The sequence below is a fragment of the Bubalus kerabau genome, chromosome 19 (genome assembly GCF_029407905.1).
Source record: "Bubalus kerabau isolate K-KA32 ecotype Philippines breed swamp buffalo chromosome 19, PCC_UOA_SB_1v2, whole genome shotgun sequence".
NCBI classification, from domain to species: domain Eukaryota; kingdom Metazoa; phylum Chordata; class Mammalia; order Artiodactyla; family Bovidae; genus Bubalus; species Bubalus kerabau.
Genome location: NC_073642.1, coordinates 60830191 through 60950439, shown reverse-complemented (window position 1 = coordinate 60950439; position 120249 = coordinate 60830191). Strand labels below are relative to the sequence as shown.

Sequence of the window (120249 nt, the reverse complement as noted above, 5' to 3'; positions counted from 1 at the left end):
TCCCTCATTCGGGAAGATCCCACGAGGCTCAGAGCAGCTAAAGCCAGGCTCCACCAACTACTGAAGCCTGAGTGCCCTAGAGCCTGTGCCCCGCAACAAGAGAAGCCACTGCAAAGAGAAGCCCAAGCACCCCAACTGGAGAGTAGCCCACCCCCCTCCACAACCAGAGAAAAGCACTAGAAAAGCCCATGCCCCGCAACAAGAGAAGCCACCGCAAACAGAAGCCCAAGCACCCCAACCGGAGAGTAGCCCCCCTCTCCACAACCAGAGAAAAGCACTAGAAACACCAAAGACCCAGCAGAGCCAAAAATTAAGTAAATAAAAATTATTAAATAAATAAATAAATAAAGCCCTGAGGAGAAGGTGGCATATTTCCAAGCCTTCTCCCCTCTCCAGACGTCCAGATCTGCACTCGGTGTAACTCTAAGCCTGTATGCCAGGCCAGCGGGTGAGCTCTTGCCTTGTTCATCTCTTCCTACTGTGCAGCCGCAGCTCGGGGGGTTCACCCATACTGCACAACTTTCAAAATCATTCTATTCTTTGAGAAACTTGGAGCATTTCATAATGAGTCTCGGCCTTACCCCACAAGACAGGTAGGGGGCACTAGTCTTCCTTAGGAAGCAGGGCAGCAAAAGCCAGTAAGTGCTGTCCCTGTCAGGGCACAGGAGTATGGGAGCTGCCAGATTCTGGGAGAGGCTGTTGGTTCCTTTCCAAGACCTGTGCTTATTTTAGGGAACAGTATACTTGCTTAGTTTTCTAATATTACAGCCACAACAGATTAGAAGTAAATTTAAAAGGTTAACACTAAACGCAAGAAGAACCCATGACTAACAGGAGATTTTTAAAAACTGAGAAGCAGATATTTGGGGATTTTTCTCTTTTTTGGACAGCTGCATTCTGGAAGCATTGGGTGTAAGCAGAGGTTCATGGGCCTCGCGTGTTACAATTCCTTGAGCGTTAGAGCCCCTGTGTGGTAATTCCAAGTCACCCAGACAAGAAAATGGTATTTTGTGTACTTTGGTTAAGAAGTCAAGGAAACGTAGTGTATGTTAGATTGCCAACAAAAAATATACAGACTCATGGTCTAAGTGAAGTCGCTCAATCGTGTCCTAATCTTTGTGACCCCATGGACTGTAGCCCACCAGGCTCCTCCGTTCATGGGATTTTCCAGGCAAGAATACTGGAGTGGGTTGCCATTTCCTTCTCCAGGAGATCTTCCCGACCCAGGGATTAAACCCGGGTCTCCTGCATTGTAGGCAGACGCTTTACCATTTGAGCCACCAGGGAAGACATGGTCTAAGTAGGTTGTGTTAAAAAATAAATTTCAGAGGCATACTCTCTTCCCTCATTAATACCAGAAAAAGTGTTATTCTATTCCTGTTATATATCTCATATTAGTCCAGGATGAGCACCTTAAAATTACTTAATATGTTTAATTAGGTGGTGAGGTATTGAATTATATTGGCATAAAGTTGGATTTTTCTAAACTGCAAATCACATGCTGGGCTTAAGAGCTCAGCTAGCCAGCCATCCATAAAGCAGTTCCACAAATGCTGGATACACCATTAGAGGCATCAAAGGACAGAACCACTTCGCTGTCCTACCATCCAGGCCGATTTCTCTGCTTTTGGACACCAGAACCCTTCAGGGGTTTTGTATGTATCACAGTTTAATTTTATGCCCTCCCACCCCAACACACCTTCAGCTTCTAGTCCAATGGAACTCTTTCCCACCCTGGTCCTTCTGTGTGCACAATACATACTTCTTGAATGGAGAACATGTGACATTGTAAACAACGTAGAACAGTATTTCAGATCCCCAGATTACGTGAGACAGTACTGACCACAGATGCCACAGGAGGGAGAGAACCATTAGCATAGAGCTTGTGCTAAGCAGGACGCAGTGGAGTAGGACATGCCCACTCCCCAGGACCTCAGCCTTACAGCAAGAATCTCAGTAACAGGGGGTGGGGCTGCTTGGCCCAGCACAGCAGGGCCTCAGAGAGAGTAGAGGGGATGGTGTTTGAAATGAGTGTTGACAAAGGGTAGAGAGCTGCTATTTAAAAGAGAAGGACATTCCAGGGAGAGGAAACCTGCAAGGCAAAGGCCCAGGAGGGTGCCAGGGTGCTTCTCTAGTAGACGTGCCAGCAAGTGAGTGTAGCTGGGGGTTAGAATTTTGTCCTTGGGATGAGAGAAGGTCATAGCAAGGGTGTCCGCTGCAGAGTTCTCGAGAAATGAGCCTGGTACCTGAAGTAACAGGCAAATTTGGCCTTGGAATACGGAATGAAGAAGGGCAAAGATTAATAGAGTTTTGCCAAGAAAATGCACTGGTCATAACAAACACCCTCTTCCAACAACACAAGAGAAGACTCTATACATGGACATCACCAGATGGTCAACACCAAAATCAGATTGATTATATTCTTTGCAGCCAAAGACAGAGAAGCTCTATACAGTCAACAAAAACAAGACCAGGAGCTGACTGTGGCTCAGACCATGAACTCCTTATTGCCAAATTCAGACTTAAATTGAAGAAAGTAGGGAAAACCACTAGACCATTCAGGTATGACCTAAATCAAATCCCTTATGATTATACAGTGGAAGTGAGAAATAGATTTAAAGGCCTAGATCTGATAGATAGAGTGCCTGATGCACTATGGAATGAGGTTCGTGACATTGTACAGGAGACAGGGATCAAGACCATCCCCATGGAAAAGAAATGCAAAAAAGCAAAATGGCTGTTTGGGGAGGCCTTACAAATAGCTGTGAAAAGAAGAGAAGCAAAAAGCAAAGGAGAAAAGGAAAGATATAAACATCTGAATGCAGAGTTCCAAAGAATAGCAAGAAGAGATAAGAAAGCCTTCTTCAGCGAGCAATGCAAAGAAATAGAGGAAAACAACAGAACGGGTAAGACTAGAGATCTCTTCAAGAAAATCAGATACCAAAGGAACATTTCATGCAAAGATGGGCTCGATAAAGGACAGAAATGGTATGGACCTAACAGAAGCAGAAGATATTAAGAAGAGGTGGCAAGAATACACAGAAGAACTGTACAAAAAAGATCTTCACCACCCAGATAATCACGATGGTGTGATTACTCACCTAGAGCCAGACATCCTGGAATGTGAAGTCAAGTGGGCCTTAGAAAGCATCACTACGAACAAAGCTAGTGGAGGTGATAGAATTCCAGTTGAGCTATTCCAAATCCTGAAAGATGATGCTGTGAAAGTGTGGCACTCAATATGCCAGCAAATTTGGAAAACTCAGCAGTGGCCACAGGACTGGAAAAGGTCAGTTTTCATTCCAATCCCAGAGAAAGGCAATGCCAAAGAATGCTCAAACTACCGCACAATTGCACTCATCTCACATGCTAGTAAAGTAATGCTCAAAATTCTCCAAGCCAGGCTTCAGCAATACATGAACCGTGAATTTCCTGATGTTCAAGCTGGTTTTAGAAAAGGCAGAGGAACCAGAGATCAAATTGCCCACATCTGCTGGATCATGGAAAAAGCAAGAGAGTTCCAGAAAAACATCTATTTCTGCTTTATTGACTATGCCAAAGCCTTTGACTGTGTGGATCACAATAAACTGTGGAAAATTCTGAAAGAGATGGGAATACCAGACCACCTGACCTGTCTCTTGAGAAATTTGTATGCAGGTCAGGAAGCAACAGTCAGAACTGGACATGGAACAACAGACTGGTTCCAAATAGGAAAAGGAGTATGTCAAGGCTGTATATTGTCACCCTGTTTATTTAACTTCTATGCAGAGTACATCATGAGAAATGCTGGACTGGAAGAAACATAAGCTGGAATCAAGATTGCCAGGAGAAATATCAATAACCTCAGATATGCAGATGACACCACCCTTATGGCAGAAAGTGAAGAGGAACTCAAAAGCCTCTTGATGAAAGTGAAAGTGGAGAATGAAAAAGTTGGCTTAAAGCTCAACATTCAGAAAACTAAGATCGTGGCATCTGGTCCCATCACTTCATGGGAAATAGATGGGGAAACAGTGGAAACAGTATTAGACTTTATTTTTCTGGGCTCCAAAATCACTACAGATGGTGACTGCAGCCATGAAATTAAAAGACGCTTACTCCTTGGAAGGAAAGTTATGACCAACCTAGATAGCATATTCAAAAGCAGAGACATTACTTTGTCAACAAAGGTCCGTCTAGTCAAGGCTATGGTTTTTCCAGTGGTCATGTATGGATGTGAGAGTTGGACTGTTAAGAAGGCTGAGTGCTGAAGAATTGATGCTTTTGAAGTGTGGTGTTGGAGAAGACTCTTGAGAGTCCCTTGGACTGCAAGGAGATCCAACCAATCCATTCTGAAGGAGATCAGCCCTGGGATTTCTTTGGAAGGACTGATGCTAAAGCTGAAACTCCAGTACTTTGGCCACCTCATGCAAAGAGTTGACTCATTGGAAAAGACTGATGCTGGGAGGGATTGGGGGCAAGAGGAGAAGGGGACGACAGAGGATGAGATGGCTGGATGGCATCACTGACTCGATGGACATGAGTCTGAGTGAACTCTGGGAGTTGGTGATGGACAGGGAGGCCTGGTGTGCTGCGATTCATGGGGTCTCAAAGAGTCAGACATGACTGAGTGACTGATCTGATCTGAGGAATGTTGATGAACTGGAGGTGGCCCAGACTGACCAAGGGAGACTGGTCAGGAGACCACTGGAAGATGGAGCGGTTCCTGGGCTCTGCTTGTGTGCCGTGAGTGAAGGTCACCGGTGCAAGCCACATTCCACACTTTGAAGGCTGGGTTGGTGTCATCTGGTGACTGGCTGGATGTGGGGAGGGGGCTGGGAAGAAGAGGTGAGACTCAGGCTTACCCCCAGGTTCTACCTTAGCCCTGGAGCTCCTCCTGGCTAGGGAACAAGAGGAACACAGAAAGAAGGATTGGAGGAGTGAGGCACAAATTACTTGCAGACATTCTGAGTCTGAGGAGTCTGAGGGGCATCTATCTAAGTCATTAGGTTGTATCTGAAATATCGGGGGAAATTACTCAGATGATTGCCCCGGAAGGTCTGGACCTGATAATCAAAGAGATTTGGGGACTTCCCTGGTGGTCCAGTGGCTACGAGACTCCGCGCGCCCGATGCAGGGGGTCTGGGTTCGATCCCTGGGGACCTAGATCTTACACGCTGCAGCTGAGAGTTCACACCCCGCAACTAAGAAGTCTTGCGTGCCACAACAAAGATCAGGATCCTGAGTGCTGCAACCAGGACTCAGCGCAGCCAAAGTAAGATATTACAAAGAAAAATTGGGCAGAGAGAGCAAGAGAAAGGGAAAAACCAGCGATGCAAGCTGGGAGATGTGTGCTGTTAGGGAAGGATAGGCCTGAAGACCAGAAAAGAGGCCAGAGGTGAAACAAGCTTCCTTCCAGAAGAGAGGCCCCATCAGGGCGGTCAGAGCGACAAGAGAGGCCAGGTAAGAACCTAGTGTCCCCTGGGTTTGGCAATGGAGGTAAGCGTGACTGTGGGCTGAGCCATGGCGGGGCAGGGGGGCAGTGTGCGTGTTCCCCGACCTTGGGCAGCTCCCCAACCTCTGAGTCTCTGGAACACGAAGGAACCAAGCCAGGGAATTTCTAGAGTCTTCTGGCTGCTATTTGTGTCTGTGCACCTGTGTGTCAGGCTGTCTTAGAGACTGTAAACTGAGCAGACAGGGTCTCGGCCTTTGCCCAGATTCACCAGTGACACAAATATTTCAGCTTGGATGATGAAACAGCCTTGATTGCTGAAGCTGGTGAAGTAATGCCACTGGAGCTGCACCAGCAGGACCTGTAAATACCCAAGGACACAGGGTGTGTGTGCTGCTCTCTCTCCTGCCCGTTTACGGGGGCTGCTTCTGTCCCCCGAGTCCGGCTTTTGTAGAGCCAGGAGGTGCAGTTGGTGACCCTTGCCGTTTTTCTCTGCAGACCATCTCGACAGCGTTAAAAAAATTTGAGTATTAAAGTTCTTTTAAGATCGTAGGCCAGGTGCTGGGCCTCATGCAGAGCAAGGACTTGAGGTGGTTGGTTTGAAAAGTGTTCGTTCAGCATGTGTCTGGGGCCAGTTCACGGCAGGATTCTAACATTTGATGAAAAGAGGCTTCTGTGGTGAAATGACCTTCACGGCTTGGAAAACATCAAGAATTGTCATCAAGAGCAACAGGTTTCTTACAGGCATGTGGACCTGTTTGACCCAAGCCTCTGTCAGTCCAGGAGAGGGGCCAGCTGTGCCCCAGATGTGGGCTTCCCCCAGTAGAGCCCAGCCCGCTTGCATGGTGCTGATGGGGGAGGGGCACAAATGCACAAATGCCTGGCTGCCCTGAGTGAGGTGCAGGTCCCCCCACCCCACCGCCCCTGCTTCCTGGGTATGCTGCCTATTACAATGCACCTCTAATATTATCACATGTTCAGGACAGCCAAGCCTGCCCAAAGCAAGGAGGGAACACTAGCAGAATTCAAAACCCTGTCTCCAGGGAGCAAAAACAAGAAAAGTTCTCTCTTCCTCCTTAGTGGAGATTCTTCCTTACCCACAGCTTCTTCCTGAGTCAGTCTCAGTCTTGAACTCTGATTGGCAAGGCTAGTCACGGGAGGATTCCATTTCCCATGACAGCATACACTTGCACAGAACCTCAAGTTCGTAACACATTCCCATGGCCCTTATTCTCTGCAATCCTGAGGACAGCTCCTACAGGGAAGTCAGGACACTAAGCGGCCCCATTTTCTAGATGTGGAGACACGGGAGGGGAGAAGGCCCACCCTGGACCAGCCAGCCAGGGGATGCTGAGCCCCAGAGGTACCACGTCAGAAGATTTCCTTCCGTGAGCTTGCCCCTCTGCCACTCCTGCCCCCTCCCCACCCCTCTCCTTCTCCCTCCCTCCCCCGACCACCCCTGGGTTGGCAACACTGACATTCTCAAGGTTGCATTTAGGTTTCAAAACAAAACTGAACAAAGAAACCAGGTTCCTAGTGCCGTGTTGCCATTATTCAGGCCAAAACAGTGAAGCTGGAAGGCTGAGCAGCAGTCAAGTCTGTGTATGAAGAGTAATCACACACCCCACCTGTTCAGCAACCAAGGAAATCGCTGAGCGTGGCTGCGACTTCCCTGGTACAGAGCGGTTCGGAGAACACAAAACCACAGTCATTATCAGAAATGATCTCAGCCAGCCCTGCGAGTTTCCCGGTACATACGAAGCTGAAGCTCTGATGTTTTTCTCACTGCAACTAAGCAGTGTGACTGGAGGGTTCGGCCCTGCTGTTTGCACACGCTGATACACACACACACACACACACACACAGAAGACCTCCAGGCTGGTTCTCTCCCTCTTGTAGAGCATGCACTGTGCACAGGCTTTCTCTTCTGTTACTGAGGCTGGTGCTATTCTTTACAAAGTAATTTCTCATCAATAACGTGGACCCATCACATTAGTGATGGGACTCATCACATTAGTGGAGCCAGAGCTGTAACATTTGGGGTCAGTGTGGCTCTGTGTAAAAATATAACCTAAGAAACAGATTGGAATCCAATCATGACCAGAAAATGGCCCTCCACTATTGCTACCAGGCAGAGAGTAGGGGCAGTTATCCATAACAGTCGTGAGCTGAACCGTAAGAGTGGTTATTCATAACAGTACCTGGGTTGTAGCTCAGGGCAGCCTCATGATAGATGTGTTCCCTCATTTATAAAATTAGATAATAATAGCTACAGACTGGTTCCGAACAGGAAAAGGAGTACGTCAAGGCTGTATATTGTCACTCTGCTTATTTAACTTATATGCAGAGTACATCATGAGAAATACTGGGCTGGAAGAAGCACAAGCTGGAATCAAGATTGCCAGGAGAAATATCAGTAACCTCAGATATGCAGATGACACCACTCTTATGGCAGAAAGTGAAGAAGAACTAAAGAGCCTCTTGATGAAAGTGAAAGAGGAGAGTGAAGAAGTTGGCTTAAAGCGCAACATTCAGAAAACGAAGATCATGGCATCTGGTCCCATCCCTTCATGGGAAATAGATGGGGGAACAGTGGAAACAGTATCAGACTTTATTTTTCGGGGCTCCAAAATCACTGCAGATGGTGATTTCAGCCATGAAATTAAAAGACGCTTACTCCTTGGAAGGAAAGTTATGACCAGCCTAGATAGCATATTCAAAAGCAGAGACATTACTTTGCCAACAAAGGTCCATCTAGTCAAGGCTATGGTTTTTCCTGTGATCATGTATGGATATGAGAGTTGGACTGTGAAGAAAGCTGAGTGCCAAAGAATTGATGATTTTGAAGTGTGGTGTTGGAGAAGACTCTTGAGAGTCCCTTGGACTGCAAGGAGATCCAACCAGTCCATCCTAAAGGAGATCAGTCCTGGGTGTTCTTTGGAAGGACTGATGCTAAAGCTGAAACTCCAATACTTTGGCCACCTCATGCGAAGAGTTGACTCATCGTAAAAGACCCTGATGCTGGGAGGGATTGGGGGCAGGAGGAGAAGGGGACAACAGAGGATGAGATGTCTGGATGGCATCACCAACTAGATGGATATGAGTTTAAGTGAACTCCAGGAGTTGGTGATGGACAGGTAGGCCTGGCGTGCTGCGATTCACAGGGTCGCAAAGAGTTGGACACAACTGAGCGACTGAACTGACTGACTGACTGACCTTAGTGAAGTGAAGTCGCTCAGTCGTGTCCGACTCTTTGCCACCCCATGGACTGTAGCCCACCAGGCTCTTCCGTCCATGGGATTTTCCAGGCAAGAGCGCTGGAGTGGATTGGCATTTCCTTCTCCAGGGGATTTTCCCAACCCAGGAATCGAACCCGGGTCTCCTGCATTGCAGGCAGACGCTTTACCATCTGAGCCACCAGGGAAGCCCTGACTGACCTTGATGAGGAGTAAATGAGTTAATATAGGTATAAAGGTTTAGGACAGTGCTTGGCACATAGTAATCCCTTAATAAATGCTAAATATTGTTACTGTTCTCCATCATTCAAGATGTAACTCACATCTCACCTTATCCACAATGCCCGGGGCCCAAACACGCGAGCCTTCACTCTTCTCTCCCGTTTCTGGATTCTTGTAAGAGTTGATTCTGAACCCTGCCATCAAGCATCTGTGCAGTGCTCTCTTGTTATTTCAGTGTTTCAGTTTTACTGTTGCTTCCACAATAGGTTGCAAATTCCTAATGTTAGGAACCATGTAGTTTGCTTTTGTTGAATTTCCGCAACTCACAGCCTGGTCCTGGGCAATTACTAGACACTTCAACGTCTTTGGAGTGTGTTCATCACTATAAATAAATGGGACAAAAATTGGTGGTGTGGTATTGTGTACAGGTACCATACCAGTTAAAACTTAAAAGTGTGAAGACTTACACTGACACAAAAAGCTGTACTAAATGTTCATAGCTGCTTTATTCAAAATAGCCCCAAACTAGCTGGTAGGCTGCAGTCCATGGGGTCGCTAAGAGTTGAACACAACTGAGCAACTTAACTTTCAGTTTTACTTTCATGCATTGGAGAAGGAAATGGCAACCCACTCCAGTACTCTTGCCTGGTAAATCCCAGGGATGGGGGAACCTGGTGGGCTGCCGTCTCTGGGGTTGCACAGAGTCGGACACAACTGAAGCGACTTAGCAGCAGCAGCAGCAGAGGCCACCTTGATGTCCTTCAACAGGTAAATGGTTAGATGAGCTATGGTCCATTTATACTATGGAAAAAGACTCAGCAATAAAGATATGTGGATTCTTAATACAGCAACAACCTGGATGAATCACCAGTGAATTACGCTGAGTGAAAATAGCCAGTTCCCAAAGATTACAGACTTTATGATTCCATTTGTATAACATCCTTGAAGTGGCAGAACTATAGAAATGAGAACAGGTTAGTGGTTGCCAGGGGTGAAGGAGGGGATGAGGGCAGGAGGCAGGAGCAGCAGGAAAGATCCTTGTGGTCGTGGAGATGCCCTGCATCTTGATGGCAGTGTCAATATCCTAGTTGGGATATTGTATTAGCTACTTTCACAAGATGTTGCCATTGCAGGAAACTCGGTAAAAGGTGCGGAGGATTTTCTCTGTATAATGTTACAACTGCATAATCCACAACTACCTCATGTAATTGTAAAAAAAAATAAATAAATAAAACCACTTAAGGTGTTCCTTAAGCAAAAAGCAGAGAGAGTAGATTGGCTTGCCCACTGATGAGAGAAATATGGCTGGGCTCTTTCAGAAGGATTTTATTTTGTTAAGAATAAAGTTTGTCAATTTTACCTTAACATGTTTATTTCTGTAATTACTTATGCTTTAGTGTAAGATAATAGTAGTCTTTAATAGCCATGCTAAATGGTATTATTATCCAGTACAATCAAGGTGCATATTATTTGGGGACTTCCCTGGTGGTCCAGTGGTTGAGAATCCACTTTGCACTACAGGGGATGTGGGTTTGACCCCTGGTTGGGAAGCTAAGAACCCACATGCTGCGGAGCAGCTGAGTCCACACGCTGCAGCTGCCAAGCCCCAAGTTCCAGAGTCCGCTCGTCACAACTCGAGAATCTATGTGCCGCAACCAAAGAGCCCTCATGCTGCCACTAAGACCCAACACAGCCAAATAAATAAATCAGTTAAATTTGGGGAAAAAAAAAGATTCACATCATTTTTTAAATCGGGAGGAGTAACTTAGAGATGATCTTTTCCAGTTCTCCCATTTCACAGAGTCAGAGACTCAGAAATGACCCAAAGCCCAAAGTTACACAGCTACTGAACAGCATTTACAAGGGCTAGAACCCAGTCATCCCAGAATCCAGTCCTTGCTTCCGATACACGTTGTGTTTTACTTTTATAAAAGCACCACAATTCGTGCATCTGGAAAAAGAGTCTGAATTACTTCGGTTCCCGAACTTAGTTATGGGGTGGCACAGCTGCCAGTGGGGAAGGCGGACTCCTGGGAGAGATGAACAAACCGGGCTGGTGGGTCCGCTCACCCTACCAGCACACAGTAGGACTGGAGGGGAAAAGACAGACTAACACTCGGAGGAGTGGCAAAGGAGGAAACGAAAGAAGCAGCTGCCAGCAGAGGCAGGATGAGAACCAGCTTTCCACGGCCAGATGGGCACAGCTCTGATGAGGCGTCCCAGAAATGGCTACCCCAGTGCAAGCTTTCCATCTGTGCTTAGCCAGCAGCACTAATGTGAGTCCTCACTAACGGGGAGGGGATGGAAAGGGATGGATCCCCCCAGCCTAGAGATGAGACGAAGTGAAAGTGAAAGATGAAAGCGCTCAGTTGTGTCGACTCTTTGAGACCCCATGGCCTATACAGTCCACGGAATTCTCCAGGCCAAAGGGAACATAAATCTCCAGAACACCAGTTACCACGCTTGGGACTGTATAGGTAGGGTCCGTCCTTCCTGTCCTCTTGCCTCAGTTTACCCACTCACACACAAGGGTTTGGATTCGCCAGAAGACTCATTCCAGCTTTTGTTATACTCTTTCTGTAGAGATTGACCACACAAACAACTAAGAATCACACGAAATAAGACTTGTACAGGATCGCTGTCGGAGTTAGCGAGCTGAGACAAATTTGAAACAAACCGGAATAACTTCTCCAGGCTTTTGAAATTGGCCCCTGCTTCTGGGTGTGCAGTGGTGGAGACGCTAACCACAGGGAAGAGACATGGCGGAAGAACAGTCAATATTTCACTCCTTGGGAGACCTTTTGAATGTGGCATAAATAACCCCCGCGGCCAAATGAGTCAGAATTTCCAAAAGGCATCATTTTAGGGCCTCCATGTGGTTCCCTCTCTGGGCCACTTCTGAAAGGCAGGCCCGGGGTGGGGCTTCCTGTACTCAACTCCAGAGACGGCACAGGGGCTCTCCCGTCGTCTTTGCCAGAATTTTCTTTCCAGATAAGCTTCACTCTTTTCCGTAGCAGTGGGTAATGCTGAAAAGACAAACGAGTTGAAGTTTTTATAGCCTTCCTACTTGCAAAACCCCCGTTCTCCTACATTGCTTTCTCAACTTTTTCCTCTTCCATATGCACTGTTTGGAGTGGCCTAAGTTTGCCAGAGAATGAACAAGGAGGGTCCCATTTTTATGTCAGGCTTAAAGAAAGCAACAGGAGACTATCCTGAAAAGCACTAAGCCCCATAAAGCTAAAGCTAATAATAATAATAAAACTAGTAACATCTGCATGGTATTTTGCAGTTTATAAAATATTTTAATCTCGTATGTTCTTGCCTATGAAATATTATTGCTATCCCCATTTAACAGATGGGACAAGAAGGTCCTACAAGGTTACTTGCTAAGGTTCCCTCAGTCAAGCAGCAGAACTAGGCCTGGGATTTGGGTCTCTCAGCTTTGGCTGGTGCTCTGTAGTGAGAGGGACAGCCTGTCTCTATACCACACTACCCTGTTCAGGCGACAGCCCCTTGGACACAGAATCCCTGCCCTGTGACCTCCTTCCGGGTGACTCATCCTTCTCCATGTTCCTATGGACTAACATGTAGTAGTGCTCAGGCAATGTCTGATGAAAGGCTGAATAGGGAATCCCCTGGCAGTCCAGTGGTGAAGGTTCTGCACTTCCACTGCTGGGGGCCCGGGTTCAGTCTCTTTCAGGAACTAAGATCCCACAAGCCGTGTGGCTCAGAATACAAACAAAAAAAAGACCGAATAGCTGTCTGCCACGAACCATCCTGAGCCTATGGCCCCCAGAACAGTTCACGTGAGCTGGGTGCTCACAATACCAGGCACAAAACCATTCAAGAGAGCTTGCTATTATTAGACCCATTTAACAGAAAAGGAAACCAAGGTTGAGTAATGAACTGAAAGTTGCAAACTTGGGCAGTTTGGTACCAGAGCCTGAGCTTTTGGCTCCCCAGTGCCACAAACCATCTCTCAGCCTCAACCTTTCAGGAGCGTTGTCAGAGCTGTCTTCATCCTCCTGGTGGAAATCACCTGACCGCTTTCCATCAGAGGAGAACTCATTAAACTTTTTGTAACTGACCAAAAGGATCCTGGCAGAGATTTAACGAGGAGATACATGTGGAAGCACTGGGAAAGCAAAGCACATTATCCAGATGCCCAGGATTGTAATAATTGTTGAACACCGTCTGTACCTTCAGCTAGACTGCTGTAACCCCAAAGCACCCCACAGGAGTCAGAGTGATAATAGGAAACACAATTGGACATCTAGAACAATCAAAGGGCAAGGATGAAAGAGGCCTTTGTGTGTATCTCCTCTGACCCTGTGAATAATTACAACTTAGTAAATGGGTTCTGAGTAGGAGGTGTGGCTGACACTCAGGCATTTAACTCAAGCTACTTAACCCAGCCTTAACTCTTGAGCTTTGGCATTTGGAAAACAATTTACCTTGCCCTCCATTTGGAAAATACACACACACACACACACACACACACACACACACACACAAACTGGTCTTGCTTTACAATTTAATCTTAGGACACTGATTTCCACACTGATTTATTCAACAAACATTGATAGAGAGCCTACCAGCCTCACTAAGGAACCAAAAGAGGAACCAGCCTCTGGGGAAGCCTTAGATTTGGGACAGTTACTGTCACTTCATGGTAAATAGATGGGGAAACAATGGAAACAATGACAGACTTTATTTTCTTGGCCTCCAAAATCACTGCAGATGGTGATTGCAGCCATGAAATTAAAAGATGCTTACTCCTTGGAAGAAAAGCTATGACCAACCTAGACAGCATATTAAAAAGCAGAGACATTACTTTGACTACAAAGGTCCGTATAAAGGTCCGTCTAGTCAAAGCTATAGTTTTCCCAGTAGTCATGTACAGATGTGAGAGCTGGACAATAAAAAAGGCTGAGCGCCAAAGAACTGATGCTTTTGAACTGTGGTGCTGGAGAAGACTCTTGAGAGTTCCTTGGACAGCAAGGGGATCCAACTAGTCCATCCTAAAGGAAGAGTGAGTGAAGTCGCTCAGTTGTATCTGACTCTTTGCGACCCTGTGGACTGTAGCCTGCCAGGCTCCTCCGTCCATGGGATTTTCCAAGCAAGAGTACTGGGGTGGGTTGCCATTTCCTTCTCCAGGGGATCTTCCTGACCCAGGGCTCGAACCAGGGTCTCCAACATTGCAGGCAGATTCTGAGCCACCAGGGAAGCCCTAACCCTAAAGGAAATTGATGCTGAATGTTCATTGGAAGGACTGATGCTGAAGCTGAAGCTCCAATACTGTGGCCATCTGATTCAAAGAGCTGACTAGTTGGAAAAGACCTTGATGCTGGGAAACATTGAAGGTGGGAGGAGAAGGGGACAAGAGAGGATGGGATGGTTGGATGGCATCACCAACTCAGTGGACATGAGTTTGAGCAAGCTCCCAGAGATAGCGAAGAACAGGGAAGCCTGGCCTGCTGCAGTCCATGGGGTCGCAAAAAGTAGGAGACCACTGAGGGACTGAACAACAACCATCTAACTCTTGATCTGCAGAATGGGCGCGGCCACACCTAAATTGTGAAGACTGGAGTCCACGTGGTACAAGGGTTCTGCGAGTTGTAAACTTCATGTGAGTTGCTTTCATCCCCATTCAAAGGAAACGGAACCCCTCCTGCAAACTTCTAATTACTACTCTGACAAAGATCAGCGCTGGCTGGGCGGACGGTCCAAAGGCCTGCAAGTGCTGGGAGCACAAAGGCAAAGGCAGATAAGATTTAGAGGCTAAAGAGGTGGGAGTCCCTAGATCTGGGATTCGCAGAAGCGTCGGAGGAAGTGTCCGCTGGGGGGCGGGGCGCACGGGGAGACCGAGGAGAGGCACATTCGTGGACCTGGGGTCTGTGGGAGGTCGATCACGGGTGGGATTCACATTCCTGGTAACTCAGCCCCCATCGCTTCCTCTCGGTATCCTGGGGTCCTCCTACCCGAGCCTGGGACGCGAACATCCCTGGCTTGGAGGCTCCGGGGACGGTGGAGTGGGAGGGGCCGGATGGGGCGCCCCCACCGTCAGGCTGGCTGATAGGTGTCACTTCCTCCTTGGATTTTGCGCCTCCGGGAGGGGGTGTCCCAGCCTTTGCCCCCACCTAGGCTCAGAGAGGACAAGACCCACCAGGCTTCCAACCCCCTCCCACAGAGGAATTCGGCAGATCGAACTTAACCCCCGGGGAGAGGCAGCTCCGCACCGTCTCTAAGGATGAGACCCAGGCGGAGGCAGGAGGGTGGCTGGGACTCAGGGCGGCTCCCGAGTCGAAGAGGGCAGCCCTGGGCGCGTGACCAGGGGTGATAGTGGGGAGTCCCCATGACACAGCTCTCTTCCCCCCTGCCCCCGGGGAAGGGGGTCTGCGAAGGCTCCCGCCGAGCTGAGGCCGGGCCCCGGGGCCCTCCGCCGAGCGCACGGATCGCCGCACTCTTCTTTCTCGCCCGCCCAGCCGCCTCAGCTGGGCCCTGGGGGCGGCTCGCGTGGCGGGTCCGGAGGGGACTGGGCGGGGCGGGGGCGAGTGCTCGGGCCCCGCCCCGGCCCCTCCCCGCTCCGGAGCGGCCCGGGACGCAGGGAGGAGGAGGGTGGCTCGGCCCGGACTGCCCGCGGCGCCGCGCTCCTGCAAGCTCCCGTCCGGGTAAGTGGCGCGGGGCCGGGGGACCAGAACAGAGAGAGACCAGAGGGTCGGATCCTCAACACCCACCCCGGCCCAGCCCTGGCGCCCCACCCCCCAACCCCACGCCAGGAATCGTGATCGCCGAAAGTCAAGGGGACCTGGAGAGGCGCGCCGGGGCGCGGGGGCGGGGGCCCTGGTGTGACAGCTGCGGGCGGGCGCGTATTTTTAGTTTAAACCCAACCGTTCCCTGCCGCCTGCGAAACCCCCGAACGTTTTCTCTCCCCGACCCTCCCCGAAGAAGCAGCCTGTAAGCCCCGGGCAGCAGGGTCGGGCGCCGCCTCCAGTCTTCATTCTGCCTCCGCTTGGGGCAAGCGGACCTGTCACTGCGCCGCGTGTCCCCGACCCGGGCGGTGAACGCCGGCAGGAATACCCGCTCTCGGCCACCGCGAGCTCGCTCCATAGTGCCTGCCTGAGAGATCCCCGCACCCGCGGTGGGAAGGGGAAGTCGCACTCGCAGGCAGGACCGGTTTCATTCAGAATCCCCGGGGCTGTGCAGCCTTGGGCAAGCTTCTCCGCCTCTCTGAGCCTCATCCCAGTATCTCTAAAGGCGGGGAGAGTGAGACCAGAAATCTCCGGTAGGGCCTGAAGGAGCCCCAGATGGTTGCCGATTCCTCTTAAGAATCTTCAGATTCCGAACAGCGGACCTGGTGGATATGGCCCTTTGGCCAACCCATTGGTAATGAGTGCCCCGCACAGCCCACTGACCTCCGCTCCAAAATTCTAAGGCGGGGATTACAACTCCGGTGGAGTGATCATGAATGATCACTTTGGCCCTGAAGCGCTGGCCCAGGACTGCCCTGGGACCCTCTCCCAGGTTCCTCCTGGTACTAATGATGGGCTTTTTGCAGCCAAGGGCTGCCAGCTGGGGAGCCTGACATGCCAACAGGGGCATGCCACATTTCTTGGAATGAGGAAAAGAGGAGACAGTGGGAAAAGTGACTGTCCTCCTAGAAAAGGAGCATGTCACAAAATCGCTGCTTTTCTGAGCCTGACGGCACAGCCTCCTTCAAACCTTAAGAGGAGAGGAAATGGGTCCAGAGAGAGCGAGTGATGTGCCCAGAGCTACACAGCCAAGAACAGAACTTAACTCTGCAAGGGTCCAGCTTCACCTCCTGCACAACTGGGGGCAGCCAATGGCGCTATCAGCGATCAGGAGCTGGGAGGCAGAGCAGGGAGGTGCGCCGTGCAAACAGGCGGTTTTGCTCTGTTTCCTGGAACTGTGCCCCACGCGGGTCTCTCTGACACGTGTAGCTCTGTGCATTCCTCAGGCAGGACTGTGCTCAGGCAGACGGCCACAGCTGTGCCAAGCCTGCTGGCCCCCCGGGCATCGTTTGCAGCCAGAGAGGCCCCTTGGAGGGCAGCTGGAGCGGGTGTTGGCCAGGAAGGCTTATTTCTGGAATTCATTCCTCTCTTGCTGGGGGTCCTGAGGAGAGGCCCTGAGGATTTGCTGGTGGCTCAGAGGGGGAGTGGTGAGAATCTGGGCTCAGGTTTCTGCCTGGGGGTACAGGCTGGCCTCTAGCCCCTGCAGGCACCCTTCAGGGGAAGTTTGAGTTCCTTCCGTCTCCATGGGAACAAACCTCTAGCCCGGGTGCTTTGCATGTTCTGCCACAGCTGGGGACCTGTCCTTGTCTGGGTGGCCTCTGGATACAGAAATGGGGGCGGGGGCTTTTGGGGGATCATGGCTTGGCTGCGGGGTGACCTCCATTCTGGGGAGGCCAGAGCGGGCAGGCCCAGCGTCACCTCCAAAGCGGCCTGGAGCCCCTGGGAGCCCCGCAGGCAGAGCAGCCTCCCGTGTGGCTCAGATGTTAGAAATGGGGGTGGACATGTCAGACTGGCTGGCCCAGCCCTGTGTTAACCTTTCCCCAGCTGTGTGACCGTGGAAACGTCACTTCACCTTTCAGAGCTTCAGTTTTCTTTGTCGAGAGATGGGATGACCGTAGCATCTGCTGAGAGAATTAAACGGGACTCGCCTTCAGGAGCGTTCTGTGGGGTGTCAGACTCAGCCCCTGGGAGCAGGTGTCACAGTTCGGGGTGACGGCGGGGGTCTGGTTGGGACACCTGAGCGTCCTCCCCTCCTCAGTTCTGCCCTCTTCCCCTTTGCCTTGATGTCCCCATGTCTGTCAAATGGCGGGTGGCCTTGGATCACCTCCCTCTGAGCTCTTCCAGCCATGAAAGCTGGTCCTTGACCCGGGTGGAGAGATTAGAGAGGGGCCAGCCAGGGACTCCAGGGGCCTCCCGGCTCAGGAAGCATTTCCTGTCTCTCATCTCCTAGGATTCTGACTGCAGGCCAGGCTGCCACTCCTGTACCACATCCCAGGTACAGATGAGGGGCGAGACTCCTCCAAGGCCAGGAGTGGTAGAGTCAGGATTTGAACTCAGGGTAGCCTCTTTTCTTTTTCTTTCTTTTTTTAATTGAAGTGTACTTGGTTTACAATGTTGTGTTAATTTCTGCTGCACAGCAAAGTGATTCAGTTATGCATATATATTCTTTTCCATTATGGTTTATCAGGAAAGTGAAGTGGAAATGTTAGTTGCTCAATCTTGTCTGACTCTGCTCCAGAGACTTCTACTCCATCCCTTCCCAGGCCCCTCCCTTTGGCCACCACAAGTCTTGAACTCAGGGCTTGATGCTCTTCACTCCAACCACACCGGCTGTCTCAGGACGATTTTATATGTTAATTATCGGGAGAACAGTACTGATGAGGCAGGATCCAGTTGCCATTAAGACTTTGGCATTTGCTCAAAGAAGTGGATTCCAAACCTTTTTTTTTTTTTCCCCCCTATAACATCTAAAAGTAGCCCAGCTGGATCACTGAGAGGAGAACCTGGGGGAGCCACTGGAAGTTAGGGAAGTCTGTAGCCACCCTCCCCACCTCTGCCCATCCCCCAAGGAATCTTTGCTTCAAGATTTTGGGATGAATTCCCTTGCAATGAGCAGCTAGGAAGTACATGGGGGACAGTCCTGGCAGTGGAAGCCTTGGTTTTGTTATCTCTACAACAGAGTTAAGAGGTCCCAACACCTCCCTGTGGGATTGCTGGGAGGGTGAGTGAGACATTTGGGGACAGCGCTCAGCAGAATGCCCAGGATGGTGGGAACACGCCAGAAAGAGGCATTATCCTGGTTTTTATTAATGCTGATCCTCCTAATGTCATTGTAACAATGTAGTGTGGCCTGGGTCTCTCGCTTGGATTTCTGGGCTGCAGATTTGGCAAAAGGAATCCTGCTGCTAAGTCGCTTCAGTCGTGTCTGACTCTGTGCGACCCCATACACAGCAGCCCACCAGGCTTCCCCTTCCCTGGGATTCTCCAGGCAAGAACACTGGAGTGGGTTGCCATTTCCTTCTCCAATGCATGAAAATGAAAAGTGAAAGTGAAGTCACTCAATCGTGTATGACTCCTAGTGACCCCATGGACTGCAGCCTACCAGGCTTCTCCGTCCATGGGATTTTCCAGGCAAAAGTACTGGAGTGGTGTGCCATTGCCTTCTCTGGGAAGGGAATCCTAGCATCCCCAAAATACTTTGAAAGACTCAGGTGAAAGGCAGAGAGCCGCTCAGGAAATTAGGAAGGTCAAAACACAAGCACCCTAACACAAGTTGTTTAGTGATATATATACATGAGATGTAAAATGATGGTAAAGAAGCAAGAAAGTGACAACCTTGAGTAAAAGTCAAGTATCACCTTGCGTTGGGGGAGAGGAGATTGGGACTGAGAGGGTCATGGTGGAAGGGGGTGGTTACTAGGAAATTCACTTTGTAATTGCTTAGGAGGTATATTTCATGCACACCTCTCTATAGAGATAGTGTTTCACGGATTTAAGCAGGTTAAAAAAAAAAAAGGCAAGGGAATGATAATGCAAACAATCTTTGGTAGGAGGAAAGGGTACAGGATCAGTCGGTTCCCTTCTCAGTGGGATTCCCTGTTTCTGTGGGCTTGTGGGCCTTTTTAAAAAATATTTTTGGGGCTTCCCTGGAGGTCCAGTAGTTAAGGCTCCTCACTTCCACTGCAGGGGGTATGGGTTTGATCCCTGGTTAGGGACAAAGATCCTGCATGCTGTGTAGCCACAAATAAATTTTTTAAAATTTATGCTTCAAAAAAAAATAAATAAAATTTATGCTTCATCACTTACAAAATAAGAAAAACATTATATACATATACAATGTGTATAATATATATACATTATATACATGTTCAATGTGTACTATATATATTTATATATACACAATATGTACAATATACCTGTATCTAATATACATTATATACATATACAAGGGATTCTCTGGTTGCTCAGCTGGTAAAGAATCTGCCTGCAATGCAGGAGACCTCAGCTCGATCCCTGGGTTGGGAAGATCTCCTGGAGAAGGGAATGGCAATCCACTCCAGTATTTTGGCCTGGAGAATTCCATGGACTGTATTGTCAATGGGGTTGCAAAGAGTCGGACATGACTGAGCAACTTTCACTTTCATATATCAAATCATACATACAAATAAAATTAGAAGATAATATGGAGCATTTTCACAAAGCTATCTTAGAAAATCACTCTTCCCAGATTCAAATGTTATTCTGGCTGGATTAAAAAAAAAAAAAAAAAAAACGGACACAAATCCTGTTGTATAGCAGACACATGATTTCTCATTGAGGAGCAGTAACCTCCCTCTTCTGAAGCCATAACAAGAAAGTGACCTTAATGCTCTACATCTCAGATGATCAACAGGAATGTTTACAGCCCTGGCCTCATGAATTGTGCTTCTGAGTCAGAAAATCCTGACTCATTTAGCCTGGCGGAACCTTGGGTGCTGTGGACCCATCTGCTGGTCTCACGGCCGAGGGAATTCGGGGCACGTAGTTAGAGAAGACAGTTCGCTGCCACACCTGTGTGACTCTTACGAGGACACCACCCACCACACCTGTGCCGCTACGGCAAGGGCCACTGCCTCCTCCGGGCAGGGAAACCAGGAGGTTAATATAATATAACCAGGAGGTTATATCTGAGGTTAAATTGATGCGATCGTTTTAATTTTAAAAAGTCGGAAGAGAGCTACAACATGCGATGACCACAGCACTTCCAGGGCTTAGGTGGACAGGAGCATCATCAAAGGAAATTTACAAGCAGTGCCTTTCCTCCTAGAAGCCCTCTTAGGGCTCCCCTTACTCCTCCTGTTCTTCACAGGGCGTGCTTGGTATATTTGTAAGTTACCAAAGCAAGTTAGTGCCTTGGATGTGGTGATTCCCATTTTTCAGATGGGGACTTGTCAGAGACGCTAACTGTCTTGCCTCAGATCACATAGCAGGTGTGTGATGGGGCAGGAGTTTCACTCCAAGGGAGAACGAATGTGACTACCAACAGACTTTTAAAAATGTGCTGTCTATGAGCATGCCTTTCACTCCTCAGAAGCCAGAAGCCCCATGGCCCGGCCTTGTGGACCCAGATCCAGGGAGGCTCTGAATGCTGAAGGCGCTAACCAGCAGGCTCCCTGCTTTTCAGCCAAACTTGCTCTCTTTGTAACAGGGTGCGCTGAGAATAGGAGAAACCATCCCATCTTGGGACCTAGTGATTCCTGGCCACCTTCTCTCTGCCCAAATCAAAGATATTCTTCTGTGTGCAGAGGTGTCTGTCCTGACCAACGGGACTCAAAGGGTGGGTGTCCCAGAATTGAAGCTTTAGGGGTTGGCTTTCCCTGGAGGGAGCCCTTGTGCCTGGACACATATGTTCACCTGGGCAGCGGGGACCTGGGGCCAGATCCCAGCACAGCTCTGTGTCCCGGGTCAGCCGGAACTGGCCAGTGGGGCTGGTGATACCTCCCTGGAGGGCAGGGCTTTTGTGAGGACCCGATGAAAGAACTTGACACAAGGAAGGTAGCCTAGAGACTAGGAAACAAACCCTTACTGCACGGGCCTGGAGAGCTTGTGTGTGCAATGTTCAAGAAATATTTAGCAGCAACAGCTGCACTGGAGAATAAAAAAATGCCAGAACCAGCCAGAACCTGAGAGAGAATCTTATAGGAGCCCATCGTTTTACCTTTGGGGAAACTGAGTTGCCACTGCGTCTCCAGAAATGACTGGCCCAAGTGTCTTACATGCCTCAGGGCCCATCTGGGACCTGAGACGGTGTCTTCTGGCCCCTGGACCCGTACCCTTTCCCCTACAACCAACCACCTTCCCTAAAAGTCTGCTCGTTGTAACACAGTTTAGGATGGTTGCATGGTGAAGATGGGGAGGCTGATCTTCTGGGTTAGGTCCACCTGGAATTGGTGGGTGGGGGTGGGTAGGGGGGGGCCCTGCTTCTGGTTGAACTCTTAAGTCAGGAGTTTAACGTGAGACATGGACGGGTCTGTGCGCCTCCCTAGTGACATTTGCTGAAATAATGCAACAGGACTGACTCACTGTGGGGGGTGGGGGTGGGGGGCTTCTTTCCTTGTTATTACAAAGAGCTGGCCTGTATGTGATGATGCAAAGAGCATGCCATTCACAGACCCACTTGACCTTCACCTGGTCCAGTCTCTGTTTCCTGCTCTTTAACCTTTAAAATGGGAGGTTGGAGTTAGAAGATCTCTAAGATACCTTGACCCTGGAGTGGGAAGTGGCAACCCACTTCAGTATTCTTGCCTGGAAAGTCCCATGGACAGAGAAGCCTGGCGGCCTGCAGTCTGGGATCACAAGGAGTCATACACGACTGAGCAAGGTGTCTTGAAGTTTAAATGTTTCCTCTCATCCAGGAGCCACAGCCTCGCAGTAGGTGTTTGGGGACCTTCAGCCTGGCGGCTACAACCTGCCCCCTTTCTCCCACCAGGAGAGGCCAGGTCACTTAATCAGGTGATTCCCTGCTCATCTGCTTCCAATGAGCCCCTTGACCTAAGGATTAAGTCCCAGGCCTCCAGCCTATGGGCTGACATTTCATGCGTTCTACCACTGGGCTACCTCCAGGTCCCAGGAGGTCCCATACCTATCCTCATCTTTCCCACCTCCAGACCTATGCTGTTACCTCTGCCCAGCTGTTACTTCCCCAGCGAACACCTGGCTAGATCTCACCTCCTCCGAAAAGCCATCCTCAGCCGTTCAGACAGGTTCTGTTTCCATGGTCTCATTACACTTTGCACGTGATAGATAATTTTCAGTTTTCATGTCTGATTCCCAACTAGCTTAGGACCTCCATGAAGGCAGGGTCACAGGATTATTTATGCGCACATCCCAGTCAGAGAGAGAGAGCATATTATTATTTAATGAAAAGTCTTTACACCACAAAATAAGATCTTACAAACTTGAGGGGAGCTGATGCTCACAGCACCCCTGAATGAAGTGGGCAGGGCACATCAGAGTAATTCCCAGGACACAGAAGAGAAAGGTGGGTTCCAGAGACGTGACCTGAGGCTGGGGAGAGAAGGTGTCACCCACCAGCTCCTTTTGCAGCCCTCCTCAGGGCACCGTCTCCTTGATTGTTGTTGTTCAGTCGCCAAGTCATGTCCAACTGTTGGTGACCCCATGGACTGCAGCATGCCAGGCTTCCCTGCCCATCACCAACTCCCGGAATTTGCTCAAACTCATGTCCCTTGAGTCGGTGATGCCATCCAACCATCGCATCCCTTTGTTGTCCCTTTCTTCTCTTCCTGCCATCTCCTTGGAGAACAGTCCACTTGCCTGGCCTCTGTCGGGACTGGCCTTGAAACTCTGGGCACATCCCTTGGCTTCTCTGGGACACAGACCTGCTGTTCATTGTCTCTGCTCAGCATGCCCAGCGTTGCCCACTGGATCTTCCTTCCTGCTCCTCCCTCTGCCTAAAGAGTGCCTCCCCAGACCTTTCAGGGAGCCTGCTCCTTTTTTTCATGGAAATCTCACCTGACAACCACACCCTCCAGGAGACTGTTCTGCACACCCAGTAAGCCTACCCAGGTCCCAGCCCCCACACCGCTCTGCCCTGTCTCCCTGTTTCATTGTCTCTCTAGCACTTATCACTACCTGAAGTTATCTAAATTGTTTACTAAATTGTGGAGCTTGTCTTCTATCTCATCTAACTGAAAACGCCTGGAGGGTGTTTTTTTCTGTCCTGAGAGCAGTCTGGTCATAGTAGCAGCTCAACACACCTTTATGGAATGGAAGAATGAATGGATCAATGAATGAATGAAGGTCTAAGCTGATGGAGTGGACAGGGTACCCTGTAAGCTACCTCGCCTGGTTGTCTGTCAGTTAGCATCTGGTTAGCTCTTACCCAGGGCTTGCCAGGTAGCATTAGTGGTAAAGAACCCACCTGCCAATGCAGGAGACATAAGAGATACAGGTTCGATTCCTGGGACAGGAAGATCTGCTGGAGAAAGGCATGGCAACCCACTCCAGTGTTCTTGCCTGGAAACTCCTATGGACAGAGGAGCATGGAGGGCTACAGTCCACAGGGTTGGAAAGAGTCAGACAGGACTGAAGTGACTCACCATGCATGCAGCCCTTCCTGGACTCTGCATTTTCTCTATTTTCTTAACAATTTTGTGACGTGTGCTCTAATAGTACCATTTACAATGAGGTTGACTCACCTGTCCTCAGCTAGCTAACAGTGGAGTTAGGAACTGAACTCAGGTTATCTGATTCCAGGGTTCAGGCATCAGCCTTCATTGGCCTTTCCAGTCTGGGAGTGTGCACTGGGCAGGACGTGGTGAGTCAGACCCAGAGCTCAGGCCTCCTTACCAGGCTTCTAGTTCTTTCTCTGCAATTCCCAAAGGCTTTCACATTGCCAGGCCATTCCTCAAAGGAAACCCAACCTGAGTGGCCAGCGTCATAAGGGTCCAGGAATGCCCTGGGTTCCCCAGAGGTGGGGCGTGCCTAGGAGCACCCTGCCCTGCCCACACCCTTTTCCAGCCTGGACCCGAGAGCTGTTGAGAACTTGGTGACCACAAGCCGGCAGTTGTAGGTTGGACGTGAGCCAGTTTGGGGTTGCCGGGTTAAATTCCTTTCCTCAGAACCAGGCAGCCATTGAGCCTGGTTTGCGTAACTTGCCTTTTTATCTGTTTGTTGATTTCAAACTCAACTTTGCTCAGAAGTAATTTTAGGACATGGATTTTTGAAGAAGTCCATTTTGTGGTGTCTTATCTCCACTTCCTTCTGGATAAAACCACCTGAAGGCCATATCTTTCCTTGGCGACATGCCCCCTTGAGGAGGGGAGGGGAGTCTCCGGAAGTTCCTCTACTTGTCCGCTGTTGGAAGCAGCTCCTGGCTGGAGCTGACTTTGGTTAAGGAGCCATAGAGACACATGTTTGAGGCTGAGATCTGGGCCCTTCGGCCTGGAAGCCGCTCTCCTTGGGCACCCACATCCCTTCAATTTGCCTGAGTGAGATGAACACATCCTTGGCCTGGGCGGGAGGAGTCTGGCTGGGGAGGTGGGTGCCTTAGATTGCCCCATTCCTGGGGCCATGGCTCAGAGGGCGCAAAGCTCGGGGAGCTGGGAGGGGGCCCATAGTGAACCTTTTAATTTTGTCCTTTTGGGCCTCAGTTCCCTTCTCAGTTGGGCTTCCCTGGCTCAGATGGTAAAGAATCCGCCTGCCAATTCAGGAGACGTGGGTTCAGTCCTTGGATTGAGAAGATCCCCTGGAGAAGGGAATGGCTACCCACTCCAGTATTCTTGTCTGGAGAGTCCCATGGACAGAGGAGCCTGGTGGGCTACAGTCTATGGGGTCACCAAGAGTCAAGACACGACTGGGCGACTAACACTGCCTTGTCTGTAAAGTGGGGGCATGCATGCTACACTCCTAATTGCGCTTGGTATGTGTGAGCCTGTGTCATGAGCTGCAAAGGGATCCTTAATCAGTGGTTTCGCCCACAGAGCAAGGTGTCACCTGCCTTCCTATGCAATGGAGAGTTCTACTTTGCCTGATTTTTCTTCTGCTCCTTGCCCTGAGGCGTGGGGCCAGCAGCCTGGAATGATGCGATGAGACAGACCTGGGCTGGGATCCTGATCCTACCACCTGCAGTGTGGTCTTGGCAAGTCACAGAAGCCCTGTGGGCCTGGCTAATTCGATGGTCCAAGGCAGCTGGTCATACCCTCCCTGCAGAGCTGCTGTGAGGGCCTGACATGGTCACAGCTGGACGAGGCATTCCCAGCGCCACGCTGGTGTTTAGTCCCAGTCCCAGTCATTTCCTTCTCCAGACTCTCTGAGCACTCCCTGTTCCTCCGAGGTGCTCCCTCGCTGGGAGGTGACTTTGGTGACAGTGTGGGTCACTTGGAAGTGAGCTCGGCACTTCCACCTGCCTTCACGCTGGCACTGGGGCTTGTTGGATCTGGCACAGCTGCTGGTGAGTCAACCCAGGCTCAGGTGTTCTTGGCCGAAGCCCATCCGTGGGTGCGTGAGTGGCTGGAGTGGACCCAGCCGAGGCTGTCCGCTTTGGAGGACTCTTGGGGTGTACAGGGTGCAGACCGCATTCCTCAGTCTTTCATTTTCCCTCCCAAGGTCCCAGCCATTCCTAACAGCCAATGCAATCTTGTTCTTTCATAGAAATAACTATGGGAAAAAAATGTCAATGTCAGCACTCCAGTTCCATTTGTCCTACTCCCAGTCCGACCTCGGGGTCCTTCTCAATACAGCACAGGGGCTCAAACTAGGTCAGAGCTCTGAGTTTTGACGCGGGAGGCAGGGGCTACCTGTAATTGACAGGATGCCTGTGGAGGTGCAAGTTCAGAGCACAGGGGATGTAATTCCCTTTTCCATCTTCCTTTTGACTTTTTCTTTTAATCTTTCTGATTATCCGATGTTCTCATAATCACCCGGATGCCACCTTAGGCTAATGGGTGACTCTCTGGACTTGGGGTTGCTTATTTGTATTTTGTAAAAGCTTCCCATGTGGTACTGTTGCACCAGAATGGTTGGGAAGCACTGGATTTTGTACGGAGATCATCTTGGTGTGGAGCTGGTCTGGTCTGACACCTCTCTGACACTTGTCCATCTGTCTCCATGCCCTGACTACCAGATAGACTTATGTAAACAGTGTTTATATTCATTGCATTTATTCCTTTTGATGTTCTATACATGGCAATTGACTGTCACCCTGGCTTTCTATTTAAGGTAAAAATAAAAGGTCCCCTCTTGAAATAATTTTAAGTTTCAATGGGTTAAGTGTTTTACAAATGAATGAGAAAAATAATAGTTCAGGCATCCCCAGATGTGGCCCAAAGCATGGATGAGATGTGCAAATGGCCAAAATGTGTAAAAACATGGAACTAAATGACTTCCAAGGGCCCCTCAAGGCCTGACATCCTGATAGGTCCAAGGGGCGCTCATCATCACTGCCTAAAAACATGGACAGATGACCTGGGAGTTTTCATACCAGGGAGTGGACTGGAGAGTGACAATGCATAGCAAAAGGGTCCCACTGTCCTCCTTTACTCAGTGGCCAGCCCCCAGACGGCTCACCTCGTGCTCTGTTGCAATGCATGTGTCCATCACTACCTCCCTCAATCCTAGAGGAAACCTGGGGAACTCCCTGTCCAGCACTCCAAAGAAGATAGTGCTAAGTCGTGTCTGACTCTTGTGATCCCATGAACTGTAGCCTGCCAGGCTCCTCTGTCCTTGGGATTCTCCAGGCAAGAACACTTGAGTGGGTTGCCCTTTCCTTCTCCAGGGGAGCTTCCCAACCCAGGAACTGAACCCAGGTCTAGCGCTCCACCAAGGCTGTTTTCCTGGAGACCTTGCTACACAAACCTGGAGAGTGCACACTTACCATGATCTTGTTGCCAAATTCATGTTCAGCTGCTCATGGATGAAGAATCCAGTACTGAGAGACAGGTATTGTGTAAAAGGAAAGATACTTTTTAGAGGAAGCCGGCAATCCTGGGGAGAAGGTGGACTCGTGTCCCAAAGAACTGACTTCCCCTAGTCAACCAGGGGCAGAAACTTCTAAAGGGGAGTTTTAGAGGTACACATGAGGTTAGGGGCTACATGCAGAACAGTACAGTCAGCTCTGACAATCAACTTGAAGGTGGTCATGTGATGAGTCTGATCAGCATTATCTTGACTGATTTAAGTACAGTTAATTTTCAGGTCCAGGGTCAGTTCCCCTTTTCTTTCTTCTCTCTTTCTTTCTTTCTTTTTTTTTTGGCATGCTGCACGGCTTGTGGAAGCTTAGTTCCCCAACTAGGGGTGGAACCCACATCATTGGCAGTGAAAGTATGGAGTCCCAACCACTGGACCATTAGGGAATTCCCTGTTTGTTCCCATTTTCTTGAGGTCGGTACTGGGAATTGTGGAAGATAGATCAACTTCTGTCATGGCTACAGTCTGGTCATCATGGAATTAACTTCTTCCACCTGGTGGGTGTTTCAGTATCTCAAGGCTAAAGCCTTTTAAAAAAGCTCAAAAGCTTCGGCCTCTCTGAGCCTCAGTAGTTTCATCTGTAGAGAGGCAATAGTAGTGAGAAGGACCACATCGAGGAAATAAGTGTTACAAAACTTAGCTCACTCCTGGCACAGAGAGAGCACACCCTTCAGAAAGGTTAGCCTTAGCTGTGTGCTCTCACTTCCATGGAGTTCAAGAGTACAGGTGGCCGGGGACACTTTATTCCTTTATCAGCAACCCTGCACAGTAGGTTTTATTTGGCACTTTATGGAGGAGGAGCCCAAGGGTTAGTTACTTAGTTCGTTTGTCAGCAATATCAGGTCTAGTGTGAAGAGGGGAGGAAACTGATGGGAGAACTCCTGGGCTGGCTGTGGAAACTTGGGCAGGAGGCTTAGCCCAGAGAAGTTACAGAGCTCGTCCAAGGATGTGCACCAATAATAAATGGTAGAGCTAGAAGATGTGTCTTGAAAGATCTAGCTTTTTCTATGTGATGCCCTTGCAGGGGACCAGAGCAGAGAATAAATCTAGTTTCTTTAAGGTCTTATTGGAGGTGGTTAATTTAATCATCCTTTCCTTTAGAGTTGGACTCTTGTAACTTCTCCACGCTGTGCCTCAGATTCTTGGGGAGACCAGCCTCATTTGGTGGACCTCACAGCCCTCCAGCAGCTTGAGGAGGCACCAGGCTGAGGGGCTCTGTGAATATCTTAGGGGGAACTTTGTTGCTCTGCATGGAGCTCTGGTTTAGAAGCCCCAGCCTGGAAACAGGCATCCGTGCAAGACTTTTTACGTTTTTCTGAGTCCCCTTGGGAGAGAGCATCTGTGGTGTGTGTCTCTGCAGAACTAGTGGGGAAGGTTCTGGAAGGCTGGATGAAGAATGGAATCATCAGGATCTTGGGAAGTAAATACCAGAGGTGGATTCCTGACCAGTTTTATGCCTTGGTTTTCGCTTCTGTAAAATGATGATGGAAAAGGCAACATTAGCTGCCTGTTGCTTGAGCTTAATATGTGCATCAAGCGCCTCTGAGCTCACAAAGGAATGCTAGGGAGGAAGCCTGACCTTGGATCAGGGAGGCTTCTGGAGATAAAGTTCAGACAAGGGAAACAATGACGGGATCCCAGAGCCTGCAGCCCCTGGGGGAGGTGGGCTGATCAGAGAAGGGAGGACACACAGGCACTGGACTCACCCATCACTGTGCCCTCTGTTCCCTCTCCGTTACCTGGACACAGGCTGCTGGAAACCCAGCCCCCACCTGTCAGTGGCTGAGAGGGGGAGGGGTATCAGGAGTGTGGGTGGATGGGTGTTGGGAGGGGACATAAAGGTGGAAGTGTGACCAGCTGTTCCCAGTTTGCCCAGGATGGAGGGGTCTCCGGGGACCCAGGACTTTTAGGGGCTAAAGCCAGGGAGTTCAGTTCAGTTCAGTTCAGTCGCTCAGTCGTGTCCAACTCTTTGCGACCCCATGAATCACAGCCTGCCAGGCCTCCCTGTCCATCACCAGCTCCTGGAGTTCACTCAGACTCACGTCCATCAAGTCAGTGATGCCATCGAGCCATCTCATCCTTTGTCATCCCCTTCTCCTCCTGCCCCCAATCCCTCCCAGCATCAGAGTCTTCTCCAATGAGTCCACTCTTCGCATGAGGTGGCCAAAGTACTGGAGTTTCAGGGAAGCCCTGGGCAAACCGGGATGGGTGGGTCCTCCTAGTTAGTCAGAGTCCTGCCATCCTGACTGCAGCTCTGGGCGGCCTGGGTCATGATGGGCAGTGAGCCCCTGTGCACAAAAGATGAAGGACTCTGCTGTCCCCAAGTCTGTGAGCACGTGAAGGCAGGAACCACCCTGTCCTCTGGTGGTCCCTGTCTGTCCCCGTGCACAGAGCGGTTAGTAAATGTTGTAGGGACGAAGGACTGAGAGCTGAGGTTCTCTGCCTTCGTTTCCTCCATGCTGGGGACAAAGCACTCAGCTACGGACTTCCCTGGTAGTCCAGTGGTTAAGAATCTGCTCGCCAAGGCAGGGCACAGGTTCAATCCTACCTGCTGAGGGGTCACTAAGACTCTGGGCCACGACTACTGAGCCTGTGCTCTAGAGCCTGGGAGCCGCCACTGCTGAGCTCACGTGCCACAGCTACTGAAGCCTGCGTGCCCTAAAGCTGCAACAAGAGAGGCCACCACAGTGAGAAGGCCGTGCACTGCGAGAGCATAGCCCCTGCTTGCCAAAGCTAGAAAAGGCCTGCTCTTAGTAACGAAGACTTAGCACCGCCAAAAAAAAAAAAAAAAATTACTCGGAAGCCAGTTCATGCTTTGCTACTTTGCACATGCTGTTCCCTGTCTTGCATGCCCTTCCCACCCTCGGCAGTCTTACCATGCTGTGTCCCCTCTGAGCAGAACCTTAACCCCCTAATTTCTCTGTTCGTGCATCTTCCCCCGCAACACGTGGTGAGCTCCCCAGGGTAAGATCATAGTTTTGTGTTTTCTCTGCTGCACTGCTTGGCACCTGTAAAGGTTTCCTGAACAAACGAAAGGTGCTGAATACACAGAGCAGAGATTCATTCATTCGCTCACCACCTCCTTGCTGAGCGCCTGCTGCACACCAGATGCTATGCTAGACAGGGATGGGAGAGTGGACACAACGATATTTTGCTCTGATGGAACTCACATTCTAGAAGATTCTAGAACCATCAACCTTCAGCCAGCAAGCAATAAGTAAACAGACACCATCAGGAAGTCACCTGCTGTGAAGAAGATGCAAAGGAGAAGCGGCATCACCTAGCCCTGACCAGCTGCTGGTGGGCTGGAGGCCGCAGGTCCGTTGAAGGGAAGTGGTTCAGCCCCAGTGTGTGTGGCTTGCCTCCCATGGACGCAGAAAGGACGCACCTTCCCCTGGGTGGTGGCAGCCCTACTATTGAGTGTGGTCAACTCAGGAGGGTGGCATTTGCCTTTCATGCAAAGCTGGTAGGCTATCAGTCCCTGCAAGAAAATCCACTAAAGGGGACTTCCCTGTTGGTCCAATGGTTAAGAATCCACCTAGCAGCACAGGGGATGTGGGTTTGATTCCTGGTCGAGGAACCAAGGTACGACTTGCTGTGGAGCAACTAAGCCCGAGAGCCACAGCTAGAGAGTCCACGCACTGCAACAAAAAAATCCCACATGATGAAACGAAGATCCTGACTGCCGCTACTAAGACCTGATGCAACCGAAGAAATAAATAAACGTCAAAAAGAAAAAAAGGGAAAAAATCCACCAAAGCCAGCATTGTGCAATAGGAAGGAAACGCAGTTTAGGCCACGTGGTGTTTTTGTGCCTGGTGGGGGGAGCCCCGTGTGTCTGCCGTGGGCCCTTGCAGTGGGAGTGCAAAGAGCCAGGCTCACGTGCTGACCACCCTCTCCCCCGCTGGGTGGGTGACCTTGCCCTGCAGCAGGAGGAGGGCCGGGGGCTCTGCTAAGGGATTGTCAGAGAGCCCAGTTTCCTCCAGGGAGAGGGATTAAGGCCCCCGCATCAGGGGCATAAGGAGGGAGATAAGTCTGGCACTGCACACCACAGTAGGGTATGGTCTGCAGGAACTGATGGGGAGCTCAGCCACAGACACAGGCCCGTCAGGCGGGAGGAGTGGAGTCCAGGAGGGCCAAGCACCCCTTTCCTGGGAGACACACTGCTCCAGAGCCCCCCGTGGCTTCTCCCGGGGTGCTGGTAGTTCCTGGTGCTGAAGTCCAAGGGGGCACCTCTGCCTCTACAATGGACGTGGCCAACCCCCGCAGGTGACCCCCTCATGGTGCCCTCCCCCACAGAGAGGGAGGAACAAGCGAGTCCCCAAGGCTGATGGCCTTGGCTTCACAGAAACATGTTGTGAACCTGGTGTCTGAAGCTCTGGCAGGAACCGGCCTGTGCTAATTATAATCTGCACAGCCTGCTAACGATTGACCTTGGACTCCAGGGAGGCAAAGGCTCCTGGAGGAAGGTCTCGGGGTGCTCTGAGGCGTCCAGACGCGACGCAGGGGTTTGTGGTGCAGAGGATGGGCTCTTCTGGACTCTTGAGCGGACACCACCTTGCAGCTCCGGCAGAAGGGAGACAGTTTTAAACTCCCGGGCTCTGCTGAAGGGCTGCTGGGGAGAATGAGGCAGCCCGATTGCCTTCCGTGTGACCTTGGGCAGGTCATGTAAGGACCTTGATTTCTGTATGTAAAGAAGACCGTCATTCTTACTTAACAGGAGTTGGAAGAACTCCATGAGCTGTGTGCGAACACCTGACACAGGGACTTACACCTGGACGATGCTCAACAGTGTTAGTTCTCAGCCTGTTACCCTCTGAAAAAGTCCTGGAAGGCTTCCTGGAGGTAGTGATGTGGAGCTGATGAGTGAATGCTGACAGGCAAAGAGAACCGAAGGGAGAGGCCTCATGGTGTGTACATGGGGTCGCAGAGTTGGACATGACTGAGCAACTAACACTAATTAACTATTACCAACTGCCTTCCTCAGACTGTTCGTCTCACAACTGGGGCGCTATTTACTTTAAAAAAAATTTTTTTAAGTTTTTTTTTTTTTTTTGATGTGGACCATTTTTAAAGTCCCTGTTAAGTTTGTTACAACATTGCTTCTGTTTTATGTTTTGGTTTTTTGGCCACAAGGCATCTGGGATCTCAGCTCCCTGACCAGGGATTAAACCCACACCCTCTGCCTTGAAAGGCAGTCTTAACCGCTGAACTGCCAGAGGAAGTCCTGTGGGGTATGATTTATTAAATGAAAGTGGAGTTTGAGTTGCTCTGTATCCTTCTGTAACCCAAACCTGAAAACCATAGGAGGGGTTTTCCTTAGTTGGGAAGTAAAGCATACCTCGTTCCTGGGGATGATAGAGACCACGGTCAGCACAATCTGGCCTGTGTGAGTCCTGTGGATCTGAGAGGTGGTGCTTTATATGGAGGGTCTACTGCGCCCCAGGCTCAGTGCCAGGCCTTTGCATGCTTGTTGGTGTCATTGGTACCCTCACTTTACAAACAAGGAAACAGGAACAGAGAGGATAATAAACTTGCCTGGGGTCACACAGCTAGTAGATGGAGAAGCTAGATTCAGTCCCATAGTGGCCACACTTCACAGACCACCTTTTCTGTGCAGCTTAATATGAAAGCTGGGCTTCCCCCTTTTAACTTATTTTTAAAAGTCTATTGGAACTGTGAAATCTCTTAATTTGTTATTGATAGCTTGTACCCAGATTTAAAGTTTTTTAATTTTCTTAAGAATGGCTACCAGCCTTAAAGAAATCGACATGTAAAAGAATGTACCTGTGGTTCCAGTGCTCTAAGAGAACTTCTTCCTTTTTTTCCGTGTTCCTTTCAATCTTTATCTTTTCTGGACACCGTTTTTGTATAATTTGCACAGCAAGGGTTGGCAGACGCAGCCCACTGTCCAAATGCTACATGACTTTGTCAACAAGGTTTTATTGGAACACGGCCACACTCATCATTTACATACTGTCTATGGCTGTTTTCACACTACAGCTGCAAATTTGAATAATTGTGACAGAGACCATCTGGCTTTTCAAAGCCTGAAATATTTACTATCTCACCCACTCCAGAAAAAGTCTGCAACCCCTGGTCCAGAGGGCAAAGAGTTTTCATTGGAGTATAGTTGATTTACAGTGTTGTGTGAGTTTCTGTTGTGTGGCAAGGTGATTCGGTTATGCACCAGATGCATGTGCTCAGTTGCTAAGTCGTGTCCGACTCTTGGCGACTCCGTGGATTGTGGCCCACCAGGCTCAGACTTTGTCCATGGGATTTCCTAGGCACAAATACTGGAGTGGATTGCCATTTCTTTCTCCAACGTATATACCTATGTATATATAAATATACATATGCGTTTTCATATTCTTTGCCATTATATCAATAGTTTATTATAAGATACTGATTATAGTTCCCTGTGCCATACAGTAGGACCTTGTTACTTATCTGTTTTATATATAGTAGTTTGTATCTGTTAATGCCAGACTCCTAATTTATTCCTCACCTCCGTTTCCCTTTTGGTTACCGTAAGTTTGTTTTTTTAGATCTGTAAGTCTATTTCTGCTTTGTAAGTAAGTTCATTTTTGTCGTATTTTAGAATCCACATATAAGTGATATCACCTGGAATTTGTTGTTGTCTGCCTTAGTGTGATAATCTCTAGGTCCATCCATGTTGAGCCAACAATTATTTCATTGTGTTTTATGGCTGAGCAGTATTCCATTGCGGAGAAGGCAATCGCACCCCACTTCAGTACTCCTGCCTGGAAAATCTCATGGACAGGGGGAGCCTGGTGAGCTGCAGTCCATGGGGTCGCTAAGAGTTGGACACGACTGAGCGACTTCACTCTCACTTTTCACTTTCATGCATTGGAGAAGGAAATGATAACCCACTCCGGTGTTCTTGCCTGGAGAATCCCAGGGACGGCGGAGCTTGGGGATCGCACAGAGTCGGACACGACTGAAGCAACTTAGCAGCAGCAGCAGTATTCCATTGTGTCTGTGGGTGTGTGTCTGTGCGTATATGTGTGCTACATCTTCTTTATCCATTCACCTGCTGATGGACATCTAGATTTCTTCCATGTCTTGGCCACTGTAAATAGTTACAGTGTGATCTTTTTTCTCTTCAGACACAGCAGTAGTATTCATATCACGTTTCTCAGTGTAAATGGCCCAGAAAATTCAATGGGATGGATGTCACCAAATTCCCTTAACCATTTGCCTTTTGCTAGACAGTTAAATGACATCTTTTTTCCCCTCAATTTGCAGATTTGTATTTATCTAAAACACTTTAAATATTGCCTACTGCTTACCAACACTCTTTATCAATATAACTCAATCAGACCAATGATAAGTTCATACAATTATTACTCCCATTTCACAGATGGGAAAGTGAAGTCAGAAGACTCAAATCCGACTCATTTTTCAGCAGCAGAGTTGGGTCTGAATCTGCTCGGCCAGTTGACTTTGAGTCTATGCTCCTGGCAGCTGTCAGGAAGAGTCCTGGGAGGGGCAGGCCTTTGTGACTGTGGCTGTGTGGGGGTGGAGGGGGATGTCCAGCCCAGTGACTCACCAGGAGCAAGCCACACCCTGCCCGGCCCGGCCCAGCCCAGCCCAGCCCAGCTGGACCACCCCACATCACTCAGATTTGCTTAGTCCCTGGCCTTCCTTATTACAGGCCAGGCAGCTATGGCCATGTGACCACAAACTTTGTTTCTTCGTGGAAAACAGACCCCAAAAGGCCAGCTGCTGACACTGAAGAAAAAAAATGATGTCTTCTGGTCAGAAAAATGCCATTTTTGGGAGGGATAATACAAGAATAGATGAGGCCCTCCTTTGTGGCCTAAGGAGTACTGATCTTGCGCAAATGTTAAATCGGTGATAAATTGGCAAATGTTCTAGTTGAACTGAGAGAAACAACCAGAATGGGATGGAACCGTCCAGCAAAATGGCAACGGTTAAGGAAAGTTTGTGACATCCTCCTCAGGGAATATTCTGGGTCATTTACAAGGAGAAATGTTAATGATTAACACCAGGGGCTGGGTGTAGCCCTAGTCAGGGAACTTTGGGAAGCTGATGGGACCTGTAGATCTTGCCAGGAGAACAAACATAAGCACAAAATGCTGTGTGAAATTTTAGGGGCCCACGGAGCCGACATAGTCCAACTCAGGGGTCCCACCTGTTGTTGGGGGTGCATGCTTAGTCGCTCCGTTGTGTCTGACCCTTTGTGACCCCATGGACTGTAGCCTGGAAGGCTCCTCTGTCCATGGAATTTTCCCAACAAGAATTCTGGAGTGGGTTGCCATTTCCTTCTTCAGGGGATCTTCCGGACCCAGGAATCAAACCCATGTCTCCTGCATCTCCTGCATTGCAGGTGGAGTCTTTGTCACTGAGCCACTGGGGAAACCCGGGGTTGTTGGGAGAGCCAGGTTAAAATCTCTGGTCCACAGAGACATTCTGAATAGTAAATTTAGTGAGTGCTACTCACGGGATGTTTGGGAAGTGAGCTGGTAGATTTCAGAGGGTCACAGGCTGAGAAATGCTGTGTTGCAGAGATTGGGGGGGAGGTGGGGGCAGGAGGGAGACTTCGTGTGTTGAGAACACTCTGAACACTGTGCCCACCTTCTGGCTTGAGCTATCAGGTCACCCAAGGGTGCAGGATCTGGTTGGTTCTGTTCACCGCTCTGATTTTCAGCACCAACCACAGGATCTGGTGTAGAGCAGGTGTTCAAACCAGATTTGCCACTAAATGAATTGAGCATCTCCCGAGCTCTGGAGCAGAGAGCAGCCGGCCGGGTGTGGTTCTGGGTGAGACGAGATGGCCGCTTCCTTCTGCCTGCTCACTCGGGTCCTTTGAGGGCACAGCTTTCATCATCACCCACGCGTGGATGGAGCGAGAGACACAAAGGGGGATAAGCCAGAGAGAGCTGGGTTTCCCTCAGCCAGTTCCTGGAAGCCCAGGCCAGGCCCCTGCAGCCTGGCTGGTGTCCCTGTCTGATCTGATTCGTTTCGAGCCTACACTGAGAGGCCTGGTGTCACCAGGCCCATCGAAGCCCCCGCAAGCCAGGCATAGCTCTTGGCTTGTGCTCCGTCTCAGGCGTGCTCAGAGGGTCCAGCCTGGGCTTGGTGCCTCGTCGGTCTGATCCACTGGGGTTCACCCCCACCCCCTCCTCCGCCCCAGTTGAGTGTGGGATGGGCCATCCTGCTCTGACTCAAAGAGGAACCTCTACTTCTTTTGCCTTCCTGACTCACTTCCTCCTTTTGCAGGTCACTTTGCAGCATGGCACAGCCACCAGAGCCCCACAGGCCTGGGCTCACTCCCGCCTCAGTAGCTGTCTGGCCTGAGCCCGAGAGCCAGCCCCTCTGAGCCTCAGTTTCCCCATCTGTGAGGTTGCACGGTCGCCCCTTCCTTGGGGGTTGGTGGGTAATTGATGCACCACGTCTGCCCAGTGCCTGCCACTCAGCAGGTAGCCTTACACAGGGGAACTCTGGGTGACATCTTCCCCAACGCACAGGGGCTTCCTTTGTCATCCGAAGGTCAAGACTCGTGAGGACCTTGACACTCACCCAAGCGCAATCATAGGGTCACGGATGACCCGGGGTGGGGACGGGGGGGTGGGGAGCAGGCGGAACACTGGTCACCCACCAAACAGCACTGGCTGTGGTGAGCGACTGGGGGCTTTGCTGGGAGGGGCCGTGGGGACCGGCGTCGGGACAGACGCCCTGGGGGGGACAGCTGCCCCCCACCGCTCATCAGATGCCTGCACTTGCAGTCAGCTGCCAGCACGAAAAGATCCCTGGACCTGAACTCTGGTTTCTTTGTCTACCAGCAGGTTTCCAATAAAAACAATGCCTGGGGGTAAACGGCACTTAGGGGGTATTTCCCAGCAGGTGAGTGAAGGTGCCAGGTTGCTAGGAGCCTTTTCAGGGCAACACTGTGTCCAGATAATTGGTCAAAGGCTGCCCTCTGTTGCTTGTGAGTCTGTCACTGGCCAGAGCCTGCCCCTCCCTTGCTTACAGACCCTCCCCAGCTCCCTAGCGCCCACAGTAAAGTTGGTGCACCCCTTTGAATCCTGAGCTGTTCAGGCTCCCCCCACCTGCCTCTCTGACACAGCGTCCTTTTTTAAACATTACGTTTCTGTCTTTTTTTTTTTTTTTTTTTTAAGGTTGGCTTTATTTATTTTAAATTTACTTCATTACTTTTGGCTGGGTTGGGTCTTCATTGCTGCATGGTCTTTTTCTAGTGGTGGTATATGGGTTTAACTACTTCTCAGCACGTGGAATCTTCCGGGATCAGGGATCGAAGCTGTGTCCCCTGCATTGGCAGGTGGATTTTTTTTTTTTTTTTTTTATGGATTTCACCATTTTTTTTAATTTATTTTTTTTATTGAAGGATAATTCCTTTACAGAATTTTGTTGTTTTCTGTAGCAGGCAGATTCTTTACCTCTTGACCACAAGGGAAGTCATGATTGTTTCTTTAAGAAATCATTTTATTGATATATATTTCAAAATATACAATTTAAATGGGTACATTTGAAGTGCACAATTTGATGCCTATTAGTATATTTACGGGAGAAGGCAATGGCACCCCACTCCAGTACTCTTGCCTGGAGAATCCCATGGATGGAGGAGCCTGGTGGGCTGCAGTCCATGGGGTCGCTAGGAGTCAGACACGACTGAGCGACTTCACTTTCACTTTTCACTTTCATGCATTGGAGAAGGAAATGGCAACCCACTCCAGTGTTCTTGCCTGGAGAATCCCAGGGACGGGGGAGCCTGGTGGGCTGCCGTCTATTGGGTCACACAGAGTCGGACGCGACTGAAGCGACTTAGCAGCAGCCGCAGCAGTGACCCAGGTTCATTCTTTTGCATGTGGCCATCCATTTGTCCCAGCACCATTCATTAAAAAGACTCTTCTTTCCCCACTGAATTGTCTAGGTACACTTGTTGAAAATGAATTGTCTGTAAATACAAGAGCTGATTGTTACTTATCTGTGGCTTATTTTGAAGAAATATAATGTTTTCCTTCAGAGACCGGATGTTTTTATACCAAGATGCATCTTGGCCATAACTCTGCCACTGAGCTACAGCAAGATCTTGGGTGGGTCTCTGTCCTTCTCTAAGCCTCAGTTTCCCCATCTGTAAAATGGCACAGCTAGATAAGAGGATTCCCAAGAAGTGGTCCAGTTATTACATGATGAAATGCAGGGAGGTTTCCACAGTACTTTTCATTGGCTCCTGGAGGTGTCTATCGCTAGGCCTCTTGGGACAGTTTCAGGAACTTCCTATCCTGGTCTGACCACATGGGAGCCAACCTTGCTTTTTCAAGAAAGTTAGTGTCAGGCTCACTGAGTAAACATCATTGTTATCCTTCTGCCTGCTGTCTGTGCTCCAGCCCTGGGTACACAGAGCAGGTGGGACATGGCCTCCGCCCTTGAGAGCAGCAGTCTAATGGAAAGACAAACATCAACAACAGTTGTGGAGGCGAGCTGGGTGTGCTGGTTGGCTGCAGGTGCAAGGAGGGGCAGGGGCGGATGGCGAAACTTGGTTTAGCGGATTGGGCCACAGGCCTGGCCCAAATGTGAACGCTGGCGGTGCTCTAGGCGGTATCTGGGAACAGTAGGGTGAACTGTATAGTGTATGTCACAGCCCTTTCATCCATCCAGCAGCAGCTGTTTCTTACCATAATCTAATGAGACCTAAGGCCCTGACCAGGCGGCTGCTGACCACTTGTCTCCAGGCAAGGCACTGTGGTTAAAGGGAAGGCTCTGGGTGGGGATGAGTAGACTGGGAGTTTGGAATGAACATGTATATGCTGCTTTTTTTTTTTTTTTAAAACAAAACAAAACAGAAAACCAACAAGGGCCTACTGTTTAGCACAGAGAACTCTGCTCAATATTCTCTAATAATCTAACTGGGAACAGAGTTTGAAAAATAATAGATACATGTATGTGTATAACTGAATCACTTTGCTGTACGCCTGAAACTAACACAACATTGTTAATCAACTATATTCCAATATAAAATAAAAACTTTTTTAAGAAAGATGGTGCGGGGAGGCTCCAAGCTGCTCAAGTTTCAATCCCGCTCTGGATGCTTTGGGGAAAGCATTTAACATCTCTGTGCTTGCAGGTGAATTCTTTACTGAGTCACAAGGGAAGCCCAAGAATACTGGAGTGGGTAGCCTATCCCTTCTCTAGAGCATCTTCCTGACCCAGGAATCAAACTGGGGTCTCCTGCTTTGCAGGCGGATTCTTTCCCAGCTGAGCTATCAGGGAAACCCTTATCTACTATCAGTTCAGTTCAGTCACTCAGTTGTGTCTGACTCTTAGCTACCCCATGGACTGCAGCACGCCAGGCTTCCCTGTCCATCACCAGCTCCCGGAGCTTACTCAAACGCATGTCCATCAAGTTGGTGATGCCATCCCACCATCTTATCCTCTGTTTTCCCCTTCTTCTCCTGCCTTCAATCTTTCCCAGCATCAGGGTCTTTCCCAATGAGTCAGTTCTTCACATCAGGTGGCCAAAGTTTTCAAAGTATTGGAGCTTATCTACACTATGGGGCCTATAATAGTACCTTCCTGGTAGGCTATTTCTTTCTAAAACATTACATATTTTAGAACATGGCCTGGCACAAAGAGGCAGCTCTTGTTAAGGTCTCTGGTTATTACAGGTTGGAACTGTAGCTTGGAGCTTGGAACAGTGTAGCTTTGACTCTAGTATGCTAGGCCCACTTCATATTATAGCCCCTGGTTATTATGCGCTGTAACATGGTAACTTGGTACAATTAGCCTGCAGGTTGCCTGAGGATCATTATTATAGTTCTGTGCATTTGAATACAGCAGGGCTTCTTGGCAGCATATATTTCTCCTTCCTAACTGCTATTCTGTTAAAAAGAAAAAAAAGTCTGGAGGTGAATTGGATGTGTTCAAAACAACTTTTCAGTTTCAAGCTCCCACATCTCTGATGGCATGCAAGTGAGTTCTTGTTCTTGCTTGACCAACAGGAAGGCTGGAGTTTGGGAGTTGGTGGGTGGTGGAGCCTGCACTGGGCCCAGGGCTCCCTAAACCCATCCTGGGGCCCACTCTGTCCCCAGCCGTGGCTTGAAGGAAGGCTCTGATAGGGGGTTAGCAGTCTGTGCTGATGTCCACCCTCCCCTCATCCCTGCCTTTCTCCAGTCTCCCTGAACCTGAAGCATGTGTGTATCAAGAACCAAATAAGGCTAGAGAGATACTCCTTCTGGCTCCACACTTCTTGTTTTTAATAAAAAAGAACAGAACTAGCAATTATCAATTTCCTACTAACAGCCAAAGGTGGTAAATATTAGTCTTGATATTTTCCAGATTTAAGTATCTGCTCATGTATACCTGTGAGCACTGACTCTGTGTGAGTGTCCATCTCAAGTGCCCTGATCAAGACAGCAGTGATCAAGATGATCAGGGGCCAGGCCCAGACACAGTTCACGTTCAAATGAGAACAGCTGCCTGAGAGTTCCATGGAAGTTGTTGATTTCCCTCCCTGATGCTAAGAGTCCCCATGGCAGCCGGAGACCCCATGGCAGCGGCATGAGTTGTTGAGTAGACACCCAGGTTCCTTTCGAACCAGGGACACACAGAAGCATGGAATTAGGGGCTCATGGAAGCACTTTTGGGATGCTCTGAGAGCTGCATGCACACGTGAAGGACTCTGTTTGTTTATCTATTTTTCCACACTCCTGGCTGTTGGTTTAGGAGTCAGCTGGCAGCGCCCTTGAAACTGGAGCAGGTTCTTGTTGGCTAGTGTCTCCCCATCACTCAGCTCCTTACTCCTTCAGCCTCCATCCAGCGGGCCCAGCGCTGGGCACACCAGTAGTCTTAAAGGAGGAGGTGCCTGGGAAGTGCTGAGCACAGTCTGGAGCTTAGGAAGTTGTCCTGAAGCAGGGATCCTCAACCCCTAGGCCATGGAGCAGTCCCTAGGCCATGGACCCGTACTGCTCCATGGCCTGTTAGGAACCGGCAGCACAGCAGGAAGTGAGTGGCAGGTGGGCTGGCAAGCTTCACCTCTGTTTAAGGTCGCTCACCAATCACACTCAGTACCGCCTGAGCTCCAACTCCTGTCAGATCAGAGGCGTTAGGTTCTCACAGGAGCTCAAACCCTACCGTGAACTGTGAGTGCAAGGAATCTAGGTGGAGAGCTCTTTGTAAGAATTACCCCCAAACCACCCCCGACTCAGGCCCGTGGAAAAACTCTCTTCCACGAGACTGATTTCTGGCACTAAAAAGTTTGGGAACCGCTGTCCTAAAGAACAAACACAAAAGGCAATCAGATGGTTCACCGTTTGGGAGTGCAAATTAAAACCACAATGTGATATCATCACGGCTGGTTTAAAAGGGCTAGGATGAAAAAGACTGACCATCGAGGGCTCTGTGGGAATGAGAACTCTCACACACTGCTGGTGGGAGTGAAGAGTGGTGTGGCCACTTTGGCAGATAGTGTGACAGTTCCTTATAAACATACACACGTACCTGCCATCAGACCCGTCACTCCGCTCCTAGGTATTTTTGCAACAGAAATGAAAGCGTATGTCTATACACATGTGTTCAGAGTAGCTTTATTTGTAAGAACAAAAACAGTCGATTGGCGAGTCTCTGCATGCTAAGGAATAGTACTTAGCAATGGAAAGGAATGGACCATTGATAGGAGGCAACAGCATGGATGAATCTCAAAGTAATTGTGCTGAGTTGAGGAAGCCAGACCCACACCCCCTGCCCCCCTCACTACATATATATATATATATATATATAATTTCATTTATGTAAAAATCTCCAGACAATGCAAGCTAACATCGAGTGACAGGAAGCACACCAGTGGTTGACTGGAGCAAGGTGTGGGCAGGAGGGAGGAGTGATTAGACGGATCAGGAAATTTTTGTGGTGCTGGGTGTTTGTTATCTTTGTTTGGGGTGGTGGTTTTAAAGGTATATATGTCAAAACTAAAAGATATATATGTTAAAAAAGTTGGCTTAAAACTGAACATTCAAAAAACTAAGATCATGGTATCTGGTCTCATCACTTCATGGCAAATAGGTGGGGAAACAATGGAAGCAGTGACAGACTTTATTTTCTTGAGCTCCAAAGTCCCTGAAGATGGTGCCTGCAGCCATGAAATTAAAAGATGCTTGCTCCTTGGAAGAAAAGCTATGACCTACCTAGACAGCATATTAAAAAGCAGAGACATTACTTTGCCGACAAAGGTCCATTTAGTCAAAGCTATGGTTTTTCCAGTAGTCATGTATGGATGTAAGAGCTGGACCATAAAGAAAGCTGAGCACTGAAGAATTGATGCTTTTGAACTGTAGTGTTGGAGAAGACTCTTGAGAGTCCCTTGGACTGCAAGGAGATCCAACCAGTCCATCCTAAAGGAAATCAGTCCTGAATATTCATTGGAAGGACTGATGTTGAAGCTGAAACTCCAATACTTTAGCCACCTGATGTGAAGAACTGACTCATTTGAAAAGACCCTAATGCTGGGAAAGATTGAAGGCAGGAGAAGGGGACAACAGAGAATGAGATGGTTGGACTCTCAGCGACTGAACTGATGTTAAAACTATCAAATTGTACAGTTGAAATGTGTTTGTTGTTGTTGTTGACTTGCTCAGCTATGTCTAACTCTTTGCAACCCCGTGGATTGCAGCACCCCAGGCTTCCCCGTCCATCACCATCTCCTGGAGCTTGCTCAAACTCATGTCATCCAAACTCATCGGTGATGCCATCCAATCATCTCATTCTCTGTTGTCCCCTTCTCCTCCTGCCTTCAGTCTCTCCCAGCATAAGGGTCTTTTCTAAGAGATAAGTTTCTTGTTCATCAGTTTTACTCCCAATTATTTTTAAACTGTTAAAAATAAAAGCCACCCATCTGCAATCAATCAGTAGGATGAATCCAACCCTGCCCTCCTTCAGAGAACTTGTTTGTGCCAATAGTTATGAACAGAAAGGGCTTCCCTGGTGGGTCAGGTGGTAAAGAGTCTTCCAGTAATGCAGGAGACCCAGGTTCAATCCCTGGGTCAGGAAGATCCCCTGAAGAAGGGAATGGCAACCCACTTAAGTATTCTTGCCTGGAGAATCCCATGGACAGAGGAGCCTAGCAGGCTACGGTTCATGGGGTCCCAAAGAGTTGGACACGACTGAGCGACTAACACTTTCACTTTATGAACAGTAAAGCATGAACAGTGAGGTCAAACTTCTGGGTCCAGTCCTGGATCCATGACTTGCCTCCCTAAACCCCGGTTTTCTCACTATGAAATGGAACTGATCATATTAGCTACCTCCTGGGGTTGTTGGGAGGGGAGCATGGGAGAATTTAGAGTGTTTAGTAAACAGGTTGTAATTGACAACATGCATAGGGTCCTGTGGGGACCCAATGGAAGGGGGAGGGAGCTGTTACTTTGCAGGGGAAGGAGGCGGGAAAGGTTTCTCCGTTTTACTTGTTATGAACTGAATCTTGAAAGAATAGTCATCTAGAAGGAGGTTTGTGTTGGGGAAGGGGAGGCTCACCAGGCAGAACTAAGCTGGGGAGGCATCACAAAGACTCGAAACTTCTAGAAGCTTCAGTAGTTGTGCTGCAGATGGAGCTTAGAGACCAGGAGCATCCTGGTGAGTTAGGGCTGTAATTTAGGTGGGAGCCTCATCCCTGAGGGTCCCCGAGGAGTGATGGCTTCATCCTCCAGGGCAGGGCTTCTCAGACTGGGATATGAAGAAGTTTTCTCCAGAGACTAAGAGTTCTCTGAGAAATTTTGAATTTTTTATGTAATAAAAGACAAAAATTAAAAGTCCTATTTTCATGCAATGCTTTTGAATTGAGAGACATTTTCACCTAATAGAATGTACTCATTTCTGAAGACCGTCTTGATAAGGGTGGTTCTGAAAGCATATTATTGTGCGGCCATAAAGGCAATGGCAACCCACTCCAGTACTCTTGCCTGGAAAATCCCATGGATGGAGGAGCTTGGTGGGCTGCAGTCCATGGGGTCGCTAGGAGTCAGACATGACTGAGTGACTTCCCTTTCACTTTTCACTTTCATGCATTGGAGAAGGAAATGGCAACCCACTCCAGTGTTCTTGCCTGGAGAATCCCAGGGATGGGGGAGCCTGGTGGGCTGCCGTCTATGGGGTCGCACAGAGTCAGACACGACTGAAGTGACTTAGCAGCAGCAATTTTCCTTTAAAATTTTTTTTCACAACTATATATTTTTTAATTGAAGTATACTTGATTTACAATGTTGCGTTAGCTTGTGCTATACAGCAAAACGATTCAGTTATATCAGTTCAATCACTCAGTTGTGACCAACTCTTCACCACCCCATGGACTGCAACATGCCAGGCTTCCCTGTCCATCACCAACTCCCAAAGTTTGCTCAAACTCATGTTCATCAAGTCAGTGATGCCAAACAACCATCTCATCCTCTGTTGTCCCCTTCTCCTCCTGCCCTCAATTTTTCCCAGCATCAGGGTCTTTTCCAATGAGTCAGTTCTTCACATCAGGTGGCCAGAGTATTAGAGCCTCAGCTTCAGCATCAGTCCTTCCAATGAATATTCGGGACAGATTTCCTTTAGGATGGACTGGTTTAATCTCCTTTCAGTCCAAAGGACTCTCAGGAGTCTTCTCCAACACCACAGTTCAAAAGCATCAATTATATACTTTTTGGTTATATCAGTTCGGTTCAGTTCAGTTCAGTCGCTCAGTCGTATCCGATTCTTTGCGACCCCATGAACCGCAGCACGCCAGGCCTCCCTGTCCATTACCAACCCCCTGAGTCCACCCAAACCCACATCCATTGAGTCGGTGATGCCATCCAACCATTTCATTCTCTGTTGTCCCCTTCTCCTCCTGCCCTCAGTTTTTCCCAGCATCAGGGCCTTTTCAAATGAGTCAGCTCTTCGCATCCGGTGGCCAAAGTATTGGAGTTTCAGCTTCAACATCAGTCCTTCCAGTGAACACTCAGGACTGATCTCCTTAAGATGGACTGGTTGGATCTCCTTGCAGGCCAAGGGACTCTCAAGAGTCTTCTCCAACACCACAGTTCAAAAGCATCCATTCTTCAGCGCTCAGCTTTCCTTATAGTCCAACTCTCACATCCATACATGACCACTGGAAAAACCATAGCCTTGACTAGACGGACCTTTGTTGGCAAAGTAATATCTCTGCTTTTTAACGTGCTGTCTAGGTTAGTCATAACTTTCCTTCCAAGGAGTAAGCGTCTTTTAACTTCATGGCTGCAGTCACCATCTGCAGTGATTTTGGAGCCCAGAAAAATAAAGTCAGCCACTGTGCCCATTGTTTCCCCATCTATTTGCCATGAAGTGATGGGACTGGATGCCATGATCTTCGTTTTCTGAATGTTGAGCTTTAAGCCAACTTCTTCACTCTCCTCTTTCACTTTCATCAAGAAGCTCTTGAGTTGTTCACTTTCTGCCATAAGGGTTAGGGTTTCGGTTATATACATTTTTAATATTCTTTTTCATTATGGTTTATCTCAGAATGTAGAATCTAGTTTCCTTTGCTACACAGTAAGGCCTTGTTGTTTATCCATTCTCCATATAATAGTTTGCATCTGCTAACTCCAAACTGCCTCCCCAACCCCACCCTCTTCCTTGGCAACTGTAAGTCTGTGTCTGTGAGTCTGTTTTTGTTTTGTAGATAGGTTCATTTGTGTCATTTTTTAGATTCCACATATAACAGATAACATATGATATTTGTTTTTCTCTGATTTACTTCACTTAGTATGATCATCTCTAGGTCCATGTTGCTGCAAATGGCATCATTTCATTCTTTTTTATGACTGAGTAATATCCTATGGCATATGTAGATTTAGATATAATATATACACCACATCTTCTCTATCCACATTCATTTATCTGTCACAGGACATTGAGGTCTGTTGATGTGTTATTCAGGTTTGAGGGCCACAGGAAGTGTGTGTGGTCATTGTGGTTGAACCCGCTCCCTTGGGCTGCTCTGGAGGGTAGGGCAAGTCTGAGGGGTTCAGGGGTGACTGTTGGAATCGCCCCTCCTGGGGGAAGTTTCCTTCCTGAGGAGAAGGTATGAGGCGCTGGGGGCTTGGCATGGGCTCTCGATTCCCAGGGCCAATAAGAGAGAGGCCTGGGGTGGCGGCGGGGTGGGGGTGGGGGTCTTAAGCATCTGTCACTGCCATGCTGTCACGGAGAACACTGCCCTGGGCCAGTGGGGAAGGAGGGGAGGGGAGGCGCAGGGACAAGGGGCCAAATCGCATCCTGGAAGCTCTCCACCCGCTTGGCCAGGTCTTCTCCAGGCAAGGGGCCTTGGAGGCTGGGGCAGTACCTGGGATGCGCCTTGCCACGGGCCAGATGGAGCTCTCTCTCTAGGCCTTTGGAGAGTTCATCTACAGGGTACTCGGGAGTGCAGCTGGCGTTTTCACTGCCAAGGCCTGGGGTTGGGCCATGACCCACAGTGTGGCCAAAACTGACTCACCAAAACTGAAAAGCCAAACTGACCCAAAGCTCCTGTTTCCAAATCAGAGTCCGAATGGGCAGCGTTGATTGGCTGCCCATCCTCATGCCTGCGGTCTGCGACACTCAGGGTCCTTGCCAGGCCCAGACTAAGTCCCCTGATGCTCTGCCCACCCCCGCTCTGTGACCCGCAGCTGATGGCCAGTCCCTGCCTCCCCGTCCTCTGGTTGCCCTGCCATGCAGCCGGCAGCAGGTAGGATGCTCTCCAGGATCCCCGCAGGGAGCCCTCCGGTTCGCACCCTCTGATTGGCTGCCCTCCCGGCAGCTTGAGCCAATCACACCTGGCCTGAGGATCCGAAGCTCCACCCCTCGGAGACGCTGTTTTGCCCAGGGACGCTTTTCCTCTCTGGGCAGTCCAGCCTTCTGTCCCTTGTTCTCTCATGCTTGCCCTGCGCATTCTCTTCCCTCCCAGAGGTTCATATTTGACCATGCGTTGCCAGGTCAGCAGGCCACCATTTCTTGCTTAGAAATCCTAGGTCCTCCACACTGTGCCTTTTGATGGAGTGCTTGGGTTTTGTTAATTTCAGTGATTGGAAATACTGTTTTATAGTCAGCTGCCTGGGAAAGGAGGTGGGCCAGAGAACAGTGTTACCAAACACCATTTATCAGTGATGACAGAGCACTTGTCTTGAAAGCAGTCCCTTTGTGGGAACTCTTGGCCTGTCCCCTTTGTGGCTAGAATTGTAAAGTGGACCCCACAACCCTATTCCTAAATGACGTTTCTTGTTTTAACATTTACAAAGCCCTGGACGAGGATGGGTTGTGGAACCCTGCAGTCTGTGTGGCTTTGATCCATCCAGTCCCCAATCTCCCCAAGCCTGTGGTTACCTCTGATGGAATAAAGCCCAGCAATTGTTCCCAACTCTAGATTCAGCTACCTTGGAGGCTGGTTGTAAGTTTCAATAAGATGATGTGAGAATTCCTGGTCCAGTGACCCATTAAGATGTTGTGGCGAGTTCTGGCCCCTGATATTCATTTATTTATGGCTGCACTGGGTCTTTGTTGCTGCATGGGCTTTTCTCTAGTTGTGGCATGTGGGCTTCTTATTGTGGTGGCTCCTCTTATTTCAGAGCACGGGCTCTAGGGGCACAGGTTCGGTAGGTGTGGTTCACGGGCTTAGTTGCCCTCAGGCATGTGGAATCTTCCCCCACCAGGGATTGAACCCATGACCCCTGCACTGGCAGGCAGATTCCTAACCATTGAGCCACCAGGAAAGTCCCTCCAGCCCCTGCTTTTTACACACTCGCTCTCAGAATCACCTTCCACGAATTCCAGGTGAGAGAGAAGGGCCGAGGACCACCCTGGTGCTCTGAACGATGCTCTGAGCCCTGGCCTCTCTGCAATGTTGTCTGACAATAAGTAAACAAAAAAGAGGTCCCAGAATCCACTCGGAAGAGGCTCGGGGATTAAAACCAGCTGCCCGCTTGCTTCCTGAAATTCCATCTGCAAATGTGAGAGCAGTGGGAGTGAGTAGGGTGGAAACTGTGTGGCAGGACAGGAGTGAGTCACAGGAAAGGCGAGCGTGTCACAGGAAAGGGAGTGAGCCCCATGCCAGGGCTCTGGGTCAGTCTGTGGTGGGGCCCCTGCCAGGTTGGCGGAGGAGGCACACCGGGCTCTAACTGCTTCTAGGTCCTGCCGTGGGAGCTGGGGTTTACTCAGGTCTGGATCCTGAAGCTTCTGTATTCTAGAGCTGAATGCCAGGGGGCAGCTGGATTGGCAGAGGGCCAGAGTGACTGGGCACTACAGGACTGGGGCTGCCCGGCAGTTCAGGCCTCAGTCTGTAATCTCCAGGTCTAGATTCTTAAGCTGAGAGGCCCAGATTTCCACACTGCAGTCTCCTTCCTGGAGCTCAGATGCTCGTAGAAGATGACCTCAGAGGTTCTGGGGGGTACAGGCAGGGGCATGGAAGCTAGATGGCACCATGGTGTTTAAGAACATAGGCTCTGGACTCAGCCATTCTGGGTTCCAGTCCTGCCCTCAATATTTAACACGCATCTGGCTTTGGGCATTGTTCTTAGTATCACTGATCCTCAGACTCAGATGGTAAAGAATCTGCCTGCAATGCAGGTGACCTGGGTTTGATCCCTGGGTTGGTGAAGGAAGTGGCAACCCACTCCAGTATTCTTACCTGGAAAATATTAATACCATGGACAGAGGAGCCTCGTGGGCTGCAGTCCATGAGGTCACAAAGAATCAGCCACGACTGAGCAAGTAACAATTTCCTTATAAAGTTGGGCTAAGTGTCTCACTGGTCTTTGTAGGAGAAATGAAAGAATAACTGTCAGGCCTTTATCATAGACCCAGGCACGTACAGAATGCAAGACACATGTGGGCTGTTACAATTATTATTGTTAATCTAGGATCCACCACTTTCTGGCAGGCTATTTGCTTTACTGAGTCTCAGTTTCCAGCTTTATAAAATGGTACTAATAATGTCAGCCAAATAATAGTCAACCAGTAATTCACTCTGGGAACCTGACTTTGCCCCTCTCTTCGCTAGGAGGGGTCTGGTGTCATGCTCTAGGAGCATTCATTATGGGGGTTTGGCTAGGTTTTAGGCAGGATTCTTAGAGCGTCTGGATCACTGAAGGGCACGCAAGTTCCCTTTTGTCTCCTGGTGACTTCTCAGCTCCTTTACCTGCATGTCATCAGGTCCCTCTGGTTTGCAGCTGGACTCAGAATGGATTCACCTTGCCTAGTTGGACTCTGCTCAATCAGAGTCACCATCCTTCCCGGGACAGTTCTGCCAGCTGCCCTGACATGCAGTGGAGTTGGACTTGGTTTTAGAAGCAGGATGGTTTAGTGAGATGAGATGAGCAGGGGCTTTAGAATCCAACAGAACAAGGTTCAAAGCTCAGTGCTGCCCCGATGGGCCTGTGCCCTGGACTGGTCACTCCAGCCTGAGTGTTCTTATCTAGGGTTGTGCCCACTGAGTGCCTGGTCCTGAGGAGGTGCCCGACAACTACCCTCAGATCCTAAGAGAAAGGTGCTGTGGATGGGGGAGGCAGGGAAGGAGCTCTCCCCCAGTGTTCAGTCGCTAAGTCATGTCCAACTCTTTGTGACCCCCCTGGACTGCAGCACGCCAGGATTGCTTGTCCTTCACTGTCTCCAGAGTTTGCTCAAAGTCATGTCCATTGAGTTGGTGATGCCATCCAACCATCTCATCCTCTGTCGTCCCCTTCTGCCTTCAGTCTTTCCCAGCATCAGGGTCTTTTGCAATGAGTCGACTCTTTGCATCAGGTGGCCAAAGTATTGGAGTTTCAGCTTTAGCATCAGTCCTTCCAATGAATATTCAGTACTGATTTCCTTTAGGATGGACTGGTTTGATCTCCTTGCTGTCAAGCGACTCTCAAGTCTTCTCCAGCACCACAGTTCGAAAGCATCAACTGTTTATGCTCAGTCTTCTTTATGGTCCAGCTCTCATATCTGTACATGACTACTGGAAAAACCAGAGCTTTGACTATATAGCTCTTCCTAGGTTCCCCCGCTAATCAGCCGAAGCTCTCAGTCCCAGAGGAGGCCCTGCTGCTCAACCTCTGCTGCCTCCTGCATGACCTACCCAGGAGGACCGAACGAATGACTTGTAGACAAGTGCTTAGCACAACGTAGGCCTTTCTTCATTACAGAAATGGCAGCATCCTTCTCTTCCCAGGTTGGCTTTTTAATTTTCAAGTCCGCATCACGTTTTCCAGCACCCTCTACCCACCACACACTTCTTTAGCATTTCTGCCTCCTCATTCAGCCCGAGCCTTTCCTGAGACTCTAACTAAGCTCTCCCCTTTGACATGATGGCCCAGGCCTGGAGCTCAGATTCTGGTATCGTCTTGGCCTCCTTTGAAGGACAGCCTTACAGTCCATTCCTGGGGGAGCTGTGTCCTTTGCCACACGTAGGGGTCTTGTCCACCTCCTGTGGATGCACTCATCTCACAAGCTGGTGCCTTTGACCCGGGATCCATCTAGGCACATGCCGTGCCTTGAGTCTGCTCCTCTGCTCCATCGTCTGCCCCGCCCTGCCTTGTCTGTCATCAAGGAAGAAAGATCATTTCTCTTCCGGCTGCCGTTTGTGATAACCACACGGGATGCTGAAAACCAAGGCTGCTTCCTTTCCAAGCGTCTCCTCTGGCAGACCAGCGCCAGTCTGAACCAGAAGGGGCCTGCATCCTGTCTCTTGTTGCTCGGGGACAGCCCAGAGGCACACCCGGAGCCCTACTGCCTTGCTGCCTGCAGCCACACCCCAGGGCTGGACTGCGGCCCAAGAAGGGACTTGGAAATGGAAACAGCTTTTTAAAGAATGCCTGAGTACATTTTTTTCTTTTTTGGCAAAATGTTTGAAAAATGCATAGTTCCTTTTTTTTTTTTTTTAATCCTGTGTCCATTCAACCAATCCAAGAAGGACAAAGTCACGGGAGGTGAGAACTCTCCCCTTGCTCCCAGAGGCCTTCCCGCATCGTCCTCAGCCTCCTGTGGCTGCTTGACTCAGCACCTTGACTCTGCCTGACCCCATCCGCCCCCGCCTGAGAGTGCCTCCGCCGACCCCATCGGCAAGGGCTTCCATTCTGCACCTACCCTGGCCAAGGTGACTCACCTGAACCTCAGAATCAGTCTTGTCACCCCCGCCTGGTGTGTGTTGGCTCCCGATTGCCCCCAGGGGCCAGCCTGGATGTGGCTCTGAGCTGGCTCTTGCCCCCCACACCCCTTCCTCCCCCTAATCCTCATGCTCCAGCCTCCCCATCCCACAGGGTGTCCAGAGTCTTCCCAGTATCCCAGACTGCAATGCCTCCCACTCAGCCTGCACTCCCCTCCTCTCAAAGCTCACTGTGGTCCCCTCACTGGACACAGAACCCTCTGGGCTAGAGCACCACCTGGTTCATCCAAATCCTCGGGACCCATCAGCTGTAGAGATGCACAGATGCATTCGTCTATGCCCACTCACCTGCATCCTACCCCACACCCAGCCTTGGGATGGTGTGAGAGCTGCTGTCTGGATGCACCTTCCTAAGGAAGGAACACCCTCCACCTGACTCAGAGGAATTGGTGGTTAAAAAGAACTGCTTCCAAGGATGGAGTGTGTTCCAGACCCTGGGTGGGAGGTTTTTTCATTCATCACATCTAGGTGTTGTTCCCTTGCTATGGTCGGAATATTTATGTCCCTCCCAACCCCTCGCTGGAATCCTAACCCTCAATATGATGGTGTTAGGAGTTAGGGCATCTGGGAGATAATTAGAACATGAGGGTGGAGCCCTCGTGGATGGGATTAGTGCCCTTTTAAAGAGTCCCCGCAGGGCTCCCTGACTTTCCTCCACATGAAGATATGATAAGTCTTTGACCAGAAAGAGGACCCTCCCAACCAAGCTGGAGCCCTGATCTCTGGCTTCTAGCCTCCAGAACTGTGAAACATACATTTCTGCTGTTTATAAGCCACCCAGTCTGTGATATTTTATTATAGCAGCACAAACAGACTCAGACACTCCATTTCCAAATCAGGAGGTGGGGACTCAGAGAAGTTAAGTGACCGAGCAGAGGTCACACAGCTCCAGAAGGGTGGGGCCAAGACCACCAGGACCAGTGATAGGTCCTTCTGACCTCAAACATCTGTCCAATCCCAGGACACGTGCCTGTGGGTGGCTTAACCAGCTAACTATGCCTGCTGGCCGCTGTGGCTCCTGCATCTAAAACTGTGGTTGGCAAACTAGCCCATGGGCCATATTTGGCTGATGGTCTGTTTTGGTGTGGTGAACGTGAAATGGACTTCTTTTTCTTTTTTTTTGCTGCCCTGGGTCTTCACTGTGGCACGTGGGCTTCAGTAGTTGCAGTGTGTGGACTTAGTTGCCCCATGGCATGTGGGATCTTAGTTCCCTGACCAGGGATCGAACCCATATCCCCTGCATTGGAAGGTGGATTCTTAACCACTGGACCACCAGGGAAGTCCCAAGAGTCTTACATTTTTTAGGGGCTGTAAAATCAAAGAAGAATATGTAGCAGAGACTGTATGTGGCCTGCAGAGTCTAAAGATATTTACTACCTGATTCTTTACGAAAGAAGCATGCCCCCCATCTCTGCCGCCGCTGCCCCGATATAAAAGGTGGACATGCATGGGTGCTAAGTCGCTTCAGTTGTATCCGACTCTGCGACCCTTGGACTGTAGCCCGCCAGGCTCCTCTGTCTATGGGATTCTCCAGGCAAGAATACTGGAGTGGGTTGCCATGCCTTCTTCCAGGGCATCTTCCTGACCCAGGGACCGAACCTGTGTCTCCTGCATTGCAGGCGGATTCTTTACTGCTGAACCAGCAGGAAAGCCCAATATAAAAGGTCCCTAGGACCATCTCCTTCGGAGCTTACATGTAGCCCTAGGAGTTTAAGGCAGGCCTTGCAGTTTATCTTGGCTTGCCTTAGAGGGGCCAAATGCTGGAAGGGGTGCTGGCTGAGGAGGGGCTCCGTGGTTGGAGAGGGGAGCCAGAGCCCAGAGCAGGCTGACAGTCTGGGAGTGGAAGCTGGTCCCTAGACCCAGCTCAGGGCTGGACTTGGCATGGCTCATGGAGACCTTAGTAATATGGACCCTTCCAACCCACAACCTCAGAGACCCTTTGTTCAGTACTCACGGTGTGCAGATGGGGACACTGAGGCCCCGAGTCAGACGTATGTGCTCAGGGTCAGTGTGCAGATTCCAAGCCCAGGGCTCTGTCTCCTACCTTCCCCGCCGCATTTTGGAAGCCTTCTCGCCCTGCGCAGCCGAGGTCTATGGGCCATTTCCTTGGCTTCTTTGCTCCTTCAGTCGACATTAGTGAAGGGCTGGTAACTCGGTTCACTAGCACTGGGGTGCAGAGGTGGAGAGGCGGCAAGGGAGGAGGCGGCCTGCCCAGAAAGTGTAGCTGGCGACCACGGATGCTCTGGGGCCCCGCACCGGAAGGCAAGGCCCTGGGGAGGGGCCTGCTTCTAGCAGAGGGAGCAGCCATCACGGTCTTGGTGTTGGCTGTGTCAGAGAGGAGTGAAGAGCCGCAAATTTGCCCTGGGGTTGCTGTGAGGTGACACAGTAGGAAGCAAGGCTGGAAACAGGATCAGGCTCAGGGCTTGGGGGTCGGTCAGAAGACCACGCTGGACTGTATCTTGTAAATAGGGCGCGGGTCAGCTGACGTGGTGTTTCGGGAAGCCCCCTCTGGTTCCCACCAGGAGGGATAGGGGCTGGGCAGAACCTTATTGGAGTCCATTGAGGTCACAGAGGGAAGTCCATGACCTTCCTAGTGAGGGAGGTCTTCTTGGTCCATGAACCAATTGTGAGTGGGTTTTTCTGTAGCTGCACATTTACTTTTCAAGTTTAAATTTTTATTTTTAATTTACTTTAAAAAAAACAATAATTTCGGGGCTTCCCTGGTGTTCTAGTGGCTAAGACTCCATGCTCCCAAAGCAGGGGGCCCAGGTGTGTTCCCCGGTCAGGGAACTAGATCCCACATGCCGCAACTAAGACCCAGCAGAGCCAAATAAATAATTAATAAAAAATAATTTGAAATAATTAAGTATTTTTGGCCACTCTGGGTCTTCGTTGCTTTGCTCGGGCTTTCTCTAGTTGCTCCGAGAGGGGCCTACTCTTCATTGCGATGTGAGGGCTTCTCATGGCGGTGGGTTCCCTTGTTGCAGCTCGCGGGCTCTAGGCACATGGGTTTCAGTAGCTGTGGTTCACGGGCTTAGTTGCTCCGAGGCATGTGGAATCTAACCAGACCAGGGTTTGAACCTGTGTCCCCTGCATTGACAGTCAGATTCTTAGCCACTGTGCCACCAGGGAAGTCCAATCTTAAACTTTTAAATTTCCGTAGGGAAACAGGCTGTCCTTCCTGTTGGCCGTGAGAAGGCTTGCAGTAGGATTCTTACCCAAGTCCAGGGACTGATAGAAGGCAACAGATTGAACTGCTGCTGACCTCTGACTGAGGCAGTTTCTTCAACTGCACAGGAGGCCAAGCCCACTCTGCTAATAGCCTGGCTATACTTTGTCACATATATTTTTATGTTGCATTGCGATCATTATAGATATCTCGAAATGTAGTTTATGCCCATCACTATTTCAAAAGCCTGGTAGTTATTAGGCCCATTGTTAGTAGATCTTGTGATTTAGTGTGTTGATAAGATTGTGTGTGTGTGATGAATTTGATTTTTAGTATTTTTTTTATTTTTAGTATTTTATAATAATTATTTTTTTCTTTGTGAATTCTGTTTATTTATTTAATTTCTTTATTATTTTGGCTGCACTACTCAGCTTGAGGGATCTTAGTTCCCCAACCAGGGATTGAACCCAGGCCCTCAACAGTGAAAGCGTGAAGTCCTAACCGCTGGACTGCCAGGAAATTCCTGCTTTTTAGTATTTTGTTGACTACGTTTTAATATGATTGGTTTCCTTGTAATTCTAGCTTTTAGTCTCAGCATTTAAAGCCTTCATTATGAGAAGGGGTGCACAGTAACAGTCCATCCCTCTCCCCTCAAATCCTCAACCTGGCTGCAGCCCTTACACATGTTCAAATGTAGCTTTTCTTCTGGAAACTTCCTGGGGCAGGGATGGTGCCCACTTATTTGCTCCCGAGGTTGTAGCATAAAGCCTAGCCAGGGGCATGTGCTTAATTCCTGTTTGTTTCATTGACCTGGAATGAAGTGGTTTGGCAGAACTGGCCAACAGACCCTGGTCTCTTGAACTCTGCCTGCAACTTCACCAAGCTTACCATTAGTGGTCCCCCATCCGAGGTTAGAAGCCCGCCTCTGAGACTGATTCGTGGGTCTGGGGCCCCTCTGCTCCCTGCCCCACCCTGCTGGACCCCTAGTGTTCTACTGCGACGTGTTTCCGGGTCTCCAAACCACCACGCCTCCCAGGCCCCAGGCATTTCCAACTGGAAGAAGGAGTCTCCAAAACCACAGTGCCTTGTGGTGCTTAGAGCTTCCCCGTGCCTTGTCATCCGAAACTCTGGGAGCTTGCTTCTGCTCCTCCCATTCATCGCTTTGTAAACACATAAAAGCTGAGCTTTTGGAAGCCAGTCAAGTCACACATCAGACAAGAGATTAAGGCCACAATGAACCAATTTAAACGCCTGCACATTCTAATGTACTTTTCAAAGGAAGCTTTCAGAGGCAGGGGGTGGCTGCAGGGAACATATTAAGTTGTTAGAAAAACATCAAAACAGCTCTGAAGAGGAAACAACAGGTTGGGAGACTGAGCTCTGGGAGCCCAGGTCCCAGAGGGAAGCCCACCCTGGGTCCCCCACTGCCTTCCCCTTGTCCAGCGTGCATCTTGCCATCTGATGGCAGAGCTCCCAGTGCAGGGCCGGGGTGGGGCAGGATGCCCAGATTCCCAGTTAACCCCTGTTGAACAACCGACTGATGATTGAGAAACAACAAACAATTCAGCCAATGTTAAGGAATTTCTTTTTTTTTTTCATTTTAATGATTGCCCTTTCTGGAAAATTCACAGTGCCTGAGAAGAAAAATAAGGAAACAGAAAAGTTTCCAACTGTGATTCCACCAACCAGACAATGGTCCTTAACCACATGGCCTCCACGGGAGCAAAGAGGCCTGAGGTCACGTGGGATGTGGCTTCTGCCAATTGCCCACACCCCTCTCTCCAGTTCATCACGTGGACATTGTTTTTTGTCTGTTTGAGCTGCATTGTGAGGCTGTGGGTATCTTAGTTCCCTGACCAGTGATCAATCCCATGCCCCCCGCGGTGGAAGCGTGGTGTCCTAACCACTGGACCACCAGGGAATGGGCTTTGTAATGATGAGGCTTAACCAGCCTTTTCTAGGCATAATCTTTTGTGGTTTTGGTCTTTTTGTTTGTTGTTATTTTTTACTTTTTTAGCCACGCCATGCAGCATGTGGGATTTTAGTTCTGAAACCAGGGATCAAACCCACGCTCCCTGCAGTGGAAGCAAGGACCACCAGGGAAGTCCCTTTGTTTTTATTAGCTGTAGACCCAGGGCTCAGTCGTGCCTGACTCTTTGCAATGGACTATAGCCCGACAGGCACCTCTGTCCATGGGATAACCCAGGCGAGGATACTGGAGTGGGTTGCCATTTCCTCCTCCAGGGGAACTTCCCGACCCAGGGATTGAACCCACATCTCCTGTGTCTCCTGCATTGGGAGGCGAGTTTCTTACCACTAGTGCCACCTGGGAAGCCCTTTGAGCCAGGGTTGCTAAAGATAAATTTTGTTGCATTTTTTTTTATATTATCATTAGAGCCTAAGCACTCTCCATCACAAATTCATTTCAAGCTTACTTTTTGTTGGCTGCATAATATTCTGAAGTACAAGTATGTGATACTTCACTTAATTATTCCTATTGCTGGGCATCTGGGTTGTTCCTAGTTTTGTCTGGCCATTTTAACAAATACTGTGGTTGGCGTGGGGCGCATGACAGTTTATACCAAGGCAGGGCTGTTTCAACATTGATGGAGGCTTTACTCTGTGCAAGGCATTGTGGGAGAGTGGAGGATAAGCTAGACACAATCCTTTCACCTAAGATGCAGATATAAATAACTAATCCGAAGTGGGTTATAGTTGCCATAAGCAGACAACTAGAACTGAAACACAGAAGAGTTTTTCCTGGGCTTAATGGGATTTTAAGAAAATTACAGGAGAAAAATGTGAAACTTTATATCCACAACTAGAAGGTAAGAGAGGAGGGGGCAGGATGGCAAAGGGATTGGTTTAGCCGGGATGACCTCTGCCCCGAGGCGGGTGTCCCCGAAGGCAATGGGTCTCAGCTCAAAGGCAAAGTCAGTGGATTGTCAGTGGCTGCCAGGTGTAGGTTGTGTATGCTGTTTTGTGCTCAGTCAACTGAGCCTGAGTCGTGCCTGACTCTTTGTGACCCCATGGACTGTAGCCCGCCAGGCTTCTCTGTCCATTGGATTTTCCAGGGAAGCATACTGGAGTGGGTTGCCATGCCCTTCTCCAGGGGATCTTCCCGACCCAGTGATGGAACCTTCATCTCCTGAGTCTCCTGCATTGGCAGGCAGATTCTTTACCACTGAGCCCCCTGGGGAAACCCCAGGTGGTATGTAGGTCAGTGAAAGTGCTTAGCCAGCATCTGCCTGGGACCCAGGTTGGTGAAGCAGTAGAAGTAACAAGACACCAGGCTCGCAGGGGGTCCCTGGCTTGAGATGCTCATTCCAGCTGAGGTTTAGGGGCTGGCATCAGCCTGGCCGATGCCAAAAAGTTGTGTTTTTTTAGTTTGAGGGTTTTGATCCACTCCATTCAAGATTCAGTATCTGTCACAGACATCTCAGCCTGTGCATGTTTTAGGACCGGCTTTTGAAAGGGTTTCAAACCAAAGAGAAGAGAGTGGCTCCTGAGTCCCACGGTAGCATCAGAGGGGCGCAGGGAAGCTAGGACAAAGAGTCTTTGCCGACCCAACACCCTGGGCCCGCTCTCCCTGCCCGCCCCCCCCACCCCGAGAGGCCAGACCTGTTTTTCCTTCTCGGACCATTTCGTGTCCTGTGGCTCTTTGACAAACACAGTTGCCTCTGGCTGTGTCACCAGTGTCAAGCATCAGAGCATCAGGAAGGGGTTGGGGGTTGGGGGTTGGGGTTTGGGGGTCTGGGCCCACCCCCAGGGTCAGCCTCCCTTATCCTTGCCCACCGCCCATCAGCCAACCGGGGCCTCTCCACAGTACCCCCTTTCCCACTGCCTCCCTGTCCCCCCCACCCCACCCCCAAGCACTCTCAGCTGTCTGTCTGATCTCACGGGGTCCTGTCTTCAGCCCCTGCAGGTGCCATGACTCAGCAGCCCCAGGAGGGCTTCGACAGGAGCGTGGAGGACGCCCGCCAGTGGATGAGGGCCGTGCAGGAGCGGCTGCAGATCAATGACAACACCCAGGGGCCCCGCACGGCGCTGGAGGCCAGGCTGCGGGAGACTGAGGTATGCGGAGGCCGTGGCCTCGATAACCCTGCGGCCTTGACCTTGTCCCTCCGTCTCAGGCCTCAGGTTACTCCCCAACTGTTGTATGGCAGAAGTAGACAGACCAGTGTTTCTCAAACTCAGCTGTCTTGGAGTCTCTGGGGTTTAAGTGCAGGTTCTCAGCCAGGAGGTGGACGTGACATTTCTGACACGCTCCTGCCGTGGGGTCCTAGGATCACGCTTTCATTGTAAGGCTCCAGAGGCTACTCTCTGGCTCGCCTGTCCTTCCAGGAGGCCCCATGCAGCCAGGTGGTCTCTGCCCCTAGCTGGCCCCGGCCCTGCTTCCCACCCCGTCTTTGCTTCCCTGTGCCTGAGGTCCCTGCCGCGGCTCTTCTTGGGCTGGAATCTGGCTCTACCCACCACCTGGCACAAGGCAGAGATTGGGAAGGACAGGGTTGAAGGGAGGGGGCAAGCCTGGTGGGGAGAGGAGTTAGCAGCCAAAGTCCCTTCCCTTGTCAGTCTCGGCCTTTCTCATCATTATCACTGTCACCGATCGTCGTTTATCAATGGGTGCCTCTGCCAGGTCAGTGGGGGAAGGGCGGTGACGTTCATTCAGCTGCTGCTAAGTGCTCGAGCCTGTGCTGTCAGCTTCCCAGAGCCCTGAGATTGTGATGCCGTGTCCCCACTTTTCAATAATGAAATGGATCCCTAGACACAGCGATGGGCCAGAATGCAAGGAATTGCTCTTGTCAGGGCTTGAACCCAGGGCTGAGTTCAGAGCATCACTGACCATCTCCATGTAGGAGCCTGGACCAGTGGAATGGAGGCAGCACACCCTATGCTTGGGTTTATGGCCTCACAGGGACAGGTATACATGTAGTCTAGCAGCCATACAAGTATGGAAGAGGTACGTCCCTAACACGGGTTCATGATACTGTTCTCCTCCTCTGCAACCTTCCATGGCTCCCCATTGCCCACCAGAGAAAAGCCAGCTCCACCTGACATCAAAGGTCCTCCTCCATCTACCTACACGACCCTATTCTTTAGGCTTGGCTTCCCCTGCCAGCCCACCTCCCGGGCACCCATCCCCTCCTGTTGGCAGGAAGCCTAGATTCCCTGCCACCAAGCCTTGGTGCATGCTGTCTCCTCTGCTTGGAATCCCTTCGTTTGGGTCTGAGTGTGCCATGTGAAGTGAAATGCCTGCCACCTTGCCCACGAGTCTTTTCTGACCCTCTCCCCCAGCCCCAGTTCCAGCTCCTGATGCTCCCTATCTGTGAACAGCCCTGCACGGCACTTGCTGTCTTAGCATGCTATCCCTTTGCACCTTGCATGGTTTGGGGGCAGCTCATCACCCCGTGGTGGTGGGTCAGGCTTAGTTAGGTGAAGGCAAAGGTGATCCTTAAGGAAGGGCTGTTGGCAAGGGCAAGTGAACGGGCCCCGGAAGGCTCAGGAGCACTTCCATCAGCTGAAACCCTGAGCGTTGGGCCAGGAGCCTAGGTGGAGGGAGCCGCATCCTGGGCGCCCCACCCTGTGCTCTCCCACGGGGCTCAGACCCACTCGTTTTCTGTGTGCTTCGATGTTTCAACATCGATTTTGTAGTAAGAAAACATTTCACTCTTGCCTTCTGGGGAAAAGGAGCAGCAGTACCTTCCCCGCCTGCAGTCCGCGGGCCCTCACCCTGGGGCCTGGTGCCTGGGGCCTGGGTGCCTTCCCTCCACCCACTCAGCCATGTGCGTCCCCAGTGCCTGTTTGGAGAGTGACCAGATGTGCGTTTCAGTCCAGCTCTGAAGCTTAGTAGCTGTGTAGCCAGGAATAGGTCCCATGCCCTCCCGTGTGCTGAGGGCTGTGGGGTGCCCTCCTGTGTGCTCTCAGGGCTGTGGGGTGCCCCCTGTGCTCTCAGGGCTGTGGAGTACCCTCCTGTGTGCTGAGGGCTGTGGGGTACCCTCCTGTGCTCTCAGGGCTGTGGGGTGCCCTCCTGTGCTTTCAGGGCTGTGGGGTGCCCTCCTGTGTGCTGAGGGCTGTGAGGTGCCCTCCTATGTGCTCTCAGGGATGTGGGGTGCCCCCTGTGCTCTCAGGGCTGTGGGGTGCCCTCCTGTGTGCGGAGGGGCTACGGAAGCCTGCCGGTCCCTCCAGGAGGTAGGTGGGCATCTTCTGTGGAAGAGACTGGAGAGTGGCTGCTCCTGGGACAAGCTGGTGTCCCCCAGGCTAGCACCTCAGGGTGCCCCTGAGAGGCCTCAGGGGACAAGTGACGTCACTGCTGAGGCTTGAATGAGGGGCAGTGAGTCAGGTTGGGGGATGCAGTGGGAGGGAATGGAGGAGTCTGGGGGAGGAGGAGAGCGTGGGGTCTGGGGCGGGCAGGTCTGGGATTGAATTCCTGCTGTGTCCACAGCACCGGGGGAGAGTTTCCATTGTCCCCTGGGCTTCAGCTTAGCTCCTGGGGAGAGTGCTAGTTGTTGCCTTGCAGCGGGCAGGAAGGACCAAGGCCAATAGCTTACTGGCACACTTGGCGAAGGGCAGGGCACGCTGGCAGAGCCGGCCCAGGGCAGGGAATGTCCCTCACGGCTTCAGTGCAGGGACACCGTCTGTGGACTCTCCCCGGCCCCGCCCTGTACCTCCGGGGGCTGGTCTGCTAGGTCACAGCATCTTGTCTCTTCACCCTCTGGTTCCCAGCCTCCTTGGCCCTGCACTTGGGGCCTCAGCCAGGCTGCTTCCTAACTGGTTGCCAGGCCCCTTAATGGTCAGAGAGCTGCCACATCTCCTAGGACTTGGCTTCCAAAAGTCTGATGCCCTGGACGTGCCGTGTGTTTCCAGCTTTGCTGGAGCCCCCATCTCACGTGTCTGTGCAGCACTGAGGCTCGGTGACAGTGCTGCCTCCTCATGAAGGCTTCTTGGATTGCCCGCACCCCTCCTTGGAGCTCCACTTTTGTGGTCTCTTATGGCTCTTTTACGGAGAAGGCAATGGCACCCCACTCCAGTACTCTTGCCTGGAAAATCCCATGGACGGAGGAGCCTGGAGGGCTGCAGTCCATAGGGTCGCTAAGAGCTGGACACGACTGAGCGACTTCACTTTCACTTTTCACTTTGATGCCTTGGAGAAGGAAATGTCAACCCACTCCAGTGTTCTTGCCTGGAGAATCCCAGGGACGGCGGAGCCTGGTGGGCTGCCGCCTATGTGGTCGCACAGAGTCAGACACGACTGAAGTGACTTAGCAGCAGCATGGCTCTTTTATAGTTGTCTGTGCTCTTGTCTATAGACCCCAGCGCAGCCCACAAGCACTGGGCCATGTTTGTTTTCATCCCAGATTCTAGAACCCAGCACAGTACTCAGTATAGTACCATCATAGTACTCGGCATAGAACTTAGCATAGTACCCACCATAATACTCAGCACAGTACTCAGGAGAGTGCCCATTGTGGTACTCAGCATAGCACTCAGCACAGTACTCAGCATTAGTACCCAGGGGAGTGCCCATCTGGCCTTGGCTGCATAGAGGGAAAGCCCTTACTATATTCCCCCAGCTTTCCTGACCTGCTTCTCCTCTCACTGAGCTTTTCCCTCCACCCAACCCCACCTAACTGTTGCCCTCACCTGGCTCCTTTGAATCAGAATTGCTTTGCCGTTGCAGTTCTGTGACCCCGTCCCAGCTGGCTCAAGTCTCTTGGCAAGCTCTCCTGGACTTCGTCCTTGTGGGGACGGGCTGTAGAAGAACCGCACACCAGCCCAAGAGCAGAATCACTGGGCAGAGAAGGAGGTGGAATCTGCTTCTCAAAAGTTGTTTGCCAGCTCAGCCCCAGCCTCTGGTCCCCAGGCCTGCAGCAGACCTGCCTCTGGCTGATATTCCGGTTTGGGGGCAGAGGTTTCTGCGTCGGGCCGGGTGGGGCTTGTGAACTGCCGGCCTTTGTGACCAGCTTCACTCTCTTTGGCAGGAGGCAACAGGCAAACCCCCCTGCAAAGGGCCGTGAATTTTGAGGTCTCCCACGTCCGCCTGGTCCAGCCTGTACCTTCCTGGCCAGGAATTGGAGGGCAAAGGTCCAGAGGCCTGGGGCAGATCACACGCTCAGGATACTGGACCTTGGGGGAGGGGCCCTTGACCTCACCGGGCCTTTCCAGGCTTGGCTGGTTCCTTCTGGTGTGGCAGAGATTGAACTTCGCTCCTTCCCCAAGCTGCTGGCTCTCTTCATTCACAGAGCTGGGTTCTGACTGAGCTTAAATTGGGCAGCAGCTGTAGAGGGGGCCTCACGAAGTGCTGCAGAGATGGTTCTGCAAAGCTGAGGTGTCTGCGGGTTCCCAGCACCCCTGCTGGTAAAACTGGAATCACTGTAGTGCCCATCTTGCCAGCTGGGAGTGGATGTGCGGTCTCCACAGCTCTGGGTGTCAGAAACATCAGATTCTTTTTTTTTTTCTAATTTATTTTTGGCTGTGCTGGGCCTTCATTGCTGCGCATGGTCTTTCTCTAGATGTGGTGAGCACTTCACTGCGGTGCTTGGTCTTCTCACTGTGGTGGATTCTCTGGTCGCAGAGTGCGGGTCTAGAGTGTGCAGGACTTGGTAGTTGCGGCCCATGGGCTCAGTTGCCCCCCAGCACAGACACATCAGATTCTTAATTATTATTATTATTTCTAATCAAAATAGGTCTCCCTGGTTGACAAGATATTCATCCTCCGCCACCCTGTGGGACCCCTGCTCCCGAGTGGTGTGAAATGTTCTGTGCAGGGGTTGGGTGATGATCTTACTTAGTCCAGAACATTCCATGGTGGCCCTGGAGCCACCAGTCACTATGGTGTCTCTGTCTTTCCCTTTGCTGTTCACTGCTGAGTGGGACTTGGGGTCCCTGTTGGGTGTTTGCTGCCCCCATTACCTTCTGGAGTCCTGCAAATCCTGCTGCTCCGCCTGGCTCCTAAACCCCAAACATAAGCTCTTTCCTTCTCTTGAGGAATCTCCCCATTCTTCACTCTGCAGATCCCAACCCCACCCCACTCAGAGCACACAGACACAGCCCTTGGAAGGAGCTTGCTTAATCTCACTCTTTGCTAATACCTGTAGGTGGGGAAGCCCTCTATACTCTCATGATTGTCATCATCATCATCATTAACCATTCTCATGTGAAAGTCACTCAGTTGTGTCCGACTCTTGGCGACCCCATGGACTATACAGTCCATGGAATTCTCTAGGCCAGCACACTGGAGTGGGTAGCCTTTCCCTTCTCCAGTGGATCTTCCCAACCCAGGGATTGAACCGGGGTCTCCTACATCGCAGGCGGATTCTTTACCAACTGAGTTTATCAGGGAAGTCTCATATTAAGTAACAAAAAGGATTGGGATCATTGCCCATTTGCACATGTTGGGGGAGGGTCTGCATAATTCAATTCAGTCACTCAGTCTTGTTTGACTCTTTGCGATCCCGTGGACTGCAGTACGCCAGGCTTCCCTGTTCTCCACCATCTCCCGGAGCTTGCTCAAACACATGTCCATCGAGTCGGTGATGCCATCCAACCATCTCATCCTCTGTGGTCCCCTTCTCCTCCTGTCTTCAATCTTTCCCAGCATCAGGCTCTTTTCTAATAAGTTGGATCTTCGCATCAGGTGGCCAAAGGACTGGAGCTTCAGCTTCAGCATCAGTCCTTCCAGTGAACATTCAGGGTTGATTTCCTTTAGGATTGACTGGTTTGATCTCTTTGCTATCCAAGGGACTCTCAAGAGTCTTCTCATAATTGCTCAACGGTTCATAAAGTATACTCACATATCAATGATCCAATTAATAGTGTTTTTAAAAAGTAATTTTATAACCCTATGAGGTGGACAAAGCAGGGTGTTGTTATCACCATCTCAGAGTGATTGAGTGACCTGCCTGGGGCCTCACGGCTATCAGTGGGGCAGCATGGCACAGGGCAGGAGGCCCTCCCCAACCCCACCCACAGAGAGGGCTCAGATGGGCCAGCCCACTGGGACATCAGTCTGAGAAATCCAGTTGCCAGCCTCAGGGAGACAGGCTGGGGAACAGCTGGAGCTTTAGGCAAAGGCTGTGCTGTCAGTAAATGCAATCAAAAGGCAGGTAAAAGGTAGCAGTAACAGTGAACAGCTGTGGGGTGATGGAGTATCCAGTGAGGGCCAGGCCATGTGCTAATGGTTCTCCTATCACACAAGTTACCATAACCCTGGGTAGCGTAACCATTGTCTCCCCCCATTTCACAGCCCTACCAAAGGTCACACAGGTAGCCACAGAATTGGAGTCCAGTTGGCCTACAGAGGCCAAGCTTTATTTGCCAAAGAGCTGGAATAATAACAATGAGTAATGACAGTAGCTGATGCTGATCAGAGTTGTACTATTTGCTAGACATTGTGTGTCAGCCTTAGTCCTCCAAAAAAGCCAAGGCCAAGATGACATTAAATGTGCAGGAAGTTTAAGAGGGAATCATCTGTGAGAGAAAATGAGGCGGGAACCCGGGAGGCTGGGAGGGACCAGGTCAGTCCAATGCAGGTCTGACCCCGAGTCCAGGAGGACAGGAGCTTCTTAGGCTGCCCTGCGAGTCTAAGGGAGTTTGGTAAGGCCCTGGGGTATCCTGAACCCATCCGAGGAGCCCAGGGTCCCCTAGGGACAGGCCTGCCCTCACGTTCCTGTTTGTGGTCACTGGTGGCAGCAGCTGAGGGATTGAGGCCTTGGTGCCAGCTCTAAAGTCAGAGATAATTCTGGAGCCTCAACAGGGGCCCCTGGCCGAGCCTGCTCTGGGCAGTAGACCTGAGAGGCAGATTCTCACGGCCCCGCATCCTGGGACATGCACTTTGGGTGCATTTTCTCAGTGAAGTCTGAAAAAAAAAAATTCTGAGAGCTGAGTACGACTATACTCCCACTTTACAGACAAGAAAACCAAGTTCAGGGAGACAGTGACACTTGTCTGGATTTACACAGCTGGAAACAGCCAGCCTTGGAAGGCAGAGAACTCCTATCATCGGACAGCCTTGGAAGGGCGAGAACTCCTATCATCGGACAACTTTGGAAGGGAGAGAACTCCTATCATCGGACAGCTCTGGCTGGTTCTGTGCTAATTAATCTCCATCACAGCTCGCTCTCACCCCAGACCCCTCAGCAGGCTGCCTGAGGTCACAGGAGAAGGGGCAGGGGCTGTGATTCGAACCCCAGCTCCTCTGGTCTCCATGTCCTGCCTCTTTCTGCATTATGCCACCGTCTTCCCAAGGCTCTGGCTGTTGTCGTGTTGTCTAACTACTGGCTTCGTGTCCACAACAGAAAATATGCCAGCTGGAGCCAGAGGGCCGCGTGAAGGTGGATGTGGTGCTACAGGCGGCCGAAGCCCTTCTGGCATGTTGCCACGAGGACCAGAAGACCGAGATCCTGGCTCGGCTGAGAGACATCAAGGCCCAGTGGGAGGAGACGGTCACCTACATGATCCACTGTCACAGGTAGGGCGGCCAGGGACCCTGCCAGGCCTTCATCTGCAGGCCTGCTGCCGGCCCGCCATGCCCACCCCTGTGCTGGCCTGGGGCTCCCTGCCCGAGCGACAGCTCTCAGGTCCAGGGATGGCTGGGAACAGGATGCTCTCTTGGGATGTCAGCCAGCCCTGCCTGCCTCTTTTTAATTATAATCGAGCTTAATGATAATAGTAGACAGTGGGAGCCCATCGTGTTTTGCCCACAAGCCTCTTAGGAGGCTTGCCTTGTGTGCAGCCTCCAGCAGAAGGGGCCGAATGGCCCCGGGGGGAAGAAGCCCTGTTGCCTTGTTAGCACTTTAGTCCAGATTTTCTCTTTGTACCAGGGAGCCTGGTGGGGGTGGGCTCTGACCTGAGATTACTTTTTGCTCTGCTGGTTACTTGCTGTGTGGCTTCGGGAAAGCTCCTTGACCTCTCTGAGCCTCATGCATCTCATCTGGACAATGGATATCATTAAGTGTTTCTTAAAGAAAGTTATTAGGAGCATGGCAGGAGATACAAATGTCAAGAGCCAGGCGTGGCCCTCGGCATACAGGAGGTCTTTGATGGGTAGAAGCTACCAGCATCCTCTCCATCTTAGTAAAATCAGAATGAGCGGACTGACAGGACTTCCCTGCTTTCTGCTTTTCAAGCTCTTTCATTGGAATTCCAAAGTGGCTGGATGTTGGCTGCACCAATAGCCCATCTCCATGTTACAGATGGGAAACTGAGGCGGGTGCAGAGGCCGGGTGAGGCAGAGTTCGTGACATGCCTGGGAGCCACACACAGGCCCCCAGCCCTCTGTCACTGAGCAGTGACGAGCCCACAGATTCTATTTCCTCTGCAAATGATGATATACACACACTCCCCATGGCAGCCTTCTTGGGACAGCTAGTGGGCACCCATGTAGTAGGAGACGGGGTGGCTATGTGCGGAGTCCAGACACCAGAGAGAGTGACTGGAGGACACTGCATCACTAATGGGAGTTTTGGGCTCGGATTTGGGGTTCTGGTGGCCAAGGGCATCAGCAGGCTGGGGGTTCTCAGAGCGGGTCTGGAATCTGAGCTTCCCCAGTGGTCAGTCCCATGGGGCTTGCTTCCCAGACAGGAGGGTCTTGTCTAGTAGAACTGGGGTGAGGCCTGAGAGGGTGTTCTTGTGCCCCCCACCCACAACCCTCCTGTACCGGGGAGGGGGCAGTGGTACGGACTCCCCGCCCTGAGCCAGGTGGGGGATGCTCACCGCGCCTGTGGCTTCCGCCCGCAGCCGGATCGAGTGGGTGTGGCTGCACTGGAGCGAGTACCTGCTGGCCCGGGATGAGTTCTACCGCTGGTTCCAGAAGATGACGGTGGCGCTCGCGCCCCCCGTGGAGCTGCAGTCCAGCCTGAAGGAGAAGCAGTGGCAGCTGAGCCACGCCCAGGTGCTGCTGCACACCGCGGACCACCAGGCGGTGCTCCTGGACCGGCTGCTGGAGGAGGCGGCCTCCCTGTTCAACAGGATCGGGGACCCCAGCGTGGACGAAGATGCCCAGCAGCAGATGAAGGCTGAGTATGACGCCGTGAAGGCCAAAGCCCAGGTGGGTGAGGGTGATGGGCTGTCTTCACCCATCCATCCATTTATCCCATCTACCCGTCCAGCCACTCATTTGCTCTCTAAACATCTATCCATCCACCTATCCACCATCTACTATCAACCCACCACCTCCCATCCATCCATCTCCCTACCCTCCTATCCATGTTTATCCACTCACTACCTATCTCCCCACTAAACTCCCAAAGCTCCCATTCACTGTCTACCCACTCACCACTGCATCCACGTACCTACCCAACCTTCCATCTACCCACCCTCTTTTTCACCCATCAGTTTACAAACTCGTCCATCTACCTCCCCACCGACCTAACCAGATCTCCTATTCCTCTATACAGCCACTTAGTCACTCAGCCACTGGTCTATTCATTCACCTGCTCATCAACCCACCCTTGTACTCTTCACGCAGTCATGTACTCATCCATTTCTCCACCACCCACTGTCCGCCCTTCACCCGTGTACCCACTGTCTGCTTGTCACCTGTCTCTTCACCCACCCACTCAAGCATTTTGTAGCTACCTACCCATCAATCTTCCCCCTACCCATCCACCCAGCCCTCCACCATCCATCCGCCCAATGACACATTATCTACCATCCAGATGGCCAGTGTTGCTCATGCTTAATACACATGTGGGTACTTAGTATGTGGGTGTTGACTGACTGATGGACCGTGAGCTTCATTTCCGCCTAACTCTTCTCTCCTCTTCCTCCCTCTCTCCTCTTTTCTTTAGTCCTTCTTCTTTGCTCTCTTTCTCTTCCCACAATCCCTCTGTTCACGCTTTGTCCCTATCTCTAATCTCATTCTTTTTTTAAAAAAATTAATTTATTCATTTTAATTGGAGGCTAATTACTTTACAATATGGTAGTGGTTTTTGCCATACATTGAGATGAATCAGCCATGGGTGTACATGTGTCCCCCATTCGGAACCCCCCACCCACCTCCCTCCCCATCCCATCCCTCAGGGTTGTCCCAGCGCACCGGCTTTAAGTGCCCTGTTTCATGCATTGAACTTGGACTGGTCTTACCTCATTCTTGCCTTGGTTTAAACCGTCCATTGAGTTATTATGTTCAATTTTGTTTCAAGAAATTCTGTTTGGTTTTGTATTATGTCTGTTCTTTGTTCCATTGTCCCTTTTCCTTTAAACTTTGCACTCCACCCAGATAAGGATCGGAGAAGGCAATGGCACCCCACTCCAGTACTCTTGCCTGGAAAATCTTATGGACAGAGGAGCCTGGTAGGCTCCAGTCCATGGGGTCGCTAAGAGTCAGGCACGACTGAGTGACTTCACTTTAACTTTTCACTTTCATGCATTGGAGAAGAAAATGGCAACCCACTCCAGTATTCTTGCCTGGAGAATCCCAGGGACAGAGGAACCTAGTGAGCTGCCGTCTATGGGGTTGCTCAGAGTCGGACACGACTGAAGCGACTTAGCAGCAGAAGCAGCAGCAGCAGATAAGGATGCTATCTGTAGGCATTCTAAGCATGCATATTTTACAGTCATCAGGCTGCTCAGGTAGCTGAAGTTCCAAGCCCGATGCTTTTGTCTGTCTGGTCTCCTAACATGGTGGATTGTTTCTGTGGGGACTTCGTAATTCTGAGCCGTGAGCTCATCCTATTTGAACCCTATCTGCAGAACCCTGTTACTGGGCCTGGCACTCAGAGAACTTGTGTTTGTTCCAGCCAGGGTGCTGTGGGAACTTACCTTCAGGATTTCTGTTTTCATGTCACTAAATTGTCTTGGGGGTCCCTAAATCAAGTGGGTTCTCTGCACTTGAAGCCCCAGCCAAAATGGTGCAGAGGCTCCTGGCTGCATACTCTGAAAGGTGAATGTTTCTTCCTTTGTTTTCTTAGACATAGCCCAGGCTGAAAGACATGTGCTTCTTTCCTGGATTGTGCTGGTGGGAAGGTTTTTTCTCTAGTCACCCTTTGACAGAAGGGGAGCCTCTGAGGGTTCTGCCTTTGGGCAGTGGTCTCCACCCTCTGGGACCCAGAGTCTTACCTCTTCCCGCAACCTGAGCAACCAAGGAGATGTCAAGCACACTTGTGAGTTTAGTAACCTGTTTTCTGTAGCACCTTTCCATCTGGTCCATGGGAAATCGCTTACCTTGGCATGTGGTGTGTGTGTGTGTGTGGTTCTGCATTTAAAACATGCCTACTACATTTTATCCAGCATTTCTGGCTGTGGTAGAAGGGTATTCAGGCTTCTAGTCTCCCATGTTGCTGGAGCTGGAAGTCTCCTGGGTCCTTCGAGTTATGGGAGATGGTTCTATAATAAGCCCAGATCTGGGAATCCAAGAGCAGGAATAGGATGCTAGCCTCTGAATGCTTGGGGAGGGACCTGGGTTCCAGGCAGGCTCTGCTGCTTCCCAGCTGTGTGGCCCCAGGGCCGCTCACCCTGAATGAGGGTGCATCTGAGCTCTTTGAAGACTGGAGAACATTTTCCCAGCATAAAGGATGACATCTGCTCTCAGTAGCTATGATAAAAAATAGCCACAACAATGGTGTCTGCCACACAGTAGGTGCTGGGAGCCATTCACTCAATGAATGAGAACCCTGCCCCTGCAGCTTGGAGGCTTGGAGGACAGGCAGGTGGGTGGAGCTTGTCTCTAGGAAATGTTACCAGTTGGCCCTCCCTCACCGCATCCAAGTGACTGGAGCCAGCTTAACAGCAATCCTCTCTCCAGGTCTGCCCCGCAGGCCCAAGCAAGGAAGATGCCTGCGCATGGCCTCCTTGCTGTGACTTTACAGGAAACAGGTTCTTGTGTCAATCAACAGAGAGCTACTCATGCAGGAAGCGGAAAGTGGCTTTGTGTATGTGTGTGTACACCTGTGTGTGGAAGGGACATACTTGGGGCACCCATGAGCACCAATTCTGAAAAATGATCACCTCAGAGGTTCTTATCGTCCATCCAGGGGACTCTCCCTCCATCGGATCCCCCGCAAAAAAAATTTTAAAAAAATCATAGAAATCACGGCTCTTATTGGCTATCGCTTCCTTTTCTAAGTCCCTTCGTGTCTTTGACCTCACTTGCTAAGATCATGGCATCTGGTCCCATCACTTCATGGGAAATAGATGGGGAAACAGTGGAAACAGTGTCAGACTTTATTTTTTTGGGCTCCAAAATCACTGCAGATGGTGATTGCAGCCATGAAATTAAAAGACGCTTACTCCTTGGAAGGAAAGTTATGACCAACCTAGATAGCATATTCAAAAGCAGAGATATTACTTTGCCAACAAAAGTCCATCTAGTCAAGGCTGTGGTTTTTCCAGTGGTCATGTATGGATGTGAGAGTTGGACTGTGAAGAAAGCTGAGCGCCGAAGAATTGATGCTTTTGAACTGTGGTGCTGGAGAAGACTCTTGAGAGTCCCTTGGACTGCAAGGAGATCCAACCAGTCCATCCTAAAGGAGATCAGTCCTGGGTGTTCTTTGGAAGGACTGATGCTAAAGCTGAAACTCCAATACTTTGGCCACCTCATGCGCAGAGTTGACTCATTGGAAAAGACTCTGAGGCTGGGAGGGATTGGGGGCAAGAGGAGAAGGGGACAACAGAGGATGAGATGGCTGGATGGCATCACTGACTCGATGGACATGAATCTGAGTGAACTCCAGGAGTTGGTGATGGACAGGGAGGCCTGGCGTGCTGCGATTCATGGGATCACAAAGAGTTGGACACGACTGAGCGACTGAACTGAACTGACTGATCCTCTCTGTCTTCTTATGTTGTAAATAGAGAAGGTGTGTGTGACTGGGACCCCTTTTTTTAACTTAAAAAATAATCCACAGATAAACAGCAAGGTCCTACTGTATAATGCAGGGAGCTATATTCAATATCCTGTGATAAACCATAATGGAAAAGAACATGAAAGCGAATGTATATATCTGTATAACTGAATCACTTTGCTGTAGAGCAGAAATGAACACAAAATTGTAAATCAACTATACTTTAATAAAAAAATTTTTTTCTTTTAATAATTTAAGGATAGGATACCACTGGCCCTTAGAAAGAACTAGAAATCCTGGAGACTTCCTATGTTTGCTCCTCCTTTGGTGGAGCCCCAGGTCCTGGATGAGCTGCTGCACCTGTGCCCATCAGAGGAGAGTGGAGGGGGGCAGCTGGAACTCTTGTGGGTCAGGCTCAGAAAGTGGAAGCAGTGGTACATGGGAGGTTTCGAGTTCCTGGATGAGGGAGCAGGTTTTTTCCCCAAGGGTTTTCCCAAGGCAGAGCCCAGCTGGCAGCCTCCTGGTCTAGGAGTGTGGGGGCTCTGCCTTGTAAGGATGGGGTTAGGGTGGCGTAGGGGGAGCTGCCGCCTTGGCTGAAGCCCTTGGAGTTGCCAGATGAGCTGATGAATTCTGACCTTGATGTGGAAACTGGGGGGTGGGAGGGGGCGTTGCAGGATGATTGGACCCCATGAAAGAAAGCAGTTTGGTTTAGACTTTGGGGCTGTTGGCTGAAGCTCACAGATGCTTGATTTTCTCTTTCTGGATGTCAGAAGTTTGGGAGCTCTGTTGTAACTCATGGAAGCCCACGTAGCTCTTGGAAGGGGGCTGGGATGGGGGTGGCAAACGTGGAGCTGTTTCTTGTCTGTCCCAGAGCAGGCTGCAGAAGGTGGAAAGGTGCTGGATGGGGAGGGGCCAGGGCCGACCCCTGCAGAGCCTCTGAGGTTATATTCAAGCTGTCATGTGAATGTGCACTTTGCTGGAGAGAACAGCCATAGTATCCACTGGATTCTAGATGGCGCCGTGACCTTCAGAAGACAGAAGCTACAGAGAGGGGCAAAGTTTTGCAACACCCTTACAAGGTTCCTTATTAGTAAAATAGGGAGTAGCCTTCCCACTTCCCCTGACATCAGCCTCCCAGGCATACCCCATACCGGACCTTCAGCCCCAGACAAAAGGAGAACACTCTGGCTCCATCCTATGCAGGGTCGGGGACGTTGCATGTCCAGTAGCCCTGAGGTTCTTGGTGTCCCGGATGCCTCCTAGTCACCTGCTCTCTGCACATTTGATGAAGGCCTCACCTTGTGTTAAAGGCAGATGAGAAAGCCACCCTGAGGAGGCAACTGAAATCCTCCTACCCCAGTGACGAGAGCCGTGCAGGGATCCCTAGAGGTCCAGGCCTGTTCTCAGGGTGGGCAGGGTCCCTGGGATAGTGTCTTAGCCTGCTTGGGCCAGACAGAAAAGAACAGCATAGACAGGGCAGCTTTAAAAGCAGAAATCTCTTTCTCATGGTTCCAGAGACTGGGAGGTTGAAACTCAAGGTGTTAGCAGATTTGGTTCCCACTGAGGAGTCTCTTCTTGACTTGCAGACATCTGCCTTCTCGCCGTGTCCTCACACAGTGGAGAGGGAGGTGTCTGCAAGCCCTCTGATATCTATTCTTATAGAGGCATTAATCCCATCGTGAGGACCCCAGCCTCATGACTTCCTCTGATCCCGATTACTTCCCAAAGGCCCCACCTCCAGATATCATCACTTTGAGGGTTAGGGCTTCAACAGGTGAATTTGGGGAAGCTGCATCTCAGTCCATTGGAAATACTGTATGTATTACTTTTATTTACTTATTTACTTCTGGCCGCCCTGGGTCTTCACTGCTGCTCATGGGCTTTCTGTAGGTGTGTGGGCTTCTCCTGTTGCCAAGCATGGGCTCTAGGGCACACAGGCTTCAGTAGTTGTGGCACATGGGCTTAGTTGCCCCACTGCATGTCTGGAATCTTCCCAGACCAGTGATCAAACCCGTGTCCCCTGCATTGGCAGACAGATCCTTAACCACTGGACCACCAGGGAAGTCCTATTAATATCTCAGCTTTCACCAAGTTCTTTCCATCATTTCTTCTGCTAGTTAACAGGCCACTATCTTTGACTCTAAAAATCCAGTTTTGACTTCTGATATGTTAATTAGCAAGGCCTCTGGTGTCGGTAGGGACAGGACCACAGAAGCATGGTAGGGGCCACTCTGGACTGGGGCCTTTGAGACCACCCTGTGGCATGGGGCAGATTCTTGACCAAGACAAAGGGCTAAGCCCGGGGATGAGCAATGGCACAGTCAGCCGAAAGCAACTGAAAGTCAGGAACGGACAGAGCAGGCTGGTTGCCAGGAGGCGGGGCCTTCTTGTTTACTTTGCCAGTGGTTTTCAATCCAGTGATTCTGTTTTCGGAGGGCCAGGCAAATAGTAGCATCTGCCTCCTCCCTGCCTCCCGGAGCAGGGGCCGTGTTTGTTTGGCATCTCGGCCAGGAATCAGGGCCCTTCCTGCAGCTCTTTGCAGAGGCATGATTCCACACTGCCCTTGTTAATTGGTTGGGTTTTGACATTCCTGACGACTCTGCCCACACAGATGGGTTAATTGTTGGGTCTAATGAGAGGAGGTGGAGCGCTCTCTCATTTGTCAGGCACATTCCTCCGACGTGGCCCGGCAGGCCGCGGCTGAATTGTGCTCTGTGATCTTGTTCTGCCTGGCACGGAACGCGGCTGGATGCCTGCCCTACTCGGCCGCGTTCCTCTCTGAGCGCCTGCTCACCATCACAGAGGCTTTTGTTTACTCTGGATTTCCCCGAGCGCCAGCACCTCGTCCTTCACACGCACAAAGCCACCAGCCGGCACTTTTCTTGGATTGTTGGCTTTGGTACAACATTTATCACCATCAGCGTCAACCAGGGGCCCAGCCTTTATTCTCTGCTTAGTATTCTTGACCCACTTTGTTTTATAAATGAATCTTCCCGTGGAGGTAGGAAGCCGGGAAGGATGCTGGTGGATGCAAATAACCCTGGGAGGAGGAGGAGCCAGCAAGGGACACATGAAAGAGCCTGTCACTGTGCCTCGGTCCACTTTCAGAATTCGAGCAGACCCACGTTTCCCATCCGCCAAGTGCTAATGTTGAAGTTCTGAGCCTCACTCCCATAAGAGAATTTTCAGATCTTTACTGAAAGACTTGATCTTGTGCCTTGATTTCCCCATCCCTGAAATGGGGATATTATTTCTCACTTGCTATGGTAGTTGCAAAGGTTTAAATGGGCCTTCCCAGGTGGTGCTAGTGGTAAGGAACTCGCCTACCAACACAGGAGATGCAAGGTGGGTTCCATCCCTGAGTCAGGAAGATCCCCTGGAGTAGGAATTGGCTACCCACTCCAGCATTCTTGCCTGGAAAAATTCCATGGGCAGAGGAGCCTGATGGGCTACAGTCCATGGGGCTGCAAAGAGTCATGTATGACTGAGCATACACACAGCCATGCTTAAATAGCTAGAGACTATCTTAATAAAACATATTTTTAAAAAAGGTTTAAATGAATCAGTATTTCTAGATTTGGTGAGGAGGTTCTCCATGGGAGGTGAAGGCACATACAGATAGCCAGGGAGGTTATTCAAATCCACGTGTCTATCTACCCTTCCCAGTTGAGAATTGTTGACTTAGCATCGTAGAAGGTCAGGACCTTCCTGAACTCAGCCTGGCCCCATGGCTGAGAGCTGAGGTCAGCAAACTATGGCACGTGGGCTCAAGCCAGCCTAATGCCTGATATTTTTATGACCTGTGAACCAAAAAGAGTTTTTATAAAGTAAAACAGAATATTTCATAAATTGTGAAAATGGTAGAAAGTTCAAACTTTAGTGTTCATGATTCATTTGACTGGAATACAACCCTTCTTTATGGACTTGCCTGTGGTTTCTTGTGTCCTACAAAGTAACTAGCACGTAAATGGTTGAGAAGTTGCAACAGAAATCATGTGGCAGGGAAACCCTGGGGTATCTACCATCTCCCAGAAAGAAAGAGTCTGCCACCGTCTGGGCCTGCGCAGTGATTGTAGAGTCTGAAGCTTGCAGTAGTGATCATGGACACAGAGGTCTTAGGGCAGCACTGGTGCCTTGGGAAGTGCTCGGGTGGTAGCGATATGTAGTTGTTGCTGTTCAGTTGCTCAGTCGTGTCCGACTCTGTGACCCCATGGACTGTAGCCTGCCAGGCTTCCCTGTCCTTCACTGTCTCCCAGAGTTTGCTCAGATTCATGTCCCTTGAGTCGGTGATGCCATCCAACCATCTCATCTTCTGTCACCCCCCTTCTTCTCTTGCTCTCAATCATTCCTAGCATCAGGATCTTTTCTGATGAGTTGGCTCTTTGCATGTAGCTGTTGCCACGGCTGCATTCCGAGGACGTGGCAGGGAAAAGACCCAGCTGTGTGGTTGACAGACCTAACGTTGACATGCTGTGGTCTGCAAAGCCAAGAGTGTCTTGGCTGCTAGCTAATAAGGCAGAGAAGACTGTCTGGGATCTTTGTGTCCAGTGAAAGGCTTGAGGGTCGGTTGCATCACATGCTCCCTACACACACACACACACACACAGAGTCAGGCCTGGGAGGCCAAGGGCAGCCTGGGCTGGGAACCCTCGTGACCCTCTTCTCCCCTCCCACAGGACAGAGTGGACTTTCTGGAGCAGGTGACCCACGAGCATGAGTGTTTCCAGGCGAGCGTGGACGAGTTCCAGTTGTGGCTGAAGGCGGTGGTGGAGCGGGTGGATGGCTGCATGGGGCGGAAGTGCCGGCTGAGCATCCAGGACCGTCTCTTGGCACTGCAGGTGACCCCGCACGAGTCTCTGCTGGAGGAGGGAGGGATGCTCAGGGCTGGTGGGTCTCTGTTAGGGTTTATTTACTAGGATGGGGCCGGGAGGGAGGGGAGCCCAGGAGATACAACCATCCCCACATACGGGCCCGGAATGAGGATAAGCATGGGATCTGGTGTAGAATGTGTCTGGGGCCTCAGTTGCTTAATGGAAATCTCTGAGCCAGCAGGATGTTTAGACACCAAGACCGCGACAGCATGGTCTCACATGGGGACATCTGGCCATGGAGATGTCTTTGGCTGTCACAGCTGGGGGCAGGAGTGCCCCTGGCATCTGGTGGATGGAGGCCAGAGATGCTGCTAAACACCCTACAATGTACCCGACAGCCCCCGACAGCAAAGCGTTATCTGGCCTCACGTATCAGTATGTGAGCATAAGGAACCCTGGCGTAGGCATGGAAATTGCAGTGGGAAGAAGCTGCGTCCACTCTGGCCTCCCTGACTTCCATGACCTCAAATGTGCTCTGACTCCCACTGTAAAGTGAGTGGGGAGATGCTCTTCTATAATGCCAGGACCACTTTATAATTTTTGCCACAGTTCTACAGCATCTGTACCGTTTATTTGGTTTTCTCCAGGCAAGAATACTGGAGTGGGTTGCCATTTCCTACTCCAGGGGCTCTTCCCAACCTAGTCATCAAACCCATGTCTCACATGTCTCCTGCAATGGCAGGCAGGTTCTTTACCACTCTGCCACCTGGAGAGCACGTACAAAGGCCTATTTGTCAGTAGAAAGGAATAAAGTGCTGTTATACAGGCCAACATAGAAGAATCTAAAAACATTATACTAAGTGAAAGAAGCCAGTTTCAAAAATTAACTTACTCTATGATTTCAAATAGATGAAGTTCTAGAATCTTCTGGCATGTTAGACATGCTCTGTATTTTGATAACAATGTGAACTTCAAGGGCATGTATATTTTTCAAAACTCTTTGAACAGTAACACTCAGGAGCTGCATAGGTTTCCTCAGCTTACAGTGTGGCTGCGTTCGGATAAGCCCATCGTTAGCTGACAATATTGTAAGCTGAAAATGCATTTAATATACCTAGCCTATGAAGCATTATAGCTTAGCCCAGCCTACCTCAAGTGTGCTTAGAACATTTCCATTCACCCAAAACCTTCTAACACGAAGCCTGTTTTATGATCTTGTTGAATATCTCAAGTAATTTATTGAATACTATAGTGAAAGTGAAAAATAGATTGGTTTACACTCATTGCCACTGCCCAGCATCATGAGAGAGCATCGTGCTACTTATCACTAGCGTGGGAAAGGATCAGAATTCAAAGTGAGATTTCTGCTGAATGCATATTATTCTCATGCCATCGTAAAGTCAAAAAACTGTTAAGTCGAACCATTTTAAGTCAGAGACTGCCTGTATTTTACTCCATGTAAATTACACTTCAATAAAAGGTGAAAAAAAGATTATGAAGGTATTTTCAAGTAAACCAGACTTAAAAGTGTTTATTTAGGAAGTTTTATAAAAGTGTTTATTTTTAAAGTTAAAAGTTGATGAACATTTATTTTGAATGAAAGGTTATATCATTGTTATGAATGAAATACCAGTTCTCACTCGTAATTAGTAGATAACTATACAAATATATGTAATGACGCCAGATGGGGTCGTTAGGTTCTATTTAGGTCTGTACTTTTGCCAGCTGAAGGCTCCAAGTCTGAGGCTGCCTCTGTCTTTGTTAAAAATGAAGATTAGGGACTTCACTGCCGGTCCGTTGGTTAAAGATTCCACACTCCCAATGCAGGAGGCATGGGTTCCATCCCTGTTTGGTGAACGAAGATCCTGCATCCTGCATGGTGCAGTCAAAAATAAATACGTAAAAATTTTAAATAAAATAGAAAGGAAGATTAACAAATGTCAGAGAGTGTTGAAGACAGAGAAGTACCCAACAGAGACTTTCCCTTTGACTTATTCAAATAGCTTGTAAATGACATGGGAAGGGAATTACATCCTTCATGTTATAAAGGCAGGCAGTCCACCCCTTGGAAAGGTGCCCAGGCCCCAGCCCAGCAGTAGGAATTAGCACTTGGCATGATGTTCCCAGGGGCCTTGGGAAACACAGCAAATGTTTCCTTTTCCCCTCATGTTTTTTTTCCCCATCCTCTCCCCGCTTTAGGGAATTGCCAATGATTTTCCTAAGGGTGAGGAGTCCCTGAAGAGGCTGGAGGAGCAGGCCGTGGGGGTCACCCGGAACACCTCTCCTCTGGGTGCAGAGAAGATCACCAGAGACCTGGAGGAGATGCGGGACGTTCTGGAGAAGCTGCGTGGGCTCTGGGAGGAGGAGCAGGGAAGGTTGCGGGACCTGGTCAAGTCCAAGGGAGCCTGCGAGCAGCAGAGGGGGCAGCTGGAGGCCGAGCTGGCAGAGTTCAGGAAGGACCTTCAGAGGCTGGCAGAGGAGGGCCTGGGGGCCACGGTCAAGGCCGCGACCGAGGATGAGCTGGTGGCCCGCTGGGGACTCTACTTGGTAAGCAGAGTTTGGCGACGCCACGGGACGATCCAGGTGCTGTGTGTGCCTCAAGGCATCCCCACTTGGAGCTCCTCCGTAGAGTGGAAAGATCATGCTACGTCTCAAGCACACTTGCTCTGGTTTTCTTGATTTTGGATCATCTAAGTTCCGAGTATAGTAGGCAAATTGAGTGCTTGTACCCATTTTCCAGATGAGGAAACTGAGACCTAGAGATTTTTTTTTTTTTCCCCTCAACACCCCCAAGATGATATGGTAAATTGGTGGGTAAATAAGAGGTGTATGACTCCAAGTTTGCCATTTCCGTGCCTGATAGTGGGATATGGGGGGACACTTTCTGAGCACAGAGCAGGGACTGTGACATCAAGGGAAGGCTCTCAGTGTAGGGAAGATGAGGTGCGGACACAGCAGGAGCTCTGAAGAGGCTGAGCAGACGGTGCCTGTCCTGGGGAGGGTGGAGTGGGTTCCAAGCCAGACACGACATCCAATCGGAGCACCCTCCCCCTGTGCACACCCACCCTTGTGCACACTCACGAGAGGTTTGGCTTGAGGACATAAATTTTTCAAGTAAGGATTGCCACCACTCCTTTCTTTCCTTATTACATCAGCAGGCTAGTTCGTCAGTTCCGTTAGGAGAAATACCTAAATGAAAAGCCCTCGGGCCTTACCTCCACTCCACACTGTTCTGTTTTTTTCTCTCCCTTCTAATGTTGCTCATATGCAGAAATATTTGTATGTAGACAGAAACAAGGTACACACACACTGTAGCACCAGTCAGCCTTGCAGGAGACCAGATTCACCTCCAGGGTCAACTTGGTGCCATGGTGGGAATTGCATCCTCTGTGGGATTGTCCTCCTCGGCACAGGGCAGGGGTGGTGTGGTGCAGCGATGAAGGGCGAGTACTTGTGGATCAGACTGCCTGGGTTCAAATCTCGGCTCCTCTCCTTGCCAAGGCTCTGACTTTGGGAAAATTGCTTTAATCTCAGTTAAACGTGATGTGGACGTGATGGTAACAGGACCTGCCTCCCACATTCCTCATGAATGCGTGAAGACAAAAAGTGCTCAGAACAGCAGAGAATCAGCACTCAGGGAGTGCACGGCTTTTACTAGGAGCTCTAGGTGAGGGACAAGGTCAAAGGGTGCAAACTCGGCAGGTTGAGGGGAGAGTAAGTTCTGGAAAGCCTCAGCAACACTCCCCTGTCCTGACAGTCACCTGCCCGTGCAGGTCGCTCAGTCGTGTCTGACTGTGACCTCATGGACTATAGCCTGCCAGGCTCCTCTGTCCATGGAATTCTCCAGGCCAGAATATTGGAGTGGGTACCCGTTCCCTTCTCCAAAGAATCTTCCCAACCCAGGGATCGAACCCAGGTCTTCCACACTGCAGGCAGATTCTTTACCAGCTGAACCACCAGGGGAGCCCTGTGCCTGGCTATGATTCAGGAGGCCTTTCCTGAAGCAGGAGGCTGAACACATTCCTACAGGTGCTGTCTGTCCCTCCCAATTCAGGTGTCAGTTATGACCAAGATATGACTAACTGGAAATCAGTGAGAGGGAATTTCAGGACTTAGTAGAGGACTTTTCTTCTTAAGCAGCACTTATGCAATAAGAGGCACTCCTGCTCTGTACTCGGCACCTGACAAGTGGGGTGGCTCCCTGTTACCATGGTAGCTGGGAAGTGGGTTCTCAGGCCAGCTGGTGTCCTGCCAGAGCCCATTCGATTTCTACTTCCCCACCCTGCCTCCTGCTGAGTGTGGACCCTGCAAGAGTCAAGGTGAAACTCATCACTTCCTGGGACAGCAGGAAAAGGCTGCATTCTAAGTGCGATCAGGGCTTCCCGGGCAGCGCTAAGTGGTAAAGAACCTGTCTGCCAGTGCTGGAGAGACATAGAGATTTGGGTTCAATCCCTGAGTCGGGAAGATGCCCTGAAGGAGGAAATGACAATCCACTCCAGTATTCTTGCCTGGAGAATCTCACGGACAGGTGAGCCTGGCGGGCTACAGTCCATAGGGTCACAAAGAGTTGTACATGACTGAAGCAGCTTAGCCTGCGTGCACTCAAACGGTTGAGAGGCATGGTTCGGGGTTGCCGGGTGGAAATATCCTGTTGACTTGCTGACGATAGTAACTGCATCCGCAAATCACCTTTTTTTTTTTTCTTTTTTTAAATTATTTGTAGTTATGGCAGGCAGGATCTTGAGTCTTCATTGCAGCACGCAGAACCTTTTTCTATCTTAATTTCAGCATATGGGATCTAGCTCCCTGAGCAGGATTGAACCCAGGACCCCCTGCTTTGGGAGCGTGGACTCTTAGCCACTGGACCACCAGGGAAGTTCCACAAAGCATCTTTAGATCATTGTCTCCCTCAGTGCAGGTGGGAAGTGTCAGGGGGGCCGGCTCCGACATCAGGTCCACCGTTTCCCAGCTCTGCAACTGTGAGAAAACTCTTAGCCAGAGTTTCCTTGCGTATAAAGTGGAGACACAGAGGACTACCCTCCAGGATCACGGCGAGACTTGAGTGAAGGGGACCCCAGGGCACTGAGCACATTGTCCCGGCTCCCTAGGTGTTAGTTATCTATGTGATTCAGTGCCAGTCCATGGGCACGTGATGAGGTAGGTGATGAGAAAGAGAAAAACCAGCTCATCAGGAGTCAAGGTTATTTGGGGGTCACAGAGCGGGAGCAGGGGGCGCAGGGGCTGAGCTCTCCGGGCCCCGGTCACTGCCCTGAATGACTGTGTTCCCCCAGGCTGGCCCGCCCCCACGGCCCACGTTCAGCCCCCTGCTGTCTCAGAACCTCACCCCCCCCCCGCCCCTCGGTGTCATCTGTTGCTGCAGGCAACCCGGGCGGCACTGGCCGCGGAGGAGCCGCGGGTGGACCGGCTGCAGGCCCAGCTGAAGGAGCTCATCGTCTCCCCCCAGGACCCGCAGCCACTCTCGGACAGCGTGGTCGCTGCCGTCCAGGAGTACCAGAGGTACCGGGCGGGCCGAGGGCGGGCCTGGACCCCACGCTCAGGGGCCTCTGCCCATCTGGCACCAGCTGCAGTGGGCTTGTGCCCTCTCGCTACCTGATAACCAATAATTCTTGCTCCTCTCAATGACTGGCTGTTATAGAGTCTCCCTGAGCTCAGGCACTAACCCCTTTCTGTAATATTTTGCATTCTGCTTCCAGAAAGAGACCTGAACTTCGCTTTTTCCTGGGCTAAGTGGCCTTTTCACTCATTTCCATTCAGTCTCCTTATGCAACTTTGCACCAGAGACGGGTCTCCTATGTAATGGTCCAAGGGGAGGGCTTTCCACTAGGCCAGCATCATGCCCCCACCTGCTGGTGATACTGATGGAAGCACCTGGGCCTGACTTCAGGCCAGTTTCTACCTCCCGTCAGCCCACGGGCTTGGGCACAGTCGGGGCTCAAGGCTCTTAGCTCAGCAAAGACCAGCGGATCAAATATCCACCCTGTGTGGAAGTGGGCACGGTTTAAATTTGGAATCGGTGCCTGTTTTTTACTATGTGAGGCTCAGAGGGGTTTGGAACACAGCCCAACAGTTCCCATCTCTGTTGCTGTTGTTTTAGTTGCTCAGTCGTATCCGATTCTTTGTGACCTCACTGACTATAGCCCGCCAGGCTCCTCTGTCCATGGGATTTCCCAGACAGGAATACTGAGGTAGGTTGCCACTTCCTTCTGCAGGGGATCATCCCCCACCCAGGGATTGAACTCGCATCTCCTGCGTTGGCAGGCGAGGTTTTTTGGTTTTTGTTTTTACCACTGAGCCCCCTGGAAAGCACCCCCATCTCTGTAGCATCTCTCATTCCCTTGTCTGATACAGGAGGTTCCTCGAGAAGGAACTCAGGGAGCTCGCCTCTTGCTGGGTGTCTCTCACCCCACAGTGTTAACAGGCCACCCTTCTATACATCAGAGCTGGGACCTGGTTGCCCCCAGGGTGCTAGTGGGCAGTGGGACAGGGTGGCTGAGGTCTCCTTTGCTGCTCTTGCTGAGGTGGCAGGTGCTGGTTATCTATGACTGGGTTCTAGACATTCTATATATACATATGTATGTACATTACATATATACATATGTATATACATATGGGCTTTCCAGGTGGTGGTAGTGGGAAAGAATCCACCTGCAATGCAGGAGATACAGGTTTGATCCCTGGGTCAGAAAGATCCCCTGGAGGAGGGTTCCGCAACCCACTTCAGTTTTCTTGCCTGGAGACTCCATGGATAGAGGAGCCTGGTGCAGTACAGTCCATAGGGTTGCAAAGAGTCAGACACGACTGAAGCGGCTTAGCACGGCATGACACGTGTAGTTGGTTTATAGTATTTTGTTAGTTTCAGGTGTATAGCAAAGTGATTCAGTTATACATATATATCTATTCTTTTTCAGATTCTTTTCGTCGTAGACTATTATAAGTTATTGAATATAGTTCCCTGTGCTACACCATGGGCATTATATTTGAAAAATTATCTGTAGGAATTATTTGGGCCTAGTGTTCCCTTTCGCTTTTCACTTTCATGCATTGGAGAAGGAAATGGCAACCCACTCCAGTGTTCTTGCCTGGAGAACCCCAGGGACAGGGGAGCCTGGTGGGCTGCCGTCTATGGGGTCGTGCGGAGTCGAACACGACTGAGTGACTTAGCAGCAGCAGCAGCAGCAGCAGTGTAATGGCATCTTACTCAAGAAGGGATTTTGTTTGCTTTTGTGAGTTGTTGGGGGCAGGCAGTCTGAGTCTGAGGTCTCCCCAATTCCTCTTCAAGGCTTATTTCTTTCCCTGGTCTGGAAGCTGGGCTGCACGTCTGTTGGAGGACTGGCTTACCTCCAGAGCACTTGTATCCGGAAAGCCTAGGCCTCAGGGTCCCCTGGACACCCTGGCAGCCTATGGAATAGGGAAGAGCCTGCCCTTGGGAGCAGCACACAGGAGGTGCTCTGGGAGTCTGGGGGGAGCTCTGGCCCCTGGACTGACTCACTCTCCTCTCTTGGTGCCCCTTCTCCTGCGCTCACAGAATGAAGGCCAAGAGCAGCAGGCTGTGCAACGCCGCGGCCACGGAGCTGTGGCAGCGTTTCCAGCGGCACCCCCAGGACCTGCAGCTGTGGAGGGAGCTGGCCCAGAGACTCCTGGATGTCACCGCCAGCCTGCCAGACCCGCCCTCCATCCACACCTTCCTGCCGCAGATCGAGGTAAGCCTGGTTCTGTCGGGAGGGATGGTGGGTGCCCCTGGGGGAGACCACCAGCCAAATGTGGCATTTCAGCCATCCCCACAGGGAAAGACATATCTCTCAGTCCTCCGGGTATCTGGGTGGAGCTCACTGTAGCAGCCTGGCGAGTCCCAGGCGCACACTTGTAATTATCAGGGACAAAAGTCACCCTCAATTCTTAGAGAAAAGGCAAAGCCTGGTGCCTGGTGTGGCCCAGGACTCTGCCGTGATCTGCCCACACCGGTTCTCTTCCCGACCCTGCTGCAGACAGTCCTCTGCTGGAAGTCTGAGGATGTCAGGCCGTTATCTTTACTGTGTACCCATTGGGATGCATGTGACAAGGGGCAGAAAACCTGACTTTCTGGTGGTTCCAGAGCTGGCTTGATAGCTCAATGGTATGTTCCAGAGCCCAGGCTCTTTCCAGCTCTAAACTGCATCTGCCTTCATGGTCCTGGGGTGGCTGCCAGCACTGCCCGTGTGCATCCTGACTGGTGTATTGGGCTCATGATATATGGCTGTATGTCCTCATATTTTCAGTTGACACATCTGAGCTTTTTCTCAGCATCCTTTAAAATGGTTCAATAGCATGGCTCAATAAATCACTTTAAATGGATGCAGAATATTCCATTTGGGGGCGCGCCCTTTTATTTATTTTTTAAAGTAGCCACAATTCAATTGTTGAGGTTGTTTGCAATTTTCACTGTCATAATGAATGTACATTGAATATGTATGTACACTGATTTTTATTTCTGTTGCTACCATTCTCCTCATTTTACTGATGAGGGATCTGGGCCAGGGAAGAGTGAGAGAGCATGTTCAAGGTCTGGCTGCTCAAGAGAAGCAGAGCTGGGGCCAGAATGGTGGGGTATAGAGTCTTGGCTAACATTTTCAGCCCTGTTTTCACTTTGGCTTCTGGAAACAGCTTTGCGAAACAAGCAGAACGATTCTTATCATTTGACTGTTGAGGAGCCACTTGCTTGAGGTTAACACAGCCGTTAAGTGACAGGGCTGGCTTTAACCCAGGCCTGTCTAACTTTCCCTGCTGTGTCAGGATATTGCCTCCTGTCCTTCCCACTGGGGCAGAAAGCAAACTGGGACCTTCTTGAGGCAGGAGAGAGGTCCTGTCGTTCTAGAGTGGGACCCAGGACTCCAGGGCAGGACTTTCACTGAGCAGTGGGTTGGAATACGTGGGGCCAGGACTTTGGCTTACTCACCTTTGGAGTCTGTTTGCAGGTTGGGAGTGTGTCTTGCAGAGAAGGCAATGGCACCCCACTCCAGTATTCTTGCCTGGCAAATCCCATGGACGGAGGAGCCTGGTGGGCTGCAGTCCATGGGGTCGCTAGGAGTCAGACACGACTGAGCGACTTCACTTTCACTTTTCACTTTCATGCATTGGAGAAGGAAATGGCAACCCACTCCAGTGTTTTTGCCTGGAGAATCCCAGGGACAGAGGAGCCTGGTGGGCTGCCGTCTATGGGGTCGCACAGAGTCGGACATGACTGAAGCAACTTAGCAGCAGCAGCAGCAGTGTGTCTTGCATCACTCCCACTGGCCTGCCTGGGCAGAAAGGATTTCACAGGTCAGGGCTCGAGCTGCCAGCCCTCTCTTTTTTGGCCACACCATGCGGCATGTGGGATCCTAGTTCCCCAGCCAGGAATTCAACCCATACCCCTGGCACTGGGAGTGCAGAGTCTCAACCACTGGACTGCTAGGACTGCTAGGGAAGTCCCACCCCTCTCTTTTCTCAACTCAGCTTCTGCATCTAGCCTCAGAGCGACTTGTGGATTGAAAGTGAAAGTGTTAATTGCTCCATTGTGTCTGACTCTTTGTGACCCCATGGATTGCAGTCCTCCCAGCTCCTCTGTCCATGGAATTCTCCAGGCAAGAATACTGGAGTGGGTAGCCATTCCCTTCTCCAGGGGATCTTCCTGATTCAGGGATGGAACCCAGGTCTCCTGCCTTGCAGGCATATTCTTTTCTGTCTGAGCCACCAGGGAAGCCCTGTGGATCAGAAAAGCTCCAGCCAAAACCTGGGCGTGACTAGTGTGTTAGTTCTCTAGGGCTGCTGTAACAAAGCACCAAAAAGTGGTGCTTTTATAAAAAAAAGAAAACAACAGAACTTCATTCTCTTAAAGTTCTGAAAGCTGGAAGTCCGAAGTTGACCCATCAAGAGGATCTTGCTGTCTCCAGTGGTTCTAGGGGAAACTCCTCCCTTGCCTCTTCTAGCTTCTGATGTTCCCTGCCAGTTGCTGGCGTTCATTGCCTTGTAGGTCTACCACTCTGATCTCTGCCTGTCATCATGTGACCATCCTCCCCCTAAAGATCTCCACCACCTCTTCCCTCTGTGCGTGCATCTGGGTCTAAGTCTTCCCTTTCTGTAAGGGCACCAATCAACGACATCATTTTAACTTGATTGCCTCTGTAAAGCCCCTCTCTCCAAAGAAGGTTGCATTCTAAGGTAGTGGAGTTGAGACTTGACCATACCTTCCCCCCACCCCCACCATTTCTCTTTTGAAGGTCACAATTCAACCCAGAACCGCTGGTTAAATAATAATGGTTGAGAAGATCTATCTTTTCTTGTGAGTTCAGTGAGGGTCCTGCACTGTGTTAAATGCTTTTTAGGCATTTAAGCCTCGTGACAGCCCCACGAGCTGGGATGTGCCTATTGGTCATTTACCAATGAGGAAACTGAGGCTTGGAATTACCCAGGTTCTCCTAATCAGTGATGGTGGTGATGGTTTAGTCACTAAGTCGTGTCTGACTCTTGGGACCCCAGGGACTGCAGCCCTCCAGGCTTCACTGTCCGTGGGATTTCCTAGGCCAGAATACTGGAGTGGGTGGCCAAGTTGGTGTGCCATCCAAACTCATGATTGCAACTCCGCAGCCTGAATTCTTCACCCTTGTGATATCGTGTCTGAGTCTGGCAAAAAGGGAATGAAGGTGGCCCCCTACCTCAGGAGGCTTGGCCTCTGTGTGGCTGACCACAAAATATAGACGTCATCAGCAGGTCACCTACCTGGGCTGCAGTCTTACTTTTTCCTCTCCCAGCCCCATGCCCAGCTCATCGTCTCTGTAACATCATCAGATATCAAGTGGAAGGACTCTGGCCAGCTGAAGACAAAACCCCTGGCCTCCAGGCTCCTGAGCCCTTGGTGAGAGAAGCAAGACATGTTTACCCCTAAGAGCTGGTTGATCAACAGGACACTGAAGTCGGGCAAAGGGCTTTGGGGCGGAAAGAGTGAGTGTCAGGCGGGAATGTGACCAGGGCAGGCTTCCTGGAGGAGGTGGGGCCTGGGCTGTGCAGAGTTCAGGCTATCTGCATGGGAGCTGGCTGCCTGTTACATGAGGCTGTGGAGTTCCCTGTTGGTCCTCTCTCTGCCCCATGAGCTCCTGCACATCACGACCCCACTGAGATGCCACCTCCTCTGGGAGGCCTTCCTGAATTCCCCCTGATCATGCTCCCCTAGGCTCTTTGCTTGTTGTTCAGTTGCTAAATTGTGTCCGACTTTTTGCAACCCCATGGACTGCAGCACGCCAGGCTTCCCTGTCCTTCACTATCTCCTGGAGTTCGCTCAAACTTATGTCTATTGTCTCAGTGATGCCATCTATCCATCTCATCCTCTGTCACTCTCTTCTCCTCCTGCCTTCAATCTTTCTCAGCATCAGGGTCTTTTCCAATGAGTCAGCTCTTCACATCAGATGGCTAAAGTATTGGAGCTTCAACTTCAGCGTCAGTTCTTCCGATGAATAATCAGGGTTGATTTCCTTTAGGACTGACTGGTTTGATCTCCTTGCTGTCTGAGGGACTCTCAAGAGTCTTCTCTAACACCACAGTTTGACAGCAGCAGTTCGTTGGTGCTCAGCCTTCTTTATGGTCCAGCTCTCACATCCATACATGACTCCTGGAAAAACCATAGCTTTGACTATATGGACTTCTGTCGGCAAAGTGATGTCTCTGCTTTTTAATATGCTGTCCAAGTTTGTAATAGCTTTTCTTCCAAGGAGCAAATGTCTTTTAAGTTCATGGTTGCAGTCACCGTCCACAGTGATTTTGGAGCCCAAGAGAAAATCTATCGCTTTTTCCCCTTTGCTTCCACTTTTTCCCCTTCTATTTGCCGTGAAGTGATGGGGCCGGATGCCATTTTAGTTTTTGGAACATTGAGTTTTAAGTCAGTGTTTTCAGTCTCATCAAGAAGCACTTTAGTTTGTCCTCACTTTCTGCCATTTGAACGGTATCATCTGCATATGTGAGGTGGTTGACATTTCTCCTGGAAATCTTGATTCCAGCTTGTGATCCATCCAGCCCAGGATTTCGCATGATGTACTCTGCATATAAGTTAAATAAACAGGGTGACGATCTACAGCTTTGACATACTCCTTTCCCAGTTTTGAACCAGTCATTTGTTCCATGTAAAGTTCTGACTGTTGCTTCTTGACCCACATTCAGGTTTCTCAGGAGACAGGTGAGGTGGTCTGGTATTCAAAATGTCCCACACGCCAACTTGGAGATGGCCCTCTGTTGTCGGTGATGGAGAATCATTGAGTAGAGGATCAGACTGGTTCAGTTTGGGTTTGGCTGCAATGTGCAGAGTCGATCTGTGGGGCATCTGGGAGGCAGCAGATGGTCAGGAGCTGCAGAGGTCCAAGTGAGCAAGGCTGAGTGCACCACGGTCAGTGGCAGCCAATGGAGAGGAGACAGATTTCTGACACTCACAGGAGGCAGCCTTCTTGCCCGGGATTTGGTAACAAGATGGATGTGGAGGGTGAGAAGGGACTCAGACTGACCCTGACATTCAGGGTCTCCCACCACCTTCCCGCCTGCCTGTTTCTCCTTGCATTCACCGCTCCCTCAGCCACCAGCACAGAGGCCCAGCCTCCCAGGCAGGTGCAGCCGGACCAGGTGCGTTCCTGCCCCAGCTTCATCCAGCTCTCCCCTTCACGGAAGCCTTGTCTCCCCCAGGCGGCCTTGACAGAGAGCTCCCGCTTGAAGGAGCAGCTGACGATGCTGCAGCTGAAGAAAGACCTGCTGGGCAGCATCTTCGACCAGGAGAGAGCCACAGCCCTGCTGGAGGAGGTGGCGACTTCCGTGAGGGACAGAGACTTGCTGCACAACCGCCTTCTGCAGAGGAAGAGCAAACTGCAGGTGAGCCCCGTCTTGGCCCTCAGCTCAGCCCTCCTGCAGGCACAGCCCTGTATCCTGACCCCAGCCCTGCCACTCGCCACCGCGTGGCCCTGGGCATATCCTTTGTTCCACACAACCTCAGAGCCCTCACCTATATCATCTGGGTAGGATTATGGTGGGATCCTTCTCATTTGTCTGCCTCCTTCCTCTGCCCCCAAATCCCATTCTATACTCATCAAATCAAATTGTCTTCTGCAGAGAGCTGGGGGGCAGTTAGATGGGAAGATGCAGAGAAAAACACATGTAAACTTTAAAGCAGCAGAGAGCTGGAAGCTATTTTTGTTGTTATTGTTGTTCAGTTGCTCAGTTGTGTCTGACTCTTTGCAACCCCATGGACTGCAGCACACCAGGCTTCCCTGTCCTTCACCAACACCTGGAGCTTGCTCAAACTGACGTCCATTGAGTCAGTGATGCCATCCCACCATCTCATCCTCTGTCACCCCCTTCTCCTCCTGCCCTCAATCTTTCCCAGCATCAGGGTCTTTTCCAGTGAGTCGGCTCTTTGCATCAGGTGGCTAAAGTATTGGGCAGTTTCTCCTTTTAGGTAACAATTATTTGCTAAGCATCTGAGAATGATGATAATGACAAAGATATCTCTAGGACACTGACCAGAGGCCAGGCACCTCCGAAAAGCCCCACACCCATGGTCTGACTTATTCAATGGAGCAGACATTTAGCATACATTTTAGGGTCTGCAAGGCCTGTGGTCTCTTCTGAACTCTGCTGGTGTAGCAAGAAATCAACTGTAAATGAATGGGCATGACTGCCTGTCAATACAACCTTATTTACAGCGCTGGCCTCTGGTGAACTTGGGGTATGTGGTAGGAGATGCAGTTTACCAGCACCTGTTCTAGAAGCAGAGCAATTGTTAGGTGAGGACACAGTGATCCTCACAGAGGGGCATCAGACCCCCTCAAGAAGTCCAGGAAGGCTTCCTGGAGGGGGTGGTTCCTGAGTGAGTAGGAGCTGGACAGGAGAAGACTAGAGAAAAAGCAGCCCGTCTGTGAGTGTCAGGCTGTGCCACAGGGAGACCGAGGGGAAGGCTGAGCTGTGTGCTGCCTGTTGTGTCTCCGCAGAGCTTACTTGCTCAGCACAAAGATTTCGGGGCGACTTTCGAGCCTTTGCAGAAAAAACTCTCAGACCTCCAAATCCGGGTCCAAGCCGAGAATGGGCTTCGGCGGAACCTTCCTGAGAAGCAGACCCAGCTTCTGAGGTTGCAGGTAAGAGGTCTGTCTGGCCCGAGTCCCTCCACTCAAATGTTCAGCTGTGCCGGAACAGCCCCCTTGCAGTCCCAGTGGCTAGCCAAGCGGCAGTCAGCCCAAGCCAGAGACTGTGATCCCCCCCGGCCCCTGAGATCTGACCTTTAATCTCAGCTGAGTTTCTGCTGGTATGCCTGACGGTTCCTGGCCTGCCTCCAAATGACTGATACTTGAGCCCAACAAAATGAGAAGTTTTTTGCTTACTCTGTGGTCCTAAAGTCTAACATGAATATTTGCTTCTAAAGTTGCTTTGCTAACTGTTCCTAATGAGGCCAGAGGCCTTCAGTTAAATAAGTGATTTGAGGATTAAGAATAAATATTTTAAAACACAGGGACTGTAGGTAGGCTGATCATGAATCATTGTTGGCTGGGTGAGGAGCTGGCTGGTTTTTAAAATGCACGTGAAACAAGTTACCTTTTTAAAACCCAGGCGCAGCTCTTACAAAACTGGGAGTGTTCTTTGGAAGGTATTAAAAATGATGCATTTGGGGGCTCTAAAACTAAAGCTAAGATGCGATTCTCCATAAGAAGAGATGGTCGTCAAGTAGGAGTCCAGACATGAGTCTGTTCCCCAGCGATGCCTTCTGGTCTTTAGCAGTTTATTTTCATGGTGTCGCAGAATATTTTCATCTCGTTTTTAAAATTCTCACCAGTCCTAAGAGTGGGCCCATCAGACAGCCGTACGGTGTGGCTGATGGAGTTGGGGAGTCCCTGCATCCCTGAACTCTCCCAGTCTTTTGCATTCAGGGTCCCCACCCTGATCAGCGTCCACGAGAAGAAGGAGAAAGGATGCTCCATTCATTTCTTCTTCTACTGCAGGGGCTGCAGGAGGAGGGGATGGACCTGAGGTCTCAGGTGGAGGCCATGAGGCCCCTTTTCCAGGGGAACCCTAATCACCAGCACAAAATGGACCAGCTTTCCGCCGCCCACCAGGCCCTGCAGAGGTCTCTGGAGGTAAGGGGTCAGCAGAGGGTCTGTGTTAACAGAGGCCAGGTCCCTGGAATCTGTCCGCCCCTCCTGAGGACTTTCTCCCTCTTTTCTTCCGTCGTTCCTTCCAACCCTCCTTTTTCTTTCTCCCTTCCTTTCGTCCCTTCCTCATTCGTTCATGATTGAGCGCCTCCTGTATGCCAGGCAGGATGCTGGGTGTTGAGGATGGAGGAGCAGGACAGCAGGACAGAGAGCCCCCTGCCTTCCTGGGGTTTAAGTGCCGGTGGGTAGATGCATAATGAGTCAGCAACAAGTTAAACATGAGATTCCACATGTCAAACATACGCGTCCACAAGTGAAACATACAATTCCGCACATGCCAGGAGACCAGAGCACGGAGCAGGCCGCACCCACGCAGGAGCCCGCGTCCTGTTTGCTGTGTTCATGCCAGGTTGCAAGTTGGATCCCGGTGGCCGTGAGCTCTGTCTGAGGCGCCCTCTGGTGGCCACCCGGATCCTTCTTGTGTCTGTGCTGGACTGATGTCCCTTTAACGGTGGGACCCCAAGGTGGTGTGGGGAGTGGGATGGCTCCTTCAAAACTGTCCTGAGCACAAGCTGAAATGTCTGTCCCAGCCCTACCCTGACGATACTGATTCAAGTGAAGTCCTGGGTCTGCATTTGTAACAAGAGCCCCAGGTGTGCAAAGCCAGCTCTCAGGCATCCACAGCTCAGGAAAGTGTTTAGTTTAAGGCAGGATTTCTCACCCTTCCGGACTCTGTGTGTCCTATTTTAATAACAAGTATTTCTGGCATTGTCTTTGCAATCTTGAAATTCATAGATAGTACAAGTTACCCACATGATTTACAAATTTAATATAATGCTTTTTCTATCATCAAAAAGAGAAATAAAAGCAAATTATAAGAAAATAATATCTTAATGCTGCTGCTGCTCCTGCTAAGTCGCTTCAGTCTTGTCTGACTCTGTGCGACGCCATAGACGGCAGCCCATCAGGCTCCCCCGTCCCTGGGATTCTCAAGGCAAGAACACTGGGGTGGGTTGCCATTTCCTTCTCCAATGCATGAAAGTGAAAAGTGAAAGTGAAGTCGCTCAGTTGTGTCTGACTCTTAGTGACCCCATGGACTGCAGCCCACCAGGCTCCTCCGTCCATGGGGTTTTCCAGGCAAGAGTACTGGAGTGGGGTGCCATTGCCTTCTCCGTAATATCTTAATAATAACCTATAATGGAAAAAGACTCTAAAAAAGTAAATGTATATATACAGACATCTGTATAGATGTATACATATTTATATTAATAGAAATTGAACAAAATCACATTGCTGTACACCTGAAACATTGTAAATCAATTATTGTTGTTGTTCAGCTGCTCAGTTACTCAGTTGTAGTCAACTCTTTGCGACCCCATGGACTGCAGCATGCGGGCTACCCTATCCTCCACTATCTCCTGGAGTTTGCTCAAACTCATGTCTATTAAGTCAGTGATGCCATCCAACCATCTCATCCTCTGTTGCCCCCTTCTCCTCCTGCCCTCAATCTTTCCCAGCATCAGGGTCTTTTCCAACGAGTCAGCTCTTCACATCAGGTGGCCAAAGTACTGGAGCTTCAGCTTTGGCATCAGTCCTCCCAATGAATAGTCAGGGTTGATTTCCTAGTCAACTATATGAAAAAATAAAATAATGCTTTTCAATAAAGTAAGTGCTTCTAGATGGCCAAAGACATAGGTGGCGATCAGAATACACCCACTCTATTCAGCTGCAAAGTGACGTTCGCGCCTGTCGTGTTACGTGCAGGGGTGAAATGGTTGTGCCACACAGCTGCCTGTGTTCAGCTTTAGTAGGCACTGACTGATGGTCTTCCCAAGTGGTTGTACCAGTTTACACCCCACACTGGTGGTGGATGAGAGCACACATCGCGCACACCCTCACCCAGACTTGATACTTCCCATAAAAGCAGAACGGGCTTAGAGGCACTTTAAAACAGACTTGGTCTTTCCGGGGTCAATTCCTTGCACTGTGCAGAAAACATCAACCTCTCGTGTTCCTCACTGGGTGGGGAGCCCTGGGAACCATCTCACCCTGGGGTTCTGGCAGGGCTGAGGGTCCTGCAGGGTGGGGTAGCTGAGGGTTTCAGCCTGGTTCCCCTGGGGCTGTTCCACAGGACCTCCTGGAAGGACGTCAGCAGAGCCTGCGGGAACATTGCACCTTCAACCACGAGCTGCTGAAGCTGCGGCAGTGGATCTCTGTGATCACACAGAAGCTGGAGGCTCACCGTGGGGACATGGGCCCATGGGATGCCCAGTCCCGGGAGGCTGAGATTGAGGTAAGATGAATCTCCCCACAGAGATGCTTATTCTCTCCCCTGTATCCCAAAGGCAGGTTAAGGGGCGGAGGGTGGTGAACAGTACTCTCATACCAGGGAGCAGACACCCCACCACCCCAGGACTTAACTCTGTGTGTGTGTGTGTGTGTGTGTGTGTGTCCTTTAGAGGCTGCTGGCTGAATTCCCGGAGAAGGAAGCCCAGCTGCCCAAGATGGAAGCGCTCGGCCAGCTGGTGATGGAGGCATCTTCTCTGGAGGGAGCTGCTGTGGTCCAGGGGGAGCTGGAGGAACTGACCGAGTCATGGAGGGCCTTGAGGCAGCTTGAGGAGAGCCTGCTGAGGTGAGAGGGCCTCCTGGGTTGGAGGCTGGTCTCCGAAAACCCTCATTCCCAGTAGGGAGAGCTCAGCCATGTTCCTAGAACAGATGGCTGGGGTTCTGCTGTGTGCCAGGCGTGGTGCCAGGTGCCTCTGGGCATCCCCAGGCAATTCTAAGTAGAGGCAGTAAGAGCAGGGAAGCGTCCCAGCTTAGCCTCCAGCCCCTGCTGGCTGGGGCTTCACCTGCATCGGTAGATATATGCCCCTTGATGACAGTAACATGAGTTTTGAGCAGAGAACTGGAAATGCAGGTGCCCTGGGGAGCTTCTGACCAACCTGAAGGACAGGCATGGGCTTGTTAGGACCAGAAGTCACCTCCCTCCGCAGTTCTGTTACTTCTCCTGTGATCTGGGAAGTCCCCATCTTGTCATCATGTTGACTGGGCGGATTTGACTTCTCAGCCTCATCAGAAACCAGCAGCTGCAGAGGACAACAGAAGTGGATTCAGGGAAGAAAATGATTTTCACCAACAACATCCCAAAGACTGGGTTTCTCATCCTCCCCACAGATCTTACTTCCCGGCATCGCCGTCAGGTAAGTCCATCTCATGGGCTTCTGGGGAGGGCCCAGATCTAGGTCAGTTGATGGTGGGAGGGTGTCACCAGCAAAGCCCCCTCCCCACCTGGGGCCACATGCTCAGCTCAGGACTGGGCCCGGTCCTGTCTTGGGTGAGTCTGCCCAGTGGTGACACAAGAGTGCCCTGTGCCACAGGGCAGAGGGACTCTGGGACCCCAGACCCAGTGTCTGCACTGAGGAAGGTCCTGGGCATCTCCAGAGCAGGCAGGCCCTCACCCTCAGAAAATCCGACTGCTTCCCTTGCAGGGAAGAGAGTGTCAGAGTGTGACGCTTCCTAGCAGCGCTAGACTGCAAACTAAAAGTACTCAAGATAGGTGTTTTTGGTGCCCTGGTGGCTCAGATGGTAAACAATCTGCCTACAATGCAGAAGACCTGAGTTTGATCCCTAGGTTGGAAAGACTCCCTAGAGAAGGGAATGGTAACCCACTCTAATATTCTTGCCTGGAGAATCCCATGGACTAGAGGAGCCTGGCGGGCTCCAGTCCATGGGGTCGCAAAGAATTGGACACGACTGAACGACTAACACACAACACACACAAACTACATTTTGTAAAAAGAACAAACCTCACCATATCATATCATCCATCCCTCTCCTTGACAGGCTTTAAAAAAACAGAACCACAGTGAGAAGAAATTCATTCCTTGTTCTGTAAAGACAGTACACTAATTCATTCATTCTTCCCTTCCTTCTTGCATTTCCCCATCCAGAAAGCTCTTACTGAGTCTTTCTGTGTTCTGAGAACTGTGCTTGGAGCTGGGACACAGCTGTAAATAAAACAGAGATACTTTCAACCCTCAGAGAACGTAGCATCCAGCACAGATCTTTACAGATTGTCATGTGCATCAAAATCGTACCAAAATGCAGATTCTGATTCAGTAGGTCTGGACTGGGACTCCTCACCCTGCGTTTCTACAAGCTTCCAGGCGATGCTAAGCCTGCTAGGCTTTGGAGCACATTTTGAGAAGCAGGGAAGCAGGAACCGCAAAGCAATAGAATAAGGGTTTACAGAACATGTGGTTCATGGAGGCAGAAGACCCAGAGGCCACAGCAGCCTGCTGCAGAGTGAAGGACTTGGGGTAGCCAAGGGAAGCCCTCCCTGGAGAGATGGAAATGAGATGTCCAGGGCTCCTCACAGCTGAGTGGGAGTCAAGAAGAGGCGGAACGGAGTGTGTTCCATGCAGACTAGACTGTGCATGCAGGGACCCGAGGGAGACGGCACTAGCGCGGGGTGCTGGATGTCTGTGGGCCCTGGCTCAGACGATGGGGCAGGCCTCATGAGCCGCAGAGCCAGGCAGGGCCAGAATCTGAGGCTCTCCAGCTGCATCGAGTGTGAGAAGCCTCTCAGCTGTGTAAGTGATGGCGTGGCTGAGTGGACTTGCATTTTATTTATTTATTATTTTTACTTTTGTTTATTTTCTAATTGTTGTCTTCATTGGGTCTTTGTTGCAGTGCATGGGCTCTTCATTGCCATGCACGGGCTTTCTCTAGTTGTGGCAAGCGGGGGCAACTCTTCGCTGCAGGGCACGGGTTTCACACTGAGGCAGCTTCTGTTGTTGCAGAGCACAGGCTCCAGGGCATGCGGGCTTCAGTGGTTGTAGCATGTGGGTTCAGTAGTTGTAGCTTGCGGGCTCTAGAGCAGAGGCTCTAGTAGTTGTGGTTTGTGACTTAGTTGCCCTGCGGCATATGGGATCTGAGTTCCCAGGCTAGCGATCGAACCTGGATCCCCTGAATTGACAGGTGGATTCTTAACCACTGGACCGCCAGGGATGTCCCTGGACTTGCATCTTAGACAGATCACTCTGGTCACCTAACTTGAAGAGGGACAAAAGTGGCAGAAGGTGATCACATTGTAGACATCCTGATAAGGGATGATGCTGGAAGCCTTCAGGAGACCAAAGAGGTGGCAGTGAGGAATGTTCTTGGTCACTAATCATGTCTACATTGAGTAGAGATGCTTTCCTCATCCCCTTGCCCCTCTGGTGCCTCTTATCTCCCTCTGGGCATCCTCATCCCTCACCCTCTGCTTGGATGGAATTCCCAGGACACACAGCCAGTGGGCTGTTTTCAGAAACTCTGATGCTTTGACCATGCTGTGCCTTCCTGCAGGCAGGTCTGCTCCGGGGGGAACGAGGCAGCCATGAGGATTATTCCCAGTCCCTGAGGAACTTTGAGGACTGGTTGCAGGAGGAAAACTCCAAGCTGGTTAGGATCATTGCCATGAAAACTGCCACCGCCAAGGACTTGAGGACCAGAGCAACAAAGCTACAGGTTTGTGCCCAAGGAACAGCCCCTTTTTTTCAGAGGATTTGCCCCCCAAAGATGTGTTTGCTGAGAGTTATCAAAAAAAAAAAAAAAAAAAAAAAGCACAAACCTAGCTTATGAGCTGTTATGGCTTATGTATAAATAATAGTTTTTTTTAAAGATATATTTACTTATTTATGGCTGTGCGTGGGCCTTCTCCATCTGCAGCAAGTGAGGGCTACTCTCTAGTTGCTGTGCCCGGGCTTCTCATTGGGGTGGTTTCTCTTGTGGAGCGGGGGCTCTAGGTGTGTGGGCTTCAGTGGTTGCAGCACTCAAGCTCAGTTGTTGTGGCTCACGGGCTTAGTTGCTGCACACCATGTGGAATCTTCCCAGATCAGGGATCGAACCTGTGTCCCCTGCATTGGCAAGTGGTTTCTTATCCACTGTACCACCAGAGAAGTCCTGAATAATAGTTTAAAAAATTTTTTTGCTTCCAGTATTATGGGAAAACCATCCATCCATTCATTCAAGCCTCCTGCTGTATTGCCCAACTTGGAAAATATCACCACTAATCACGACTCTTCTAATCAGTTCACTCTTGCTATGTAACAAGCCATTCCAACAGTTTGTAGCTTAAAAGAACAGCTGTTTGTTTAACTCGTGATTCTGAAGATTGGCAGTTTACTCTGAGGTCCGCTGGGCAATGCTTCTGATCTTGGCTGGGCTCCCTGATTTATAGACCAGCAGGGTGGCTGTACTTCTGGAGGTTGGTGGGCTATTCTAGATGAGCGTGGGATGGACCACACATCTCTTATCCTCCTATGGGATAGCCTGGACTTCCCAGAGCAGGGGCAGGTCTGAGAGAGCGAGTGGGAACATGCAGGCCTTTTCAGGCTAAGGTTAGGAACTGGCACATCACTTCTCCTGCATTCTGTTGGACAAAGAAAGTCACAATGCCAGCTCAGATTCAAGGGGAGAGAAAACAGGTTTCACTTCTTGATGGGAAGACCATATTGCAAGATCATATTGCAAAGGGCATGGATATGGCAAGGGGGTGGAAAGACAGTCCTTCTACCACAAATCTCTCTCCTCCACTCCAACATCAAATTAGTCACCAAGTCCTTCTTGATTCCACCTCTTGGATATTCGTTGTTTCTGTTTCCCCTCACTACCACTGTCTTCATCTAGACATTTATCATTTTTGCCTTGACCTTGACAATAGCCTCCAAGCTGGCCTCCCTCCTTCTTTTTGGGTTCCCATCTCAGTAATGACTCATTCTGTAGCCAGAATGACCCTTCAGAATCCTAAAGATGACCTTGTCCCAGTAATGAAAACTTTTTAGGATAGAGTTCAACTTCCTGAGTTTATCACCCACAGCCTTTCTCAATCAGACCCCAATCTACCTCTCTTTTTCCTAATTTTTTCTGAAATTTACCTTAATACCTTAGAGTTTGGCTTTTTTTAATTTTTCTTGCTTGAGATTCATCTGGATTCTTGAATCTGTGGCCTGGGATCTTTCTGGAAAATTCTGCAACATTATCTCTCAAAATATGGCCTCTGCCTTTTCCCCTGTTTCCTCACCTTCTGAGATGCCTTTTAAACATATGCGCTTTCTTCTCACTAAGTATTTCACTGTCTCTTGTGTACTTTTTCATCCTTTTGCTTTTTTATATTACTTTCTGAATACTTTTTTCTAACTCATCTTCCACTTTACTAATCCTCTCTTTAGTTGTATCTCATTTGCTATTTCACATGTTTATTAAGTTCTTAGCTTTTAATATTTCATTTATCATTCCTAGAAATTCTCCTTGGTGCTTTTTAAAATCTGCTTTGCCACTTTTCACAGCTTTTGGGTCCTTGCTGAAAATTTTCAGTTTGTCTTTTAATTCTTTCAACACAGTAAACATAGTTGGTTTAGCAAGTATGTCTAATAATTTCGGCATCTCAAGTCAAGACTGTTTCTGTTGTGTATTGTCTCTGCCTCTTCCTCATTAATTCATTAATTTTATTTGTATTTGGCTGCACTGGGCCTTTGTTGCTGTGCCTGGGCTCTCTCTAGTTACGGTGAGTAGAGGCTGCTCTTAGCTGTGGGGTGAGGGCTCCTCACTGAGATGGCTTCTCTTGTTGCAGAACAAGGCTCTAAGCACATGGGCCTCAGCAGGTGTAGCAAGTGGGTTCAGTAGGTGAATCACATGGGCCCTAGAGCTCGGGCTCAGTAGCTGTGCCATACAGGCTTAGCTGGTCCAAGGCATGTGGGACCTTCCTGGACCAGGGATAGAACCTACTTCCCCCGCATTGTCAGGCACATTCTTAACCACTGGACCTCCAGGGAAGTCCCAGTTTCCGCCTCTTCTTGGAGTCTTATATCTGTGTGTGACTGCTTCGATTGTGTGCTGGATATTGTGTTTGACAAATCAGTGCGAGAATAATTTGAGATTAAGAATAATCTTTCCTTCAAAGCGGATTTTGTTTGCAACAGCCAGGCTAGTGGGGGCTTTTATCAATCTAGAACCACTGAATCCAATTTCAAAACTTGAAGCTCCCTGGACTCCTGAGATGACTTGGCACTGGCCTGAAAATCCAAATAAGGTGTGGGTTTACTTCCTATTCACCTTCAGGGGCCTCTGCTAAAGGCAGCAGTTTCTCAGTCTCCACTTCTGTAGGGCGCAGACTTTGACCTCTGTCTCCTGAATCCTGCAAGGCTGCCAGAAGCATAGATCTGTTTCACAACTGTTTTTTCCAGATTAACAAATATCCTAAGTGCAAGAGGAGGTCTGAGCACTGGGCTTACTTCTCTGCATCTTAACCTTTTGCATGTCTTGCCTCACTCTTTTTGTTGTTGTTGTTAACTCTTTGATGCCTTCAGTTCAATTCAGTTCAGTTCAGTTGCTCAGTTGTGTCCGACTCTTTGTGACCCCATGGACTGCTGCACGCCAGGCCTCCCTGTCCACTGATGCCTGAAGAATGTTTTTAATGTTTTGTCCTCAGTGGGAGCTTTGGACCCAGCTACTAGCCCTCCCTGTCTACCTCCTACCTCATATCCAGCCACTCCTCTCCTCCCCTGCCACCACCACACAGCCCCAGGCATATCAGAGATGACTTGCAGTTCCCCGGGTTACGCTTCTTTGTTCTTGTAGAGTCCCCACTCTCGAGGGCTCTGAGAAGCTAAGCTGTGTGCCTGTATCATGCAGCTGGTGGCATGGGACAGATACTGGATGCCAAGCCAGAATTTAAACTCAGGCTCTTGAACTTAGAACCCAGATCGTATCCTCACATGGTACTCCCTCCCAGGAGTCCTGAGGATAAAAGATGCCATCCTGGGGGAACACAGTACTGTATTCTGATAGAAAAATCTGCCCAGTCCCAACCTCACTCTGCCAGGAGTAAAAATGCCAATAGAAAGATATATTCAACAATGGTAGCTTTTTATTTAAAAAAAACAATTTTAATTTTATATGGGGGTATAGCTGGTTAACAATGTTATGATGGTTTCAGGTGAACAGGAAGAGACTCAGCCATACATACACACGTATCCGTTCTCCCCGAAACTCCCCTCCCATCCAGGCTGCCACATAACACTGAGCAGAGTTCCGTGCGCTGTACAGGAGGTCCTTGTTGATTATCCATTTTAAATATAGCAGTGCGTGTATGTCCATCCCAAATTCCCGAATTATCCCTTCCCCTCATCCTTCCCACTAGCAACAAGTTTGTTCTTCAAGTCTGTGAGTCTCTCTCTTTTGTAAGTTCTTTTGACTCACTTCTTTTTTTAGATTCCACACATAAGGGAAGTCATATGATATTTCTCCTTCTGTGTCTGACTGACTTCGCTCAGTATTCAATCTCTATGTCCATCCATGTTGCTACAAATGACATTATTTCATAATTTTTAATGACTGAGTCATATTACATTGTATGTATATATCACGTCTTCTCTATCCATTCCTCTGTCGATGAACAACAGTAGCTTTTATAATGATGATAACTCTTATGTCAAGCCCTCTGGAGAACTTGGTTCTAGAATGCCAGAGGGCTTCCTTCGTGACTCAGTGGGTAAAGAATCTGCCTGCAATGCAGGAGATCTGGGTTTGATTCCTGGGTTGGGAAGATCCCCTGGAGAAGGGAACAGCTACCCACTTCAGTATTCTGGCCTGGAGAATTCCATGGACAGAGGAGCCTGGCGGGCTACAGTGCATGGAGTCACAGAGTCGGAAGTGACTGAGCGACTTTCGCTTTCCCTAGTCATACATAGTGTAAATCTATGTCGTATTTATAATAGAATGCCAGAGCTAGAAGTGACCATGGAGGTCAGCACGGCAGCTCCTCTTTCAGGCAAAAGTCCATTCTGCAACGTTGCAGAGAGCAATTCCTGGCCTTGGCTTCCATTTATTTGCACAATGAGATTCTCTCTTTATGTGTTCTGTTGGCTGCCCCCGCAAATGGAACTCGATTGGCTCCTCCTTACCAATGAGGTGGGGCCTCCTCAGCCATTTGGAAGGTGCACGTGACCCTGTCTTTTCCCTCTAGGAACTGGAGGCTCGAATACCAGAAGGTCAGCATCTCTTCGAAAACCTCCTTCGTCTCAGGCCAGCCAGCGAGTCCTCGGACAAGCTAGAGGATCTACGCTACCGATGGATGCTGTACAAGTCCAAGCTCAAGGACTCCAGCCACCTGCTGGTAGGTGCTAAGGCTGTACAGGTCCCAGACCCCGGGGAGACAGCTCAATCTGCATCAACTCCACCCCACACCTCGACAGACCGGACTGAGGGGGTCACTCAGGGAGAGGCCATGGAGACACATGGGTCCTAGGCACTTGACGTGCAATTTGTCATTTGGCCATTCTGCCACCCAGTGAGGCTGAGTTCCAAGAACGACAGCTTTGCTCTACTAACCTGAAACCTCTGTGTACATCATCCCAGTTCAGTGCTCACAGCAGCCGTCCACCAGAATGATTGCATCTCCAATTGCCAGAAGGGGGATGAGGCTATGAGGAGTTAAAAACTCACCCGAGTTCACCCGGATAGCGAGGGACAGAGCCAGCATCACACACACCTTGATGGAGGCATCACACAGGGAACACTGGAGTGGGGGCCAGGACCCCTGGGATCTAGGCCGCCTCCTCCACTGACCTGCTTGTGACATTGAGGAAGCACCTCCCCCTGGGGGACCCCGTGCATGCTGTCGCTTCACTCGTGTCCGACTCTTTGCAACCCTGTGGACTGTAGCCCGCCAGGCTCCTCTGTCCATGGGATTCTCCAGGCAAGGATACTGGAGTGGGTTGCCATGCCCGTCTCCAGGGAGTGTTCCCAACCCGGGGATTGAACCCACGTCTCATGTCTCCTGCACTGGCAGGTGGGTTCTTTACCACTAGTGCCACCTGGGAAGCCCCCCAGGGGCCCACCGTCTCACACAAAACAATAACAGCTAGACTAGTGGTAGCCTTTATTAAATGCTATATCCTCATTCAGTTCAGTTCATTTCAGTTCAGTTCAGTCACTCAGTCGTGTCCGACTCTTTGCGACCCCATGAATCGCAGCACGCCAGGCCTCCCTGTCCATCACCAACTCCTGGAGTTTACTCAAACTCATGTGCATCGAGTTGGTGATGCCATCCAGCCATCTCACCCTCTGTCTCCCCCTTCTCCTCCTGCCCCCAATCCCTCCCAGCATCAGAGTCTTTTCCAATGAGCCAACTCTTTGTATAAGGTGGCCAAAGTACTGGAGTTTCAGCTTTAGCATCATTCCTTCCAAAGAAATCCCAGGGCTGATCTCCTCTAGAATGGACTGGTTGGATCTCCTTGCAGTCCAAGGGACTCTCAAGAGTCTTCTCCAACACCACAGTTCAAAAGCATCAATTCTTCGGCGCTCAGCCTTCTTCACAGTCCAACTCTCACATCCATACATGACCACAGGAAAAACCATAGTCTTGACTAGACGGACCTTTGTTGGCAAAGTAATGTCTCTGCTTTTGAATATGCTATCTATATTCCATTAGGAATATATCTATATCCTCATTACAGCCCTATAAAGGAGGTACTGTTATTATCCCCTGAGAACTGATAGGGAAACTGAGGCATGGAGGTTAGTCCAAGGAAAGGGTGGTTGGGATGGCCACTGAGGGCCCTTTAAGCCTGCCGACCCCGGACTCCAAGCTTTGGGGCTCCAGCTCTGCCGGCCCTGAAAGCAGCCGCGTCAGCCACTAGGTGTCAGCCCAGCCCCAGCCAGGTCCGTGCGCCCATGGCCTTGGCCCAGGCCTTCCCAGACAGGATCCCACCTGGGCCCCAAGTGCGTTAAAAAGCTCATTAAATTGAATCACCTGCTGGTTCAGCCTGTCCAGATGACCAGAAGTTTTAAAGAAACATTCCCCTGACAAAATGAATATTCCATTACAGGCTCTGCTGGGATTTAAGTTTCACTCACTTAACTTTTTTTTTTTCCTTTCCCCTTTTCCTCTCCTTCCCTAAAATAACAGACGCAGAGTCCTCTAGGGGAGCCGACTGGATTCCGAAAGGTACAGTGTCTGCCGTCTGTTCCACACGGGTAGAGGGCAGGGTGTCTCGAGGGTTGGTGGGCCTGGGATGCTGGGGCAGAACCCCTGGGCTTTCTGGAAGGTTCCATGAGAAATGCTCCTGGAGACTCGGTTCTGGGCTGCCCTGTGGTGGTCCCGGGGGGTCCTTGTTCTGCAGGACACACAGCGTGTACTCAGCTGAGACAGGATGCGGGGGTGTGAGCAAGGACACGGTTAGTGATTATGCTGTGACAACAGGCGTAAATCGGGCCGGCCCACGGAGACCTGGGCCACTCCAGGGCATTGGACCTCACAGACGCCTGAGTAGTGGACGAGCATCTGGGGTCCGTGGGGGCTGAAAGAGGAAGGGGGCTGTGCCAGTCATGTTCAACCAGCTGGTGTCTCCAACTGCCAGCCTCTGAGAAGTGCTCAGAGCCTCTCCCTGGGGGCTTGCCGGCCAGAGCCATGGCAGTAAGAGCCGTACTTACAGAAATAATGAGGAATAACGATTGTTACTATAAATGTTACGTGTTGACCATCCACTGTGCCAGGAACTGTGCCAGATCATGCCTAGGGCGTTTCACGTCACCGTCCCCCAGATATCCAACAGCCATCATTACCACCATGCTAGGCACGAGTGAAGCAAGGAATGACAAGACTGCAGTGACGTGTTCGCTGGAGGCACCCGGCTCCTGAGCGGTCTCTGCCTCAGACTCTAAGCCCACCCTTGCCCTTCCACACGGTGCCTTGGAGAAGGCATCCCTGGGCCTGGTGGCTCTCCCCACTTGTGGAAAGGTCCAGTGTACATCGGCGTCCCTGGCACCACCTTTTCTGAGAGCAGGCTTGCTTTGAAGGAGTTCCAGTTTGAGATTGTATCTGAGTGCTTTTGGACGCACTGGGTCTTGGTTGCCGTGTGCAGGCTTTCTCTAGTTGTGGCAGGCGGGGGCTGCTCTCGAGGTGCGGTGCGTGGGCTTCTCATTGCAGTGGCGTCTCTTGTTCCAGATGGACTCTAGGTGCCTGGGCTTCAGGAGTCATAGCGCGTAGGCTCCGTAGTTGGGGTGCACGGGCTTAGTTGCTCTGCAGCACGTGGGATCTTCCCGGACGAGGAATGGAACCATGTCCCCTGCATTGGCACTGAATCTTATCCCCTGGACCACCAGGGAAGTCCTCTGAGAGCGAGCTTGTTGTCCTGCCGAACACTGGCTCATGATGACATAAGCCTCCGGCGTGCTCTGCTCCCGAGAGCCCCGGGGCCTCGAGATCTCTCGGGCCATGGAGTCTGTGTTCCCAGGGGCTCTGCCCACCCAGACGTCTTGGTCTCCAGCTGGTGTTCACGTCTCCATCTGCAGTATAGTGTGTATCCCCAAGACTGGACGGAGCAGTTACCAGACCAACGCTGTGCTCTGGGTCTGGCATCCCCCAGTTTTGTGGCCTTGGGCAAGTTGCTTTGACTCTGGGGACTTTCTTTCCCCCTCTGTAAAATGGAACTATCAACGCTGACTTTATTGACTTTATGAATGAATTTTGAAGATCATGTGAACTGTTGTTCTTTCTTGAGAGGAGAACCTGAAGCCCCAGTTTCCCCTAGAAGAGCAAAGGGCTTCTCGTGAAGTAGGGGAGTGCATCAGGAAGGCTGGGTCTCCACACAGCCCAGCCTGTGACTCCTGGTGGCACCTGAGGGCCCAGGGCCAGGTGCCCAGGCTGCCTCCAGCTCCTGCCCTTTAAGTCCCACTCTGGTTGGAAGCCCCTGTCTAAGTAGCTCCCAGGCCAGAGTTCAGGGGGAGTTGTTTCTGGGTCCCCTGGTGTTTTTAAGTGGGGGCTTGCTTGGCTGGCTGACACCAGCCCTCCAGGGCAGGCTCCTGTCCCTGGCAGCCTGTCACCGGGTTCATATGGAGTGTTCACAGCTCTGTGTTCATTGGGTGTCTCCTAGGTCACTGATTCACTTCACAGATGTTTGCTGAGCTCTGACTTTGTACCAAGCACTGATGCAAGTACCTGGGGTAGACTACCAGAGCAAAGGCCTGCCAGGGTAGGCTGTGCATGCCAGCGGGATGGGCGGGGTGGAGAGGGGAATGGGAGAAAGGCTCTCCCCACAGCTGGTGTTGCCCAGCACAATAGCACGTTTCTGGCCGGGGAATGTCCGAGTACTGCAGTGGCTTGCGGTCTTTACAGCTACAGGTGTGTTTGTTTTTTTAAATAATTTTATTTATTTATTTTTGGCTGTTTGGTTTTTTTTAAATAATTTTATTTATTTATTTTTGGCTATGCTAGATCTTCATTACTGTGTAGACTACTCTCTAGTTGCTGTGTGCGGGCTTCTCATTGCAGGGGCTTTTCTTGTTGCAACGTACAGACTCGAGGGCACACGGGCTTCAGTAGTTGTGGCTCGGGGGCTCTAGAGCACAGGCTCAGTAGTTGTGGCGCATGGGCTTAGTTGCCCAGGGGCACATGGGATCTTCCCCAATCAGGAATCGAACCTGTGTATCCTACGTTGGCAGGCGGATTCTTTTATCACTGGACCACCAGGGAAGCCGCAGATGTAGGGTTGACCTTATTTATAGCTGGCAGATGTTGGACTCCATTTCGTGGGATATACAAAGCAGGCAGGTTCTAAATGGCCCCCAAATCTGCTTATTCGGCTACATTTAAAATCAAACGGATGTGTGAAAGTTTTGAGTTTGGTGCTGGCTGGCTTTTGAGCTCTTGGGTCTCAGCTCCCTGTGAAGAAGCAAGCAACCCCAGAGGCCAATATTCAGAGGCCATCTGGGGCCCCTTTATATCACAGCTTGTTTAAGCACAGATTTCTGGGTTCCACCCCCAGAGTTTCTGGTGCATTAGGTCTGGGGTGCCCCGAGGATCTGCGTTTCCAGCAAGGTCCCAGGTGATGCTGCTGCTGCCCCCCCGCCCCAGGGGCCAGACTTGGAGAACCGTTGCTTTAAGTTCTCGATTTGCATCCGGGAATCCACCATTAGTGTGTGTTCCCCTTCGCAAGGCTCTTAACCATGGTCTTCCAATGAATGAAATGCGGGTCCTCAGAACTAAGAGTTCTTATAAACCACAAGTTTCTGAATTGCTTCGTACATGAGGATCTGGATGCTAGCAGACAATGTCCTGCTTCTCTTGCAGACGGAAGACAGCTAATGCCCCTTCTGGGAGTGGAGATCGATGGGGGTGGGGGTGGAATCCTCCCCCGGTGCGGTTCTCACGTTGTTTGCCGGGTGGGGTGTGCATACGCGTGTGTGAGGGTATGCAGACATGTGCAGGTGTGCACAGATGCACGCAGGTCTGACAGGTAGAAACTAGACACTGTCTTCTGGGCTTGTAATCTTGCCAACTTAAAAACATTTCGTATATTATTTTTAGTCCAAAGGGAAGGGGGAAAAAAAACCCTGCTCCAAAGCTAATTATTTATGAGCCGTCGGCCCTCCACACTTTTTTTTTCTCTCCACACCCCAAGCCACTGAAAGCTCCAGCTACGTCAGTGGCTTCAGCCTGCTTGTTTATATAAACAGAATAATTAAGATTTATTAAACTTGCAGCTGCCTACACACTTGCCAGCTTCGTGCCACCGGATATGTCTGCCTGCAGCTTTCAGACACACGAAAGGTCAATTGCTTTTTGAGTTGTGATTGGGCTGTGAGTCAACTGAATTCCTGCCTTGGTGCAGGGGAGCGGTCCTACCTGAGGAGCCTTCGAGTTGAGGAGCGGATTCGCCAGTGTGTGCGTTTACCGGGGTGAACTAGGCAGGGTCACAGGCCCGTGTGGCGGCGTGGAGGGCAGCTGCCACTATGCATGCCATGCTGTGGGCTCTGGGAGGTGGGTCCAGATGGGGAGAGGCCGGACAGCGACATTTTATTCACTTGCCCATATTTCACAGATTTTAAGACTCATAGTTTTTCACGTTTTCACATCTTTGGAGTTGCCACTGTTAGTCGCTCAGTCGTGTCCGACTCTTTGTGACCCCGTGGACTGTAGCCCGCCAGGCTTCTCTGTCCATGGCATTCTCCAGGCAAGAGCACTGGAGTGGGTCAAGGGACCTTCCTGACCTAGGGATCGAACTGGGTCTTCCGCACTGCAAGTGGGTTCTTTACCATCTGAGCCACCAGGGAAGCCTTTCCTATTATGGTCCAGTAAGGACTGGAATTTGCCTTCCTCTGCCACCCAGAACACTCTCCACCTAAGCTTTCTTTAAATTAAAATCTCTGCGTGAGGGTTGGATTTTGGAGGTTTTTTTTGGCTGCGCCATGCAGCATGTGGATTCTCAGTTCCTCAACCAGAGATGGCACCCCCGCCCCCTGCAACAGCAGCAGGGCGTCTTAACCACTGGACCACCAGGGACATCCCACGAGTTGTGTTTTGTTTTGTTTTCCTTTGGACCACACAGGCTGTGCCAATTTAGATGACCCAGCTTTGGGAGCTCCGGCCTCCAGTTCAAGTTCTCAGGGCAGAGTTTTGTTTCTCGCCCTCTCCGGGTGCCAGGATAAGACCTAGGATTTCCTTGTTTCCCGTTTCAGTGTAGGGGAGATTAGCCCTCGGTTTCCCTGGCTCTGAAGGTGCAGCCCTGCGGTGCCTCTGCCTTATGTGGGGTCTCCAGTCAGATGCTCCATCTTCTGTTGGGTTTTTTCTTTCTTGCTGCTGGTGCTGCTGCTAAGTCGCTTCAGTCGTGTCTGACTCTGTGTGACCCCATAGCCGGCAGCCCACCAGGCTCCCCCGTCCCTAGGATTCTCCACTTAGTGGTATATAAAATAATAGTGCTCCTCACAATGAGCCCGGTAGAGCAGATGGAATATTGTAATGCCAAATCCAGGAAAGCAACCACTAGGGTTTTCCATGTTAGGCAGTAACTTTCTCTCACAATAGCTGCAGTGTTGTTGTTTTTTAAAAAATATATTTATTTATGCTGGAGAAGACTCTTGAGAGCCCTTGGACAGCAAGGAGATCAAACCAGTCAATCCTAAAGGAAATCCACCCTGTATATTCGTTGGAAGGACCGATGCTGAAGCTGAAGCTCCAATACTTTGGCCACCTCCTGCGAAGAGCTGACTCATTAGAAAAGGCCCTGATGCTGGGAAAGATGGAAGGTGGGCAGGAGGAGAAAGGGATGACAGAGGATGAGATGGTTGGATGGCATCACCAACTCAATGGATATGACTTTGAGCAAGCTCCGGGAGATAGTGAAGGACAGGGAAGCCTGGTGTGCTGCAGTCCCTGGGGTCACAAAGAGTCAGACATGACATAGTGACTGAACGACACAATTTATTTACGTCTCTGTTGGGTGTCAGTTGCAGTGCACAGACTTCCCTCTAGCTGAGGTGCTCAAGCTCAGTCGTCGGGGTGCACAGGCTTATTGGTTGCCCCCTGGCATGTGGGATCTCAGTTTCCTGACCAGGGATTGAACCCAAATCCCCTGCATTGGAAGGTGGATTCTTAACCACTGGACCACTAGGGAAGTCCCTGTTATGATGTTTTAAAAATCATCATTATTGGGACTTCCCTTGTGGTCCAGTGGCTAAGACTCTGCACTCCCAGTGCAGAGGTTTGGCCCCTGGTCAGGGAACTAGGTTCCCCCATGGGTGCAACTAAGATCTGGTGCAGCCAAATAAATTAAAAAATTAAAGAAAAAATCATCATTATTAACTGGAGTTCCTAGTTGACATTAGGGTGCACTGTTTGGGTTGCGTATCCTATGGGTTTTGACAAGTGCATAGTGACATTGCAGACAAGAGTCACCGCCTTACCCTTCTCCCCAGCACTTCCTCTTTACCCCTCTGCCCTCCTCCAGAGCCCCTAGCAACCACTGATCTTGTTACTTCTTTCATTCAGCAATATGCACTTGAGTTTCCTCTGTGTCTTTTTGCGGCTAATATTTCATTTCTTTTTACCACTGAATAACATCCCTCTGTGGGGATGTACCATGCAGTCTTTTATAGCCTTTTCCCCTCTGGGATCACACATTACATTACATGTCTGGGATCACACATTACATTCAGTCATCACACTTCTTTAGTTTCCTCTCCTGGGACCAGTCCTCGGTTTTTGTTGACCTTGACCTTCTTGAGTACAAGCCAGATATTTTATAGAATGTCCCTCAGGTTTGGGATTTCTGGGGTGTTTCCTTGTTGTGAATTTCTGGAAAGAACGTTCTAGAAGTGATGCGGTGTTCTTAGTGCATCTTATTGGGAGAGTGCGATTTCGATACACCCACCTCAGGACTGCAGATGCTGACTTGGATCACGTGAGTAAGGTGGTAGCTGCAGGGATTTCTCACCATTTCTTTTGTAATTAATGAGTCCTAACTGCTCAGCGACCCTGGAAATACAACCCCTCTTTCTTACACGGTCGCATCCTCCAGCTTCCCCGGGCCTCTTTCCCTCCCATGACTCATTCTCTCCCTGACGGTTCCTTCCTGCAAGCTCTGGTCCCCGACTCTAGGCCTCTCACACTCTCTGATCCATTTCTTGTCCAGGTCTCTCCTTCCAGCTTCAGTCCCAAGGCCCAAACCCGAAGGGCATCAACTTGAGAGACTGCTCAGGCTCAGCGTGTCTGAAACTGACCTCACTGTGTTCCCTGCGTCCAGCCAAACCCTGGTCTCCATATAAGCAAAGCATCCTGACCACACAGTCTTCCAAGCTGGATACCTCTGGATCACCCTGGACCGTCACTGACCTTAGTTCTGTCCTAGACTCAGGAGAGCCTGGATGGTGCATGGATGTCAGATGAGGAAAGATGAGGAAAGGAAAGGCAGGGAAGGGAGCCTTGTGTCCATATATCTCCTGCTGAATGGGGCTCCATTTTGGCTTGAGTAATGACAAGAGCACCCCTCGCTCCAGTTGTTTCACCCAGAGGTTCTTCTCATCGATTAATCAAACTGCCCCAAAAGGCCAGCTCAGATGGCCTCACCGCCATCTGGTCAAAAACCAATTCATGCATGCAAACTCAGTTGCTCAGTCATGTCTGACCCTTTGCAACCCCATGGACTATAGCCTGCCAAGCTCCTTTGTCGATGTCCATGGGATTTTCCTAGGCAGGAATACTAGAGTGGGTTGCTGTTTCCACCTCCAGGGGATCATCCTGACCCACCCAAATCTTCTGCATCTCCTGCATTGGCAGGCAGATTCTATGTCACTGCACTTTCTGGGACTCCCCAAAACCAAGCCAGGGGACTGGAATAACACAGTTCTGTGGCCTGACCATCACATGCAGAGCTGCCCCGGGAGGAAACAATATTAACTCAGCCCCACCCAGCCACTACCATTCTGTCCCTGGGTGGGAGCTCTCCCCAGCCTCTGAGCACTCCTAGGAAGTGAGTTTGGGCTCTAACTCAGTGCTTCGGCACCGAGAACATAGTGAAGAAGATATTCAAAGTGTGTAGGCGGAGCCCAGCCTGGGATCTGTGATGCCCTCAGACTCCCTGGAACATCAGGGAGATGCCCCTTCTGGGTTCTAGAGGAAACCCAGAGAGGGGAAGCCAGCCAGCTTGTGGCTCTGCGTCAGTGAGAGGGACCTTGAGGGACTGAGCTCACTGCTAAGTGAGAGTTAGTGATGGCCACTGGTGGGGCCCATCTTGAGTTGCCAGAGAAAAGCTGGCCCCTGCCTGTCACCTTGAGCTCCTGGCACTGGTCTGGAGGCATCTTTGAGCTGGAGACTGAGGCCCAATCAGCTCCCGGAAAAGACCCTGAAAGCCCAAGTGGTGGTGCCACGTGACTTTCACACTCAGGGCCCCAGGTCAGGGTGAAACCAGCTTCAACGGAGGCCCAGTGGGACTTTGGTCATTGTTGCTGCTATTTTAAGAATTCATTCATTCGTGCATTTCTGCCTTTGCTGGATCTTTATTGCTTTGCGTGGGTTTTCTCTAGTTGCGGCAGGCAGGGGCTACTGTTCGTTGTGGTGCACGGCCTTCTCACTGCAGGGGCTTCTCTTGTTGTGGAGCACAGGCTCAGTAGTCGTGGTGCACGGGGTTAGCTACCCCACAGCACGTTGGATCTTTCTGGATCAGGGATCAAACCTCTCCCTACATTGGCAGGTAGGCGCCTAACCACTGGACCACCAGGGAGGTCCTTGCTGCTGTTTCTTATGAGAAGTGCCATGTAGGGTGGGAGAAGGAGCCATGCTGACGATTTGAACCTGTCCCTGTGACCTTGGGCTGCTTATTTCCCGTGGACTCAGTTTCTTCCTCTGAGAAATGGGCACAGAGTACCTCCAGAGCTGGGCAGCAGCTCAGGAAACCCGCGAGCGTGGAGGTGAGCTGAATGTTGGGCTGGAGCATGTGTGGTGTTGTTCATTAACGTGTGGAGTCCAAATGTTCTGGGGGAGCCATTGGGATGGTGTGGACAGTTGACAGACAGGTCAGTGAGTGTGTGCCTGGTCACATCATGGCACCAAGGGAGGAGCAGACAATCAGACGCCCAGGAAGGGAAAGAGCCTTTTATTTCATTAATTGAGCAGATGTTTACCGAACATTACTGCAGATACAGCAATGAATTAAACTAGTGTAGACCCTGCCTCCAAGGATTGAAGGGGAACACAGACTTTGAAATCAGTAACCCAAAGGAAAGGTGTTGGTCCATGAGAATATGTAAAGGGGCTTTTTTGGTTTAGAGGCAGGGAAGTTCCCTCTGAGGAAGCGACTCACAAATTGAGATTAGAATAAAATGTAGGAGTGAACTAGATGCATTGGAGAAAGAAAGGAAATGGGTCTTCCAGCGGAAAGTATAAGCTTTGCAAAGGCCCTGTGGTCAGAGGATGTGAGGGCCTTTAAGAGACCAAGAAGGGTGTTTAGGGAGAGCAGTGTTTTTCTCTCTGATGGGGCCGAGGAGGCTGATGGTATCTGGTCCTTGGAACCTGGGTGCAGGGGAAGCTTAGGGGCTTGTAGAAGCCACCCGTCTGCCCTGGGTCCCATCAGTTGGAGGAGGAAAGGAATGAGTGTTTGCCGAGCACCAACTATGCATGTGAGTGTAGCCTCTGCTGCCTTATTTATCCTTGTGATTCTGGTAGGCAGGTGTCAGGCTCCCTTTGCCTCAGTAGAAGAAGGCTCTGAGGCTCAGAGAGGCTGAGTGACTTGTCCTAGGTCACACAGCTAGGAAGTGACAGGGCCAGGGTTAGAACCCAGGACTCCAAATCATTTTTTTCCCCCACATCCTTTTTCATCAATGGCAGAAGATTCAATCACCCTTACTGTGATAAATTCTTCCTGCCAGGATTCCTCAAAACTCTAGAGCCCCAGGTTCATGGGAGATATTGAAGGACTCAAGCATTTAATCACCCTCTGTAATATGACCTGTTCCCTCCCCACCACCACATGCTGTCGACCCTCTACTTCCACACCCTAACGGTGGGGAATGTCCTGAGGAAGCCCCTTCTCTCTTTGTTTTGTTGTGGTTCAGCTGCTCAGTCGTGTCCATCTCTTTGTGACCCCTGGATTACAGCATGCCAGGCTTCCCTGTCCTTCACCATCTCCTAGAGTTTGCTCAAACTCACATCCATTGAATCGGTAATGTCATCCAACTATCTCATGCTCTGTTTTCAATCTTTCTCCTCCCACCTTCAATCTTTCCCAGCACCAGGGTCTTTTCCAATGAGTTGGCTCGTCGCATCAGGTGCCCAAAGTATTGGAGCTTCAGCATCAGTCTTTCCAATGAATATTCAGGGTTGATTTCCTTTATTTGTTTTTGGCTGCATCGGGTCTTAGTTGCAGCCTGCAGGATCCTTTGTTGGAGCATGTGGGCTTCTCTCTAGTTGTGGCACGTGGGCCCCAGAGCACGCGGGCTCAGTCATTGTAGCACATGGGCTTGGTTGTGTGTGAGATCCTAATTCCCTGACCAGGGATTGAACCACATCCTGCTGCGTTAGAAGGTAGATTCTTAACCACTGGACCTCCAGGGAAGTTTCTGCCCCTTCTCTCTGTGTATAGTTGTATCTGCACAGAATACATGTAGTACTTTCTATGGGGAAACTCAGGCACAGAGAAGCTCCCAGATCTGCAAAGAGCTGAGATTGTCAATTTCTTTGTTGGCTTCTTAGACAGTGGTTCATGTCTATTTATGTGTGTATCTGTGTGTAATTGTGTCTGTGTGTGCATGCACATATGTGTTTTCTAAGCATGTGATAATACTATTAAAATGTGCCTTCTATTTTAAAGGGGATTTTAGAATCTGGGTCCCTCAAAGTGAAGATGTGAGGTCTAAGTGAATAGACACTTGGCAGGCAGCAGGAGTCCTTGAAAAAGACCAGTCCTTGTCAACACTTGTAAATGCAAGAGAACTTTGGACCTTCAAAGACATTTGCCTCAGAGGTTGTGGCCAAGGCACAGCTCCTCACTTACATAGCAAGGTAGTAGCTCTGAGAATGGAGAAACAAACAGAAACAGGACCCTTAGACACAGATCTCCACTGACTGCTAAGTTACTTCAGTCCTGTCTGACTCTTTGTGACCCCATGGGCTATAGCCCGCCACGCTCCTCTCTGTCCATGGGATTCTCCAGGCAAGAATACTGGAATGGGTTGCCATTTCCTTCTCCAGGGGTTCTTCCCGACCAAGAGATCGAACCCTTGTCTCTTACATCTCCTGCATTGGCAGGCAGGTTCTTTACCATTAGCACCACCTGGGAAGTCCACCTCTACTGGGGAGACCATTAATTACAGGTTTTCAATTGTAGTGTGAACCTAGGTTAGGGTGTACCTACGTCTCACCCTCTTTTGCTCTCTTGGGTGGGTCAGAGATTTGGAGTTGGGCAAAGTCAGCAAGAAATGTCAAGCAGTCAAGTTAGAGCACTCATAGACTGAGGCATCAGTAGGTGAGCCCCTTAGCGGGGGTCAAGAGCACTTGGCAGCCAGGTCTGACCCCGCCTGGCAGCTATGGGAAAGTCTGTCTCCTCTGTGGACATCATTCAGCTATTTAAATGACTTATTACACACACACATACACACACACTCCTGAAGTCACTGCTGAGATTATACTCAGCCAGGAGTGCTTCTCCGTTGTGTGGGTTATAGGAAGTCTGTTTTTTTATAAAATCAGTGCCTGGGATCTTTGGTGAGTGAGAACACTCGAAGCGGGAGGCATAGGGTCAAGTGTGATCAACCTGGAGGAGATAGCTGGGACAGGAGAGTGGGTGAGATCATTGGGAGATAGACAGAAGCGCTCAGGTCAGAACATCCCAGGAACACCTGCGTATTTCCTATTACCATCATGCCCACCACCACCACCACCATCACTGCCATCATCCTCACCAGTATCCCCATCACTATCATCAGCACCCTTATCAGCATCCTCACCATCACTGATATCAACACACGTACCATCAGCACCCTCACCGTCACTGTGGTTACCATCATCCTCATCCTCATTGTCATGACCATCATCAGTACCACCATCATCATCACTTGACTTGGTACCCTGGAAAATGACTCTTTGGTTCCTCATGGAGCTAGTAGATATATTCTATAATAATAGTACTAGTCATAAGAGCATATATACTTTTTAATTGGAGTATAATTATACTTTGCATCCTCGCCAAAACCTGGAAAATAGAGGTAGGTGTTTGATCCCCATTTTGCAGAGAAGGAAGCTGAGGCTCAGAGAAGTTACTGACTTGCCCAAGGGCACATAGCTATTGTGGGACAGTGTGCAATGGAGCCTTGATGGCCAGGTTCCTGAGAGCTGGGTCTGTGCCTTGCACCATGCTGTCCCTTGACTGTGGGGCCTCCACTTTATTGAGTGGACAGCTGTTGGCCCTGCATGCCCATGAGGCTGCAACTCAGCCAGTCCCTTGAGAACTTGGGAAATATTCTTTGGCTGCTTTCACGGATGTTGCCACAAAGAAGCCCGTTAGGTATTTGGACATGTGAGGGTGTTGATGACGAAGATGGTGATGAGGAGCAAGGGGAGGGAGGAAAAGAAGAAGAAAGAAGGAGAGGAAGAGACGATGAAGAAAGTGGTGATGGAGAACGCAATGATGAGCCTGGTGGCGACGATGGTGCTGGTGGTGGTCATGGTGGTGATGGTGATCATAATGATGATTATCGTGAATGCGACTTAGATAGTGGCAATAATTTTTGTGTTTTTTTATTGTTATTTTTTCGAACTTTTGTGTTAAGAGCTGACTTTTCCCCCCTTGAATGTGTCTTGTGTAACAGATGAGGGGACAGCCTCCTTTCACCAGCAACCCGTTTTTCCTGGGAACAGGGGGGCTCTGCATTGGGGCACATGGTGAGCCCAGAGGGGCACTGGCTATCCGAGGCCAACTGGGGCCCTGCAGGGCTGCTGTATGGTCTTGCCTGGGAGGGATTCTGACACAGAGGTCTTTAGTCATAGCCCCGCAGATGGTAGCTTCACCCCATTGGCCAAACGCATACACCAAAGATGGTGAATGTAGTAATGATGCATAATAATAATGGCAGCAGCTTTGAGTCCCTACTGTGTGCCAGGCTCGGTTTCATTGAATCCTCACTACAGCTCTGTCAGGTAGGTACCATTATTCCTCCTATTTATAGAGGAGAAATCTGAAGTTAAGTGAGGTTGAATGACCTTCTTCAGATTCACACCCAGGATTCTTATAAACCAGGCAAAGATTAATGTGACAACGGACAAAGCCTGTAACTGTTTTATCCTCTTCCTCTCTTGCCTTGAGTGGTTTGAGAAAACTAGAGATCTTTGTTTCTGGGAGAACGGACATTAGCCCCACTTCACAGATGGGAAAACTGAGGCCAGGTGCAGCTGGAGAGTCAGCCTGGAGCCAGTGTGGCTCCTCATGTCGCCCGGGGGCCCTCCCCGCCCCTCGCCTCCCATGCGGAGCCCCGAGCCCACTCACGTCTTCCGCTCTGGTTTTGCAGGCCGCGCGCTGGCGAGGGCTGGGCTCTCTCTGCCGGAAGGTGTGCTGCGTGGCGCTCCCCCTGCAGTTGCTGCTGCTGCTCTTCCTGCTGCTGCTCTTCCTGCTCCCGGTCGGGGAAGAGAACCGCAGCTGCTTCCTGGCCAACAACTTCGCCCGCTCCCTCACGCTCATGCTCCGCTATGACGGGCCCCCGCCCACCTAGCCCCGTTCCCCCCCACCGGGGGCACTCGGGGGATGCTCTTCTCCAAACTTCCAGCCGCCCCAGAGGATGCTGGGGGACCTGGAAACAGAGGCAGGCCAGAGCCCGCTGGGCTGCATCCATGTAAATACTATATCGATGTTCTCAGAACAAAATTACTTTTTTATACAGTGTTGTCTCAGTCTATTTATACTAAATGTGTACTACGTGTGACTGAGGGGATAATGCATAGCCATTTCTTTTATATGCTCTGTATGTAAATGCTCAGTATGTATCATTTCACATATGACCTCTATTTGTCATTGGGAAAATTCCAACAGTGTTTTTGTCCCATGGGATCTTGCAGCATTTTGGCCTTGGTCTGCAGTCAGCCCTGGAAAGCAGGGACAAGAATGTGTCACTTGTATGGCCATCTCCTATCCAGAAACCAAGCCCCACGTCCAGATGTTCGTGAAGAGGACTCTGAGACGTCGACACGGAAGAATGGCGTTGGCCCTCTCTCAGAGCCCAGTGACTCTTGGTTTAGGCACAGTCAGGACAGCTGTGCTCCTCTAGGTTTCAGAGTGACTGCAGACTAGATGCTGTGGGTGAGAAGCAGAGAAAGGGCTGATTCTGGGCTGGCCCAGGAGCAGCAGTGAAACATGGCAAGTGAGAGTGAAATTAACGGAGGAAAGAAGAACTCCAAGGAGCACACCCGGAGCTAAGAAAAGCACAGCAGAAGGGGGACCTCGGGGAGCCTGAATAGCCCAGACCAGTGAGAAAGGTCCGTGGTCTGAGTCTTCAGGGAATGGTTAGGTCATGCTGCCCATGTTCTCTGCTCTGCTTGGGAATAAAATGAAGAAGGAGCTTATTGTCAAGATTCCCACGTGGAAGGATAAGCACACTGTCTGTAGCACCCAAGTGTCTGACGGTGCCGGAAAGATGTGTTACCTCTGTTGCGCCAAGGCTGAGTTTTTCATCATCTACGGCTCCGGCTGCAGGGACAGAGGGAAGCATCTGACCCACCAGGGACCAGAGATCAGGGGTCCAAGACAGAGAGGAGGGGTCATCTGCAGAACTCAGCCAGTCTGGAGGGCTCTCTCCTCCTCCCAGAAGGGACTTTGGAGAAAGCTGGGTCCTCTGGGCCACGAATGTCCCACACAGGTGCCCACAAGGGACCCAGGGTCCAGATGCCCCAAACCAGGCCCTCTCTGCAAGTGCTTGGCAGTTGGGCCCATGAGCCACCTGGGCCTTGAGGCTGGAAGTATTGCATTGGCCAAAAAATTCATTTGGGTTGTCTGTAACATCTTATGGAAAAACCCGAATGAACTTTTGGGTCAACCCAATACATCCCTTCCTCCCCAGGGAGTTCTGGAATGGTTCCTAAGTGTTTCATCACTGGATCCTATTTTCCCCAAATCAACACTAAAGTCTCCTTTTTAAAAAATGCTTAGTGACCATTCTTTACTGATTGATTTTGTATATTCAACTACACATAGGAGACCAAGAGGGGATTCTTCAGGCCTTTGAAACCAGTGTCACAGACCCAGAAAGGCCTTTAAACAGAGGGGAAGCTGAAGACCTCGGAGGGTCCAGGCCCCCAGCATTGTGCCCCCCTCCCCCACACTGCCCTCTGGGCCTCGCAGAACTGGGAAGAGCTGGACACTCACAGGGCAGGAAAGCAGGGTCACAGAGAGGAGACCTCCAGGCTGACATAGAAAGTGAGCTTTCCTCCAGATATTCAGAGACCAAGCCACAAGGCCATTCTCCACGGGTGGCGGCTTTCCTGGAAAATCTGGGGCTGCATGAACCAAGACCTCGGGCCCAGGCAACTGAGCCCAGATCCTGACTGGGTTGAGAAGGTCAGCACTGTGGCGGGGCTTTTGAACATCCCCACGCAGGCGGAGACCCAGAGAGGGGAAGTAACTTACCCAGAGCCACACAGCGGCGGCGGCTAAGGCCAGAGCCGATCCTGGTCACTGCTGCCTCTGGGTGGTGCCCGGCTCACTGTCGTGCCCCACCATATCTGTAACTTCAAACAGGCTTGAGTGACACGAATTCAGTTGGGTCACGTGTCCTACGTATCAGGGAGGGAGAATCTGTAATGTGTGGGCTGGCGGGAGGAAATGAACATATATTTTTTAAACTTTGATACCATAGAGCTTGTTTGCATAACTTTTTTTTTAAAAAAAAGGAGAATTTATATTTTCATTACTTTCATATAAAGACAGTTGTGATATGACATAACCATTGTGTACTGGTGCTTCTCAAGTTTATCTCTTTTGTTTAAAAGTAGGTGCAGATAATTATGAATTTTATGATGTTCTAGCTTCCTGAGGACCAACCTCAAAGAGCTTTCACGTGCCTTTTGAGAAGGGTGTCGCGGTGGGACCTTCATGCGTGTATTTTTGTCTGTCCCCCGGAGGGTGAGAGGTGGTAAGATGTGTCAAGGTCACTGCCCAGCCCAGTGGTGTGTGTCTGTGTGTTGTGTGTGTGTGCACACATGTGCAATGTGTGTGAGAGACAGGGATAGAGGAAGGGAGAAAGAGAGAAAGAGGGAGAGAGAGAGAGAGAGACAAAATGATGGAGAGAGAGAAAGAGGGGGAGAGACAGAGGAGGAAGATGAAGAAGAAGGGGGGAGGGAAGGGGAGGGGAAGGAATACAGAAACACAGGGGAGCCTGATCAAAGCTGCCGCTGCCCTCCTTAGCTGTCTCTCCATCACCTGATGCGGGGCTCCCTGCCCCCGGGGTGGCCTTATCTGGGCGGTGCGGGTGGGGTGGGGAGGGGTCCCTGCCTGCCCTGTGAATCCGTGGCTTCCTTTGAGGGTCTGTTATCTGCGTGTCCCCCTAGGGGCAGCACAGTGACCTCCAGCAAGCCTCTCACATCCCTGGCCCAGTCAGGACTGCGCCCTAATTTCTTCTCTCGTGGGAACTCAGCTACCAGGGTTGGGGTTCCACCTCTTCCTCTCACTCCAATAGGATTGTTACCTGTCTGGGTCAGCAACAGAGGAGAGGGCATGAGGCTGTGAGCGGTGGGTGCAGGTTCAGCATGAAACACATGGGCATCTACCCCCATGGCTGCATCCACGGCAGACATCAATAATTGACCACCAAGCCCTTCCCCTCCCCAAGGACCTCAAAGGACTTCACAGTCCTTCTCAAAACCAGTCCAGGCAGCTACTGCCAATCACTCACATTTGTCATGTGAGAAAAACCCGTTTGACATCCTTGTACCCAATCCTAGTCCCCTCAGAAAACTCTCAATTCTGGCCTCCTTTTTAATTTTAAAATTAGGGTGTCCCCAGTGACTTCCTTTTAGTCCAGCCCCTAGGGGAGACAAACTAACCCCAGAAAGCAGGTGATGGGCTGAATTATCACACAGGACTTTTCAGAAAAGCACATAGAGTAGGGGATGCTAGATTGCCAGTGTTGGTATAGACTGTCTTGGTCCAACTTTTTGCCCGTTTTACAGATGAGAAAACTGAGGTCCTGACAGCTCCTCTTCACCCAGCGAATCCAGAGAATTTGTTCAAGAGGTGAGGGTAGATCTCTGCACCCACTGGGTGACAGAGTGACCCTGCTCAGTGCTGAGCAAGGTGGAGCTGGAGCTCTGGTGTTAAGAGCTTGTGACCTTTGGTGAGTCACCTGCCACCTCCCAGCAGCCCCTGGTAAAAGGGGAAGTTAACCCCGGAACATCCCATCCCTACTTGCAATGTTGGATATTCTGGGAAGATGATGGTGGGCTTCTGTCTTGAGGCAGAATCTCTAGAGTCAGCCATAAATGTCAG

The 120249-nt window shown here is 50.4% G+C and overlaps 1 protein-coding gene and 1 non-coding gene across 4 annotated transcripts; one reads left to right on the top strand and one right to left on the bottom strand.

Annotated features, from left to right (window-relative positions):
* Window positions 1-8783: 8783 nt before the first annotated feature.
* TRNAC-GCA (transfer RNA cysteine (anticodon GCA)) lies at window positions 8784-8855 on the bottom strand. Its single transcript has one exon. It is a non-coding gene; the product is annotated as a tRNA-Cys (tRNA).
* A 6317-nt stretch (window positions 8856-15172) lies between these two features.
* On the top strand, window positions 15173-118702 carry SYNE3 (spectrin repeat containing nuclear envelope family member 3). 3 transcript variants are annotated; one of them, XM_055555594.1, is made up of 19 exons: window positions 15174-15560; window positions 58641-58798; window positions 66019-66191; window positions 67460-67769; window positions 76182-76343; window positions 78516-78863; window positions 81697-81833; window positions 83863-84037; window positions 89016-89198; window positions 90314-90457; window positions 91316-91450; window positions 93597-93758; window positions 93925-94097; window positions 94533-94665; window positions 96815-96976; window positions 101475-101624; window positions 103419-103457; window positions 105385-105483; window positions 116285-118702. In XM_055555594.1, exons 1-19 carry the CDS (start codon window positions 15245-15247, stop codon window positions 116483-116485), a joined length of 3360 nt encoding a protein of 1119 aa, XP_055411569.1. In that variant the 5' UTR covers window positions 15174-15244; the 3' UTR covers window positions 116486-118702. The 3 variants fall into 3 exon arrangements, with proteins under 3 accessions (XP_055411572.1, XP_055411569.1, XP_055411571.1); XM_055555597.1 differs by lacking the exon at window positions 96815-96976 and having other exon boundaries at window positions 15173-15560; XM_055555596.1 differs by lacking the exon at window positions 105385-105483 and having other exon boundaries at window positions 15176-15560.
* The last annotated feature ends 1547 nt before the right edge of the window (window positions 118703-120249 follow it).

What these genes read in the sequence shown, in the direction of transcription:
- SYNE3 (XM_055555594.1), top strand. Translation starts at nt 15,245, where the DNA reads ATGACACAGCTCTCTTCCCCCCTGCCCCCGGGGAAGGGGGTCTGCGAA. An exon ending in TCCTGCAAGCTCCCGTCCGG is followed by an intron (nt 15,561 to 58,640) that starts GTAAGTGGCGCG and finishes TCCTGTCTTCAG; the next exon opens with CCCCTGCAGGTGCCATGACT. An exon ending in AGAGGAAGAGCAAACTGCAG is followed by an intron (nt 89,199 to 90,313) that starts GTGAGCCCCGTC and finishes GTGTCTCCGCAG; the next exon opens with AGCTTACTTGCTCAGCACAA.